Source organism: Caretta caretta, chromosome 7 (assembly GCF_965140235.1).
Source record: "Caretta caretta isolate rCarCar2 chromosome 7, rCarCar1.hap1, whole genome shotgun sequence".
Taxonomy (NCBI): domain Eukaryota; kingdom Metazoa; phylum Chordata; order Testudines; family Cheloniidae; genus Caretta; species Caretta caretta.
This window is the reverse complement of record NC_134212.1, coordinates 77,948,597-78,066,253: the sequence shown is the minus strand read 5'-3', so window position 1 is coordinate 78,066,253 and position 117,657 is coordinate 77,948,597. Positions and strand designations below refer to the sequence as shown.

The following is a 117,657-nucleotide window of genomic DNA, read 5'->3' as shown; positions in this document are numbered from 1 at the left end:
AACTTAATAGGCAGCAGGTTTAAAACAAACAAAAGGAAGCATTTCTTCACACAACGCACATTCAACCTGTAGAACTTGTTGCCAGGGGATGTTGTGAAGGTCAAAAATATAACTTGGTTCAAAAAAGAATTGATAAGTTCATGGAGGATAGGTCCATCAATGGCAATTAGCCAAGATAGTCAGGGACGCAACCCCATGCTCTGGGGTCTAGTCTACATCACAGACTTAGATGGGCATAACATCATCACTCAGGGATGTGAAAACTCCAGTCCCCCGAGTGAGTTATACCAACCGAACCCAGGTAGACAACACTATGTCAGCAGCAAAGCTTCTGTCACTGACATAACTACTGCCTTTCGGGGAGGTGGATTAACTATCCCGATGGGAGAGCTCTCCCATTGGCATAGAGCACGGGTTCTCAAACTTCATTGCACTCCGACCCCCTTCTGACAACAAAAATTAATACATGACCACAGGAAGGGGAACCAAAGCCCGAGCCCTACCGCCCCCATGTGGAGGCGGCCAAAATTGAAGTACAGTGCCTCAGCCCTAGACAGGGGACCTGCAACCTGAACCCCACTGCCCAGAGATGAAGCCCTCAGGCTTTGACTTTGGCCTCAGGCAGTGGGGCTTGGGCTTCGGCCCTAGGTGCTGGGACTTGGGTTTTCGCTTTGGCCCGGGCCCCAGCAAGTCTAAGCCAGCACTGGCGACCCCATTAAAATGGGGTTGTGACCCACTTTGGGTTCCTGACCCACAATTTGAGAACTGCTGGTACACTGTCCTCATTAAGGTGCTACAGTGGTGCAGCTACATTGGTATAGCTGCATTGATGTAACATTTTAAGTGCAGATGCGCCCCGGGTGTCCTAAGCCTTTAACTGCCAGAAACTGGGAGTGGACAACAGCAGACAGCTTAATTTAGGAGAAATTAAGCCTGCCAATGCTTAATTAAAGGTTCCAGAAAGGATGCATGGAAGCACAGAATTCATGGGGTCCACAAGGCAGAGCAGGTTTGGACTGGTGCCCCACAACACTGTAAGTGACCCAAACGAAAGCTCATTGAGTTAAAAGATAAACCTCCTCCACTCAAAGAAGAATTTAAAATGTGTAGGTTCTGTCTTGCTGGGAAAAGAAAAACAGTACTCCTCAAGCCCAGAGGCTCCCGGGACAATGGAACTGGCATGGTTCTGCAGCACAAAGTGTGTGCGCCTTTTGGAATTGGCAGAATTCCAGGAGGCCTTACAGGATAAGGGCATATAAGGAGCCATGTAGCCTGCTACAACCACTGAACTGTAATAACTTTTAAGGAGAAGCTCCATAGCTGCTCTGGGAGTCCTCCTTCCAACTCCTGTTCCTCCAATCTGCCCTTCTACCTGGGCTGAGGATTTGTCCGTACATATATTTTTAAGTCTTCCCTGGACTATACGTTACATAGCAAGAAGTGATTCAAAAGGCAAAGTTATAGTAACTCTTGCTCTGAAGCCACCTAGTATGGGTTTTAGATTTGTTCCTGCTTACATTAAATTCCACAATAAACAAGACATTGCCACATTCATGCCAGTATGACTTGCACATTCCTTACTTTATATAAATAACTTTCAGGGAGGAAGGACTTTACCTTGTAGTCTCCAACAATCTGACTGTTTACTCTTCAGCACTCCGTTCACTCCACCTTGAAAGGATGTTTGTTACAACTGACATTTTTTTTAAATCGACTGTGTACATATGTAAAACAAATACAACTATCAGCTGTCATAGCCAACAGTGCAGGTGTAAAGCTTTACGTCAATACAAAAATATTCTTAATGGAGTTATTATGCAAACTTTCAAACAACAGGCCTCTGCTCTACAGTGTGACAAGCATACTACCTTCAAAGTTGTCTGCCCGCTGGAAATATTTCACATTCTGTTCTTCCTATTGTGGATATTATGAATTCAAGTAGGACTATATAAATTTATTGGGAAAATTTAATGATTCACTGAGTATAGTTTGATTTTAACTGCCGTATGTGTTGTCTGGTTACCGAGCTTCTATAATTTGAAGCTGGCTATATACAATGAACACCTGAAGAGACACCACCAAATAATCAGAAGTTAAATAACTTTCATTTTTGACTTTGCTCATTTACAAACATCAAGTGTTTCATTTGCATGTTTCATGTTCTTTATTAGAGCTCCACTCATTCCTCAAAACCAGGGCAAATTTAGGCATTTAGTCAAAGCAAGGAGTAGGACGGAGCTGCTCTGCCCCAAAGGAAGTTTTAGACAGGGATTTTACCTCAAAGAGAGTCGCTGCCTCAGCTGCCCCATGTACAGGGGGACTGTGCCGGTTGTACTACCCTTTCTGGGACTAACTGCGGACTCCTTGCTGATGTTGATGATCACTTAACTGACATGAGAACCCTTCAGGTAGCTCTAATTTATGTCAGGGGACAGGCTAGGCACATAGCCGAATCAGGAACAGGGCAGTAACAAATGTAATGCAAAGGTGGGCCAAACCCATCTTTGCACCCTCTCTCCTGAGCGGCCCTCTGTGTTTCTGGGCTCCAGCTAAGGATCACAGTCGTAGCGGGTAGAATAACAATAGTGGCATTAGGAGCACTGGAGGTTCAGAAATAGTGGTATCTGCAAATCTCACAGGAACGAAAGAGAGGATCACATAGGCCCCTCCTGGGTGTAATTCCAAGTAACTTTAAAAAGGCAAACGGGCAGAAACAGAGACTCGAAGTTCTACATATCCTGCTGATTTTCAGATTGAGAAAGTGTGACCAATAATTTCTGAAAATAACAACACAAATGGCTAATATATTATGGGGTCTTTGTAAGCAATCCCATTACACAATTAGTACAACCTGTGCACAACCCCCACCCTCCTCCCAAGCCCTGTGCAATGAAAATAATATATTACACTTGGGGTAAAAGTCAGCAGTATGGGGGCATTTGGAAAAACCTGCCATAGCACATACAACTTGGGGCTCAACTGTACAGCTGTGCTTATCTGCATCAACATATGCTGATTTTGTGGGCATAATGGGTGTGTGGATTTTTAGCAGGTACACTGATGTCCATTTGGGGAAATTTTAATTTCACATCTGTGAAAAGTGGCTTATAAGTAACTATTCTGAAAAGGTAGCCAACAATTTTAAAGAGGACACCTAATTATTTGATGTGTTCCAAATTCAAGTGCAGTCTTGGTGCAGAGGGACAGAAGGATGATTCAATGAGAGAAGCTGATCAAGATATTAATAGATGAAAGAAACCATTCTCTCTTTGTCTCCTTCTCCCACTCCACCTTTTCTAAGCTCAATCTCTCTCTCCTTCAAATTGCTCCTTGCTTAATCTTCCATGTTTGCTTAACCTTCCATGTCTTCCCACACGAAGGCTATGTCATCACTGCAGAACAGATGTTTTTTTAAACAGCAGGATCACTAATGCATATGAACTATCCTGCTGTAAAATCCTACTGGCAATAAGCACTTGTTTATACCACACGGTAGCCAGGCGAGGTCAACACTGCACCTCTACCTGTGGTTGACCTCACCTAGCTACCTTGCAGTAAACCCCAAGTGCCTTCTTGTTGCCAGTAGGATTTTATAGCAGGGTAGCTAAGGCACATAAGTTATCCTGCAGTAAAAACACACCCTTTTTTTTTTGGCAGCGTGGACAAAGTCACCCACCTTTTCCTGTCTTTATATTGAGTCTGTCCAACTTCTATCAAAAGCTCTTCAGGGCAAGAACCTGGTTAAACAATTTAAACTATGTTCATGGGAAAGCACTGTGTCCATTATTAGTATAACAAAAGTGATAAATAATAAAGACTAAGTATACTAAAAGTTGAAAACAGTCCCATTTGTTTGCACAAGGAATTACAATGTAAGCTACTTTTAGACCAGGGACGGGCAAACTTTTTGGCGTGAGGGCCGCATCAGGTTTCTGAAGTTGTATGTAGGGCCTGTTAGGGGAGGCTGTGCCTCACCAAACAGCCAGGCATGACTTGGCCCCTGACCCCTATCTGACCGCCCCCACCCCGCTTCTTGCCCCAACAGCCTCCCCTGGACTCCTGCCCCATCCAACTCCCCCTGTTCCCTGATGGCCCCCCGGGTACCCATCCAACTCCCCTCTCCTTTCTGACTGCCCCCCCGGGACCCCTGCCACATCCAACCAACCCTTCTCCCTGTCCCCTGACTGCCCCTGGAACCCCTGCCCCTGATTGCCCCCTGCTGCCCCTTCCAACTCCTCCTCTCCTTCCTGACTGACCCCCTCCCCGGGACTCCTGCCCCCATTCAACCCCCCTGTCCCCTATCCACACACCCCCATCAAACTCCCCTGCCCTTTATCCAACCCCCCTGCTCCCTGCTTCCTTACCGTGCTGCCTGGAGCACTGGTGGCGTGGCTGCACTAGGACAGGCAGCCGCGCCATGCAGCACAGAGCACCGGGTCAGACTGGACTTGCAGCCCTGCCGCCCAGAGCATTAGGCCAGCGGCAGAGTGAGCTGAGGCTGCGAGGGAGGGGGGAAGAGCGGGGGAGGGGCTGGGGGCTAGCCTCCCAGGCCAGGAGCTCAGGGGCTGGGCAGGATGGTCCCGCGGGCCACAGTTGGCTCACCTCTGTTTTAGACGGACACTTACACAGGAATGCAGTATGACAAGGGATCTTAAAAACAGTAAGACTGATTTTTACCAATAAGAGCCAGGAAACCATAATTCATCATATTGTACCTACATATTGTATTAATATCAGTACATTCACATCCTAAGCATGACCTGTTGCATTTCATGTTAGCATTTTAAAACATAAAATTATTTTCCATTTTAAGATTAGGACTGTCAAGCGATTAAAAAAAAGTAATCACGTGATTAATTGCACTGTTAAACAATAATAGAATACCATTTATTTAAATATTTTTGGATGTTTTCTTCATTTTCACATATATTAATTTCAATTACAACATAGAATACAAAGTGTACAGTGCTCACTTTATAGTTATTTTTATTACAAATATGTTCACTGTAAAAAGAAAATAAATTGTATTTTCCAATTCCCCCATTACAAGTACTGTAGTGCAATCTCTTTATCATGAAAGTTGAACTTACAAATGTAGAATTACGTATAAAAATAACAGCATTGAAAAACAAAACAATGTAAAACTGTAGCGCCTACAAGTCCGCTCAGTCCTACTTCTTGTTCAGCCAATCGCTCAGACAAACAAGTGTGTTCACATTTCTGGGAAATAATGCTGCCCGCTTTTTGTTTACAATGTCACCTGAAAGTCTGAACAGGTGTTCGCATGGCACTGTTGTAGCCAGAGTCATAAGACATTTACATGCCAGATGCACTAAAGATTCATATGTTCCTTTATGCTTCAACCACCATTCCAGAGGACATGCGTCCATGCTGATAACGGGTTCTACTCGATAACAATCCAAAGCAGCACGGACTGACGCATGTTCATTTTCATCATCTGAGTCAGACACCACCAGCAGATGGTTGATTTTCTTTTTTGGTGGCTTGGGTTCTGTAGTTTTTGCATCAGAGTATTGCTCTTTTAAGACTTCTGAAAGCATGCTCCACACCTAATGCCTCTCAGATTTTGGAAGGCACTTCAGATTCTTAAACCTTGGGTCGAGTGCTGTATCTTTAGAAATTTCACTTTGGTAACTTATTTGCATTTTGTTAAATCTGCAGTGAAAGTATTCTTAGAACAACGGGTGCTGGGTCACCATCCGAGACTGCTATAACATGAAATATATGGCAGAATGCTGATAAAATAGCAGGAGACATACTATTCTCCCCCAAGCAATTCAGTCACAAATTTAATTAACGCATTATTTTTTCAACAAGTGTCATCAGCATTGAAGCATGTCCTCTGCAATGGTGGCCGAAGCATGAAGGAGCATACGAATGTCTAGTGTATCTGGCATATAAATACCTTGCAACACTGGCTACAAAAGTGCCATGTGAATGCCTGTTCTCACTTTCAGGTGACATTGTAATTAAGAAAAGTGGGCAGCATTATCTCCCATAAAATGTAAACAAACTGGTTTGTCTGAGCAATTGGCTGCACAAGAAGTCAGACTGAATGGACTTGTATGCTCCAAAGTTTTACATTGTTTTGGTTTTAAGTGCAGTTATGTAACAAAAAAAAATCTACATTTGTAAGTTGCACTTTCATGATAAAGAGAATGCACTACAGTACTTCTTGAGGTGAACTGAAAAATACTATTACTTTCATCATTTTTACAGTGCAGGCATTTGTAATAAAAATAATATAAAGTGAGCACTGTACACTTTGTATTCTGTGTTGTAATTAAAATCAATATATTTGAAAATTTAGAAAAACATCCAAAATATTTAATAAATTTCAATTGGTATTCTATTGTTTAACGCTGAGATTAATCGTGATTAATTTTTTTGAGTTAATCACATGAGTTAACTGCGATTAATCGACAGCCCTATTTTAAATCAGTTCTTACATTTTGAGAATCATATGGTATGTCAGATCATTCATCCTGGTGTCTCCTTACAGAACCCAGGGATGAAAACCTGGCCCTACTTAAGTCAATGGGAATTTTGCCATTGGCACTGTTAATTTACTTCAATTGGACTTTTTGTACAAGTTTGGCCTGTGGGATTTGAACTAAGTTTAGGAATTTTAGTAGATTCCTCAGCTGTTCTACATATATACTAAGTCTGCATGTTAAATCAGTGTAACAATACTTTGCACTCATATGGTACTATTATTCATCTACCAAGTGCTTTATAAATCTCCCAGAGCTGGCTACACAGCTATTAAACATTTGTGGCTATGTCAGATGACTAGAGCTCACGGGGCTAAGGGCTGAAGCCCGATCTCAGGGACCCTCCCTCCTCACTGGGTCCCAGAGCTCAGGCTCCAGCCTGAGCCTGAAGTCTATGCCACAGGTTTATAGTTCTGCAGCCTGAGTCCTGCGAGCCTGAGTCAGCTGACCTGGGCCAGCAGAAGGTATTTTTGGGGGGTAATTTTGGGGGTAACTTTCATACACAACTCCTTGTGATCTATTTGTGTGCTCAAACTAGAAACTGTTGGCTTTTATAGCTGGTTGTGAGCCCTCAGGAGTTTGCTGACCAATGCTATATGAACAGAGACCAAAAGTGACAAAATCAGAAACATTAGCATAAATCAACCATTATGAGTTGTCAGAAAGCTAACCTTTTCCGGACTAAAAATATTCTGCTCATGCAAAATTTTAAACAGTTGCTATACAAGGTCATGATGTCCACATCTGAAATATTGTCTCAAGTACACATTCACAGCCCATTCCCACCCAGATGTGCTACTGGATGTTATTTATTTTTTAAATTACTTTTGATGCATGATGTGCAGCCACTGCCCCACTCTGGTTTTAGTCTCAGTTCTGTACACACCAAGTATATGCCCATGCAAGTGAAAGAGTGGCAAACAAGACTCTTTAGGTAACTCATTTTCTTTCCTAATCAGGTTTAGACAGGTTTTTCATTAATGTGTATTTTCACCATCATAAAATGTGGATGGAATCAAAATAATTTCTTTAACATGTTATGAGAAACAAATATGTAATTTTACTGCTTAAAATGTTTTCAAATATTCCATTTACTATTTAGCCTAACCTTAGAAGCATGATTCATATTTAACCAAGTGCTTTCAAAGAGTCAGAGCTCTGTAATGTAAAAATGAATGGGTTTCACAGTTCTAGAACATATTACACAGTTAGTCTCTCATTTATTTGTTAGGTTTCATTTTGGGCTAACCAACATTTATACAATATGTGCTAAATATGGAACAATGCTAATATATATTGAAGTAACAAATACAGTCAGAATAAAGTGTTACGAATTTCCAAACAAAACTCCTATTGAAGTCAGAAGCAGCTATGTCTGAGAAAGAAGTGTAGGATCCAGTCCTATGTTTATGTAATTTCAATATGGTGGACAGAAAGTGTTAAATGATACTCGAGTTTTTAACAAGTTCAGCAAAAAATTTAATCTGAATTTAAGAAAATAATTGTAGATCAAAAATATATAATTACATGTTAATGACATTCTCTCCTTAATATAGCCGCAATGTCTTCATATGGTGTTCTCTATTGTAAGCCAACAATATGCATCTCCATCAGTGAAAATTTACGAAAATATTGTAGATGGGGGTGGGGGGGGTCGAATGCTAGAATCAGATCTAAAAGTACTTTACAATAGGAGGAACACAAAGGAGTGGAATTACTAAGAAGTTTAAAATTTTATCAGAAACTGCTATTTAGAAGTAGACTTCACTTTTATATTTTTGAACTACATATCCTTCTAATCCTTTTAGCTTACTAAGTATAGAGTAAATATAAATGATATTAGGAGACAGTAAAGTTGTGAAATTTGGATAAATATTTTCTCAAAAAACATTAGCTCAAAAGTTTCCTTTGTAAAAAAATAATTAAATTCATGCCAACTGTGTTCTTTTGTTTTCGTAGATTTCTCTAAAACTCGGCACCACTTCTTGTCTAGCTACTCAGGTCTATTTTAATTTGTCTATTCTCACAGAATAAGCCTCTTCCTGCATTTGCAGTTTTTCGTTTATCTCAGTCTGTGAAGACAATCAGAAAAAAAAGTGGTTACGATGGAGCTATTTTGTGCTGCACATTGTCTTTGTGGTTTTGACATATTATAGTGCCTTAAAGACAGACATTTTCCTGCACACACCTTCCTGTTTTGCAGACATTATGATGTTCCAGCCTGTACTTATGTGATAACACTTTATCATATTACTGTGTACAATCCCAATGTAGTAGGTCTGCCATGAACAGGAAGTGATATTGGGACAGCCATTTTTCATATAACCTTAAATTAAGAGATAGGCTAATTTGTCTGTATTCTCAGACAGATTTCACCACTAACCACCAAATCAGAAAAATTGCTCTGGGGTTTGGTTATTGCAGTGTTTTCTTTTGCTGCAGATATTAGGTCTCTAGTGGACCTAATACTCACTACTGGAACTTAGAAAGCATATTGGAAATGAACAATAAAAAAACAAGGTTCATGAGATGTTGCTCGTCTGTCTTGATCATATACATAATAATGAATATATATTATACATAGGAACTCCAATATTCTGAAGCATTTCAGTGCTTAAATGTCAATGTAATATTTGCAATGAAGGTACATAGGATGAGACACATTTTAGCAAATTCTTTGGCAGTGATAATATGAAGCTGTCTGCAATTCTGCTGCCTGTAGAAATCTGGGCACACTGGATCTAATTCCATGAATATCAGAGGCCTTGGAATTTATGTAACCTTTTCAGTATGCATAGATGTATATGTCCATGGAAACAGATGGTGTTTCATAACAAAAATAGATCAGAAATGGAAAGAACACAAGATAAGGTCCTTTCAAGTATTTTAAGTTTTCTATGGAAGTCTGGAGAGGGTAAAAATATACTTCACTGTCTCCACACAAAATGATCATAGATTTAGGGCCAAATTCTCTATTAACTTCATATTCATTTCAATAGAGCTATGTAATTTATACCAGTAGAAATATTGGTCCTTAAAATCAAGTGCTGAATTCCATCTAAGAAAGTTTGTAGTAGGTTACCTTTTCAGTTAAACTTTAGGCTTTTAACCTTAAAATCCCTATTATTGCCATACTCCAACATACCAAGCAGTGATGGCCAAATCTCAAAATATTCTGAAATTCTGAAAAGTTTGGATAAAGCACCAAAAAATCTGAATTCTTATTTGAACTTTATCCAGATCTTATTTGAACTTGACTCAGATCTTATCTTATCTACCTTGTTCACTATGTTTGGACCACTGTCAAGTATAAACGAACAAATCCATATCCCATTGATCTGTGTCTTCTAGGTGCATACTTAATCACTTTCCTGAGGAGAACTGAATCTCCAAGTTAATTCTCTCACTCACAGCCTAGCTGCCCTTCTGTTCCCATTCTTATATCCTTCTCTGATAAATGTCTTTAATGAAAATCAGCTGTCCCTGTGGCAGCTCCTGCTTCAGTCCACTACCATTACCGTCACACCTACTTTGAGCCAGCACTGTGATCCGACACTTAATGGTATTTCCTTGATTCAACCAGCACCAGAGGATGTATTACATCCATTGGAGAAACAATGCAGAGTATAAGATCACAGTTCAATGTCTAAGAATGTAGTGGAAGGATTTTGAATATGGATCAGACAGAATCGAATGATAAGAGCAACTGGGGGAGGAGGGTGTTAAAGAGCTGAGGAATCAGTTGCAGAAGAGACTGTGGAGGACAGTTACTATAATAAAGAGGATATTATTCTCTGGGTAGGTAACCAGAGCTTAATAGATGGAAAAAATGCATTTCTCACTTGATCCTGCAGTTCTTTTTCATGCAAAACTCTCAGTGACTTCACTGGGAGTTTTGCCAAGGTAAGGTCTGCAAGGTCAAGAGAAAAATATGTATTTAATTTCTTAAAAAAGATGCAGGTTCTATTTGCATGTATAGGAAATTCACAATTCAGGCTCAGACTTTTTCACCTATTTCAAATGACAAGTTGAATGGGAATACGGAATCAAACCTGGAAGGCATTGCACTGGTGTCAATTTTCCAGCTGATGTTTCCCATTCATGCATAATCCGTACAACTACAGTTTCTCAATATCAAACAATTTTCAGATAATGTGATATTGTTAGTAATAAACTTTCTCATTCAAATACGTATATCACTGTGAGCAAATTTGCACCATATAAGATTTTAATGGCATGTTCTGTTTACAACAGCTAATACAGAGTGATAGGTGCAATGAAGACAATAATAATGGATATTGAACAAGGTTTGGCTGTTTCTCTTCAGTATGTTCAGATGCTTGATGGAGCAGGATGCAATATGAGATGGTCAAATAGTCTATTCCATTGGGGCAACTCTTATGTAACTACATACAAAGAAACTAAAGTATAGACTAGGCTTACATATGTTTGTAATACAGAACCTACATAATAATTGAGTGTGTGTATACGTTTCAAAGGCTGCATGTTTCTGAAAATTCATATTGAGCATATTCAATATGGCATGTGTTCTCTCACTGCATCAGATCCTACACTACTGAAAAGGAATTTTTCCATTGATATGAAAGAGAGCAGGATTTAGCCCATACTTTCTAAATAACACAGCAATTGTGAAGATGTGTTTATATGTTACTGAATCTATTTTTGGCTCTTATTACATGTGAGGTGACTAATTTGCAAGTTATGTATACCTGTTAAACCACATTCCTACAGCAGATGAATGTGTTGTTTGTCAGCATAGTGTGGGTACAGTTTACAGTCATTAATTAGTTAATTAACTACAGTTAGAATTAGTGAACATATTTCTAAAATAGTACCTGAAGGCTGCCAATAATTTCATTTGTGATCTGACCCAATACTGACTTAACATCTTCAATAGTGAACCCAGCCATAGGATCTATATCCAAGGATTCTGTTTCTGGTTGGAGCCCTTCGGGATGACATTCTTGATCGATTTCCTAATAAATTAAAAGTAAATGCCACGAGAAATGTTTCAGTTCGAACATTCCACTATTATATACAATATCAAAGTGTTGCCAGCCCAAAGGCACAACAGTAATGTGCTGTGCTGGCATGTGAGAGATTCTAATTTGGGAGAGATCTTCAGAGTTCTTTTCATTGGCCAATACAAAGAAGGCACACTGCTGAGACATTGTGATTGTTTCCTGAGGAATGGTGGGAGAGGCTGACTGAATACATGACATACATGCTCCCTTGCTGACCAATTAATGCAACAACAGCAACTTCATTCAGTCTTAAAACTGAGTGCACATTATACCCTGGTAGCATAAGATGGACAAAGGAATCAAACTGGTGACTTCCACTGTGCTCCTATGGGAAAACGTGTGTGTGTGGGGGAGGGTGGCTCATAGTAGAAAAGAAGAAAAAAGAAACCCTTACCTCAGTTTCCACCTCTGATTCTGGGGGTAACACAATAAATGATGAATACATATCGTAAGATATACCTTCTTCGAGCGGAGCAGGGAAAAGTGTATCCATTGGTTTGACAAGTTCAACCACATTCTGTTTGGATTAAAAAAACCTCATTGTAATATTGGATTTAATTCTTGCTCACAGCTTTGTGAAGACTTTTTGAAAGGAAACAAAATGCTTGTCTCACAACAAACATAGTACGTTTTTGTTACCATCCAAGTGCTTGATATTGGAAAGCCTACTGACAACTATTACAGATCACTGTTTACTTTCTGACATGTGCTTCCAGGGGCCCTCATTTAAAACTGAACAATTTACCTGGAAAGAGCTGTTGATTTCCATAGGTTCCATAGCACTGCAGTTCCATATCCACATGGATAATGAAGTTTGGAAACTAAAGTGTTGGACATACCTTGAGGGTTATTATAAAATATAAATTTGTCACTCCTGAATAAGAATGTTTGTTGTATCTTAGAGTCAAAAGTCCCAGTTCATCACTGCATTATTTTAATAATTCTAAAGGACTTATACTAGGGTTACACAGTGCCAAGTCAGGCCCCAAGATTATATGATGTAATAATCTTCAAGTATATTACAATAATTTAATACTGTTCATAAGTGATTATCTAACTATTGCTTCTAAATCAGAGAGTAAAAGAAACCAGTATAAATAATAAAAACTAAATTAGCTTTTTAAAATAAATTCAGATTTAATCATTGAATGTGTTTTTTGAAACATAGATAAGGTTTTTGTTTTTGTTAATTTGTTTATTTGGGGTGTTTTACCTTACAGTTTCCCTTTAAATAGAGTCATAGTTAAAGGCATGGAGGGACCAAAAGCTCATGACCTCCTATATATCACAGGCCACCAACACCATCCAACACCTGCCCATTTAAACCCAACAACCAAAATGAGACCAAAGTAAATGAGACTCACAGGAGACTAAATTATTACGTGGTATAGACAAAGAATAAGAGGGACCGAATTGCACCAGTGCTTGAGGCCCCTGCAATGGGAGAGAAATGATTAAGAGAGATATACCCAGATAATCCTGGCAAATGACCTGCAACCACATGCTGCAGATAAAGGTGAACCCCCCCAAGGGTCACTGCCAGTCTGATCTGGGGGAAAATTTCTTCCTGACCCCAGGGACTCTTCCCTCCTTTTCTGTTCTGAGTCTTATAACACCCTTGAATTGTCAGATTATAACTAAATTACAACACAACTAGTTTCTTTTATAAACCATAACAGTAACAAATTCAAACAAAAGACATTAAAAAGTGCCTGACATGGCAAGGTAGACTATGAAATATCTTGTTTAGTAATAACAGGTTTATGAGCAGCACTATACTTCGAAGCCAAAATGCAGTGAAAGGGCCATTATGAATTGTCCCTTCCTATATGTTGCATTCTTAATAAGTCCAGAGGAAAATTAGAATGAATGAATTGTGGTGAAAGCACAGAGCCAATGACTGCATTTAAATGAATCCTTCTAATGTAATACTTTCCTTTAAAAACTACAATTAAGTCTTTGTATTTCCTTAGAACAAAGCCTCATGTTTAACACCAGAAATGGTTCTGTAGTAAAATCTATTTAAAAACACAGGAGACAGGGTCAGTATTATACTTCTGCTTATAAACAGTTACAATTTCCCTAAAAGAAACTTATAACTTTCTGAAGTCTGTGAATAGATTTAAGACAAATTACACTGATCTATATTAAAATATTTGTGCTGCTTATTGAAAAATTCTGAAGTTTTTTTTTATTTTCAGACTTATTTACTCATGACAAAATTGTGTTGTTCAAAATATCTTCTTAAATCACTAATTCTTGACCTGTGAGAAACAGTTTGATGGGGGAAAAGCTGACAAAATATTATGTTAAGGGATTATGCAATCTATTTGTGCTAATACGGTGTTGCACTTGCCACAGAAATGAGTCAGATCTTCACCGACTGCTATAAGTCCAGTGGTGCAAAGGAATCTTAAACCACCCTTAAAGTGGCTGATGAGGATTCCCCCATATTGGAGGAATCCTGGGCTGGCCCCACCAGTGCAGAGGGTGTCTTGATCAGCTGGGGACAAGGGAAGATGTGATAGAGACAGAGGAAGTGGAACTAGATCACAGTATGCTTTGCCAGTCTCCGGGTGGTGCAATGCTCCCGGGGAACCATGCTAACCATAAAAAGTTACAGCTGCCCAGCCGCTGTTCTAACTTGCACTGGAGGTCAGTTTGGTGAAGGTGGTTTAGAGCCAGTTTTGGATCCCCCTTCAGCTGCACCAAGTATGACCTTGGTACAGCTGAGGATTGCACTTACTTGTTTCAATGTTACTCTAAACCTATAACCGTACACAATTACTTTTCATTTAATTCTTTTCTAGTGGAGGTTTGCATAAAAATGGAAAAGTCTTAAAAAGTAGTCATGTTGTTCCCCATGTATGCCATTTGTATTTTTTGTTGAGAACTAGCAGACTGCCTTTTTAGAAATGTGGGCATAGCACAGATAATAAAATAGTATAAAGGAATATTTCTAAACAGAACAATAGCAGGATTAGTAAGAAATTGTAATAAATGAGTTCTACAGATGTGGTGGTGGTTATAAAATTAACTTTGCATAAGTTATGAATATAGAATTACATTTCCCCCAGATGTTATCTGTTACTTAAATTAATGTTGCTTAAGTTACCATTGTAATACATTTTATCCAACACTGTATTATATTATTTAAGTTTCTATTGCATAAAAACAAGCAATGACATAACTTTTAATAGTGTATTTAAAGAGTTTTTAATATTCTATAAATGACTGTTTGGTATATCTTAATAGTCATAGCACAAATGTCCACTCTCAAAATATTATGGAGATTAAAACCAGCTATTGACTTATGCAGTAATTCAAGTCATTGGAAAACTCTGCAGTATTTACATATGCAGTATGAAGTGAACCACTCTATTCATGGAATAAATGTTAGAGTTTGAAAATCAGCAAAAGCTAATATTAAGGTCAGTTTGGATTTGCTAATATGTTTGCAGAAAATCAGAATCTACATTTGTTGCTTGTTTCTTCTTGAATGAGAAAATGTAATATTTTGGCCCAAAGCTCTATTTGCTTCAAGCTTTTTGTATCCTAAAGAAACTTTAAACTATTTTTCCCATCCTACAAAACATCTACAGTACTGTACTCGCCTCCACCTGATTAAAACTTTATTTCTTTGTAGTAAATCTTAACCAAAAGGAAGAAGTGCACGTTATATAAAGGATGAAAAATATTCCCAAAATTCTGTCTTATGGACCTGATCTAAAACCCAGTGATGTACCGGTGAATCTTTCCACTGATTTCAATACACTTAGAATCAGGCCATATATGAATGATAGCAAAATTAGAAACTATTCCTTGTTTCTTCTGTATAAATCCACACACCATACTTGTGGATTTTTAAATGGTATGCCTTAGGGCCACATGATACCTGCAGAGCCACACAGGCTTATCTCTAAAAAGTGCCTTAAGTGAGATTTCTTGTGACCAAAACACTTAATGCAGGATCTGCAGGATTTTACCAGCTACTCTAAACATGCTTAACTCCAGATCTGCAAATCTTCTGAGCTTCAGACATTGGGATGAAAGTCTGTGGTTTATATGGTAGAATACTTGGAATGAATAAACTAATGACTAGAGCTCTAAACTCACACTTTTGGCCAAACCACCAGTTTAGCCCCATCTTCAAGCACATATGCATACAATTTGCCTACTGTAGCTGCTTAATAGGCATTAAGCGGAACACCAAAATTCTAAAAGAGCACCAATTTTATGGGGAGGCTGCTGCTGCTAGCACCTCAGATACATTGCTTATACTACTTAGCTGCAATGTGGTGTGCACATTTGAGGACATAAGCAAGCCAAAAGAGTGAAGGCTGTTATCGGCCAAACAATCATTCCAAATATAGGACCTATGAAGTCTGAATAGGATGGCAGAACTGAATTCTACACTAATCAGGGGCTAAATTTTTCCTCAACTTTTTTTACTTGCATGGGAGTTGTGTATGCACATTCAAGGGCAGAATTTGGACCACATGAAAACAACTACAATTACATAAAAGAAACAGAATAATAAATCACATTTCTTCTTTATTTTCCTTTTCTTTATCTTAGCATTTATGTTAATCCATTTTAGAAGTGGGTTTCTCAGCTATAGGAACTGAGCAATAAGAAAATACTTGAACTGTGAAACTCAACTTCACCAGGAATGAATCTGGCCCAAAATAGCTATTTTAAATAATTTGGTGCTATAACTAAATTCACAAAACAGGATATTTCCCCCCACAAAGCCGTAAATCAGTCAGTGACTTCTGGCCTCAAGGACATCAGTGTCATCTGAAATGTGGTAATTTATATTAATGAACATCAATATTAATTTTTAAATAAAAATAATTTGCTGCAGCCATTATGTTTACATATGGGATATTATTTATCGGTTGTGTTCCTCCTTTCCTACATTTTGCCCATAAATAATTGTAAGGAGAAACAGAGTCATAGTTATAAATATTTTCCCCCTGAGTTTAATCTTGTAAATATCCTCTTACTGTTTCAGTGCAAAAGGTACTCCCCTGTTAGCCAACAGGCAGGATTTTCTTGCTACTCCAGCAACTGCTGCCAATTTAAATGCTTGGGCAACTAGAAAAGGGGGCTCCTACAGAAAGCAACCAAACCCTTCCTTTCTAGAGGCCCCTCTGTGGAAAACACCTCTTAATGTCACATTCAGGGGCTGCCACAGTTTCAGGGACCAAAGAAAAGGAATAGTGCCTCCACTTTACTGGATTGCAAAATGCTTTCTTTGTTTTTAACCAAGTTTTCAATTAATATTGCCAATTCTTAATACATTACAGACATCATGGACGGGACAGTGAAAATATTTCCAGTGTGCTTCCACACAGAAGGCATCAACGCAGTACTGATTCACCTTGGAACAGTAGCTGTAAATTCATATTGTGTTCACAGTAATGCTAACCTTCATGGAAACATGGGATTGCATGAGAATTTCAGCTTTCATTAAAAAAAAAAAACGTTAGTGTCTAGCCCTTGTGGTTGCTGAGAAAAGATTGCAAATATAAATTATTGAGGCTCAAAAACCAGAAGGCAACCCAACATTTATTATTTTTAAGTCAATACCATGACTTCTTGGGGCTTGACTCATGATTTTCAAACGCTTGGAGTTGGCAAAACTGAGGTAATACCTCTTTAAGTCATGTACAGTGTTGTAGGAGTTTGGGGTTTTTTTTTTGTTTTTTTTGTTGTTTTTTTTTTTAACACCAGAAAGCATGGCTCCTGTGTGTTTGAACCCTGCAAACTACTTACTGCTATCCCCCCCTTCTCTCTCATGGAAGTTCTGTCAGCAAATAAAGCACAGAAGCTGGTTCCAATGTAGGTTGCAGGATTTTGTTAATATAGACGCATACTCTCCCTGAAGATGAAGACTCACAGAGCATGTGTGGTTGGCACAACTTTTACAAACTGGCAGGCCAGCCTTGACATTCTTGGTTTGAAATCAGAGTTGTTCATTATATACAGAGATAGAGAGATCTGAAATAAAATTCTAGGGACATTTGGACACCAAATGTCCATCTTAGTCGTCCAAACATTTTAAAACTTAGATGTTTTACCAGTCATAGGATACAATTTAGAAGACATTAAATTTGTACATGGCATGTGTAGCTACATCTAGGTGATGGAAAATAACCTTTCAGAAGAACTGTTGCCTATAAAGCTTCCCGGTGAGCCGCAAAGCAAGCAGTCAGAAAGGTGACAAAACCAGCCTTAGATGAACTGTATGAATTGAACAACTGCCCTCAGCTTGCCAAAAAGAAAATATATGCAGTTGCATGGACAAGAAACAAAAGCAAGGAATATGGAAGAAACACACCATTTGTAAAGATGTGGGGGCAGACTGCTTGTGATGAGAAACACAATATGTAACTATGAGAATACTATGTGAATCTAGTTAATGCAAACTCTTTATATGTTACACTAAACCAGTGTCAATTGATAATTATGGATATTGATAATCTGTCAGAGGCAGTGGTCAAAGACACACTGCTGAAGATGGCACCCGGAAAAGCAGCAGGTCCAGACAAAATCATGATGGAAATTATCAAAGCCTTGAGAGAGGTTGGTCACGCTGCATGTAACTCTTAGAGCTGTGGTTCTCAAACTTTTTTTTTTCCCACGGACCTCTTGAAAATTGCTGAGGGTCTTTCCAAATGTTGTTTGTACAGTTAGCTAAGTATTGTAAAGCGCTTTGGATAAAAGCACTATATAAAAAAACCCCTTAATTAACAACATTTTTTGTTCTACAAATAAAAGCACACAACTTATATTCTAATATCAGTAGTACCACCTTTCTAGTGTGATGGATGTGCCCTCTCTCCCCTGCTGTGGCAGCTGCCGAGCTGGGGCTGGGAAGGAGGGCTGTCTCTCCCCAGCAGCCGCAGCCCTGGAGCATAAGCAGCCCTGCATGTCCCAAATTCCCCTCACCCCCTCTTCTCACCTCACTGCCCCCTCCCACATACCTCCTATTCCCCCCAAGGCCACCAACTCACCTTATGTGTGTCTTCTCAGGGGCCAGGCACCTAATTAGTGGAGCCACGCCTGCATGGCTCCACTAATTAGGTGGGTGACCCTTCATTTGTTTGTGTGCGGCCACCCAGGCTCGCACCTTAGAGGGAACTATCCGTGGACCACCTGAATTGAGCTCGCGGACCACTAGTGGACCACAGTTTGAGAACCTCTTTCTTAGAGGGAATCTCTTAGATGTGATGGTCACATCTGCAGAATAGTGGAGCCCATTTGAAGATAGGAGCAGTTTGGTTGTAGAAAAGGAAAAAGGAAGACAAATGCTATGTTCATTGTTAGACAGCTGGTAGAAAAGAAGCTGGAAAGGAAAAGAGCATGGTTGGGCTTTCCTTGAATTGGAGAAAGCATTCAACAAACTACCAAGTTGACTGCCGGTGCCTTTGATACGATTCTATGAGGTACTGGAGGATCTTGTCCAGATAATGTTGATGTATGATGGTTCTAAGAGAAAAGTGCAGATGCCCTTGGCCTTTGGTATAGTGGAAGATTTCAAGGTGAAGGCTGGATTCCACCAGGGATCAGCATTTAGTTCATTACTATTCATAACTGATGGATTTCATAATTAAGCAAATTCAAAGAGAAGGTGGGACAAAGATGATCTACGCAAACAATATTGCACGAATGGCTAATAGTGAGGAAGATTTCATCCAGGTGATTCACACCTGGAACAGGGAACTAACACATTTTGTCTCAAAATGAGTAAAAAAAAAAAGCCTGAAGTCCGGTGTGTGATTCACACAGAACCCAGACAGATGAATATCATCAATGAGGGCCTGCTCCTACATCGGGTTTCTGAGTTTAAGTACCTTAGGGGATGGGTTAGTAGCAAATGGAGAACACGACAGAGAACTGCAAGCAAGATGCCTGATCGCACGGGAAGTCTGGTGCAAGGTAAGTGCAGGATTTAAGATACATATATTGATTATATCTTACAAGTTAGTCAGTGAGGTAAGAGGGGGGATTTATACCTCTAGCGAAGACTCCCTTCACTTCTATCTGCTTGAAAGGGAAGATGGCAAACAGATGTGGACGCGTACCTGCTGAGTTTAGCTGTACAAAGGCCTACCAACGTTCTGAATACTTCGGTGTAAAAAATGTGGTGGCACTACATTTGTCTCCTGTGAGCCCACCATAGTGGCAGATACTAGAACCGTGCCCGGAGCTGCAGGTTACTCACTCTTGGTTCACTGGGGCAGTTGCGGCTTCTCAGACTTCATCTGAATATAAGGGAGGTGTTAGTGACCCTCATCCAGAGCTAACATGCTACAAGTGTGAGGGAAGAACCCTGAGAGGCATAGGCTGAAGTTCATGTCGTGTTATTCTGGAATTGGCTTTCTGCTAATAAAACCAAACTGTAGAAGGGGGACTTTTTGATTCTGTGATTAGTGGCTAGCTATTGCCTGAAGCTAGACAGAGATTCCACCAGCTCACCTATTCTGTGAAATGTCAAGGCCTTGCCTGTCATACAAATGTATAGTACATTCTTCTCTTATCTTATGCCTCTGATTAGAGCACTCTCTGCATTCAAGAGTGGTCATACACAACTCCTCCTGCCCCAAAATGAAACAAAACAAAACCACCACCCAAACCAAACAAACTATGCATTGTGTGCAGCCGCCTCCAACTGTCAAATGGCCAGGAAACAAATTGTCTAAATTCCTCTCAGCCCATGGGTGGATCCAGTATCATTACGCTACCCTCCTCAACTAATTCTCAGCTGATGTATAAGTAAAATAGTTGTTTAATTTTTAAAAAGTTGGCATTAAAAAAACCCCTAAACATAATATTGATTTTAAGCTAGTAGGATGTACAAATTGCTCATGTGATTTAAAGAGTGCAATATGGTGTTTCTTTTTAATATGTTGCACTATAAAAATGTTCTGATATAGGGTGATATAAGGACAGAAATGTTGCATCCTGTGCTATTAGACATAAAATATAAAGAGCATTGGCTTAAGTCTTTGCCTTGGAATGTGTAAGTTTCTGTTAAAACAACAAATTGTCCTGTGGACTATAAATTCAGTTTCTGTTTTTACTGGAATCACATTTTGCTTTGGAAACAAGCATGCAGAAAAACAACCAGTAAATATTTTAAAAACATCTCAAAACAGGCCCGGTTGTGAGATCAGTTGCTATTATTCTTCCTCTGTGAACTGTAATGTGTTTTAAATCCATTTCCATATTTTTAATTAACACCTAGTTCAAACAAAATCTTACCGTAGGTCATTTTAATCACAAATGGAAAAACAAGTTTATTTTATCAGAAAATTGACTAGAGACTGTTTTAGTGACTTATTTTCATGTTTGTATCATTAAAATTAAGTTATTAACATGCATTTCTGGATTCACGGATGTATACTCTGAAACAGTTATCCTCTAAAATTTCTAAGTTACAGATTTTAAGTTGCACCTCTGCATGTGACACTAATTTGGGGTATTACCAGTTTCCATCTTCAGACTACAATATTTGATCAACACTCATCAATTTAACAAAATAAAATACATAGCTTAAAAATACGAATCTTAAAATGATTGTCAAGGTATCAGTATTTCATGACAGTTGGGCTGCTGTATAAATTCTAAGTCAAGAACTCCAGCCATATATTTTTTTGATCTGAAAGAGACCATTGGTTCAGTATACCATATAAAAAGTTGACCTACTTTACATCCCACTATAAGCAAGCCAATACTAACTGGCTCTCTACTTTTATAGTACATGTTCGTCAGTTTATTTATGTTGGGTCAGAAAGTAAGTTGAGTATTTGGGGGTTGATTAAGCTGTATTGTATGTTCCTGCAATTTATGTTAAATAGAACTGTAGTTATGGACCGGGCTATGTTTTTGTAGTATGACCACTTACCAACATAAAAACTAATTTAAATTTGGGTTAAATCTGCCGTGGTGGATGATTGGAAATAAACTTCCGCTTGGTTAGCTGCCAAAGCTATCCGCACCTTGGATGCTGTGAGTCTGGTTGGATTGGAGATAGTTATTGAGAGGGTATGAATCTCCTATCAGAAGGTTTTTCTTCTCTCCAACAAGGGTTGGAAAGTTTTGGAGAAGACATTTTCCAGTTCTGTTGGGTTGTAATGGTTTCTGATGGAAGAAACCATTTCCAACAGAATAATTTTTCCTTGAACTGAGTTTAAACATAACAGTCACTTAAGTCTGTATCCCCCACCAACTGTAATTTCTCCATTCTTAAAAAAAAAAAAAAAAAAACAGCTGAATTTGTTTGCACAAGATCTTCATAATCATGTAGAATTTTATCTCAACCTGGGATTCATGGCAAAGATTTTGAGCTTTAAAATTATACTAAATTTAATCTTTAGTAGCTGCAGAGAATGTGGCATTTAAAATGGCTGTGTTTGTAGATATTTTCTGTTTGTTGGCCACTTTGGATTTCTAAGTGACTATAAGTGAAAGATTTTGTTATTGACATCCTTGTTTGTAACTGAATGTTCAAATGATTTGATTTATCACTGTACGCCCGTTACATGTAATCTCAAGCATTAACATTTCAGTTTCAGTTCTATGTCAAAAATTATGGAGATTTAAAGTTCAACAAAGCATCACCATAGCACTGAGGCAGAAGCCTTGACTCTTGAGATTAGTGACTGGATAGATAAAGTATATGTTGTACTCTAAAGGGAAAAAAGCCCTTGATATATACAAATTGTACCTTGTTCTAGATGCATATTTTACAACTCTATGTTTAACACTTTAAAGGGACTTTGTATTTTTTACATTTATAAATTAATATTCCCAGTAACCATATAAAGGTGAGAAATATTTTCATAAGATCATGTAAGTGGATAAGGTTACAAGATTAAATCTGAATCTTGATATTCCCCTCCCACCCCCCACAATCAAATGCATGTCAGTATCCTTGGGGGTAGATGGACTGGCAGAGAAAATGATTATGAGGGGTGTGAAGACAGTTGTGTCTACAATTAGAGCAGTATCTCCATCATGGTCAGTTCTGGAGGAAAAATGTCAGAAGAATTTATTATTTACTCATTCTGAGAGCACCTATTACCATGGCAGCAATGCTCTTCAGTTCCAGATAAATGAAATATAAAACAAACACAGTTAATCCAATGTAAATCAAAAGAAATGTACTTTGCATCATTACCTGAATGATACTAGGCTATGGCTATGAGAAGACAGCCAAGGGGATTGAATGCTAAAGCTCTGCACCCCTGACATAGCCTAGCACCAGAGCTGGTGGGTTTCAACCTGACCATCAAAACGGGAACCACATCAGGAACACCAGTCATGTCAAGACTGCAGGCCAGAGAAGCTGAGGAGGGAACAGATTTGGAGGCAGGCAAATGTCGGGGGGGGGGGGGGGGGGGCTGGAGACAGCAAAGGAAAGGTGGGAAAAGCACAATACAAAATCAGCCTTCTGGAGGAGAAAAGGCTTGTGCGGTGGCTCAATGAGATGAATGAGGGAGAAATGGGAAGCAGCTAATGAGAAGAGGTGGGATGGCTACTGGAGTGGCCAGGGGGTGAATGAAAGTGAACATATTCCTCTTTACAGATCCGCCTATATACTTTATTCTTGAACTAAAACACCCCTGCTATTGGAATCCTGTATTTGTCTTAAGCATTACCTGCCCTAAGTGCCAATCTGTGTCAGGTGAGTAAGTGTCTTGAAAGAAATCATGAACATTAATTTCAGTTGTGATGCAAGTCAAAATTTAAACTAAATTCTCCAGAGGTAAAACAACAGCTCCATAACCAATGCCAATGACTCCATTCAAAAAAGTGGTTTGAGAAGCATCATATTCCTCTGGCTTACCCAGCCACCCTTTTACATAATCCTCTATCAACCTGGACAGGCTAGCGTACATTTTATTTATATAAAATTAATAATTTTATGAAGCACTTTGTCAATGCCTCTTTCCCTTATGTGGTTTTCCTGCTCTAGCCCTTTCCCCATCTAACATTGGCAGAGTATGAAATTATTGATATACTTATATTATTCTAGTGCCACAGGATATGTCCGCACTGCAACTAGACACCCACAGTTGGCCCGTGCCTGCTGACTCAGGCTCATGGGGCTTAGGCTAAGGCTTGGCCTACACTACAAACATATGTCAGTATAACTACATCATTCAGGGGTGCGGAAACTCCCGGTGTAGACAGTGCTATGCTGATGGGGGGGCTTCTCCCATCAGCATAGCTTCTGCCTCTCAGAGGTGGTGTACCCACATCAATGGGAGAAGCTCTCCAGTTGGCAGAGGTAGCATCTTTAATAAGTGCTACAGCAGCACAGCTGCACCTGTGCAGCTGCAGCGCTGTAAGTGTAGACAAGCTTAAGGGGCTGGTTAATTGTGGTGTAGACATTTGGGTTTGGGTTGCAGCCTGAGCTGTGGGACCTTCCCGCCACAGAGGATTCAAGAGCCCGGGCTCCAGCCCGAGCCTGAACATCTACACCACAATTAAACAGTCTCTTAGCCTGACCTCCATGAACCTAAGTCAGCTGGCACGGGTCAGGTGTGGGTTTTTAATTGCTGTGTGGACATACCCAAAGAGCCCCACCAAGGGCCATCATCCCACTGTGCTAACTCCCATCATTGGCATTGGGCTGGTCTTTTACATCAGCTAGAAATACTCATTCCTGCATCAACAGACATACTCTCTCTCCAACGCACAGAATGTATCCATCCCAGGGTGCACCTATGCAGCTGCTATTTATCATATTAGACTAAGGCATTTTAAAGCTTGACTAAATAACACAAGCTAAGAAACAACTATGCCAAATATAAAGGCCAAATTTTTAGGTCATGGCTTCTAATTTTACACATAGTATCATTTGCAGCATTTATACATGCAAGTCTTGCTTCCAGGAGCTCATTATATCATTTATACATGCTAATAAATTATATCTCCTGCAGAACTCCATATGGAAAAACTACAGATTGACAAGAGGCCCCATTTAGGAAATAAGGCTCCAAAACCACAAATAAATTTGTTGATGATGTGAAATATCCTAAGTGCATGTTTTTGTCCATCTACAGCAAATTAGTCTCAAGACTCCACCCTAGTAGAAGCTCTTCCAATGGAAGGAGGTTACATATACCACAATAACATCATATGCAGCTCCTCAGCTCATATTGGAATGAAGTCAGCAGCTGATTTAAAAGTTTTAACAATTTTTTTGGCAACTAAACTTGTTCTTTAAATTATTAAAATTGTTTGTCTTCTTTAAATATATATGTCAATTGGTGTTTTACTAGCTCCCATCCCCATCCCAACCCCCCCCCCCCCATTTTAATTTTCTCATTTGCAGCATCTCCTGGCAGAGCACAGAAGAGAAAGCACAAACCTTTGTCTAGAAAGTAATCTGCAATCTGATTTTTTTTTATAAATTAGAAGTTGCTGACGGGGAAGCAGACAGAAGCATGCTTTGATCATGATACACATCTTGATCTCTTTTATCATTTTTAAAAAACAATAATATTACAACCAAAAAATCATCATACAAGTTTTTCGATCAAAGTGTGTCACTGTCTGCTTTCCAGTCAACATACTGCCAGAAAGCTGGCAAGCTACCCAGAAAAAGCAGGCAGCAGCTGGTGGATTTGATGATCATCTATGAACTCTCTAATGTACAAGATTAACTGTTATGTCTCCATCTAGCGGTCTAATGCATTTGGCAGGAAATTGGAAGTCAAGGAGATTTTTGCCATTGACATCCTGTGAGCAGGATTTGGCACAAGATTTTTACCATTTTGGAAATCTGTAGGTAACAAGAAAGGCAGAGAGACAGATACTTAGGCCCCATGTACCATACATAAGTGTGGTAAGTAACCATATTATAGATTGTTTAAACAGAGATCTAGCTAAAATGTTTCTGACGACTTTTGGCCAGCAGGTGTGTACCGAGCCAGACTTTGCAGAGTTTTATGCTTATTGTCTCAATGATTTTCTGATCAAATTTACTCCATTTCCAAGTAACAAGTTCCCCCCCGACCCCTCCAACTACAAGGTAAGCTTGGGATCTGAAAAGCAACCTATGTTTTTAATGGCTTGCACATCTTCACCAGTTAACACATCTCAGTTGCATCTGGGTAACAGGTACTTAATGAACAATTGTGGTATACACCTCTGCACGCTCTGTGGATGATATACGTGTGTGTGTGTCGCAGATACAGCAGTTTCCTGCAATATCCTTGAAATTCTTATTGAATTAAGTATCTTCGGTTCCATTCTACTATATGCAAAGTTTATATAATACTGTGGGCCAGAATCGTATGCAACCTCTGTAGGGGGGAGATGTGGTGTAAGGCCTAGATGATCAAAGGACTACACTGAACAACATGCCATATAAGAATGGACTTTTTGGGACAACAACATGTGAAGAGGATTTCCTGGGAAATATCTAGGGGGACAGGAGTGCAAATTCCAAAGCTCTGGTTCTGCAAAACCCCAACCTTTTGAAGCTATGCCCCGAGGAGTGTCTCTTTCTCTGGCTGATCACCTGTTACCTGAGGCCAAGATCAAAGGCCTGAGCTGCATAAGGGGGAAAAAATGAACTATTTATGTTGGTCTGGCTTTGAATCTGAGACAGTTATGAACTTGTAACCCTGAGGAAAACCCATTTGTGTGTTTTGAAGGACTAACATCTACTAGTCCAGACATCTACTGGATTTGGGGTGACCTCTGGGAAGCTTTTTAAGCATATGTATACATTCTTTTATTGTTTTTAAATGTCTACTCTCCAATGCTTACACCTTAAGAATAAATGTGCTTGCTTAGAAAGAGTTGTGTGGTAATCTGTAACTGCTGGCACCTACAGTTGTTTATAGCCTCTGAAGAGAAAGCACTGCAGGTCAGTGATGGGGCCAGAACTAGAACCCAGGTCTGGAGTCCTAGATTAATCAGACCACACTGCCTCTCTGGTTTTTAGTCTCCTCTAACAGCAGCACAGTGACCACTAGCACAACATTTGGACATGTGTTCATGATAGCAATTCAGAGGAAAGTAGCACAATGAAAAATCACCAACACCAAAGAAAATTCAGGCTGCTGTAGAATCTGGACTTCTCCCATCCAAATACAGATCAGGTCCAAACCTCCTTGAGAAACCTGTTGAGGTCACAACCCAACAGAGTACAGTTGCACTTAATGTAAGGACTGCAGTGGAAACAGGTGATCTTTTATTTTGCTAGGTATTCTTTTTAATAAGATGTGTGCTCCAAGGCCAGTGTTTTGATTTGGCACATATAAAATGTATTAATGTAACTCATGCATACCTTTATGAGATCCATTTTCTATTGTATTCTACAATTTCGTGCACTGAAATTAAGTTTATTACTCTATAAGAAATTAATCTAACGGGACTCCAGTATAATAGCAACTGATATATACGCAATATGACCTAAACCAGCACACTAGAAAATGTCAAATGTAATCAGATATCTTCCATTGTTGTTTGCAATGCTGTTGTAGCTGTGTTGGTCCTAGGATATTAGAGAAACAAGGCAGATGAGGTAATCTATCTTTTATTGGACCAACAACAGTTGGTAAAGGAGATAAGCTTACGAGCTCTTCTTCAGCTCTTGAAGGTGCAACAGACTTTTTCTCTTTCACCAACAGAAGTTGGTCCAACAATAGATTTCCCTCATCCACCTTGTCTCTCTAAATTTAATCCAGAAGATCTACCTTATAAAGATCACCTTATCAGAAAAAGTGTTATCTTTCAAGAAACTTAGCTGTGTGAACTAAAATAAATCTGATATCTACCACAACTGTTGTGCTAATTTATTATTGTTTTTATTTGTGCAGGTCAGAGATGAGTTATTTCAACCTAAATTTAATTCTCTCTATTTCAACAAGAAATAGGAACCCAGGATATTCCATAAACTGTTTGTTGTGATAGAGGTTTTATATTTTTATTAGGTAAGCACTCACCATTTTTGATTTCTCAATGTGCAGCATTTGTGAACATAACAAAGACTAAACAAGTATGCTTTAGAATATTAGGAAACAGAAACTGCTGACTGCATGGTGAAGAAATAATGATTTATAATATATGGATAGAGGCAATAACTGGATAGCAAGCTGTACTCAAAAAAGCCTTAACTCACAGATCTGACATCAGAAAGTCATAACCCATCGATCTGAAATCAGAATGATGGATTATGACTAAGAATATGAAGGCATGTCAGTTTCATGAGCATTCCGGGAATTGTAGTTCAAATTGTTTTACTGAGCTCATTTGAACAATTTCAGCCTTTTCCAATATAGCTGATGCACTAATATTTTTAAAAGTAAAAGTTTTGTTGGACCCATATATTATTTTTAAAAACCCAGAAAACACAAATACTATAGGCCACTGTGAGTTGCATTGAATTTTTGTAAATTACAGCTGGCCATCTATTGTTCTCTCCTCATAACAACACTAAAAATCTAGTCAATTTTCAACACATACCTTTTATGTCAACAAGAATTTTTGCATTATTAAAATTTGGAGGTGAAAAATTCATGCTGCAAAGTGAAGGATTAATTGCAGTGATTTGAGCCAGGCATAATGTGGAATGGCACTGTGCAAGCAAGCTATTGCCAATGCATCTTAAGGCTTGTCTCCAAGAAACAGCAATGCACACTACAGGGGTGTTATTTCTAAAGCGCACTAATGTGTTGCACTAACTGGGGTTGTGTAGACCCTGTTAGTAGTATGCACTAAAAGCTCCTTCATGCGTTTTAGTGTATTATTGTTTGAAACCAGTTTTAATGCACACCAGCATGGTCAAAACAGAGCAATTAATGCACAACACATTAGGGCTCCTCAATCACAACTCTGTAAGTGTGCATTACCCCACCATGTAGAGCAAGCCCTTAATTTTGATCCCTAGTATTTCCACAGCTTCAGCCCTGGGCACTTCTTAAGCAGAGACTGCTTAGAAATGCAAAGAAAGCATTTGAGTGGTATTGACATATTCACAAAATAGAGCTGGGGTATAGTATAGACCAAACTCATTTTCTTTTTGTGACAGACAATAGCTAGACCTGGAAGTCTACTCTCAAGTGGTAATAGGTTAATATATTAACCCAATATGCCATCTAGTCCCCTCAAAAGAGGTCTTTTGAACTACACCTTCTTAATGAAAGCAAGGATGAATAGGGTCATTACACCAAAATTCAGAAAGTTCAAAGACGCTTATATTGGGCTTAGTGTACTTAGCTACATATTAGCATTTGACAGCAAGATCTGCTAAAAATTTCCCCATTATAAATCAATGCAATCATCTATAAGTGATCTAATGCTTCACGGGAATTCAATAGCTCCAGATAGCTATTTGTCACAAAGTTTGTTCTTCCCTCAATAATTACCAAAAGCCAAAGGAAAACCCCTCTTGAAATATAAATATATGGCCAAATATTTTCAGTTTGTGGATACATTAAAATGTAATTATTTATCTTCTAATAAACATTATCTTGCAGAAGAATTTCATCTGGTCACAAGGGCTGTAGTCAAGAGTTACAGGGCCCAGGACATAAAACGAGCCCCCCGTCCCCTATCCATTTCTGTATTTTTGCACAAATTTCCTCCCACCCCCACATTCACATTGCTTTTCTCCCCATCCATTTTCTCCTCACCTAACCCCATTTCCTTCAATGTTTTTTAAAAACTTTTAACAGCTCTCTAACCAGTATAATTGTGCTAATTTTCTTCTGCATTCATATTTATCTTACTAAATGTTCCCAAGTGAGGTCACTCAGGAAGGGGCCACACTGCAGTCAGGTAACTGAGCTAGCAGATCTTTATAATGGATCAAATCCTGGTTCTATCAGCGTCAACATGAATTCTACCATTGACATCACTAGGGCCAAGATTTCACCCAAGGAACCCTGGGTCCCATGCTCAACCTAGTTTAAGGACAGTATACAGCCTGTGGGGCAACAGCTATTTTCATTTAAATCATTTAGGGCAAAAACAAGATGTTGTTAATAAATTGTACAGAAACAAATTTTGGACAGCTAAATATAAAGTGGCTAATAATAATAACTGACATGTTACATAGTGCCTTTCATCCAGAGATCCCAAATCTTTCACAAGCTTTATGAAAAGAAATCACATCACTGGAATGCAGTCACCTCTTGAAAGGAAGCCTTTAAACACCAATCACAGTCAGCACTACACAGCAGATTCATATTTATAGATTCTAAGGTGACCATATAGTCTGACCTCCTGTATAACACAGGCCATAGAACTGCCACAAAATAATCCCTAGAGTATATCTTTTTAGAAAAATATTCAATCTTGATTTATAAAAGGTCAGTGATGAAGAATCCACTATGACCTTGGTAATTTGTTCCAATGATTAAATACCCTCACTGTTAAAAAATTATTTGATTTTCAGTCTGAGTTTGTCTAGCTTCAATTTAAGAACATAAGAATGGCCACCTGTATCAGACCAATGGCCCTTGTAACCCAGTATTGTGTCTCTCTCTGACTGCAGCCAGTGCCAGATGTGTCAGAAGGAATGAACAGAACAGGGCAATTTTGAGTGATTCATTCCCTGACATTCAGTCCAGCTTCTGGAAATTGGAGGTTTAGGGAAACCTGGAGCATGGGTTTGTATCTTGGCTAAGTTCCAGCCATTGGATCATGTCATACCTCTCTCAGATAGACTGAAGAGCCCACTATCAAATATTTGTTTCCCATGCAGGTACTTATAAACTGTAATCAAGTCTTCCCTTAACCTTTTATTTGGTACGTTAGCTCCTCGAATCTATCGCTGTAAGGCATGCTTTCTAATTCTTTAATCATTCTCATGGCTCTTCTCTGAACCCTCTCCAATATATCAACATCCTTCTTGAATCATGGACACCAGAAGTGAACACAGAATTCCAGCAGCAGTCACACCAATGCCAAATATAACAACTTTTCTACTCTGAATTCAAATTCCCATTTATGCATCCAAGGATTGCATTAACTACATTAGCCACAGCATCACACCAAGAGCTCATGTTCAGCTGATTATCCACCTTATGCTCTAATAAATTTGTTAGTCTCTAAGGTGCCACATGTACTCCTGTTCTTTTTTTGATTATCCACCAGACACCCAAACCTTTTTTCAGAGTCACTGCTTCCCAGGACACACTCCCCAATTCTGTAATTATGGCCTATATTTAAGGATAAGATTTTGTCATGGATATTTTTAGTAAGAGTCACAGATAGGTCATGGGCAATAATAAAAAAAAAATCATGGAAACCTGTTACCTGTCCCTGACTTTTACTAAAAATATTCCTAACACAATGGGGAGCCCAGTTGCAGGGTCCCCATACAGCCTGCAGAGGTTGGGCAGCTGTGGGCGCTGCTCTGAGCTCTGGGGACCCCCACCACCTGTGGGGGCTCGGAGCTCCAGGGTGCCCCTGCCACCCGCGGCAGCTCGGAATTCTGGCCCTCCCGCCACCTGTGGCGGCCAGCAGCTTTGACAGTGCCACCTGTGGCAGCTTGGAGCTACGGGGAGCCCCTGCTGCCTGAAGCTGCCTGTGGCCCGCCACCCACGGCAGCCAGGAGCTGCGGCAGCTGAGAACTCCGGGGGGCCCCCAGTACCAGTAGCCATGGGGAGCTGCAGGGTCCCCCTGGCGGCAGGGTACCCTACAGCTCCCGGCCGACAAGGCTGAATTCACGGAGGTTGCTAGAAGTTACGAATTCCATGACTTCTGTAACCTCCATGAAAAAATCATAACCTTACCTATATTCTTTGTTCCTAGATGTATATATTTACCCATATTAAAATGCATATTTGTTTGCTGTAACCTAGTTTACCAAATGGTCCAAATCACTGTATCAATTACCTGTCCCCTTCATTATTTACCACTCTTCCAAATTTCTGTGCCATCTTCAAACTATCAGTGACGATTTTTTCTTTCTTCATTGGCAAAAATGTTGAAATCGGGTAGGGCCAAGAACCAATCTCTGCAGTACCCCACTAGAAGCACACCTGCTCAGTGAGGATTTCCTGTTTAATTACATTTTGAGACCTATAAGTTAGCCAGTTTTTATCCATTTAATACGAGCCATGTTAATTTTATCAAGAGAGATGAAGAGAGAGTGAATACCTACCTCAACCAGTTGAATTTACAGAAGAATTACTGTAGGAAGGCTGTAATTACTCATTTGGAATATAGCAGGATGACATTGTGGTTAACACTTACTGTTGTGATTTGTGTCCTTGAGCTAATGATAAGTGGTCAGCCATCAGTTTTATATCTTCTCAAACAGATCCTGCCATGCAATGCCTACCACCACCAAATCATGGCATTGGTTCACTATTTATTTTGTTACCAATCATTTTCTACAACACCTGAGGGGGGGGGGGGGGCTTGGAATATTTCCAACCAAGTATTGACCCAACTTAATCTTACCTAGCTATGAAATCTGATGAGACCATATCTAAAAAGAGTATAGCCACTTAGGATTTCAAGGTGAGGGGACAGAGACAAAGATACTAGTCTTCCATTTCTCTGTTCCGCCTCCTTTCTGCTACTAGACTGGTTGTATCTTTTACCCATCTTGACTGACACCACACATTCATTTTGCATAGGTTGCCAAACAGCTTCAGACTTCAATAACTTTCAATCACTACTCATCTGGGCTTGAACCAGTGACTTGAGGTGAAAGGCTCTAGATCAATATTAATCCCCTGAGTAATCCAGTCCCCTATACTGGTCCAGTTTTATACACATCTCATGTATTATATAAACACTTATGCAAAACTACTGTAGTCTTTATTTTGTCATGGCAGCACACTGCAGTGATAAAAGCTGAATTATAAAAATTGTGTGTTAGTGAAATATAAATCAAGCAAATGTTAAACCATTTAATCTATTTCAAAAGTTTTGACATATTAGTACAAAGGATTTAAATTGTACTTCTAGCCCTAAGGCTTGCAATGTGGAAGCCTGCCTGATTAATGTAATTAAAAGGACCACTTAGCTCAAAATTCATTAAAAAATTAAATAAATTTGGCCTTATTGTTTGCTTCCAACTGGCAGTGCGGTTTGTAGCTAAAAATGTCCGCTGCTTTATACATATCATATTGTTTTAGCACATCCCTTTTCCCTGCTGTGCATATGATTAAAGGAACAGAGGTTAAACAGCCATAAAGAATTTGGTGAATTCTATTTTTGTTAACACTGGCATCCAGCTCCCCGTCTCAGTTTTACAACAGTCTGGAAATATAGTATCTTCACTCTGAAATTAGTTAAAAACCTACTTCTATTGCAAAAGTTATTTAAACATCTCAAAGTTTCCTGCTGTACTAATTTTGCACTGTCCTTGATCCAGTGCACCAACCAGCAGTCCCTCCCAGAATATAAGGAGTGGGGGGAAGGAGGGGGCGGAGGAAAAGAATGAAAACAAGTTGGCAAATGTAAATAGACAAATATTTCATTCTGGCACTGTTCTGTTTTAGAAAATATTGCAATAGCTGTATACGCCTGCTCCCTTGATCATGGATAATTAAAGCCAGTAAAAATAAGGGGGCGGGAAAAGAAAAAATCAGGGCTAAAATGTTTTCAAAGGCATGAAAGTCTTTAATTACGGCTCTGTTATTTAAATTTATTTGCCATTACTTGAAATTTACTTTAGTCTATCCAAAAAGAATTTAAACGCTACATATGTATACTAACAAATATAGTTTCTACTAAAAATGCTACTGCAACATTCTTTTAATGTTGAAAACTAAATATCACTGTTACCTTAATTTAATGTTGATGTAATGGGGTTACTGTTTACTGAGCACCGCCGCATGGCCAGAGGTCACTCAGCAGCATCCTGCCTCTGTTTCTCCCCACTTCAGGTTTCCTTAAGAACTGCAGAAAGGCTTGTCTCTCGGTTACTACCACACCTGCCAGTGGCTGGCTTAATAACAAAAACAGAATTTAATCTTCAGGGTCCCACAAGAAAATCCATAACCACCAAAAAGTCAATATTTAGTTCTGGTGTCTTCTTCCGTTCCAGTGTGCTCTCACAGCCCATCCTCCCAGTTCTTCCTAGGTGGAGCTCAGCCTTCTGGTACTGGCCTCCAGGCCCAAACCCAGTCAGGTTTCCCACAGCAGCCTCTGCCCTCTGAGCTCCAGCCCCTAAATCCCCTTGGTTTTCAGGGTTTTCCTGTAGGAGCCTCTCTCACTCCCCACAGTATCCTATGCTTCCCCCTCTCCATGCAGCTTCCTGCTGATATTTATGGGGAAATCGTCTCCTCTCTCCCAGATGTGCCTCCTTAGTAATCAGTGCTTGCTGGCCCTAGGCCTCCAAAACTTAAGGGGCAAGCCACTCTGTCACAGCTGTAAATAAACAATAAAAATTGGTAAAAAATGTCTGGAATATGAGGTCTTCTTCAGGACTGATCTATAAAGATAAACTACACCACCACTTTCTCCTATCCGGAGCAAAAAGCTGTACTAGCATTTTGAAAGACTATAAACTAGGGATCTTTGCATTCTTGTGAGATCATCCTTGTGTTTAAATTATCTGTAAGGATTCTAAAGTGGGGCCTGATTTTGCTACCTTTACTCACAATGTTAGTACAGTAATTTACTCTGCAAACATCCACTGACATTGTTGGGACTACTCATGGGGTGAGATACTAGTCAATGGGAATGAGGGGGAATACTCAACAGTTTTCCCAAATAGCTGTAATAGTGGGTGAAATTCATCCCTCCCCATACAAATCCTGTGTAATTTGGGCTTTGTGCAGCATGCTAAACCAGGCAGAGCAAGATAGAATTCACCCAAACCCTGCACAGCCACTCTTCCTTCCAGTCTATGAGGAACAGCATGCAGGGGTTTGGGCCCACGGGGTCTCCAGGAGACCCTCCAGAGTCCGGTTCCTCTCTCTCTCCCCCCCCCACAACTATGCGACCCTTAGTGGAGCTGCTACAGAGACACCCTTAACTGATGCCCAGAAGGTGCAGCAGTCCTTTCCCTATCCCCTGCATAGTCTTATGTGGGTCCTGTGCACGTGGGTAAATGTCACACCGTATGAGGTGTTTTGTTAATATTCACACTAACCCTTCTGTGCTCCCACCCACAACATGTGGGAAGAGTACAGGGGGAATTAGGGGAAAAAAATTCACTTGTCCTGTACAGACTGATCTTGGAGGCACCATCATGATCAAGCAATTCCTGTGTTTCCAAATTTCATTGTTCGTTAGCAAATTGGTCAGAGCAGGATTTTTTTTTTAAATGACCTTTGTTTATTAGAAAGTAGGTAGAAACCAACACATTTCACATAGTCTGCTGAACAATTACTCCATATTCAAAATGGTGATTAAGCAGAGAAAGACCCTATAATCTCATCATTAATTCCCTGAGCAATCCAGTTTCCCCCATTTTATTATATTTGATATGCTAGGTCTTAGGGGCTGTATTTCTTGTACCACCCTTCTGAAATCTTTTCTCCAAATAAGTTACATTATTCCAGACTTTTAAATTTTCTTCTAATGTGTATGTTTCATATGTATTAGTTTATTTAATGTACACTGTACTATGAAGGAGAAAAATAATCTACAAAAAGACGACGTCTCATTTTCTCTTGCACTAGTCAAACACCAAGACTCTTAGTCTGTCAGACTTCTAAGCTTGTCTAATGTCTGTCATCTGTGTTTGAAATTAATAAAGTCTATCCATGATGTATGATTTTTCTGTTGCTCTGATATTCAATATATACAATAATTCGTCATTTAAATTCACAGAAAGATGTGCGAAAGTAGCTATGTGTTTTCATTGTCAGTTCTAAAGGCTATGAACTTGATGACTGACCCCAAAGCCCTGTTTTGCCCCCCAACCCATTACATAGCTCTAGCAATGCTTGGGCCGACCAATTACTTCTAGTAATTTGATTGTGTACCCTTTTCCCTTTATTACTTACCATTTAATTTGGGTCTGATCAGAACAAGGAGAGACTATTAAATACTGGACAATACAAATACCATTAATAACAGCAGGAATTTGAGTTACACCAGCAGAAGCTAAGAAATGCAAAGATAAGACTAAGATTCTGTTTTTAACCTCTCTCATTGGGTTTTGCTATTTCAGGGCGCCAATGAAAAGGGGATTATTTTACATTTCAGTAGTAATTCAGATAGTTTTGTTTGTAAGTGCAGCAGAAAAGGACAAAAGGTAAAATCCTTTTGGGAACTATTCTCACGAGTAGTGTGAACAGGGATTTGCCTCAGAGCTCCCATTCTCAGAGAGACTGGAATGTAATTATGTTTTTAGAACTCCCACACGAGGGCACTACAGTGCACCTCTGGTAAGAGAGTCCAAAAAAAAAAAAAAAAAGAGAGCAACTTCTCCTCCAGCCATCAGTTGCTTTTAACCTGGGCCAGCAGGGACAATAATAATACTAAAAAATAATACATATATATATAATCTCCACTAACGAGAATGGTTCGGAGTAAAACTACATTAAATACTTCCTTTGAAGTTACACAATTACAGGTAATTTAGCATTTTTCCGAAGGTAAACCTTCAACTAATTCCTAACTCGTGGAGAACACAAAAGCTAGCAAAATGTCTTTGTTAGAACAAAGAAGGATCATTAATGGGCCTGAATATGTAACAGATAAAGATTAAAATGATAAATGGACATCATGAATACTAAAAGAATTCTATGTGAGAAAAAATGTGAGAGTATTCAGCAGATATTCAAAGAACTACAATAAGAATTAAGAAGAAAAGGAGTACTTGTGGCACCTTAGAGACTAACAAATTTGTTAGTCTCTAAGGTGTCACAAGTCCTCCTTTTCTTTTTGCGGATACAGACTAACACAGCTGCTACTCTGAAAAGAATTAAGAAGTGACCCTTTCACACCAACTCCCCCCTTTTTTTTTAAATGAAACAAGAGGCAACACCTAATTAATATAGAGTCTAAGTACATTTTCAATGGTGCACATGTCAATACCTCCAAACCTGTATGCACAACACATAAAATATATTAAATGACTTAAAGTCTATGAGACACAGTCATGAATTCCAACTGCCCAGTGTCCAAATCTGCTGGAAGTTTTGCCAATCCAAAACTCAGCGTAGAATACTTTCAAAAGTCTAAAACCACATTTGGATTGTCTTACCTCAGAGGAAGTTAAATACTCTGTAATCTACACATCTATCGCTTAAGAATTATGCTATTATGCCTTATATTGTGTAGTTCAAAAAGAAATTCCCATTCTATATTTGCAACCCGCATTCAAATAGACCACTGACCCACTACCATGGTATACAGCAGGCAGTGCTCTTTCAGCAGAATAGAAAGCCAATGAAACTCTTGACACCTACAGGATATCTGAAGTGGTGGAAATAGGATACTTGTATAAATAAAGAGTGTAAAAAATGTGGGCCCTAAAAAGTGTGTTGTAAAAGTGTCAACATTATGCCTATGGCATATTTTCTCAATATTATAGGGGGGGGGGGTGTTAGTGCAGAATCTGCCACAAAGGTCAGCAGGACCAGCATGCAACACAAAACTGAATATTACAGGATAAATGTTACTAGAATTTAAATGGACACATTCAGGACAGGGTGTAGTCCAATCTTTGGCCAACACCATCTATGGCATGGAGCCTCCAGAAGCTGTGCAGGCTATCTAGGCTCTGCAGTCACAAATAAAGCAGATCTTGAGTGCAAAAGCAGCATCAAGGAGGCCACATAATGCTTACACAGCCACTCAACACCTCCCCATCCCAGGGTCAGAGTAAAAGATTGTACCCATTGCTGCATACAAGGGCATCAAGTACCAGAGAATGGTGTAAGGGGAGACACTGAATGACATTCCAGTGGGTAAGAAGATTCTTCCCTAGTGAGTTATAAGTCAGTCGAGGAGAAACTGAATAGGGTTCCTCAGCTGAACAACCTTATATGCCCACAGCACAATGGGAAACTGAAAAAGGGTAAATCAGGAAAATAATCTCCTTGCTACTTTAAGTGTATTCTGACAACACTGGAGTTCAAGGATCCAAGAGCTGTCTTCTTTTCAGCCTGCCTTCAAAGACCCGACTCTCATCCTCCTTTTATCTATTACATGCCACTTTCATGAGCGTGGTACCTATGACCACACTAGAAGCTCTGAGATTTTGCAGGCAGTCCTGTAAATGTAAGAGAAATGCCCAAAGCCGGAAATTAGGCATGTTTGCTGACAGTTCTGAAATGGACCTCAACTAAGACCAAGCCAGGGCCAATGGGCTGATATAACCCAACCTCTATGACAATGGCGGAGAGGTATGGGCCAAGAATAGAGAGTCCAAAAGCCAAAGTTCACTATCACCACCACCTTGAAAAATCAATTTTTTCTCAATAATGAAAGAATATAAGAATATGGACCCAGTCCTTTCCCCTCCAATCAAAAGAGCTACTCTTGGGTTACTACAGCTCTAAGGATACTTCCCATGTTCTTCTTGGCCAATCACTCTGTTTGGGGACGTGCATAGGGCAGAGAGCTCATGCATATGAATTTCCCTCCTTGGGCAGCCTGACAGCTCCCTGTTGTATTAATGGTACAGGTTCCCTCTTCTTTGCACACTGGGTGCACAGTGCATTCAGACTGCCTATCTGGACTTATGTGCCTCCATCTTTCGATACATGGGGGCCTGTGACTGAGCACTATTGGTGAAAGTCCCTCTCATGCAGACAGTCCATACAAAAATTATGCACTATTTATGTCCCATTTTTAAACCATTTAGTTTAAATGGTTAAGCGAAACTCAAATGGTGTATAAACAACATTGCACAGGTATATTTTGGCAGGTTGACTAATTTAATTAAAAATACAGAAAGTGAAAATATTTGAAGTTCAAAGGTTCAGATAAAGCATTGCTTTCTTTATTTTCCATATACATAATCAGACCTTTAAAAAGTCTGCATATCTGTAAATTGGTAAAAAATGCAATCCAACACAAAAAATTGCCATTTTCAAGCTCAGCTAAAATATCAATTAAGTTCTTATCTCTAAACAAAATTACATGAAATAATTTGAAAAGTTCATAATTAGAATACCATCAAAAATGCCCTCTGAACAAACAGAATACATAAATTATAACAAAGATGGAAAAGTCAGTCCCTATTCAGAGCTCACTGCCCTATCTATAAAATTCATCTCCCCAGTGAGAGAAAGAATAAATGTATCCTTCTAAAGCAAAATTTTAAACAGGGTTAAGTGAAGTGGATTTGAAATTTGTTCAGGATTCTTGCATTGTAAAAAAAAAGTTTCCTTTGTCTTTTTATGTTTTGATTAGTGAGTTTAAAAACTTGCCAACAATCTAGATTGTTAACAGACCACAACTGTTTAACTTTGAAGGCTCTTATTTTTAAGATAAATGCATAGTTCACATTAATATTCTATATCCTCATTATACTTATTATCTTTTTATTGAAATTTAAAACTATTTTCATTGCTAAGGTTTATGTATAAATACAAGTTACTCAGTGGTGAGCTGGAGCCAGTTTGCACCGGTTCGCTAGAACCGGTTGTTGAATTTAGAAGGCCTTTTAGAACCGGTTGTTCCGCGAGGGACAACAGGTTCTAAAAGGGCTTCTAAATTTAACCGTCCCAAAGTGGCGTCTTAGGCGCCAACTCCATGGGTGGTCCAGGGCTGGAGCACCCAAGGGGAAAATTTGGTGGGGGCAGAGCACCCACCGGCAGCTCCCCGCCCCATGCACAGCCCCAGCTTACCTCTGCTCTGCCTCCTCCCATGAACGCACCGGCCCGCTCTGCTTCTCCGCCCCCGCCCCCACCCCCACCCCAGCTTCCAGCGAATCAGCTGTTCATGCGGGAAGCCGGGGCGGGCTGAGAAGCAGGTGGCGGCTACACACAGGCCCAGGGAGGCGAAAGTGAGCTGGGGCGGGGTGTGTGTGTGTGAGGAGGGCCGCCCGTGCCGCAGCAGGTAACCGGGGAGGGCGCACAGGGGAACCGCTCCCTGCCCCAGCTCAGCTCCACCACCCTCGGCCTGAGCAGGAAGCCGCCGCCTGCTTCTCAGCCCTCCCAGGCTTCCCACTGAACAGCTGATTCGCACGAAGCCGGGGGGGGGGGGGTGTGTTTGGGGTGGAGGTGAGCTGGGGCTGGGTGCAGGGCGGGGAGCTGCCGGTGGGTGCTCTGCTCCCACCAAATTTTCCCTGTGGGTGCTCCAGCCCCGGAGCACCCATGGAGTCAGCACCTAAGGCACCATTTTTTATGTGATCAGTGGGGGGAGTGGGCGCTCCCCCTGCTCCCCCCATAGCTATGCTCCCCCACCCCTAGGAGCCAGAATGGGAGCTGCCCCAGGTAAGCACCGCCGGATTCCCCACCTCGCCCCCTGGCAGGTCCCTCTGGCTCTTAGGTGTGGTGGGCACCCACTACGGTGGCCCACGAGACCCTCCTGCCCGGTTCTGGGGGCAGTCAGGGGACAGGGGAGGGGGGTGGATGGGGCAGAGGTCCTGGGGGGGGGAATGTAAAGGAATGCGGGGGGTTGGATGGGCAGGAGTCCCGGAGAGTGGGGGTGGGCAATGACCCCTCGTGGGGTGAAGAGGGAACCAGTTGTTAAGATTTTGGCAGCTCATCTCTGAAGTTACTACATATATCAACTGAACATACCATACAAAATTCAAGTATGATAACTATTTAAATAATGTTATGAGTTTTGATTAGTTTACAAACGAGATAGGCAATCAAAATAACATTATATCAATTAAATGCTTAAAGATTGTAGATCCAATGTTAGGTACAGATACTCTCCATTGTAACAAATGACCACATATACATATTAAGGTGAAATTTAAAGGACACGCTGAACTTTCTGGAGGATTTTAAGAGGGCAGCAAAAACTATCTTCATTACCGAGATCTTATTAGTACTTTAAATATGAAATTAACTGTTAACTCTTCTTAATAGCTAAGTGGGTAAAGGTTGTCAGAGATGACAATATATCCACAGCTAAAAATCACTTATAGTTAAAAAAAACAATATTGTCTAGTGAATAAGGTCAAGCTCTCTATTCGCAACTAACTCACAATGAGATTTCAAGATGGCTGTGTAAACATGTCATATGGATATTCACATGTGAAGATGCATTTGCATGAATAACCACAACACTTTACAGTTCCAGAAACATTTTTGTGAACACAATTTTTGTTGCACAAATTCACACAAAAAGCGAGTAAATGGTAGTCACAAAAGCAGTTACACAAATTCGTGACGTCCATTACAACAAATGTTCATTAATCTTTGTGTGCAATAATTGCCTAGGTCTAATTGCCAATTAGCAACAACTGTGGTGGTGATATCTGCAATGTAAACACTTGGCCTTGCAGATTGGACTGTAACCACCAAATGATATCACACTGGATGCCAAATAGCCAGCAGATGGTATCAACTGTCAATCACTAAACAACTTGGGCAAAATTTGAACTGGTGACCTAAATGTGAAAGACTGTTCAAGAGGATATGATTTGTTCATCCACACTGTCCTTGCCGAGGCATTTTAACTGAATACTGATGTCTTATTCTACATTAAGGACACTGAATTATTCAAATAAGACGTTTCTGGTCTTTTTGACAGATTCCTCACTATTTCCTTTTCTTTTTTTCTTATTTTTTTTTTTTTTAGAGCTGGTTGGAAAAATGTTGACAAAACATTTTTTGTCAGAATTTGCTGATTCATCCAAAGTGAAATGTTTCACAGGAATGGTTCGATTTTCATGACATTCTGCTAGAAACCAGGCGGATTTTGAAACCTGTCTGGTTTTCTCATAGCTCATCTGCTTGCCTCTTCAGCAGGCAGGCTAGTGGGGAGCCAATAACCTGGAAGCCTTGTCTCCCACCTCCTCCTGAATGGGTCTGTCAAGGTTCCTTCCCCACTCTGAACTGTAGGGTACAGATGTGGGGACCTGCATGAAAGACCCCCTAAGCTTATTCTTACCAGCTTAGGTTAAACACTGCCACCACCAAAGTGTTACATAAAGAACAGGGGAAGTGCCCACTTGGAAATGTCTCCCCCCAAAAAAATATCCCCCAAGCACTACACCCCCTTTCCTGGGGAAGGCTGGATAAAAATCCTCACCAATTTGCATAGGTGAACACAGATCCAAACCCTTGGATCTTAAGAACAATGAAAAGCAATCAGGTTCTTAAAAGAAGAATTTTAAATGAAGAAAAAGTAAAAGAATCACCTCTGTAAAATCAGGATGATAAATACCTTACAGGGTAATCAGATTCAAAACATAGAGAATCCCTCTAGGCAAAACCTTAAGTTACAAAAAGACACAAAAACAGGAATATACATTCCATTCAGCACAACTTATTTTATCAGCCATTTAAACAAAACAGAATCTAACTAGATTGCTTACTGACTTTTTACAGGAGTTCTGACCTGCATTCCTGCTCTGGTCCCAGCAAAAGCATCACACAGACAGAGCGAACCCTTTGTTTATCCCCGCCTTCAGCTTTGAAAGTATCTTGTCTCCTCATTGGTCATTTTGGTCAGGTGCCAGCGAGGTTATCTTAGCTTCTTAACCCTTTACAGGTGAAAGGGTTTTTCCTCTGACCAGGGAGGATTTAAAGGTGTTTACCCTTCCCTTTATATTTATGACAGGGTCACTCTGTATTTTTTAGGAGTTTTTGTTGTTTTACTTGACTAGTATATGAAAAATAATTAGCAGTGGGTGGAGCACCTCTGCAAAAGATAATTACAGTCCCCTGCGCAGCTCTATTTAATTACAGAACTAGTCAAGAAAGCCATTAAGAATGCCCAAAGGATACAGACAAAGTAACCTATTCAGAAACACTAGAGAAGCAAACAAAATTCATACCCAATCACTCTACCCCGAGCTACTTGGCTTCACCATTGGAGAGGTCTCCTGGTCAACAAAGTACTGCCAAGCTTGTGAAGGGCTTACACTAAACTCAACAGTATTTCTCTGTCAGTAACTCAATAACTTTTAAATGCCTCATTTGATCAATTCCAAAATTTCAGGGAATGTTTTAGGCATCAATGGCCAGAACCCATACTGATTTGGAGAAAAATCAGAAAACTGGAAGAGTGACAGTGGCCACATGAAGCCCCTGTTAGCTCTTTAACACAGCCATAGCCTCAAGCACCTCTGCAATTATATATAGATCAATTAACCAGTTGATGCCAGCCATTAACACCTTCCAGCATAACACTACCCTTATATCAATCACTGCTTCTCCTTCCAATAGAGGTAAACATGCTGACACATGGAATGATTTCTCTCTCAGACAGAAAAAATAATAATGGGGGGAGGGGGCAGAGAAGAGGAAATGGTGAGAAGGGGAAAAGGGGTGTGTGCACACCCCAGCATGGGGGTGAGAGAGAATGGGAAACCCTGGAATAGGGGGAAGGGGGCACAAAGAACCCTTTGTATGGGAGACAGAATGGAGACCATAGTGATGGAGGCAGATGGGAACACAGAACCCCTGGCATGGCAGGGAAGGAGGGAATGTGGGGCACACCGTACCTCTGTCTGGGGGAGAGATTGGGATATCCTGATATGGGAAGAAGGAGGGAAGGTTGGGGAAAAGAGGAATGGGATGCATACAGATCCCCTGCCATGATGGAGGGGGAACATATAACCTCCTCGTGAGGGGAGACTGGAGCAACCTGGTAACAGGGAATGGGGAGGCACACAGAGCCCCTACCCGGGAACGAAGAGGAGTAGAGGAGCACACACAGATCCTGCCATGGAAGGGAATGGAGGGCTTGGGGAAAGGTGGGATGAGTATGTATCCAGAGCTGCTGGTATGGGGAGAAGAGGAGACCCTGATACGCGAGACCCTGGATGGGGGGCACACAGAGACCCTAGCAGAGAGGAGGTTAACTAGAGTTGCAGGGAGTACTTAAAACGGGGTTGCAAACAGGGTGTCTGTGGTGGAGAATGGAGGAATGCAAGGACATGCAGAACGTACAATAAGCTCCGCTTACACAAGCTACAAAGTGTGCTACCTAGTTCTAAACAATCATAGTAGTACAGTAAAACTGCTGAATGTACTTTCTTCAATTTGCTTTGATGTTTTGGCTAAAGTGATACCTACAAAACAAAGCCAAGTAAAAACATGAACATTTAAAGAAAGACAGCAAGCTTTGAAAAGTGTGCACTTAACTAGCTAATCACTGTGCCTCTAAGTGTGAACCTAAGGGCAGGTCAACGCTGTCTGGTTGGTTCAGACTACGGAGGTGTGAATAACAGTCTGCTTCCAAGTGCTGTGCTGTAACTCCCCTGTGTGGATACTGATGGTGCAAACTTAAAGGTTCCTACTGCACACTGATGTAGTCCTGTTTGGAGGGGACTACATTAATGCAAACTAGGAACCCTTTCATTGACACCCACAGCATCCATGCAGGGGAGTTAGAGTGCAACACTTTGGTGTGCACTGCTATTCAAAGTCCAGCACTCCAAACTGTGGGGAAGTGCAGACATGTTCCATATGCTTAAGGAAATTGTCTAATATACAGGTTTAGCATGTAAATGTGTGCAACTCTTCAGTTCAAAATATCAGAATTCATTAATCAAAACCATTTTTCATCCCAACCAAGAGGCACCAGTTCTATGATGATTATGTCAATATCGAGTTTCATACTTCAGCTCCTTTAGAGTACCCTTGTCTAAAAAATTTGTAGTAGAAGTTTTTACAATATAAATAGTATATTCCCATTCTTTGTCCCCAAACTCAAACATAAAAAAGATACTGTTCAAACTTTTAAAAAAAAAAATCACATTTGAGTAGAGAGCAACCTTAGATAAATTCAGCCCCAGAAGCTTAATATTTCTGCAAGTTACGAACGCACAGAAAAAGGACATTATCATGGAAATTGTTCTGAAACTCTAACTGTACTGGGTGATATCTAGCAACTGCTATAATATTAAATGTGCACTGCCATTAAATTTAATTTTAAATATTGTTATTGCAACCTGATCCACTATGACATCTTTAAAGAAAATGATATCATATAGTATTACTTCAAGAAGTGAAACTTAGCTAGTCATCTGGACCATAAAATAGCAGATTACTCCATCATGCTGGCTAGAGCAGCTAGGAATAAAACTCGATTTACCAACCACATTATTTTTATTCGGAAATGTTTCAAAACAGACATCATCCAAAAGACATTAGACTCATTCCATCCAAATATACAGTACCGAGACCAGCAAAAACATGTACTGTGTAAAGTACAATTTGTAAATGTTGTGGAAAAATATTACAAGACATTCTGTAATATATCATCCTATCGAAGTAAAATAAATTAACTGAAGACCGAAATAGAAAATAATAAAAACTTCTATGCAATTCATGTATTAACAATTTAAATCTTTATGAGATTTGACATGTGTTAATGGGAACTGTTCCACAGAATCCCTGTACATCAAAATTTAGTCTGGTACCCCACTTGCTCTCTCTGAATTTGCAGTCTAATATAAGTACATTAAATCACAAACTAGATAGTGAAATCTCTGGACTTGGTACGGGGAAAACAATAACAATGAAAATCTTGAAGTTAAAGGTGGTAGGTTAGTTCAGAGTGTAAGTTTTGTATTTGCACACCTAGGCTCTGATACTGCAATGAACTCTGTAGGGCACAACAATCTGCACCATAAGTTCTCACTGCAGCACTGGGAAACTACTTTGCAAATAATTTATGCAGCAATTGTACACACAAATTAAACTCATATTTACATGCCGAAATCTTTTAAATATCAAGTCAAGAAAATTCATAGTGCTGTCATTTTGAGTTTGTTGACATCAATGGAGCTATGCTGATTTTCCTCAGCCTAGGATTTGACCCATTTTCTTATTAGAGCCTCTTTCTATACCCAAAAGGGGAAGGAACCTTACAACAAGAATACTGTTTATAAGGGGAACATCCATATACTTGTTAAAAACAAAAATGGAAGGGATTTACACAACTATCCCGTACGTTTATATCCCTCTGTAATTCTTGTACTGTCATGTTTATCAAAAGATATACATGTATATCCAATTTTTCAGTCCTTGTAGAGCTGGAGTGAAGGAGAAGTAATGGGGTTGACAATTGGACAGGCAAGTTTAAAGTCACCAAATGTGGTTAGATGCATGCTGTGTGTTTTATTACCTTACCAAACATACCATTCGTTTTTCAGTTTTGACCTTTTATTCCTATGCAACATAAGCATCTCAGCCAATATTATTCAAAATACTTTAGCTGAAGTGAAAATATAGAACAAAAACATATTATAATCAGTGTTTTTTAAAATAAACCACCAAATGTAGTCTGCCCTTTAAAGAGTTAAAGTGTAGTTTTTTATAAAACTACAGTATATTATAATTATATTATATTATAATATTAGTCGGACCATGTGGGACCACTGATTATGAGTTGTATTTATGTAACTGAAATTCTGTTAATTGGCATGACCAGTGATAATGTATGAATAATCTAACCACCTTGATTCATTTTCCATTTCTAGCTTGATGGGTTCTACACAAGTAGTAACATGGTCATTTAGCAATAACTGCAGTGAAAGATCAGAAAAGCAATCTGACTGAGAATACTGTACAGTTGTTTGCATTAGAGAAAAATAAACTTCAGTAGTCCAATTTCCCTAAAAGGATCTCTGTTATAAAATTCTCCCAGTTCTGATCTGTTGTAATGATGTCTCTTTTGAGGAAGCATGTGTTGGGGTTAGAACACTAGACTTTTAGTCAGGCAATATAGGTACTGTTCCCAACTCTGACATGGTGTGGGATGTGAAGCAAGTCACTTAACTGATTTATCTCAGTTTCTACATTTGTAAAATGGGGATAACGGTAACTAATTCATATGCCCCTAGCCGTGTCATGGTTATCAGCATTGTGCACACCATCGCCATTCAGAACCTCGCAGCAGCTCCAAAGACAGAACCTAGATCCTCTAGCTCCAAAAGAAGAGACTCTTCCATCAGCTGCTAGCAGCAGAGGGCTTATAAAACAAAACTGAGACCACCTGATTCTATCCAGTTGAGGGTAGCGGTGCATATGTTTTAGTGATTCCCCCATTTTGGAGAGAACACTTATGTGGATGGGAGAGATTCAGACTGCTTGCCCTCTTCCACATTTGTCACAACTCTTCAGTAAGGAAATTGTTTTAGCCCCAAATACTAAACTCAAGTTCAGACGAGCATTGCTGGAGACAGAGCTCATTACGGGGCACCTCCATCAGGAGGGCTTGTACGCCTCATACGGGGGATGACCTTTGAGTGGGGCTCTTACTGTTAGAGCCCAACAGGCTTGAGGCATGACTGTGCCTGTTGGCAATATTAATGCAGGCAGACAGCCCAGCTGGTTGTTTAAGGGACTGCAGGGACATGGGGCACTAGGTAATGCTTTGCTTGCCAGATAAAATCTGGAAATGAAATCTTGTTGAAAGCAGAGACCTTCAGTCATATAATGGGTCTGATTCCCATCACAGGGCATGTGCATGCAAAATCTTAGATATTTGCTTTTAGAGAAAATTACTTTATTGAATATCTGGAAAGCTTTAAATTATAGCTCATTAGAGTGAGTGTAAGGAAGCAAAGAAAACAATATATAACTATCAGTATTTATTAAGCACTGAAGTGTGGTCGGAGCTGTACAATACAAAGAAGATCAGATAAGTACTGTGACAGGGCCTTACCATCTAAAAGAGACAGACAGGCGGGTCCATAATACACCAGATGATTGGAGGAAGTTCCAAGTTCAAAACTGGTGCAAATTTTTGTTGTGGTGGAATTTTTGTAAATTAGATTTGTTGCTATGGAGGATCACCACTGGAATGTTTCAAATCATAAGTTTATTTTAAGGAGGGATTTGAATGTCACAGGATAAGTGTGTCCTGATGCTAGATAAATGCCAGGGCAAATTGGGTGACATTCATTCATGACAGTGTTCTTTTCCAGTGTTTTCATCCCTAGTGCACCAAATGATTAATAAGGAAGATGGTGTCATTTTGGCTGGTAGACATTGGTTTAGTTGACATTTATTTACTGTTCCATTACTGAAAAGCTGCATTCTGACTCAGATAATTGATTTTAGCCATTCAGAAATGAGCTTTACTTAAAAACAATTTTAAAAGATTTTCAATTAATTTATAATGCACTAAAAATGTAATATACCTCATAAATTACAAAATGTATGGGTGAAACGATTTCTTAACTGAAGCTTCACTTTTTAAAAATAATTTTGCCAGTATGCAAGTGTTAGCCAACCATTCATCTGATTAGCTAACACTGAAAAAATAAAACATAAAGACTGAGGGTGAAATCCTGATTCTATTGAAGTTAATGGGAGTTTTGCCGTGATTTCAGTGGAGCCAGGATTCACCTCAATCAATGAATGATAACATGCCCTGCTGCATTGTTACAGGTAAAATGTAGTATTTTCTAAAATGCTAATGACTGCTTCAAGAAACAAACCTTTCATGGTTTTATTAAGCCAGTCAGAAGAAACATAGAAGAAATTGGATAGTACCATTTGTAAACACAAACTGCCAGCTTCAAGCGTAAAGGAAAAATACTGAATATTTTTTTCCCTTTAATTTATTTCCATTAATATTTATAAGCTAAAATTCAACCCTTTTTTTTAGCAAAACAACTGATTGCCTCCTCTCATAAAGTAAAAGCATAAAACCTTTTCAATCTATTGTGAAATATATCCTCAATTAGTAGAGTCAAGCAGAAAAACAGATGAACCCGAACATTTGATTAAAGGCTAAATCTTGAGTCAATGCATTTTTGATCAACGTATCCGTGCACACGCATAAAAATTAAGATATATGTGACAAAGATTATCAACACAATTACCCATTGTTACCTGAGTGCCTTAGAAGTCTTGCATGTCTAATTAAAATGTTCCTATACAATCAATATAATTATCTGTTGACAGCTGCCATTAAAAATAATGGGCCTAGGTATTCTAGAACTGTGGTCATCGTGGAGTTACTGCACGTAACCTTTTCTGATTTGAGTACTGATTTTAAAGTGGAGTCATGCATTCTCTAATTAAAATCCTGAAGATCATTATTATAAATACTGTACATGAAAAGAAAAGGAGTACTTGTGGCACCTTAGAGACTAACCAATTTATTTGAGCATAAGCTTTCGTGAGCTACAGCTCACTTCATCGGATGCATACTGTGGAAAGTGTAGAAGATCTTTTTATACACACAAAGCATGAAAAAATACCTCCCCCCACCCCACTCTCCTGCTGGTAATAGCTTATCTAAAGTGATCACTCTCCTTACAATGTGTATGATAATCAAGGTGGGCCATTTCCAGCACAAATCCAGGTTCTCTCTCTCTCCCTCCCTCCCTCCCCCCCCCCAACCCACTCTCCTGTTGGTAATAGCTTATCTAAAGTGACCACTCTCCTTACAATGTGTATGATAATCAAGGTGGGCCATTTCCAGCACAAATCCAGGGTTTAACAAGAACGTCGGGGGGGGGGGGGGGGGGGGGTAAGGAAAAAACAAGGGGAAATAGGTTACCTTGCATAATGACTTAGCTACTCCCAGTCTCTATTCAAGCCTAAGCTAATTGTATCCAATTTGCAAATGAATTCCAATTCAGCAGTTATTTGCACTGTAGTGTCCAGGAAGGGGATCTCTTGTGTGGACTGGACCAGGCTGAGGCTGATGGTGGGATGGAAATTGTTGACATTCTTGTTAAACCCTGGATTTGTGCTGGAAATGGCCCACCTTGATTATCATACACATTGTAAGGAGAGTGGTCACTTTAGATAAGCTATTACCAGCAGGAGAGTGGGGTGGGGGGAGGTATTTTTTCATGCTTTGTGTGTATAAAAAGATCTTCTACACTTTCCACAGTATGCATCCGATGAAGTGAGCTGTAGCTCACAAAAGCTTATGCTCAAATAAATTGGTTAGTCTCTAAGGTGCCACAAGTACTCCTTTTCTTTTTGAGAATACAGACTAACACGGCTGTTACTCTGAAAACTGTACTTGAAGATATTTTTAACTCAACAGATTTAACATTGTAACCAAGAAAACCACATTTTTCTAAACCCATAACTCATTTTGGAGACATATATCTTTGCATCTAACTTTTATTCTTTAATCTGCTATTCTGTATTGTTAGCACATCAGCAATTTTGACAAAGTTGCTTTGAGCTTTATAAAACAGATGTCACAGGGCATGCATTAAATAATTCTGCTTAATCAGTTCTATTCATATAGATTACTTACCTCATCGCCTATTACAAGTTCTTCCCTGGGATTGTGGAAAAGATATTCATATAGTTTATAGTGTTGAAATAAACTGAAAAAGAAAAGAAAACGTAGCTTCAGCACAGCCACAAATCTTTAGAAAGGAAGTATTCTAAACACATTTGTTACCCTAGGACTTATTCCCTAGGTCAAGGTGACAGATACCTCAGCACTAATAAGAAGAGACACTTGTTGAGCTCTAATTCTAGCTACAATGTGTAAGCCATTGCAGGTATTACAAGATTCATATCAGTTATAATAAACTCAATATGACAATTGAGATATCAGCCCTACCATTGTGAAATTGAGTTTTGGGGCTTAATATTCTGTTCTGAAAAATAACTCAGAAGTTAATTGTTACAAGGGCATAATTTGACCTGCAGGATCTTTATTATTGGTGATGGTACGGGAGTAGAAAATGTACCTAACTCGACTTTCAGATCCCAGGCTGGTAGTATACCAAGAAAGACTGAACTGGAAAACTTGAGACACAACAAAGATAGAAGCAAATGAAGCCCTTTTTACATAGGTTTCAGAGTAGCAGCCGTGTTAGTCTGTATCCACAGAAAGAAAAGGAGTACTTGTGGCACCTTAGAGACTAACCAATTTATTTGAGCATAAGCTTTTGTGAGCTACAGCTCACTTTATCGGATGCATTCAGTGAAAAATACAGTGGGGAGATGTATATCCACAGAGAACATGAAACAATGGGTGTTACCATACACGCTGTAACGAGAGTGATCAGGTAAGGTGAGCTACTACCAGCAGGAGAGAAAAAAAAAACCCCCACCTTTTGTAGTGCTAATCAAGGTGGGCCACTTCCAGCAGTTGACAAGAATATCTGAGGAATAACAGAACATCACTATCCATCACCTTCAGCCCCCAACTAAAACCTCTCCAACGCATCATCAAAGATCTACAACCTATCCTGAAGGACGACCCATCACTCTCACAGATCTTGGGAGACAGGCCAGTCCCTGCTTACAGACAGCCCCCCAACCTGAAGCAAATACTCACCAGCAACTACACACCACACAACAGAACCACTAACCCAGGAACCTATCCTTACAACAAAGCCCGTTGCCAACTGTGTCCACATATCTATTCAGGGGACACCATCATAGGACCTAATCACATCAGCCACACTATCAGAGGCTCGTTCACCTGCACATCTACCAATGTGATATATGCCATCATGTGCCAGCAATGCCCCTTTGCCATGTACATTGGTCAAACTGGACAGTCTCTACGTAAAAGAATAAGTAGACACAAATCAGACGTCAAGAATTATAACATTCACAAACCAGTCGGAGAACACTTCAATCTCTTTGGTCACTCGATTAGAGACCTAAAAGTTGCAATTCTTCAACAAAAAAACTTCAAAAACAGACCTCAACAAGAGACTGCTGAATTGGAGTGATCCTGCAATTGCAAACAGGATACAATTAACTTTGGCTTGAATAAAGACTGGGAGTGGATGGGTCATTACACAAAGTACAACTATTTCCCCATGTTTATTCCCCCCCACCCCCACTGTTCCTCAGATGTTCTTGTCAACTGCTGAAAATGGCCCACCTTGATTATCACTACAAAAGGTTTTTTCTCCACCCCCCCAACCCACTCTCCTGCTGGTAATAGCTCACCTTACCTGATCACTCTTCTTATAGTGTGTATGGTAACACCCATGGTTTCATGTTCTCTATGTGTACAAATCTCCCCATTGTATTTTCCACTGAATGCATCCGATGAAGTGAGCTGAAGCTCACGAAAGCTTATGCTCAAATAAATTGGTTAGTCTCTAAGGTGCCACAAGTACTCCTTTCCTTTTTACAAGTCACTTTTCATCTTAGAATTGCATTTTAAACTCCAAAATAAATATTTTTTCCAGATTAAAATTTACCTTATATTTACGCTATACATACAGTAGGAAAAACTTGGTAAAAAATAAGTTAGGGGTTTTTTTCTTGTGTGGCAGAGTACAAGAAATGGTACATTTCATTGTTACCTCTTTGTTTAGGTTTGTTTTCCCCAAACAAATGGAGAACACAGTATATCAATAATTTTAATTCAGATGACATACTCCCAGAGACCAGGGATTGACACTGGAGTTTTGAATATTACAACAAAAATAACTTAAAAGGGACTTTCACATTGGACTAAAATATTTAAATATATATCTTCCTTAATGTATAAATACACTCATCTGTCACATGTTTTAAATAATTTTCCTTGCTCCTTTTCTAAAAATGATCAAAGACACAGTACTTATTTAATCAAAGGTGGACTTTATCACAACTCCATATGTTTTCATCTACGGTACTTGTTCCTGTGAAGTTGTAATGCTGTAATTTCTGACATCCCTCACAATACTGTGACACACTGATGGCAAACACAGAATTATGATTTCACAGCAAGTTCAAGCAAAAGTAGAAGTCAACTTCAGTGCAGGCCAAAAACACAACACCCTCTCTTCCAAGAGTTCATCCCATTCACACAAGTAGTACTCATGGAAGCAAAGACAGCAATCAGATAAATTATCTGTGACTCTGACTCCAGCCCTTCCTGGTTTGTAAGGAAGAGTTGATAACACTCGGGAACTTTACTTACAGATTGTCAACAGGAAATCTACCACCCATCCTTAAAAATGCAATTGTCTAACCAATACTAAGGAAGCTATCACTTTGTGTAGAGCACAAATTACTACCCAGCATCTCAACCTCCCACTCCATTCCCAAGCCAGGAATGAAGAAGTTAGCAAAGACAGTCTCTTAAGGCCACGTTTCAATTGTTAATAGCTTAGTGTTCTCTCACTCAGGCTTTAGGCCAAGGCAATGCTATTGAGAGAACATTTGTGCTGATGGATAGCCACCCTCCTGTCCATAGACAAGGGGTGTACACTCAGACTCATCCTGTTGGATCACACCTGCAGCATTAGGTATCACTGATCACCAAACACTCCTGTCCTGGCTCCAAGAAACTGCAGTTGTAAACGGAAACACCTTGAAATGGCTGGGTCTTTATTCACAGAAGGCACTTCACCTCCTAAACACTCACATGCAGAGACCCACAGGGCTCAGTCTTCTCCCCTATGTTATACAAGATATACATGTATAGTATAGTAAATGTCTGAAAAAATACATTGCCTTCAATAATACAATTCTCCGGATCAGATTGTTAAAGGACCCCCTACTTCTCCCCCCCGCCAAAAAAAAAAATCACCAGAAGCAATCCTATCTCTCAATACAGAAACAGCTGACAGGTGAAAAGCAGAAATTCCCAATGTTAACACCACAAAAATTTTACAAACAATTCTTAATAATATGGAAGAATTTATTGTAACTAGTTTAGAAGGAAAAATGTTTAATCTTGCTTAAGTATTCTTTCACAGAATTCTAGAGAGCAGAGAATTCTTGTTCCTCTCCACAGGCATGCAATAGTAAGGCATTGGAAATGCCAGAAACACAGTTAGCATTTAATCTGCAAAATTCTCCCACTGCAGGAACCGAGCAAGACAGCCAGCCATAAAAGTTGCTTCCCCAGGACCCACTCATGAGTTCAGGCATATGGGAAGGTCAGGGGTGAAGCCATAGCACTGAGGGTCACAAGAGAAGAATGAGGGGGGATTTGATAGCTGCTTTCAACTACCTGAAAGGGGGTTCCAAAGAGGATGGATCTAGACTGTTCTCAGTGGTAGCAGATGACAGAACAAGGAGTAATGGTCTCAAGTTGCAGTGGGTGAGGTTTAGGTTGGATATTAGGAAAATCTTTTTCACAAGGAAGGTGGTGAAGCACTGGAATACATTACCTAGGGAGGTGGTGGAATCTCCTTCCTTTGAGGTTTTTAAGGCCCGGCTTGACAAAGCCCTGGCTGGGATGATTTAGTTGGGGATTGGTCCTGCTTTGAGCAGGGGGTTGGACTAGATGACCTCCTGAGGTCCCTTCCAACCCTGATATTCTATGGTTCTATGATTCTAAGCAGTGCTGCAGCCCATAGAGCAGCCCAGATCAGCTGCTGTAATTAGACAAGATCCCAAGGCAGTCCAAGTTATGCTGGTGGCCTCTCCAGACCTGGGAACTGCCCAGAATCAGGAGGGCACAGAGGTGTTTTGCCTGTGCCTTTTGGATAATAATAATAATTTTCCTACAGACTTGCCCGAATGCATTTGCACAACTTTCAAATGTATGTTTATGTGTGCGCAAACAATTTTGTGCATGTAAGTAGATGAATTCTCAAGTTCTGTGGGCAACTTTATGGTGGCGACTTAAATGTATTTACTGAGCAGGCTCCACAAAATGTAACTGCAAAATGTAACTATTTCAGCCACTCAATTTAATTTGTTGACAACTGAGATTACAAAACAAAACAAGAAATTCAGCTGCGTCAAACTCCAAATTTTCTTCACCAGACACAGATTACACAGACAACTAATTTGTTCTACAGTATCTGCCATTCCATTTACAGTACATTTTGTCTGCAATACTTCAGCTCTGATTCCTGCCATGTCCTGGTAGTGAGATATAAGCCTGTGTTTACACAGGCCTCATAATTTATCTGGAACTAATTTAGGTAATTTTGACCTTCAGATGACTCTGACCCTCCCAACCTCCTTTGCCATTTTTGGTAACATTTTAGTGTGGATCATTTGTAAATGCCAAAAGACATGTTACTAATAAGTCAAATACCTTGTTTGTCTTATTAGCCATTAGTTTTAGACCATTTTATGTATTTACTGAAAAGGCCCAGAAAGGAGCCAGACTGACAGTGCTGAACAATCAAATCCTCTCTTTATACCCACAAAATATTTCATGGTATATTGTAGTGGATTGTGTCTTATGTATATCACATTTTATTTATTCATGATGATGATGATTTTGGAAGTTCTGAATTCATTCTTTAATGGAGCTATTTTTAACCTAGCACCCATAATCCTATGTTAAGGACAAAAATTCTCTTTCTTCTAAGATATATAAATTTAATGTGCTTGCTCTTTGTTTCTGTTGTTACCGATGGTGATTTTTTTGGTGACCAATGCTATTAACAATTGCACACATGATTAATTTTACTCTTGTAACTATTTAAAGAATCGGACCTTTTATGATGTCATGTAAGCAAGTGAAGGTGATTAAGACTGACATTTTCCTAGATCAACTGTTTCCTGAAAGAAACTGGCAAGAGAAAAGTTGATGTGTATTTGCGAAGGGAAACAAAACAAAAAAAGAGGATAACTGTCATCTTTCACTAAACCTGAAAGCTGCTGAACAGTTTGTGCCAATATAGTTAAGCATTCATTCCTATTTCCTTTATACATCTCAGGGGTTCATAACTCAACTGTAAAAATTTGATCTGAACTGAAACATAGCATATTCACTTTAAGAGCGACAGACCTATCATTTAAAAATTAAACAAGTAAAAGGAAGATGGGAAAATACATTAATTAAAAATGTAACAAAAATTAGTTATTTTTGTATTTGTATAATTTGAAAATGACTTCAAAGCTTAAATATACCAATTTATTTTTTATTTATTAAAAAATATGTAAGCGGCTGAAATAATGGCTTTTATATATGGTGTACTTTAGTGTATGTGTATATATATTTTGCTCAGCAATTTGGAAAGGATTTTTAATATTCATGCATACCCTTGATTAACACCCAGATTAGTTGTTAGCTGGATTAACATTCCACTGGGAAAGTTATAGGGTCTGATCCTACACCCACTGAAGTTAAGATTTCAATAGAAGTAAGACTAGGTCTGTGGTCTCATAGGTCAAAACACTACAAACTACATGGATCTGATCAGTCTAAATACATAGTTACCCAAGAGCACTGTGGTCTTTCAATGAAAGAACCTTTGTTCCATAAAAACATATGAAAGTTTTAGAAGGAAAAAAAGATAAAAAGTTAAGATGACATTCATAAATACCACGACAACTTTTACTTTAGGGCTAGAGGCAGTTCATTTTTGCACTGTGCCTCGAGCACTGTGGGAGTGAGATTTTCAGAATCCCCCACCTCATCTCCCCACTGCTCAAGACAGAGTGTGCTGCACAGGTGTATACCTAGTACGATGTATGCTCCTCAATGTGCTGGAGGTATTATTCTTCACTACCTCTCATCCCTTTTTGCCCACCTGCAAAAGCAAGGGCTCTGTGAAGCATGCCACCTGCCATGTGATGGAAACAAATGGCATGGTATACTGGGGTAAAGAGTGTCTTACATCCCCTTACTCCCTTGCACTGGTATGCAGGATGAGCCACTATCCAGCCTTACATTTGTTACATTTAAAAAATACATACTGCTGCTTGTTTGCAGCCACATCTCTTTTTGTGCTTACAACAGCAGTAGTTTGCAAGCTGGTGATGGACCTCGTTTGTATTGTGGTACAGGCTGCCTAGTAAAAGCAACACACTAATGATTTTTAGAACAGCGTTGTACATAAAACATGGATTTCCTATTCCATTCATGAGACCATCCCAAATTGGCTTTGAACGTAATCTATGTTCAAAATTCAAATAATTGTCATGTTTGCAGTATTGTTATAGTCGTGCTGGTCCTAGGATATTGAGAGACAAGATGGGTGAGGCAATATTTTGTATTGGACAAACTTCTGCTGGTGAGATAGAGAAGCTTTCAAGTTACACAAAGCTCTTCTTAAGATCAGACAGATGAAAGTCACCTGAAGAAGAGCTCTTTGTAGCTCAAAGCTTATCTTTTACCAACAGAAGTTGCTCCAATAAAAGATATTACCTCACCCACCTTGTCTCTCAAATAATGTTCACGAGTAGTATTTATTCATTATGGCCTTGAGCCAGTACAGTACTCAAGTACATAACTTTAACCATGTGAGTAATCCCACTGAAATCAATCGGACTACTCACTGGTTTGAACTTACATACATGATCTAGTGCTTTGCTGGACTAAGGCCTAAAACTATGCCATTTATAACTGAATCATTAAGATAATGCTCTACCCTTTCCCTCCTCTCTCCATTCCTCACCACAAAAAAACGGGGGGGGGGAGGGGGAGGAATAACTTGCTGTTGCCCAGTTGAAGCATAGAGAATCTTCACCATCAAGACCATGAAATAGGATAGAGTGTTAGTCTAAACTTTGAAGTCATTGGGTTGTATCATTTGAGGCCAGAGCCTTGTTATTTAAGTAAATGGTTTTGGGTTGTTGTTTTTTTCGGGGTGGGGAAGGAGGGGGTGTTAGTGTAATGTTCAGGAGTTTTTGGCAAAGTTTGATCATGTTAAACTAAATAACTCTCTCTTTTTATTGGCAGATACTTTACAGTGCTGAATTATTAGAATATAAACATAACTGATATTGGAAAAAAAGTATACCTGATCTTCAAGTAATTGATTATAGCCTTGGCTTGATCAACACTGAAGAAATCCAAGCCACCACTTTTTTCTGAATGAGACTCCCCTATTCCAGCCATTGCTCTCCCAAGCTCTTTTATGTTGTCTTCAAGCGTCATGTGTTTGGCTGCAATTCAATCCAGAACAAAAACTAAACATAGATGTGACAGATGTTTTCTTGGCACAGTACTGAGAGACTTTTTTAATGTTTGAAAAGTTCCATTTGAGGCCATGTAGAATATTTTTTTAAAAATTGGACAAATTTTATTGCTTATTATTCTTAAAAAAACCCAGTAGTCTTAACATTCCCTCACAACACCATCGATGGTCACTTTGTCCTGTAGGGACAAAAGTAGATGACACACAAACTACTTAGTTGATAGCTTATTTACTCAGATATTGACATCATAATTACATGAACAGAGAATCAGGGACAGATTCTATTTCAGATGCTGAACACAGAGGTATCAAAGAATAACCATGGTGGGAAGAGAGGAGAGTAATCTTAGATACACAAAATACGGTGTGAACAGGAAAGAAGCCACAGGAAGTGGGAAGACTGAATAATAGAATTGGGAATGCCAACAAATGGGGAGTCCCCTAGAAGTAAAGCAAAAAAGGAGTGAAGTTGTGGGGTTAGAGCAAACATGAAGAAGGGACAGAAGTCACACCTGGAAGGGAACTGGAGGCCCTGCGCACTCCTACGAGGTGCTAGGCACCATAAACTCCTACTGACTTCAGTAGCAGTTGAAGGTGCTCAGGGATCTGAAGGGATCAAATCTGGGCACCAAATGCTGTCCATGGCTGTATTTTCTACAGCCTTCAATCTTCAAGCTAGATTGCAGTCTGAGACTAGCCCTTCTTTGAATTAGCACTCTTCCAACTGAGGCACAACTAACAGATGACTAATCCAAAGTAGTATTACTTATGCTGCCTCAGGCCCTGTTTCAGCATTTATTTATGGATGTGCTTAACTTTAAGCACTTGCTTAAGTCCAACCACATGCAGCAAACCATTTTAGCATAAGATGAACATTAAAGACATGCCGAAGTGCTCACTGACTTCAATAGGAATTCAGCACACGCTTAAACTTAAACCCACATGCCAATCTCTCTCCTCCAGCTTCTCATTCTCTCTTAGAGTTCACCTCCCCACTCACCTCTTTGCCCCAGTCTCTTTGTCCTATCAGTTACAGTTCTCTCCTCCCACCTCCCCACACTGGTTCTCAGTCCCAGTCTCCTTGCACAGTGAGTCCCAGTCTTCCCACTAGCTTCCAATACTTGTCTCCTGGCTAACCAGTCTCAATCTCACCCTCCACCCCAACTTCCAGTTCTAGTTCCCTTACCCCTCCAACCAGTTTCCAGTTCTAGTCTCCCAATCCCAATCTTCTCTCCCATGTCCAGCTCATGTCCCCATTGCATATGAAAAGGCAGCTTTCTTCTCCATGCTCATTCAAGGGGGGCGGGGGGTAGGAATACTGAGATCACAGGAGACAGACTCCCTTGTTCTCAGACAAGATGACTGAACCCAGCATAGCTCGTAGCAGAACAGCGACTGCAGGGAAAGTTCTGCTCAGCCCCAGGATGGAGCATGCTCAGTAGAGACAAAATCTTCAGTGAGTTAACTGCTAAAATCTAAAAAAAAAAAATCTACTAAGCATATGTAAATAGTGATTTTTTTCCCCAAAAGCTTATAACTTCACCAAATTTGGGCAGATTTTCACAAGGACAGAGAAAGACACATCCCTGATACGCAGGTCACCCTCCTCCCAAATTTCAAGTCCCTGCTCCAAAGCATGAGATGCTTAAAAGAGAGAAAAAAAAAAGTCACCAGGATATTTTAACATGGGCAAAACAATGTATTCTTCCACACTCTCATTGAAATAGCGGAAGCGTTTTAGCTGAAATTTTCCAAAAAAAATTCAGCCTGAGGCAGACACCTGGCATGGAAAATTTCAGCCCAAATGGTTAAAGTTTGGCAAAGTCTTAAGCAACTGAAAATAGGGTTTTATAATGGAAAATGTCAGGCAAACCTAACCACAGCCAGCACTACCAGTCCTGCCTATAGTATTATGTATACACATACACGAACACAGATACACCCATTATCTCATTTCTGATATGCTTCCATTCTTCTCAATAGTTTCATTAGTACAGTTAATCCATATTAAGGTATTCGTGTAGTGAAGACTCTATAGCAAGACAACTGGAATTCCTAACAATTATTTTCCTAACCATGAAGCATATGTACATTCTGGCAAAATTCCTAACTAATTCTATTCAAGGACCTTTTGCAAGGTAATAATACGGTAAAAAGTTGTTATATGTTTAATTTTTTTAAAATTCACTTATTCTTTTCTGAAAGAATAAAAGTTTAACTGCAGCCAAGAGTTATATCCAAAATACAATGCACACACCATGCTGATACTCAGGGAGAAAATGAATAATTTAATATTTATTTCTAATTAAAATATTAACTACTTACATTAAAAACAAGTAATTGAGAGAACATGCTAAGTTTCTGTTCAAGTGAATATTTTAAGAATTATACTTACTGCTGAGGTTCTCCAACAGAAAGTTTAAGATGGCCATGAATCCTGAGAGCTGTAGATGAGTGAAGTCCATCTCTTTAGCCCACCAAAATCCAGACACATAATAATCTAGTAAAACAGCTTCCTTCAAAGATGTCTTAATTTGTCTGAAATTGAGAAACTCTTCCAGTTTTCTGTGGTGGAAAGGTGAAGTATAAAATCAAGTGAAAGGTTCCACAAGTTTGATTTAGTCTGCCTGCAATCAAGTGTGTATTCCAGGCAACTGATTCAGCTATATCATTTAATACATTAATACTGTTCACAGGACAAATCAGTAATTAGCAACATGAACCCAATTCTTCATGTTTCCTCAAGCACTGTTTAGGTATATTAAAATACAAGTTATGATGATACTACATTTAAGTGTAAGTTATGAAGAAAAAATGGTACGATGACTTCATCTGTATATCAGTGGGTGCATTTGACACATTTGACTGATCAAAGGTATCCCTTCTTGTATCTTTCGGGTGAGATGTGCAACCACAAAATCAAAAGTCTTCTATGTAACAGACATGTAACAGATATAAAGGAGATCTAAAATTCACAAATTATTGAGTGAGATGAAGCTGAAAATCCAAGAGAAAATCAGCTTTTATTTTCTTGGGAAGTTTTAGGGTGAAATGAGACTAGAAAGGAAAAATACTGTGAACCCTGTCTTCACATACACTTATAAAAGTAAGCTTCATTGCAACTCCACTTTCTACAAAAAGGTCCTAGCTGCAGCTCCATCTGGGAGCAAAGTTGAAGTTGCAGTCACAACACTATGACTCAAACAGCATGATAACGTGACACCTGCCTTTATAATAATAATGATAATGAACATAATACTCACTGGTGACGATAATTGATTTTACTATGTTGTACTAAGAAATCTGTCTGGAACACTCAAACACAAATGGGTCAGGTATGCAGTGTTAAGATGTAAATTAGGTTTAGGCTAAAGATTTGGGTTTGAGGCCAAATCAAGGCTAGGGTTTAGGCTCAGAATGGATGGTGACAAAATCCCACAAGTCATTCTTGTGCAATTTCAGCATCAAATGGCAGAATTCTCATACCAGCATTTATTGTTGCAATATTTCCTAGGGTATCTGCAGTAAGCTACAGCCATTCATGCACAGGCCCATACCCTAAAAACTGACCCCTGCCATGTCCTGACAATGCAGTTTTAACGAAGCCATGCTCCTAGGGCCTCCCTTTGACTGCAACAGCCCCTAGGACCCATCAGATGACATAGAACAGAGAAAACTTTCTAGGCTGTATTTTTTGTCAATATAATGTCATTTTCAGAATTCTTTTTCTTAGTATGTTTAATATAACCAATCATCCTATTTGCCTTTTCGCTGCAGCTGTACTGAGTAGCCATCGTTACTCCTCTTAAGTCTCTTTTCTCAGTGGTTCCTGCAAATTCATCACCATAAAATTTCTTCACCCATGCTTACATTTTTTCAAAATTTAGTGTTATCTGCAATGAAGTTGCCTAATATTCAACATGTTTAAATCCATCTGGAGTTTGTCACAATTCTCCAAATCTTTACTAATCAACTGCATAGTGCTATACGCAACCTTCACCAACTCAGCGTACACTTCCTCAGTCAGCCTATTATTGATTCCGGGGGACCTCCTTACTCTTTATCTCTCTCATTACGACTCTTTATTTCTCACAGCTACACAAGTTTTTAATTGATAATAAGACTTTGCTCTTTATCTCAGGCTATTCATGTTCTTTAATGCTCCCTTAAGAACAAACCTTACATTATATCTGAAAATTCAACTAAATAATATTGGGTAAAATTATCAAAAGTGCCTAAGTAATTTCGTAGCATAAGTTTCATTTTCAAAAGTGATTTGGGCACTTAGGGGCCTAAGTCTCCTTGAAAGTCAAGTCACTTAGATGCTTTTGAAAAAGTCTCAATCTTTATTTTTTTCTAAATAACGAAGTTTAGAAAGGAGAAATTTCTCCTTAGAAAAGCCATGCTTTTTTTTTGACCATATTCATGTATGCCTATTGTGTTCAGAATTAGTACTATCCTTTTTTATTTTTCTGCATTAATGCAATGGATTAGAGAGGGACAGGGCTGGGGACTTCAGTTTGCAATTCCGCCAATATACCTCAACTGTGTTTTAGAGAAAATAGTTTAGATTCCATGTTCTCTCGGTCCTTGGCCAGTTAAGATGGCCAATAAAGATGCCAACTGTGATAATTGTTTTTACTTCCCAAAAAATCTGAATCTTTTTTCTCTGCTTCTTATTCCCTCCTAAAAAGACAAAGTACTATCAGACCTACGAATAGGCAACTAACTGTTCACGGTGTTCACAAAGCCAGAAAGTTATACTGTTGAAGGATACAAAAAAAAAAAAGATGTGTTTTATTAATCAAACTAGTGAACAATATAAAGGCTCACTAGTGAACAATATAAAGAACATAATTTATTAAGTTTTGTTTAAAGCATTACCTCTGTTCTACATGATGAATTTGTGCAGCTGTATATATACAAGTTGGTTAAAAACACTGAGTCATGTACTGAAATGGAAGTGGAGCGTGGCCAACTGTGAACTTTCCAAAGTTTGAAACAGTCCATATCCTCTGTCTTATAAGCTTTTGCCAACATTATGCTTTCACAATCGTTATTTCAAGGGAATTAGGGTTTTCTGATATTCATTTTTTCAATATTCTGCAATGTATGTGATTGACACAATGAGATTCTTTATATATCTTCTATTATTACTATTGCTATTTTTTTCATGGAAGATGCTCAGGTACTATGGTGGTGGGCAGCAGTAAAATCTTTAGATCAATAGACAAAACAAGGATATTGCTATAACACATCAGACACATAATCCATCGAGCACAACAGTGGCCAGGAAACCTTACAGTATATAAAAACGATGCCCTATGGTGAGAGACAGATGTTTCAATACTGGTACTAAATTGTTTGTGCTACCTAAAATGCCCTTGAAGCATCCTCTTTTCAGTCAAATGCAGTACATGTCATAATTTAAGATCCATCTGTGAAAGTGTATATATCAGCTGAGATGAAGAGAAGCACAAAGGTCTCTCAGTATTTTCCTTTCTAATCTTAGATGAGAGATTTTGACAAGAAATTGTGTTACAGGGTGATAATGAAATTTGGTCTCAATTGACGTGAATGTTTCATTCTCTAATGCCACAAGTAGGAGATCTATTGTGCAGAGTAAAAGAGTAAATGGGGGAAAAATCTTTTTAATATTAGATGGGGAAAAATGTCTTTCCAATTTCTCTATGGAATCCCACTAGGTCAACAATAAGTGATCTTTTTCCTAACAACAAAGAGAAAGAGTATTTCAAGGTAATGAATCATATCTTTTTAATCTTATCTAAAACATTTGTATTTATCCACTAACGGCAGAATTTTCAAAAGTACCTAAGTAACATTAGAGCATAAGTTCCATTGACTTTAGCTTGCTAAGAACTTACTGCTAGGTGACTTTCAATGGGACGTGTGCGCCTCAGTCACATAGGCACTTTTGAAAATGTCACCCCTGAAATTTAAGACCAACACATTCAATTGTGGATGCCTAAAGTTTGACTCCTAAATCCTTAAGTACGTAGATAGCTTCATATGAAGCTTTTTGCCACTTTCCTAAGGGTCAGTTTTTATTATATCCAAACTCCTCTATTTTTTCAGCTTTAGACATTAATCTGAAACCTAAAAACGAGGTCTAAGACACAGGAGGAGGCAGTTTAAAGTGCTCAATTTTGCCCTACTCTACTCACATTGAAGTCAATAGGAGCTTTACCATTACCTACAATGGGAGCAGTCAGCCCAACTCACTGAGCGCTTTCGAAACAAATCACACCTGTATATATTTAAAAACATCGAATATCCAAAACCATATCAACTTGCAATATTCATACAAAGAAAGTGAGCAAAGGAGAAAGAAAAATAAAAAGATGGAGAGAATATAGGAGAAGAATACATTCTGAGACCAACATATTTTCTTATTTACTCCATTACTGCCATTGTCCACAAGTGTCCCAAAAATTGGATTAAATCATCATTCACTTAGCATACAAGTCTTCAAAAAATGCCATTTGCCCACATATATAAATCAATATTGCAGTGCTGGTGGAGTTAATTTAACCAGCTATATTAAAATAATTGTCTTGCACAGAGTACTAGTGTTATTCATTTCTTTTGCAAATGAGATTTTTTAATTTCAATAAAGTCATGAATTAGTATCATAGTGAAAGATCAAGGTAGTGGCAAGTTCACTACTTTTCTTCAAGTTCACCACCTTCAGAATTTGATTTAACGTAAGTCTTTTATGAAGGCAAGATCACACCAAATGATTAATATCAAAGTTATCACTCCTGATATCTTCAACAAAAACAGTCAACTGATAAATCACACAAGTTCTCTTTCACCAAGACACAAGCACCAGCATTATCTATATCTGTTATATATTACTGTTACTTACTTTTGAACTCCTTCTACATTTTGTTCTGACAAAGCACTAATTTGGGGAAGAGAAAGAAACGTCCATGCCATAATCTCTCTACCTACAGTATCTTGTTCTTGGCCTTCTTCCTACACAAAAACAGTAGATTGTATTTAAAAAATCATCTAATTTACATAACACTTTTGTTCTCAAAGAACTTTACAGAACGTTCGTACAAAGATAATTCATCCAACACCAAAATAGAAATGCAGGAGAAATTTTCTGCCAGCAACACAAGACAGCAACGGTGTTTAGGGATGGAGGTGAAGTTAGGTGGATACATGAAAAATAACTTGTTCACCCACCTTAAACTAAAGGGGAACTTTTACTTTTAAAAGACAGAAACTGCTCTACCATTCTATTTGCTCTGTACCGAGAAAAACAAATGCTTGACTTTTCCCTATTCATCTCAGTGGCGTATTAACCACTAAACCCATTTTTGACAATTTAATTCTGTGCAATTAAAAATAAATACATGATTTTCTAATAGTCTAACAACAAAAACAAGGAAATGTATACTGTGATCTAAATTATGTAACTACTTTTCCAAAGAAAATGTATACTCATAATGCTGAGAATAATTGTTCTCCTGTGGTGTGTATAAGAAATACTCATTCAGAAATATTACAAAGCAGGATATGTGGTTGATAGTAGATGATAAACTGAACATGAATTAACAATGCAATGGTCTTCTAAAGTCAAGGGAAATACTTGACTGGATTATATAGTTGACTTCAGTGGGAAAATTTAGAAAGTCAATCAGTAGGCAAATAAAAATTTGTTATTAGAATAGTTAAGTAATGAAACAAGATGTCAAGAAAAGTTATGAAATCACTGTCAGTGTCTGACACTTATCTATTGGCTAGTCTACACTACTAAAATGTCCTGTTGCTGATAATGAATGGCAGCAATTGGTGCAGATGAACTTGTGATGAACACAGTTCATACACAAGCTTAGACAAGGTCAAACTGTGTTCAGCACCATTTCACTAACAGTGATTCAACCTTGCTGTGAGGATTCAAAGCACTATAAAATGGAAGCTATATCATTACAAAGTTTTAAAATGGAATTGCTGTGCAAAATGAATATTTATCTACTAATAGTTTTTGGATATTTCTGTAGTGAAGCAAAAGAAAGTGCTAGTAGCACTAAGACATCATGAATTGTATACATTTTTATACTCATAGGATTCAATACCACTGAAGTCTATAAGGATTTTTTCATTTACTTGAAAAAAATGAGGTGGGATTAAGCTCCTGGAATAAGGTTTGTGCTCAGTTACACACACAAAGAAATGGAAGAGGGCCTCCAAAGCTGGCTCAGCTTCAGCATCACGGACATTCACACTTCAAGGCAGTATGAGTACTGGTAAGGTGGGAGTACAATTTGGACTGGTGCTCTGCTAATTCTACCCATAGCCAGAGAAAGAGACACTGAAGAGTACCCCTTCTGCTGCTGCAGAGTTGTAGCATGACTTCCACAATCTTGGAGATGGCGTAACTGGGCAGCTGATTATGGCTGCAAAAAACAGGACTGCAAGAAGCAATGAGTACCAAAGATCTACCGGACACACTAATATTTGCTGGTTAAGCATTAGTCTATTTTCATATGTACTATAGTTGATAATATTCACTCTTCTTAGCTTTTCATTTTATACTGTCTCCAGCGGTAACAATATTGACCTAAAGTACGTTTCAAGACAGTTCAACAGCATGAAAGTAATGAAGAAAATAAAAACTTCCCTCTGACACAAGTAATGGTAATAAAGCATTTATTATGAAAAAAACTACTCCTATGTTATACCAGTGGTTCCCAAACTTGTTCTGCTGCTTGTGCACGGAAAGCCCCTAACGGGCCAGGCCGGTTTGTTAACTGGCTGCGTCTGCAGGTTTGGCCGATCGCGGCTCCCAGTGGCCACGGTTCACTGCTCCAGGCCAATGGGAGCTGCTGGAAGTGGCGGCCAGTACGTCCCTCGGCCTGCACTGCTTCCAATGTACATGGTAGAGGGGCATTGCTGGCACATGATGGCATATATCACATTGGTAAATGTGCAGGTGAATGAGCCCCTGATGGCGTGGCTAATGTGATTAGGTCCTATGATGGTGTCACTTAAATAAATATGTGGACAGAGTTGGCATCAGGCTTTGTTGCAAGGATAGGTTCCTGGGTTAGTGTTTTTGTTGTGTGGTATGTGGTTGCTGGTGAGTATTTGCTTCAGGTTGGGGGGCTGTCTGTACGTGAGGACTGGTCTGTCTCCCAAGATCTGTGAGAGTGAGGGATCATTTTTCAGGATAGGTTGTAAATCTTTGATGATGCTCCACCCTCTTGTCAACTGTCTAAATGGGACATTTTGATTACCACTACAAAAGTTTTTTTTCTCCTGCTGATAATAGCTCATCTTAACTAATTAGCCTCTCACAGTTTGTAAGGTAACTTCCAACTTATCTGTATATATATATATATATATATATAATCTTACTATATGTTCCATTCTACGCATCCAATGAAGTGAGCTGTAGCTCACGAAAGCTTATGCTCTAATAAATTTGTTAGTCTCTAAGGTGCCACAAGTACTCCTGTTCTTTTTTCAAAGAAAAATGTTTGCAGGACAGTCATAAGGTTAAACATCAGATATTGAAAAGCTCCAGCTCTTAAGTGAAAAACAAATAAGATAATGGTGGCTTAAAAAAGTATACTATGAGTAATACCAGAGAGGGTCTTTCGACAGACTGGTGTATCCATGAGGCACATCTGTGAAAATTACTGCTGATATGATATCCTGGAAGAAAACTGAACTATGTCCCTCAAAAGAGACAGAGAAAAATGAATGTAAGAGTCTCTGTACCTCTCAAAGATATTTATTTATTCACATGTATATGAAACTACAATATAAAGTACTCATCCAATGCTTTGGGCACCCATGAAAATCTTTTAAAAAAATACACTAATAAATAAACAGACCCATCAAATACCTCAGATCAAATCAAGTAACTCAAGCGTGTAGAAACCTGAGCACCTCCTCCAAAACAGTGCCACAGAACGGCGGGGGCTATGACTGTGGACAAAATGGAGGCCAAACAACTGTCATATAAAAGGTTGCAGCCCACTTATTACTACCTTATAAGGCATTTCATTATTAAATTAACTATCAAATATTTTAAATCCAAAATCTGTCTATATGAAACAATTAAGATACAATTCTTAAATAACAATTTAAGAGAGCCTCCATTGTCTACTCCAACACTGGAAAATTAAAATCAACAGCCACTATTTTTAACCACTGTACTTCTCTTGCTGTCACATAAATAAGGAAGAAAACAAAAATAGCCACATTAATTTCAATTCCATTCAAAAGAGAAAAACAGATGTGTCACATGCAAATGACAAAGCCTATAAACTAAGAAATGGAAGTTTGTTCTCATATGTTTGGTGTATATTTAAAGCAATAAAAAGTAGAAATCAACAAAACAGAAAATATCAGAAGCACTTGTGTCCTTTTAATAATAAAATATTGTATTTTTCTGAGATGCCACAATTCAGATTTCAAGAAGATTTTGGATCAGCATATATTTGTTCTGAAATTAAACTTTTACTATTACTAGACAATCTGCAGCTCTGAAAATAACGAAGGATATCTCAGTAATAAAAATACCAAATGAAGAAATAAGACCCTGTTTATATTGTATGTTGCGATATTTATGATTCAAATGTTGTGTTTTCTGCAAACAGTAATATATAATTGTGTGTTTCTTAGAAGGTCAAACAATTAAGACTGTTTAATCAATCTAAAACAAAACTGTGTCTTGAGATTCTGCAGATGATAAAAAGAGTAAAAATAATAGCACAGTGTACCCTGTATTATGTAGCGCACATAACAAGTAACATTAGATTCAGCCAAAACCTGAAACTTATGTAATTTAATGCAGAATGCATGACATCACCAAGTTCGTAATCAAACAAATTCTTGAGACAATAGTATACACTATAAACTTAATTTAAAATACATTAAATGAACTAAGAAATGTGAGTAAAAGATTATAAAACCTAACAAAAATAGACTATGTGAAGAAATTTACTCTGAACTCTTTATAGGAATTGTTATAAAGTTGTAGAAAAAGAAAATACTTCTGTGATATATTTCAAATACAATATATTTTCTACAAGTTGCCTTCTTCTGTATAGTATACTTATTTTAAACCACAATTTAGTTGATTGAATCGTACCAATTTTTTGCTGTTTTCCCGACCAACCTGTTTACAGATACTAATATAAATAAAAGTAATATTTTGGAAAGTATGTAAATCTCTCCTAAAACACTACAATATTTAGTAATACATTTTACAGAAGAAGAGGATTTCCTTCAACACGGGCTTTTTAAATTCCCACTATCAAAGAGAAAAAGAATCTTAGAGTTTTGTATATCAACCCATCACCACAGTGTTTGAGTGCCTAAAGATGTCAAGGTATCATTATAAATTCAAGCCTAATTTAATGGTGTCCAGTTTGCAGATTAATTCCAGTTCTACTGTTTCTCGTTGGAGTCCGTTTTTGAAGTTTTTTTGTTGAATAATTGCAACTTTTAGGTCTGTAATTGAGCGTCCAAGGAGGTTGAAGTGTTCTCCAACTGGTTTTTGAATATTATACTTTGATGTCTGATTTGTGTCCATTAGGCTTGAATAAAGACTGGGAGTGGATGCGTCATTACATTAACTAAAAACTATTTCCCCATGAAAAGAAAAGGAATACTTGTGGCACCTTAGAGACTAACAAATTTATGCTAATTTTCCCCTACTGTTACTCACACCTTCTTGTCAACAGTTTGAAATGGGGAATCCTGATTATCACTACAAAAGTTTTTTTTTTCTCCTGCTGGTAACAGCCCACCTTAATTGATTGGTCTTGTTAAGAGTTGGTATGGCAACCCCCATTTTTTAATGTTCTCTCTCTCTCTCTCTCTCTGTCTTCCTACTTATTTTCCACTGAATGCATCTGATGCAGTGGGCTTTAGCCCACGAAAGCTTACGCTCAAATAAAGTTGTTAGTTTCTAAGGTGCCACAAGTACTCCTCCTTCTTTCTGCTGATACAGACTAACACAGCTACCACTCTGAAACCTGTCAGTGAAATAGGTCAAGCTGACACATCATAAAGTATTGTCAGCACTTACCTTTCCATAGGCTAAATCTTCTGTCTGTTCCACTTCGCAATTTTGAGGAATTTAACTTTATTCATGCATTTAAACATCTGAAACCAGCACCTCTGACTGAAATGAAGATCAGGTTTATTTTCTAATGCTCTACAGAGGGCATGGAATCTGCACATTAAGGCATTTGGGGTGAAATAAGCCCCCAGAATGGACAGAATTAGCAAAATAACACTATCTCATGATACCATCTGAAATATATGGATTTGGAGGTAGAAAGTTTGAACTTAAGCAAATGTCGACCTAAAGAGGAATAACTTGTACTCTTGAGCTTCCTCTGAAATGCAGTCCATACAGAGTTGTGTGTATACCTGTGAAATCACACATCTATAAGCCAAATCCGAGATCTAGTATAGAAAAAAAGAGCATTCAGGAGGAATCTTGTGAGGATTTGTGAAACTCCCTAGAAGGCTTTAGGTACATAAATCAATGAAGGGATTACATGGAGACAAAAATATAATATCATCTGTGATAAATCTAATCTTGTTCCCATACTGTTCATGACACAAAATAAAACTGCATGCATTTCCCTCAGACCAACAATGAAATTTTAAAAATTAAGATGCTCTCTCAGCATGAATAAACCAAGAAAAATCTGTATACTGAGAAGGGTCTATAAAGGACACAGCATATTTCAAGTACAATAAACATATATCACAAAAACTTCATTTAAAAACCAATGAAAGGTGCTGAGAAACAACAATAGACTTACCTATCACATAATTTGCAAATTCACAAGCACTTAAAAGCAACTATAGTTAAGGACATTATAAATTTTACAGTCCACACAGAAGGAATAATTAGTTCATATTAAGTATGAAGTAAGGTTACTTTATCACAGAACAACCTTAACGTTGATAACCTTAGCTAATCATTTCCTCGCTTTTAATGAGACAATCGGTAAATTAAAAGAGTTGTCAGTTAGCAACCTCAACTGGTTTTAGAAAAGCTTTTGGTATGGGAATTTCCCACTTTGTGTATGTGTGTGTGTTCTGCTTAAACTCTCTTTATTGTAAATATTACAAGTCTATACCATGCATAAAACTTTCATTTCATTGTCACCAACATTTTTAATGCATACACTCTTCTTTTTCCCTTTTGTACAGCTAACTGGAGAACTAGTAACATCTCAAAGGTTTAAATAAACAGGATGTGACTTGCCAACAGATTATTAAACAAAAGGAGTGAGCACTGCTGGCCAACCTCATAACAAGAGTCCTGCCTCCTGCAAAGCACACCTGCTCACAGGCAGGAGGCGGCTGAACTAGCAAGGCCTGGCTGCACCCCTTCCCTTCTCCCTGAAGGCGGGGCTAAGGCCTTGCACACTCAGGGTCAGACCCAAGCCTGCGACCGCCCCCAGCTCTGGCACCCAGCGCGCGGGACTCTCTGCACCTCGGCACACTTGCCGCTACAAACCCGCCCGGGGAGCCGGCGCGGGGGGCAGCCGCGCGGAGCTGGTGCCGGGGAGCGGGAGGCTGCCGTGACGCCCCGGCCCACAGGCGCTGCCTCCAAGCGGGATAACGGGGGCAGCCCTCGCCCCGCCACGCGCCACCCTCGAGCGGGGGCCCCGGGGCCGGCGGAGGGGGCTGCGGACACTCGCTAAGGGGCGGGGAGCGGAGCCGGTACCTGCCAGGTTTCCTGCCCCTTCGCCTTGGCCGCCATGCCGGGCGGGCCGCGCGTCTCTGCGTTGCCCTGGGAGGCGGCGGGAGCGACGTTAGCGCACGGGTAGCGGCCGGGAGAGCAGCGGCCGCGCAGGGCGCTTCCCGGCAGCGCGATCCGCCCTAGCACCCCTCTGTGATCCCCACAGCCCCCATCCCCTGCGTGACCCCCCCCACAGCCACAGCCCCCATCCCCTGCGTGACCCCCCCACAGCCACAGCCCCCATCCCCTGCGTGACTCCCCCACGGCCCCCATCCCCTGCGTGACCCCCCCACAGCCACAGCCCCCATCCCCTGCGTGACCCCCCCACAGCCCCCATCCCCTGCGTGACCCCCCCCCACAGCCACAGCCCCCATCCCCTGCGTGACCCCCCCACAGCCACAGCCCCCATCCCCTGCATGACCCCCCCACAGCCACAGCCCCCATCCCCTGCGTGACCCCCCCACAGCCACAGCTCCCATCCCCTGCGTGACCCCCCCACAGCCCCCATCCCCTGCGTGACCCCCCCCCACAGCCACAGCCCCCATCCCCTGCGTGACCCCCCCACAGCCACAGCCCCCATCCCCTGCGTGACCCCCCCACAGCCCCCATCCCCTGCGTGACCCCCCCCCACAGCCACAGCCCCCATCCCCTGCATGACCCCCCCACAGCCACAGCCCCCATCCCCTGCGTGACTCCCCCACAGCCCCCATCCCCTGCGTGACCCTGCCACCGCCACAGCACCCATCCCCTATGTAACCCCACCCACAGCTCCCATCCTCTGCGTGACCCCCCCACAGCTCCCATCCTCTGCGTGACCCCCTCACCGCCACAGCACCCATCCCCAGCGTGACCCCCCCACAGCCACAGCTCCCATTCTCTGCGTGATCCCCCCACAGCTCCAATCACCTGCGTGACCCCCCACTGCCACAGCACCCATCCCCTGCGTGACCCCCCCACAGCTCCCATCCCCTGCGTGACCCCCCACTGCCACAGCACCCATCCCCTGCGTGACCCCCACAGTTCCCATCCCCTGCGTGACCCCCCCACAGCACCCATTCCCTGCGTGAACCCCCCCACAGCCACAGAACCCATCACCTGCGTGACCCCAACCCCCACAGATGACATCCCCTGCGAGACACCTCCAACCCCACAGCTCCCATCCTCTGCGTGACCCCCCACCGCCACAGCTCCATCCTCTGCGTGACCCCCCCACAGCTCCAATCCCCTGCGTGACCCCCCCACCGCCACAGCTCCCATCCTCTGCGTCACCCCCCCACAGCTCCAATCCCCAGCGTGACCCCCCCCACAGCACCCATCCCCTGCGTGAACCCCCAGCTCCAATCCCCTGCATGACCCCCCCACCGTCACAGCACCCATCGCCTGCGTGACCCCCACCCCAACAGCTCCCATCCCCTGCGTGACACCACCCCCCCACAGCTCCATCCCCTGCGTGAACCCCCCCCGGTCCAATCCCCTGTGTGACCCCCCCACCAACACAGCACCTATCCCCTGCGTGACCCCCCCACAGCTCCCATCCCCTGCATGACACCCCCACACCTCCCATCCCCTACGTGACCCCCCCCACCGCCACAGCACCCATCCCCTGCGTGAACCCCCCTACAGCCACAGCACCCATCGCCTGCGTGACCCCCCCACAGCTCCCATCCCCTGCGTGACACCTCCACTGCCACAGCACCCATCCCCTGCGTGACCCCCCCACAGCTCCCATCCCCTGCGTGACACCTCCACCGCCACAGCACCCATCCCCTGCGTGACCCCCCACCGCCACAGCCCCCATCCCCTGCGTGACCCCCCCCACCGCCACAGCCCCCATCCCCTGCATGACACCTCCACTGCCACAGCACCCATCCCCTGCATGACCCCCACCTCCACAGCACCATCCCCTGCGTGACCCCCCAACCCCTACAGAATCCATCCCCTGAGTGACCCCCCACAGCTCCCATCTTCTCCGTGACACCCCTACCCCCCAGCACCCATCCCCTGTGTGATCCCACATAACACCCATTCTGTGTGTGACCCCCCACAGACCCTATCCCCTGAGTGACCCCACGTAACACCCATCCACTGCGTGACCCCCCCCACAGCAGCCATCTGCTGTGTGACACCCCCACAGCACCCATCCCCTGCTCGTCCCCCCCACCTCCACAGCACCCATCCCCTGCATGAACCCGCAACCGCCACAACACCTATCCCCAGCGTGACCCCCCACAGCTCCCATTCCCTGTGTGACCGCCCCATCGTTACAGCACCCATCCCCTGCGTGACCCCACCACCACCAGAGCTCCCATCGCCTGCATGACCCCCACCTCCACAGCTCCCATTCCCCGTGTGACCCCCCCAACCCCACAGCACCCATATCCTTCGTGACCCCCCCATAGCTCCCATCCTCTGCGTGACCCCCACCTCCACAGCACCATCCCCTGCGTGACCCCCCAACCCCCACAGCACCCATCCCCTGCATGACCCCCCATAGCTCCCATCCTCTGCGTGATCCCCACCTCCACAGCACCCATCCCCTGTGTGACCCCCCCCAACCTCCACAGCACCCATCCCCTGCGTGACCCCCCACAGCTACCATCTTCTGCGTGACCTCCCCACCGCCACAGCACCCATCCACTGCATGACCCCACCACCACCAGAGCTCCCATCGCCTGCATGACCCCCACCTCCACAGCTCCCATCCCGTGTGACCCGCCAACCCCACAGCACCCGTCCCCTGCATGACCCCCCCACAGCTCCCATCCCCTGCGTGACCCCCCAACCCCCACAGCACCCATCCCCTGCGTGACCCCCCACAGCTCCCATCCTCTGTATGACCCCCATCCCCAGCACCCATCCCGTGTGATCCCACATAACACCCATCCTCTGTGTGAACCCCCCCACAGTTTCCATCCTCTGTGTGACATCCCCATTCCCACAGCATCCATCCTCTGTTTAACCCCACACAACACCCATCCTCTGCGTGACCCCCCCAGAGCAGCCATCCTCTGCGTGACAACCCCACAGCACCCATCCCTTTGTGACCCCCACCCCCATAACACCCACCCTCTCTGCGACACCCCCACCCCCACAGCAAATATCCCCAGTGTGTCACCCCCACCCCGATAACACCCATCCCGTGTGACCCGCCCACCGCCACAGCTCCCATCCCCTGCATGAACCCGCAACCGCCACAGCACCTATCCCCAGCGTGACCCCCCACAGCTCCCATCCCCTGTGTGACCCCCCCATCGTCACAGCACCCATCCCCTGCGTGACCCCACCACCACCAGAGCTCCCATCACCTGCATGACCCCCACCTCCACAGCTCCCATCCCCCGTGTGACCCCCAACCCCACAGCACCAATGTCCAGCGTGACCCCCCCATAGCTCCCATCCTCTGCGTGACCCCCTCGCCACAGCACCCATCCTCTGCGTGACCCCCGCACACCCAAAGCACCCATGCTCTGCGTGACCCCCCCACAGCACCCATCTGCTGTGTGACCCCCCATAACACTCATCCTCTGTGTGACCCCACAGCACCCATCCCCTGCGTGACCCCCCACAGCTCCCATCTTCTGCGTGACCCCCCCACCGCCACAGCACCCATCCCCTGCGTGACCCCCCCACAGCTCCCATCCACTGCATGACCCCCCCACAGCTCCCATCCTCTGCGTGACCCCCACCCCACAGCACCCATCCCCTGTGTGAGCCCCCATAACACCCATCCCCTGTGTGACATGCACACTCCCACAGTACCCAACCTCTGTGTGATACCCCACAGCACCCATCCCCTGTGACATCCCCACCCCCACAGCACCGTCCCATGTGACCCCATCACCCCCACAGCACCCATCCCCTGCGTGACCCCCCCACAGCACCCATCACCTGTGTGACACCCGCACACCCACGACCACAGCACCTATCTGCAGTGTGACACCTCCACCCACACAGCACCCATGCCCTGTGTGACCCCCCATAACAACCACCCCGTGTGAGCCCCCCACTCCCAGAGCACCCGTCCTCTGTGTGACCCCCTCACTCCCACAGCACCCATCCTCTGTATGACACCCCCACCCACACGGCATCCCCTGTGTGACACCCCACAGCACCCATCCCCTGTGTGAGCCCCCATAACACCCATCCCATGTGACACCCCCACAGCACCCATCCTTTGTGTGACCCCCTCAGCCCCACAGCACCCATCTTCTGCGTGACCCCCTTACTCCCACAGCACCCTTCCCCTCTGTGACCCCCCATAGCACCCATCCCCTGTGTGACTCCCATAACACCCATCCCCTGTGACACCCCCACCCCCGCAGCACCCATGCCCTGTGTAACCCCCCACAGCACCCATCCCGTGTGTGACACCCGCACGAGCACAGCACCTATCCCCAGTGTGACACCCCATGTCTATCTCCCTGTGTGAGCCCCCTGCCCGCACAGCATCCATCCTCTGTGTGACCCCCTCACCCACGCAGCACACATCCCCTGGTGTGACACCCCACAGCACTCATCCCCTGAGTGACATCCCCCACCCCCACAGCACCCATCTCCTGTGTGACACTTCCCACCCCCACAGCATCCATCCTCTGTGTGACCCCCATAACACCCATCCCGTGTGAGCCCCCACCCCCTCAGCACCCATCCCCTGTGTGACCCCCTCACCTCCATAACACCCATTCCCTGTGTGACACCCCCACTCCTACAGCACCCATCCTCTGTGTGACCTCCTCACCCTCACAGCACACATCCTCTGCATGACCCCCCCACAGCACCCATCCCTTGTGTGACCTCCACCGATGCAGCACCCATCCCCTGTGTGACACCCTCATCCCCACAGCACCCATCCCGTGTGTGACACCCCACCCTCACAGCACCCATCCCCTGTGTGACACCCCCCTGCTCCCATAACATCCATCCCCTGTGTGAGCTCCCTGCTCCCACACCCATCCCCTGTGACACCCCCACTCCCACAACATCCATCCCTTGTGACACCCCCCACCCCATGACACCTATCCCATATGAGCCCCACACAGCATCCATCCATCCCCTGTGTGACACCCCCCCGCAGCACTCATCCCCTGTGTGACCGCCATAGCAGCCATCCCAGGAGTGTGATCCTCCCCATTGCACCCATCCCCTGGGTGACTCCCCCAGCCCCAAAGCACCCATCCCCGGGTGACCCCCCTGCCCCCACAGCAACCATCCCATGTGACCCTCCCCCCACTCCCATAGCACCCATCCTCTGTGTGACACCCCCCTACACTCCCACAGCACCGATCCTGGGAGTATGACCTCCATCGACCCCCATAGCACCCCTCTTCTGTGTGATCCCCACCCACTCCCATAGCACCCATCCTCTCTGTGACCCCCTCCCCCACTCCTACAGCACCCATCCTGGGAGCGTGACAGCACCCATCCCCTGTGTGACCCCCACCCACCTCCATAGCACCCGTCCCAGGAGTATGACCTCCACTCATCCCCTGTGTGAACCACACCCACAGCACCATAAGGTTACCAACTTTCTAATTGCACAAAACTGAACACCCTTGCCCTGCCCCGTCCCTTCCCTGAGGCCCCGCCTCTGCTCAGAGGCCCCTCCCTGAGCTCAATCCATCCCCCCTCCTTCTGTTGCTCACTCACCCCCACCCTCATTCACTCGCTCATTTTCACCAGACACCTGGCAACCCTAACAGCACCCATCCCCTGTGTGACCCCCACCGACCCCCATAGCACCCATCCAGGAATGTGTGACCCCACACACCCATAGCACCCCATCCACAAGGGTGTGACACCCCCACCCACCCCATAGCTCCCATCCAGGAATGTGTGACTCCCCCCTCACACACCCATAGCACCCCATCCTGGAGTGTGTGACAACCCCCACACCTCATCCACTAGTATGTGACACACTCCTCCCCACACCAGAACACTTTCCCTGTTGCTGGAGTCTTTCTCTGTAGCAGGGAAGGGCTCTGGCAGCTCCCTGCAATGGGGAAGGTCTCCAGCAGCTGGGAGACAGTGAGACTCTGCACTGCTAAAAACAACAGTATAGACATGGGAGGCACTGCTTGGGCATGCAGCCAGCCACGGTGGGGACATATCCACAGGGTTCAGTGAGCCTTTACTAGCCTAAACGGTGTCTCACGGTCTATCTACACTGCTTCTTATACCTGTGCTAGTGGGGGGGGAAAGGTTCTACACACCACTGAAAGAAGGTTGCAGCGTAGACAGCTTCGATGACTCAGTTTCCCCTCTATAAAATAAGGGTAATACTACTTCCCCAAATAGGAAAGATTGTGAGGATAAATTCATTAATATTTTGTGTGATGCTAAAATACAATGGGTATGGTCTCAATCCAGCAAACCACTTTAAGCACTCATTGACTCATTGACCCAGCATTTACTATTCCATAGTACAATAAAAAATCAAGTAAATATCAAATAGCTTTGGAAGCAATCGGCACAGTCTCAGAAGCAAACTACTTACAAATTTATACAAGCAAAGTAAATTTTAAAACAGACTCCAACGAAAGACTGCTGAATTGGAATTAATTTGCAAACTGGATACAATTAACTTAGGCTTGAATAAAGACTGGGAGTTTATGGGTCATTACACAAAGTAAAACTAAAAGAAAAGGAGTACTTGTGGCACCTTAGAGACTAACCAATTTATTTGAGCATGAGCTTTCGTGAGCTACAGCTCACTTCATCAGATGTTTACCGTGGAAACTGCAGCAGACTTTATATACATACAGAGAATATGAAACAATACCTCCTCCCACCCCACTGTCCTGCTGGTAATAGCTTATCTAAAGTGATCAACAGGTGGGCCACCCCCAGCACAAATCCAGGTCCCCTCACCCCCCACCCCCCACACAAATCCACTCCCCCGCTGGTGCCAGCCCATCCAAAGTGACAACTCTCCGCATAATCAAGTCGGGCTATTTCCTGCATAGATCAAGGTTTTCTCACATCCCCCCACCCCCATACACACACAAACTCACTCTCCTGCTGGTAATAGCTCATCTAAACTGACCACTCTCCAGGTTTAAATCCAAGTTAAACCAGAACATCTGGGGGGTGGGGGGGTAGGAAAAAACAAGAGGAAACAGGCTACCTTGCATAATGACTTAGCCACTCCCAGTCTCTATTTAAGCCTAAATTAATAGTATCCAATTTGCAAATGAATTCCAATTCAGCAGTTTCTCGCTGGAGTCTGGATTTGAAGTTTTTTTGTTTTAAGATAGCGACCTTCATGTCTGTGATTGCGTGACCAGAGAGATTGAAGTGTTCTCCGACTGGTTTATGAATGTTATAATTCTTGACATCTGATTTGTGTCCATTTATTCTTTTACGTAGAGACTGTCCAGTTTGACCAATGTAAATGGCAGAGGGGCATTGCTGGCACATGATGGCATATATCACATTGGTGGATGTGCAGGTGAACGAGCCTCTGATAGTGTGGCTGATGTTATTAGGCCCTGTGATGGTGTCCCCTGAATAGATATGTGGGCACAATTGGCAACGGGCTTTGTTGCAAGGATAAGTTCCTGGGTTAGTGGTTCTGTTGTGTGGTATGTGGTTGTTGGTGAGTATTTGCTTCAGGTTGCGGGGCTGTCTGTAGGCAAGGACTGGCCTGTCTCCCAAGACTTGTGAGAGTGTTGGGTCATCCTTTAGGATAGGTTGTAGATCCTTAATAATGCGTTGGAGGGGTTTCCACACGATCCATCGTCTACAGCCAAGCTCTGCGATACAACCGCATTTGCTCCAACCCCTCAGACAGAGACAAACACCTACAAGATCTCTGTCAAGCTTTCTTACAACTACAATACCCACCTGCAGAAGTAAAGAAACAGATTGATAGAGCCAGAAGAGTTCCCAGAAGTTACCTACTACAGGACAGGCCTAACAAAGAAAATAACAGAACGCCACTAGCGGTCACCTTCAGCCCCCAACTAAAACCCCTCCAACGCATTATTAAGGATCTACAACCTATCCTAAAGGATGACCCAACACTCTCACAAGTCTTGGGAGACAGGCCAGTCCTTGCCTACAGACAGCCCCGCAACCTGAAGCAAATACTCACCAACAACCACATACCACACAACAGAACCACTAACCCAGGAACTTATCCTTGCAACAAAGCCCGTTGCCAATTGTGCCCACATATCTATTCAGGGGACACCATCACAGGGCCTAATAACATCAGCCACACTATCAGAGGCTCGTTCACCTGCACATCCACCAATGTGATATATGCCATCATGTGCCAGCAATGCCCCTCTGCCATGTACATTGGTCAAACTGGACAGTCTCTACGTAAAAGAATAAATGGACACAAATCAGATGTCAAGAATTATAACATTCATAAACCAGTCGGAGAACACTTCAATCTCTCTGGTCACGCAATCACAGACATGAAGGTCGCTATCTTAAAACAAAAAAACTTCAAATCCAGACTCCAGCGAGAAACTGCTGAATTGGAATTCATTTGCAAATTGGATACTATTAATTTAGGCTTAAATAGAGACTGGGAGTGGCTAAGTCATTATGCAAGGTAGCCTGTTTCCTCTTGTTTTTTCCTACCCCCCCACCCCCCAGATGTTCTGGTTTAACTTGGATTTAAACCTGGAGAGTGGTCAGTTTAGATGAGCTATTACCAGCAGGAGAGTGAGTTTGTGTGTGTATGGGGGTGGGGGGATGTGAGAAAACCTTGATCTATGCAGGAAATAGCCCGACTTGATTATGCGGAGAGTTGTCACTTTGGATGGGCTGGCACCAGCGGGGGAGTGGATTTGTGTGGGGGGTGGGGGGTGAGGGGACCTGGATTTGTGCTGGGGGTGGCCCACCTGTTGATCACTTTAGATAAGCTATTACCAGCAGGACAGTGGGGTGGGAGGAGGTATTGTTTCATATTCTCTGTATGTATATAAAGTCTGCTGCAGTTTCCACGGTAAACATCTGATGAAGTGAGCTGTAGCTCACGAAAGCTCATGCTCAAATAAATTGGTTAGTCTCTAAGGTGCCACAAGTACTCCTTTTCTTTTTGCGAATACAGACTAACACGGCTGTTCCTCTGAAACAAAGTAAAACTGTTTCCCCATGTTTATCCCCCCCCCCCCCCACACACACACAGACACTGTTCCTCAGATGTTCTTGTCAACTGCTGGAAATGGCCCACCTTGATTATCACTACAAAAGGTGGGGGGTTTTTTGTTTTTTTTTTTCTCTCCTGCTGGTAATAGCTCACCTTACCTGATCACTCTCATTACAGTGTGTATGGTAACACCCATTGTTTCATGTTCTCTGTGGATAAACATCTCCCCACTGTATTTTCCACTGAATGCATCCGATAAAGTGAGCTGTAGCTCACAAAAGCTTATGTTCAAATGAATTTGTTAGTCTCTAAGGTGCCACAAGTCCTCCTTTTCTTTTAACGTGTGCAACTTCAGGCACTCAAGCAATACATTGACTCCAGGGGGCCTCCTCACTTACTTAAAGTTACATATACGTGTAAGGTATTTTGCTTGATTGGGGCCCAAATGTTCAGTAGAACCTCAGAGTTACGAACACCAGAGTTACGAACTGACCAGTCAACCACACACCTCATTTGGAACCGGAAGTACGCAATCAGGCAGCAGCAGAGACCAAAAAAAAAAAAAAAAAAGCAAGTACAGTATAATACTGTGTTAAACGTAAATTACTGAAAAAATAAAGAGAAAGTTTAAAAAAGATTTGACAAGATAAGGAAACTGGTTCTGGACTTCTTTCATTTAAATTAAGATGGTTAAAAGCAGCATTTTTCTTCTGCATAGTTTCAAAGCTGTATTAAGTCAGTGAAAGAACAAACAACATTTTGTTCAGAGGAATGAACATTTCAGAGTTACAAACAACCTCCATTCCCGAGGTGTTCGTAACTCTGAGGTTCTACTGTACTTTTTTAAAGAAATGAGTTGGAAAACCCCAATACCCAAACTAACTTCCATCTCAGGTAATTAGTCTCCCTACTGAAGATCCCCCTGTAATTTCAACTGGACATATTCTTTTATTACCTTCCTGTCCTAAATTGTTCTATGTTGTTTTAAAAGCTGGTTAAGATCATATGGAGAAGGTGGCAAAAATCCATGGAGTTTCACAACAAAGACCTGAAAGAGAGAAAATATAATGCGTCTTATAGAAGTGGTGTACCTATTCAAGGGTAAAAGGGCAGGGACAATGGAATCAGTGAATTTATACCTTTTCCCACAGACTTTACATGTTCCTAAGATATAATAATAGTTTCTTATCTTTGCTTTGTATAGCACTGCATTGCTATCTCCTTTGGACTGCAGGGAAAATGAAACAATAATGTTAACTGAAAAGCCTAGTTTTGAATATTTAAATATACTTTTAAGATACTTTTTTTCAAAACAGAAATGTCTGACCTTCAGCATGAAGCATAATTATTATAGCATGTTCAAGGGTGTCACAAATAATGACAGTCCTTTCCCTAAAGAGTTTAAAATCTAAAAGATAGACAGATAGAAGATGGGATATTCAGACCAAGGGGAAAAGTTTTTTTTATGTAATATTTTAAATACATATTTTTAAAACTATATAACACTTTTAACATTGTTTATCTCCAGCTTTGTAATTATAATACTACTTGTACAGTTTGGGACACTAGTTCATTCTTCTGTATTGTATCGAATATAAGCTGCTTGTCTTCACTTTCAAGGCCCTTCACAGTCAATCTGCACTCTACCTACCTACCTACCACACTCATCTCTCATTCACTCTCTGGTTGTTGATGCTCACCTCTGATAAGCCTTCTCTACCCACATGTTAAATCTTCACTCAAATACCTTTGTGCTTTCTTAGCTGCTGCCCTTCCAACTTGGGAGGCTCTCCCTGTAAATATCACAAAGCTACTTCATTGTTTTCCTTCAGTCCCTCCTTGCTTGAGAATGGTTAGACTGCTGGTATGCTGTTATCAGTGCCTGTCACCTGTCTCATTGTTTCCTTGTACTGTCCTGTCTGTCTGTATCTATCTGTTGTCCCTTGTCTCATGCTTAGACTGTAAGCTCCTTGGGGTAGGAGCTGTCTTTTTGTTCTGTATTTGTAGAGCTCCCAGCACAATGAGTCTATGACTAGGGCTCCTAGGTACTACGGTAATACAAATAATAACAACAGCAGCAGCACTCACCTGGGATGTAGGAGATCTAACTTCAAATCCTTGCAATGACTATTCAAATATTTATACAAAGTAGAACAGTTTCAACAGGAGAGATTGAGAGACCTACCCCTGAATATCCCATAGCTCAGTGATTAGAGCACTTTTCTGATCCTCATCCAGCAGAGAGGGAATTGAACCTGAGTCTTCTATATCCACACACTCCTAGCATTGATAGGCACATACCTGGTCTTAACTCCTTTTGAGAAATGGTGCTTAGGCCACTGTCACATTCTGGGATAAACCTACACCACTGAGGGGTTGTGTCACCACCTGCCCTGTAACCTGGGTACCTTAAATGCTCTGCTGCTGCGGCTCAAAGCCTGGACACCAACAGCCAACAGACAAGCATGCATGGAGTGTCTGTGAGTTAAGCAGCTCTGGCTCAGTACTCTGATTCCAGCAGCCTGCTTGTCACACCCCTGCCACACTCAGCTATCTACCAGCCTTGGTTATTACCAGCCAAGTGACTCCAACACTGTCCCAGTCCTGAATTTTCCCCAAACCGTGTGGTCTGCAATGTCCAGCCCCTTCCTGGACCATTCACAGGAATAATGATGTTTGTTTGCTCCTTTAAAGAGTCAATACCTAGCAGCTTGCCACATTAACTGGAGTTAACAATCACTTCAATACAGCACTGGTTTGGTTTAGACTAAAATAAAACAAGTTTACTAACATAGATTAAGAAATGCCAAGTAAAAAAAAATAAAGGTTGGAGATAGTTACAAGCTAATAACAGTGAAAAAACACTCACCTAAAAGTCTAAAACTTAATCTAGTCTTTGGTACAGCCTTTGTTTAAGAAGGTTTCTCTCACCAACACTTTTAGGTCAGCATAGCTGACTGTCTGTCAGTCAAACCTTCCCTAAAAGTATAGGGAGCTGGTTCCCCTTTGTCTTCCTAGGTGAAAGATAACTCAGGGTTCTTTGCCCCCCTCTTTTATAGCCCAGTGAAGAAGGTTACCCTGCACCCCAAAATGAAGTTCATTCAAGCTGTGAGGAAGGAGTCATGGAGTCTGGTGGTAAAACAAGTTCCATGCTGGTTTCTTCCCCTGCTGGTGTTTGCTAAAATGCAAATTGATTTGTTCTTCCCTCTCCAATGCAAATGAATGGCCTCTTGACACATGGTTGCTAATTTATTCTGATGATACCTGGCTGGAGGCATTGGCTTGTCCGTTGCCTGGGAGAAACCTGTTTACCCAATCCCCAGATTTGTCTGGTAAACACATTTGTGTTCCACATTTCCTACATATTTGTATGGTCCCTTGGGTGTTTACCATGCACACACCTCACAAGAATATTAATGATGAGTGCATTATTAATTTTCCAATGATACCTTACAAGACAAATGTGAGATACAGTTTATGACATTAATGAATTGGGGTAACTGAACTGGTCAAGCTAGATGAAACTCACTACCAGGTACCAATAAGCCCCTGGCCCTCTTGCACTGGGATGTAGGGTCACAGCCACATACACTTTTCTTGGCATTACCTACCGGCTAGCCTAAAAGGCTCCCTGCTAAGTTTGCTGGCTTTTGTGGATCTCATTCTTAGATGCTTAACTCCCCTAGCACCGTATAGGAAGCCTGGATGCCTAATTTGGGACAATGGATTCCATTAGGTGGCAGGGTGCCTAACAGTAGGCATTGCAATGATGAGCCTAAGTCCCCTTGTGTATTTAATACCTAGGGTGAAATCCTGACCCCACAGGAGTTTTCCAATTGACTCACTGGGGCCAAGATTTCACCTCTTGTTGCGAATATTCCCAAAGATGTATAGTCAACCCTTGTTAAATTATTATTCAGTGCCACCAATGTACTTAGTGCTGCACAGGACACAGAAAAAGGAACTCCTGTCCAGAGGAGTTTACGGCCTTATTTAACACTTAACATTGTTCTTGTTTTCCCCGTATCAAATTTGTGAATCTTGACAGTGCATTCCTTTATAAAGGTTTTCTGGGAGATTCACTTAGAACTATTTTTATACAACTCTTGACTATCTATCATGTAGATCTTCTGAGACACCTGTCAGCTAAGTTATCCACATTTCTTTATTTTGTGCATCAGGTCTCCAGGTTTAGACTCTTAAAATCAATTTATACTTAGTGATGACAGAACCCTAAGAACTCTTAGTTCATGTTGATGGCACACTGCAGTACTACATGCACATTTACATTACTCCTAAAATTTATTACATCGTCAGGGATTAATATGAACTATTGATACTAAATAAATTCAGTGTTGGCAGGAAAAAGCACAGGTCCCAGGAGATGGATTACATGTTCTTAATGGTCTTTTCCATCTAATTTCTAAAACTTCTATTAACCTAAATTCAATCCTTGGAACTAACTATTTAAATCTTTTGGCGGAGATCAAGAATAGTATACATTTATTATTTGCTTCTATCTTCTTGAGGGACTACTCCTTACAAGGACAAGATGATGGAATCACTGATACAACTCATGTTTTCCTTCTTTCACTTCTATGAACTATGTTATTTTAATACTTGGCAGTTTGTGATTCACTGAAATTAACACACTACATAGATAGAGCACTGGACTCGGGCTGAGTTCTCTCCCCAGCTCTGCCACTGGCCTGCGGGGTGATGTTGGACGACTCATGTCACCTATCTGTGCCTCAGTTTTCCCATCTGTAAAATGGGCATAATGATACAGACATCCTATGTAAAGAACTTTGAGGTCTACTGATGAAAAGCACTATAACAGCTAGGTAATAATAAATTATATTTATTATTAATTATTATTATTAATTAGGATTCCTGATATTCCTACTCCCCAAAAATCCCTATTGATATTAATGGAAGCTTTGCATGAGTAAGTTCTGAGTGAAAATTAAGGGGAAGATTCTGGGTTGCACTTCTTGAAGACATGGCACAGAAGATAAAGCCAAGGGTTGGGTGTATAGGATTGGAGTGGAGGAGAAAAATCTCTCCCTAAGTAATTTGGGATTTTGTCCACTTTGTATAGTATGTTGGGATGGTCATATCCTTGAAATTGTGTGTGATTTGAATTGGCTCTTTCTAGAACAGGGGTCGGCAACCTGCTGATTTTTACTGGCACACTGCTGCCAGCCGGGGTCCTGGCCGCCGGCCCTGCTCAGCCCGCTGCTTGCCTGGGTGAACGGAACCCCCGGCTGGCAGCGAGCTGAGCGGGGCCTGCGGCTGGGATCCCAGCTGGCAGGAGCTAGCAGAACCCCAGACCAGCAGCGGGTGAGTCGCTGATGGTCTGGGGTTCTGTCCGCCACCCACCTCAGCCCACTGCCAGTCTGGGGTTCCGGCTGCTGGCCCCTTGCCAGCCAGGGTCCCAGCTATCGGCCCTGCTCACCTCGCTGCTGGTCTGGGGTTCCAGCCGCCCGAGGTCCGGGCCTCCGGCCCTGGTCATCCCTCCTGCCGGCTTGGGGTACTGGCAGCCAGCCCAGGGCTCTGCTCCTGGCCTGGGCCCAGCACTCTGCAGCCCTTATCAAAAATCACACTACAATTAGCTTAAAAACTTGAAAACTTAAAAACTTTGTATATTACAGTAATTGTTAAAAATGTATAATGTTAATAAATACATAGGTTTGATTAAACAAAGTAGTTGTACTTATGTGCCTGTGCTTAATTTGTGTTTTTGATGATTTACCTTCTAAAAAAATCTTGCATGTCTTGCACCCCCAGAAAGGGCATCTCGCACCCCCAGGGGGTGCATGTACCCCAGGTTGAGAACCACTGCGCTAAACTGATAAGATCTGCATTTTAATTTCATTTTAAATGAAGCTACTTAAACACTTTAAAAACCTTGTTTACTTTACATACAACAATAGTTTAGTTATATAATATAGACTTTTAGAGAGAGACCTTCTAAAAACATTAAAATGTATTACCGGCATGCGAAACCTTAAATTAGAGTGAATAAATGAAGACTCGGCACACCACTTCTGAAAGGTTGCTGACCCCTGCTCTAGAAGGTCAGACATAGCTTTGTTCATGTTGTAAAAAACAATGACAACCTGGAGTTTGTGTTTCTTTTTCTTAAAAATAACCATGCATTGACTCTCTGAAGCTTATAGAAAAGAAGGGAAATATAAAACTGGACCACTTTACTGAGGGGAAATAATTGTCACTGGATAGAACAGCGTACTACAATGTACATTAAAAAGGAGGAGTCGGGGAGGATGATTAATTGCTATGTTAATACTCTTAAGAATGATAATACAAGATCTGCTATTAAAAGCCACCTAGCACTGATGTAGTGCTGCTGTCACAGAGGGAAGACTAGTTATTGAGGGAATGAAACCTGCTGTGTTGGGCAAGTTCCTAATCGTGATACAGATTTTCCTGAAACCTAACCCACAGGGCACAGATTTAACCAATTTGTTGTCATGAGTGGACAGCGAAAGGGATCTGTGCATCGATGTGGTTGTAACAAGCAGAATTTCATTAAGAATTTCCACCTGCTTTTCGTCCTGAGTTTACATACCTATGATTATTAACATGATTTATGATGCTTAACCAAAGGTGAATGGACAAGCTTTTGGAAGTAAAAATCTGCTTAAGGACTCTATCAATAGTAGGTTGTGTGTGGATATACTTGAAGTGACAAATACATTTAAATTTTATAATAAAACTTGTGAAAATCAGTCCCTCAGTTTTTTAGTGCCACGCTAAGAAATTGTGGAGTGTTTAAGTTGGATCTGTCAAATTTGTTTCCACCTCTGTGGAACCTGCACATCCTGCATTTACAAAAGTCAGTCTGGTAATTATATAGTAAATGGCTCCATATATATATATATATATATATATATATATATATACATATATATATATATACCACACACTTAAATTCTCATTTGTGTGCACAAATCTGGATTCTGTTAACATAAGGGGTCCATGCAACAATTATGAAAGAACATCTTAGTTGCCTGCTTTTGAGAATCTATCCATTTATATCTACACATATATTTTAATACTGACTTACTATCTTGAATTAAAAATAAAAGGGCCTATGGTGCTCACCATTAAAACTGCAGATTGAACTCCAGTCTTCCGCTCAATAGGAGTTTTGCTTGAAGAAGAATCCAGTGTTGGGCCCTTAATATTAAATAAGAAAAATGGAATTACTTAACCTTAAAGAGCTTGAACCTCCATTTCTTGCACATTGAAAATGTTCACTGAAGCCAATGTGTATTTTTGTTGCAAAAGGAATGGAGGATCAGGCCCCAAATCTACTCATTACCTACCAAAATTATCATAAGGAATATGGAGAATGTTATATTGCATCCAAAAGTCACATTTAATGCCACATATTTTCTTTACACCTTATTTCATGCAGCGTTTGTAATTCTGAACAATGTCTTTATGTGGTTGGATTAATACACACAGTAAAAGAGGAAGCAATTGCAGCTATACTACTGTCAGATACAGAGCATTGTACAAATTGTAAGAATTCACAGTGTGCGCGCTACACAGAGCCAAACCAATTCTGTAAAATACTATGACTAATTCTACAAAACACCACGGGATCCACCTCCCTGAACCTCATTCAAACAGATTTCTGACATTTTTTTTTTGGACAGTTATTGGTATACATATGTCAGGGAAGGTCAGAATTTCTGAGCAGCAAGAAGCAGTTATACACATGTTGATTCTCAAACTATAAATCACAAGCTTAGTGGGTAATGGGCAGTTTCCAGTTTGTTGTGACCCAACTACAGCCCATGTTTTGTACTGAGCATTTTTGCACATTATAGAACATATAATGACAACCTTCAAAAAGTGGCAAACTGCTCAGACATAATGGCAAGCATTGAAACAGCTGCAAGAACCCCAGGAAGTCTAGCCAGCATGTGGGGCATGGCAAAGAAATAATTTTATCATACAAGGTCTCTGAATACATCAGTGACCTTTGCAAAATAAGTAGTTTTCCTCCTTCCTCCCACTACTGTATAGTGAGTTGTTCTCCCACAAAAAACTTGTAATGGTAGTAGATCCTACAGGCAATGTGATACAGACCTGACAGAATATGCAACACCAGACCTGACACAGAAAAAGTACTCTAGTCCATCTTATAGTTTATTAAACTATAGGTAAGCTATAGTAAACTAAGGTAAAAAGAATAGGACAAGGGAGTAGAGAAAAGGGGAACATAAACATTCTCTATACTACTGTACATCCTAATGCAAAAATAGCTTAGGCTATACATTTTCTCCCACTTGTTACAATTTGTAAATTTTCACCAAATGCCAGGTCAGACAAATAGCTGTGACCAGACCCTCAGCTGGAGTAAATTGAAAACACTGATTTGTGTCGTCAGACTCCACCGGTGTGGTGCTCTGCTCTGTTCACTGATGACAACAGTTGTCTGTGTGCGTTTGTTCCCTCTGTGTGCTGCCCCGGCTCTGCGCAGATAGTTGGTACAGCAGACCCCGAGAGAACCCCCAATGACCACAGACTCTGATAAGGTATGAAGGCACCCAGCCAGGTTTATTGTCAAACAAAGCACAGTAATAGTTCCCCGCATGGACACACTACAAATATATGCCCCCTGACAATGGACCAGCTCAGTCAGTGGTGGGACTTTCCACTGCCCCCTAGGCCAGACAAAGACATCCACTCAGGGATGCATTCTTATACACAGGTACAAACAGGTTCCACATCGCTCCTGATGTATTGAGGTACCACCCCTCTACGCATTAGGATGCTGCCACTCCAACAGGTTGGTTCGAACGAACAGGTTGGTTAGAACAAACAAGTCTATCTATCATATTGTTCTTCTGACCCTGTCTTTAAGATGGGTCTGCCTGTTCCTTGTTATCTCTGTGGAATGTGTTCATACCGGGATGTTCTGGTGCCATCTTGGCACACATTCATCTTATTAGTGCTTATATGTGTACACGTGCTTTTAGCAGCCTTCTTCTTGCCAACTTCTGTGAGCAGGGCCTTCCTCTGGCTCACAGCTTAACTTTGTTTTATGTTAGCAGAGTCTTGTCCATTACTTTAGTTCAGGCCTCAGGCCACATACAAGGCCTCTGATACCAAGGGTTTATGTTTCAGAGACTCATCTTACTACAATTTGCACTAGATGAGGCTGACCCATAGCTCCTTGTGTTGACATTCTCAGTATTTCAGTTACTTATTTCTAATATGCTCTCTTAAAAATCTGCAAATGTTGAGAAATCTGAATGCTTGTTACAGTAATTGCAGGAATAATGGCTTCATGCTACAACCCATATTCACAGGAGTAACTCTTACTCACACAAGTAGTCCCACTGAAGTTACTGGGACTAGTCCTGGTACAATGAGTACAATGATTTGTTTTAATATCTAAACATAAAAGGTCATTCTGTGATCACTGGGCAATGTGATTAGAATTATGACAAGGCTGTGTAGTCTTACCCTTCCCCTTTTCTTCCCTGATTCATTTGAGGTTAAGGACAGATCTTGGCAGAGTACATTAAAGTAAAAGGGTTTCTAACTCAGTAATCAGTTTTGGGAGCACTTTCCTTCTTGGATTCTGAGTTTGAAATATATGCCGTGCAAGCAGATGTTTATAAAGAGCTGCAAGGAGGAGTTAATGTCCATATTCACTCCAAAAAGATTATGTGCTTGCATGCAAAACATGAATTTGCAGAGCTCTGGAGAGCTTAAGTATATCACTGCTAGTAAAAAATAAAACTAGTTGAGCAGAGGACCTGAGGCCAGCACATATATTTATATAGAGAATATAAGAACTCCTTTTTTTATCTGTACAAACTCTGCTGTGATGTTATAAGGAACATTCATAGATTTATTCTAAAAGTAGGATCAAATCTTTTCTTTAGATCTGCATGATCTATAACCAAGGTAGGGGTTGACATTAACCTCTTTGAGGAAACTACAGTCCACCCAAATTCTAGTATTCTTCAAAAAATACATGCCTCTATATATACATCCATGTTCAAAATGGGGGAGGATAGGGGAAGGATGGCACCCCTTCCATCCACTGTTTTCCCTTTTGTATAATAGCACCACCCAGAGTCAGTTTGGGCACCAATTCACACATCGTCTATATCTAAGTAACCAAGGGATTTTCTGATCGGTAATAGATATTCTGATCAGAATTGCCAAAATGCTGGAGTTATTTTATGATAATATAGTTCATAAGAGGATTTACATACACCATGCAAGTTACAGCAACTTTTGATGGAACAAACTTTTGTTTTTTGAGAATCCTGAGATCTTTAACCAGGAGCACTGTGTGAATACAATGGGATCTGATTCTCCTCTCACTTAAACCAGTGTAAATCTGAAGTAAATCCTTTTAAGTCAATAGAGCTACATTAGTGTAAATCAGCATGGTTTTAGTATCTGATGTAACTTCCCTTCTTCCCCACGTCCAAAACATGTATATATTTTGTCATGTCTTTGCATATAATGCCCATTAGCAATGCTTCATGTAACAAGTATTATTTATCACTTATTCTTATTGTTAATAAGGCACCTATTACTCTGGTACGTAGGTACACTTTACATAGTTTAAATCACGAGCAAACACTAATTTCCCCCCTAAAATAGTGAATATATATATATACTCTGTGATATTCAGTTTATGGTATACTGTAACAGCCAAGGTATAATTTATTCACATCTGACTGGATTACACTACTCCAATAATTTTGTAGTTTCATCTGAGAAAGACCACATATTGATTCTCTAGTCTTCCCTTCCCATATTTTTTTTTAAAAACAATCTATGGAAAAAACACTTCTAATCAGAAATTGCGTATGGAGAGGGTATGTAAGGAAGCATGGTCAGAGGTAACAAGGCAGACTGAGAAGTTTATCCTCATTTTGGTAATATTATTTCCATGAAAAACCATGAATCTTTGAATTAAAGTGTTTTTTCCAACTGTGTAACTTGTGCAGGCTATGCCTGAATTTACTCTTTGATGACCTTACAATAGAACATGTCCTTCTGATCAGGAGACTTTGTTACCGTAATTCCTCTTTAGTAGTAGTACTTCCAGCAGTTCTTCTCTGCCACTTTCAGTTTGTGCAAGCTCCTGCATTACGTCTTGTCATTGGATTGAGTAACCATTACCATATTAGTTTTCTGCGAAGCTAGGTTAAATAGGGCAGCAGCATATCAGTTTACATAGAAGCATATAGAAGCTTTGTTTCTATAAGGACTGAAGTATTGAGCCCTTAATTGTTTTTTTAAAATGAAACTTTAGAGTTTGCAGAATGCACCAAAAAACGCCCTAAAGTTGCAGAATCTTACAGTTTTCTTACACCCCCTGTATCTACAGCTCTTTTCAGGCCCAATGCTGCTCCTGTTGAAGTCAATTACAAAATTCCCCTTAATGCCAAAGGGAATAGGATCTGGTTCTTAAAGAAGATTTTGCTTCATGAGATACTTATAGTCTCTCATACACAAAACTGAAACTGAGTGCATCATCTCCTGGGCCTCTAAGGCAAAAAGAACATGTAGTTCTTCCACCTCCCATGTGATATCACAAAGTGGGGGAAGGGCTCACTGAAAATGATCATAAATTATTTTTCAGTAATTATCCTCCCCTCCCCCATGCCTAACAAAGGCACTACTTCTGATTAAGGACAATTTAACCTTCCATCTTCAACAAATTTTTGTGGAGCCATGCTTTAAAAGTATTGCTAGAATTATTTTTTATAATATGAGAGTTTTTGCCAGCACCATAGACCAAAATGGCATTAAAATGTCTCTAAATTCTCAACAAAACAAACAAAACACAAAAGGGCACTTCTGGGCTGTCATCAAACATGGAAAGTTTCAGCCCCAAGACAGAACATTATAAAAAATTATCAGTGTCTGCAATCTCGCGGTTATAGTGGAAATAATTTAAAAAGTCATTGCAATAGCTTTTGCAACTATCAAAAGCTATGCATTCATTTCCATTTGTATAATAAAGGTAAGTAGTCATATTTCTTTCTGTACTAATCCAAACAAGTTCTAACTACCGTATCATTGTTAATAAAATGTAAAATATTATATTAAGTTGAAAATATTTGCCTCTTTCGGAACAATGTAACCAATCTCCATCCCCTCTACTTTATAATTAAAAAAATCTGAACAATATGTTGGGCCAAACTTTCATCACAGTATGTACTGTTAATAGGTATTGTATACCTCATTTCACACATACACTATACTGAAATGTAATAGTGTAATTCTTTGTGAGTTTGATTTGCTCATTACTTTTTGCCTTTAAAATAAGTAAATTGTAATTAAGAGCCACTTTCTTGGATTTTATCTACTGGTTGTACAGTTTCTACTTTAGATTTAAAATAGTGATTTAGACAATAATGCATAACAGCAGAGTAGTTATTTATAATAGCTGTGCACCTGTGGTTGATTGTCAGTAGTAAAGCAAAGCTTAATGCTTTTAATTCTCTTGTGTATTATAATAGGAGTGGTAGTGACCACTGTACGTGCAATAGTTTAGGATGTAATGATACTTTCACTAGAGCCTTACTTTTCTGATTGCTTGGGACTTTTCAAATATATTTCTTTTGGATAGAAATTCTCCATAATTAGTACCAGCCCAGAGGTGTGTAGATTTTCTGTTTGTTTTTGTAAGCTCAGGCAAAATCCATTTACCCATTTGTTAGTTGGATATGTGTAAATGAAATAAAATAAATGAAAAAAAAAATCACAATTGTCCCCTAAATGCCAAATCAGATATTTTGCATATGCATAACTCAAAAAATGTCTGTCTGGATTTTGTTTAAATGCGACTGCTTTCAATGCTCTCACTTAGATTTGTAGTTTTAAAGTAATACATTGAATGTTTTTCTCACATAAATATACAGTAGGATCTTCCATTAGAGTTTTTTTGCTGTATCCGTGACTTTGAATGCTGAGGGTATACACATGCAGTGTACTTTGCTATTTAGTTTTCTGTTGATTCTAACAAAACTTTGAACTATCTGAAAGGTGACCAGACAGGACAATTCTGTGAGTGGTGAAGCATGGATTCACAGTAAGAGAACTATTGCTATCATTTAGTTACAGCAGAAGAGGAATGTGTCCACACTGCCACTACATGGATATAACTCCCATCAGTGTGAAGTTACTTTGGATGTGAACTGGAATTACTTCCATTGATAGATGTTTGAAGAACAAATTTGTGTATGAATGCATGGAAGGTCATTTCCACCAATATAAGGATACTTCTTACCTGGCTGGAGTTTTCATGTGTGGACAGAACCTTAGTTTCCCTTGTCTGTGAACTAGGTCTAAAAATATTTACCTATCTTACACTGGTCTTATGAGGTATAGTTAGTTAAGGTTTGTAATGTGCTTTGAGATCTTTGAATGAAAGATGCTATCTGATGAAAGTGCAATGGGTTATTACTATTGTATTGTTGTTAATAAAGCTATGTTAGTTTCTAGCACCATTAAAATATAAAGGGAAATGGAATTGTTTGCCAAACTGAAAAGGAAAAGTAATTTTCAAAAGATCTGAGGATCTAAACAATGAAAAAAGAAAATATTTCAGAAAGGAAAGTACTGACCTTTGAAGAAAATAACTGTAAATGAGACAAGAAGCAATCAGCCTACTCTGGACTGGGATGATGTCATTATCAATTAGTGAAAGTACTTTCTTTTATCACAGCCATCTATCTGGTCTATGTCCTGATTTAGTGTACTGCCACAGGGCCAAAGTCGACTGTGGAGTAACTCCACTGGGATCAATGGAGTTACACCAGGAATTAGCTTGACTAGTGATACAATGTTTGTATGTGACAGAAATACTTAGAGAAACTTTGTCAGAAAAGAGCAATACGGAAAGATTCATTCCTGCCATAAATCTCTTCAACTTCATGTTAATGTTATTTATTCACTTGAGATAGAGAGGACACCATATAATATATGTATATTGTGTAATATGGTATAGTGGTTTTGTAATGTAAACTGTCCATTAGTAATGCAAAGCAACTTATTTTCATCATCTAGATCATTACTGCCAGTTTTTCTTCTAGGTTTCCACATGCAATAAATCCTGGTGAAGTCACCATCTTGTTCTCCTTCCCTTATATGTCAGCTCAAATCATTCTGCCCTAAAATGTGTTTAAACTGGCCCTGGCATCTTACAGAGCTGTTTAGTTTTAAGAAAGCCTGTCCTTCCCCCAAGTTCTGCACCTGAAATGCTGGTCCCATGGAGGACAATGGGAATTTTGCCATTGACTTCAACGGGAACATGATTTCACCCTTTTAATGCTGTCTGGAGTGGCTCACGACCATGAGTGCCTACTTCAGGGCAAACGGTCAAAAAGCCAGACAGATATCCCAAACTGGTGGTATGGTCTATAATTAGATTTCACCAACCTAGTAACAAATGTGAACTCCCAAAGTACTACAAGTACAATAGTCTTGTGATGGAGTCACAGACACTTAGACACTCCAGTCTATCTAGGCACCCAGGAAAGCTGGACTTATTGATAAATGATCACTTAAACCAAAAATCACAAATATTCCAGGTTACACCCAGTCCCAAGAGACCAGTCACTCACCCAGGCTGATTTGCATCCTAGATCTCATCCCAAAGACAACACTGGTAGCCAATTGTATATAGTAAACTAACTAAAGGTTTACTAGCTAAGAAAAATAAATGAGAGTTATTGAGAGGTTAAAGCAGGTAAAATATATGTACAGGTGAGTCACAGTCTATCATTCCAAATGGTAGCAGAGATGTAGTAATCTGCCAGTTTCCCGAAAGTCTCTCAGGGCTACCTACAACAACTCTGGAGATCTCCATCTTCTTGTTCAGTTATTCTGCCCTGTTAGAATCCAAACAGTCCAGAGATGAAGAATTTTTCCTTGTGCCCATAGCTTCTATTCACAGCAAAACAATCTGACACCGTCACTACCGACCTGGACCCTTTCTCTGAGGGTGGAGAGGAATGCATTTAGAGACTTTGATCTCCGATCACCACACACAATGACCACTTGCTTTCAAATGCGCAAGAATTAGTACTTGGTACAATGTAAGGTATAGAGCCCATGTAATGGCTCCAATGCAATACCCTTTCCCTGTGACCAGAGTACTGGGCACGGTTGGTGTTCCCCAGCATGCTAGCAGTTCCTAACTGCTGTATGAGTTTCTCTGGGCCATTGCCAATCCTATAAGGTAGTGTAGCCTTCAATTGCTTGGTGTGTGGCTGGTCCAGGATCTAGGGAGCACTGTGATGACTTTAAAACACCTTTACATTCCCTTCTTGAGCTGTGCCGTTATGAATGTAGCACTAGGTTATATGTATTGCTGTTTTCAGCTCTCTGCCAGCTGACAACACCACTCCAAATCTAGAAGCTGTTACCACATAATTAAAATCTTCTAAAACAGTTGACACTTGTTAGTGTTTCACTGTGACAGGGTCGGGCCAGATGGAGAGTGATAAAAGGCAGATATATTAGCCCCAAGTTAAATAGGTCCTTTTTCCCTGGGTAAGGTAACAGGGAAGGTTCCAGAACAATCAGGAACTTTCTAGAATCAATTAAGGTGAATCTTGCCCACATGCTCAGCGTTCAGCTGATCGCCATATTTGGGGTCAGGAAGGGATTTTCCTCCAGGGCAGATTGGAAGAGGCCTTGGGGGTTTTTCGCCTTCCTCTGTAGCATGGGGCACAGGTCACTTGCTGGAGGATTCTCTGCACCTTGAAGTCTTTAAACCATGATTTGAGGACTTCAATAACTCAGACATAGGTGAGAGGTTTATCGCAGGAGTGGGTGGGTGAGATTCTGTGGCCTGCATTGTGCAGGAGGTCAGACTAGATGATCATAATGGTCCCTTCTGACCTTTATATCTATAAGTCTATGAGTCTATAAGGCAGGCTAATCAGGACACCTGGGTTTAAAAAGGAGCTCACTTCAGTTTGTGGTGCACATGTGAGGAGCTGGGAGCAAGAGGCACTAGGAGCTGAGAGTGAGAAGGCGGACTGTTGGAGGACTGAGGAGTACAAGCATTATCAGACACCAGGAGGAAGGTCCTATGGTGAGGATAAAGAAGGGGTTGGGAGGAGGCCATGGGGAAGCAGCCCAGGGAGTTGTAGCTCTCACACAGCTGTTCCAGGAGGCACTCTAGATAGCTGCATTCCACAGGGCCCTGGGCTGGAACCTGGAGTAGAGGGCGGGCCTGGGTTCCCCCCAAACTTCCCAACTCCTGATCAGACACAGGAGGAGTTGACCTGGACTGTGGGTTCACGAAAACGGCCAAACTGAGGGCTGCCGTGAATCTCCAAGGCGAGCAAATCCGACAATAAGAGCAAGACACACCAAGGTAGAGGAGGAACTTTGTCACATTCACATATAAGCTTTTCTACAGATCAGTACATAACATTTATTTCACATGGTCTCTTTGTCTTTCGAGTAGAAGGGTAGTCTACCATGGAGGGCAGTAGCACCTAGTGGTCTGCCCACCCTGCCATGATGCTTTAAGACAGAGGTCCCCAAACTTTGGGGTGCACCCCACTAGGGGGGCACAGAGGACCCTTTGGGGGAGTGTGGCGGGGCCTGGGCCAGCCCCCACAGGGGGCAGGGAGGGAGCACCATCCAGCCCCTCCCCATCCTCGGTTCTGTTCCAGTCCTTTCCGCAGCCACATCCCCGACTCCTGGCCCTATGCCTGGCCTCATCCCCAGGCTCAGTGCGACTCTGCTCCCAGCCTTACCCCCAGCCTTGGCCCCTGGCTGCGGCTTGATCCCCGGCCCATCTGCTGGCCCCAGACCTATCCCCAGCTGCGGCCCCAGCTGCGGCCCCCTTACCTCTGTCTGGGTCTTCCCCCACCCCCTGAGCCAGGCCCCATTCTCAGCCCTGGCTCTGGGATGGGGGAGTGCTGACAAGGGTTGGGGGGCGGTGACCCTCAAAAGTTTGGGGTCCACTGTTTTAGGGCATCTTTTCTAGTCCTCTTCCCATTCTAGTCCTGATCAACAGCGCAATTCTGAAAAGTCAAAATGGCCAGTTTAGCCAAAGATGACTAAACCATGGACAGAGAATTATAAACATTCTATCTAGTTACTTATACGATCCCCCTGACTGTAGTATCTGAATACCTCCTAAGTACTGAATAACCAAAGTCCAAGAGCACTTAAATCAGTATCACCTCATCTAATACCATCACAAGTATTTCCTCAGACTGAGTGTTTTCATTCTCAGTGTCCAGTCTGCATTGTCAGATTTTCTGGAAACACTTGAGATGAACACACAGCTCAATTTGGAGCTCACAATTTTGATTGGTCAGACTGATTTGAACATCCCCAAGAGTGTAACATATACACCTCTGTTTTGCACCTCAGAACTGAACTCAGCTAACAGTGTGTTCCCAGTAAACAGGACAAAATTGCTCATGGCAAATATAGGTCAGCCATGGCAACACAATCTTAGAGCAAGGGCCTGGGAACGAAGGTTCCTGTTCCCACTTCTGTCACTTATTTAATTTGTGTCTTTGGTCAAGTCATTTAGGGCCAAATGACTTTGTACAGATATTTAGGCACATAAACATGCAGAAATGCACCTAGAGAAATTTTCCAAACCACCTAGGTGCTATTTGTACATTTTGGTTTCTAAATACCTTTGAAAAATTTGCCTTTTAGCTTCTATAGGTCTCTGTTTCTCCAGCTGTAAAATGGGTATAAGTAGTATGTACTTAGCTCCAGAAGGATCTGAGAACTGCTTAATTCATATTTATAAAGCACTATGAAGCTGTAAATCCCTATATAACTATGAAGTATCACAATTTTATTGTTAAATATATTTATTGGTTGGAGGGTCAAAGTTTAATAATATATACTCAGTGGGAAACCAGAAAAGTAAATACAATAAAGATTTAAGTACTGTACTAAATTATTTGGGAAGAGATACCTTGGGAAATCTGAAATATTGGTTTATGAAGAATTATTTAGGAAATAATCAAACCTATTAAGATTTTTCCTGGTGTAAAGAACAATCTCATCTGTGCTGAGGGCCCAGTTTTCACCTCATGGGAGAGTCAACCTTGGAATTACGATTCTTTCTCCATTACAAGTTTTCCTGCATATCTTTGAGCCACTTTTCTATCTATCAGGGAATATGTCTAATTGACCAGTAAGGACAGAACCTTCAATTTTAAACTGTACTATGCTTTTTTAAAGTGGCTTGACCAATGATATGCTAATAAAAATATTAATGCATTATACACTTTTCCTTTTTTGCCTTTCATCCCAAAGGATCCCCAAGCACTTCACAAACTACATACATGCACTATTGCCAGAATGCAGCCACCTCTGGAGCAGTAGGAGGCATCCAAGAGTATGTCTAAACTAGACTGTTTTGCTTCTGTTTTAACTCAGGTATTCTGCTTGCCACTTTATATGATTGTAAATGCTTGTCTATACATGCCCCAAAGTTTGTGGCTTTCCTTCGGGTCCTGCCTAAAGCCCAATTCTGTTCCCACTTTACACTTCCAGAGAAGAGAGGTATAATGGGGCCTCAGGGTAAACAAATCAAACACAAACTCCCCAAAACCACCTCCTGCACCACCATGTACCTCCACCACATGGCCACACATAGGTCTTTGTGTTGTAATGGTTATCTGTACCACTGTTCCTTGGCAGTATTCAGAGACATACCACAGCAAGACAGCTAGTTAAACATGAACAATTCAAAGTTATCGGACAGGTCTTCTATTACCATGAGTTGCAGTTATGGATGATGTAACTAACTAGCATGTAATTTCTACCTTGCTGCTAGATAAGGTGGTGGCCCAACACCTTGCAATTTCTCCATGACTTTAGTTGGGTGGAAATAGTCTCCTTCTCTGCCAGATCTGTTGCTGGTGGTTTCATTCATGAGGCTGGACCATCTCTTGAACATGTCAAAGTATTATGTAGTTGCTGCAGCACAATCTTGTTTCCTGATAGGCTTTTTGGTGGTATTCCTCCCACCAAAGAGTCCATCTCCCACATACAATCGTGTGTCAGAAGTCACTGGCACTTGCCCGGTTTGACAGTGTGCAAGCTGACTCGTTGTTACATGGTGTTGTCACAGCCTTGTTAATTTTAACAGGCTGAACAATGTGAGCACGGGGGTTACATCTCAGGATGGGAGATGAATATTTTGTGCATTGTGATCTATTATATTCCATATTTTGTAACAGGCATAGAAAGCCATAAAATACTTCACAGATGTAGAGCTGAAATCTTAGATCTGACTGATTCTTTTAATTATATTTATATATATTTTGGATCCCACGGGGACTCTAGAAAATGTATATATAAATTTTCTAGAGTCCCCGTGGGATCCAAAAGATGTCTGAATTGAGAAGGCTGTTGGAAGTAGTACATGCATACCAACATTTATGGCTGTACCACCTAGTTCATTGTTTTTAGTTTACTGACTGGATTTGTTCCTCATTTCTACAGCTGTATGATCCCCTTGTAGAGATGGATGAGTGGGCAGAATGGGGTTGATTATAATTGGTTGAGTAGCCCAAAAGTATTTTTTTCCATTGTTTGTTCAGCATTTTACTAAACATGTGGCATAATTACAGTTACATTGGCTTGTCAAAACAATGATCTTTTGTCTTATTTTCCATCTGATATTGCTTTTTTTGTTGAGCTGCACTGATTTAAGCAAAATATTAATTGAAATAGAAAACAGATTTTCCTAACATCCATGAAAACACCAGTAATTCATATTTGGTGTTCGGTGCATTTAATTTCTCTTGGAAATCACTGTTCGCAGCTCCATTTGGTACCTCACAAACCCTCTCTTTTTTGTGCCAGTAGTAGCATATGCGCCACATGCTGCAGTAATGGGTCAGACACACTCTAGCATTTGCACCAAAGGAATTCCTTTGGCTTCTGCATTCAGTCCGAAAAATCTGCTGTGGTAGCTGCTCAGCTGCAGTGTGATTGCAACAACTGTAGGCAACTGTCTCATTAAAAACAATTCAACTTTATATAGCCATAAATAAGCTACTGTGCAGTTGTAATTTGTTCCCAGGCTATTCAGTAGTATAATACAGATACCTTTTGAAAGGGTAGGTAATAAAAAATCTACCAACGATATGTGTAGGTACCCTGTTTTATTTTCAGAGTCATGTTTATATTTAATATCTGTAGTGAATTATTTGACCCAAATGTAAACTGAAAATGTGCATTTAGAGAAAATATACCAAGATATCCAGGACGAATGTCTCTATCTCATTGTCTCTTCATGATTTTAATTCTATGCACTGAATTTCAGTCTTTCATAAACTAAATATATTGTACAATCAGCTTTATGACCAGATATACAGTATGCTGAATTAAATGATTTTGCACAGAAACACATGAAATCTGTCCACTATCTTTAGGAAACAGTGGGAAACTTGCAACCTTCACTACCCACTAATATGATTCAGACATCAACTGTGAAATAATCCAAATGTTTTCTGGGTAACAGCTTCTGCAGTTATCACAGCAAGGTTTTAAAAACAACAATTGTATGTTAGAAACATTGTACAATGGAGTCTATTCTCTAAAGGATGCTTGGAGGTCTCCCGCCACTTAAATCTCAGAGGAAGGTTTGCAATGAAATGCAAAACTCCAAATTTCGGGTTTCCCTACAACCTTGAAATGAGGTTCAAAAGTCTTGGTAAGGTTCTTTTACGTGATCCTGAGCCAATTTATAACTTTGCATCAAAAGCATGTAGTTTCTTATGGCTTGACACAAAAGCTGGTCACAGAACCCAAAGGAAAAACAGGATGTGAAGGAAGCAGGAGTGATCCACAATATCAAATGAAGCAGAAAGGGCAAGGAGGATAAGAATGGAGTACTGGCCTTGAGACACAGTGAGGAAGAAGTTGTTTAAGATTTTGGTGAGAGCTGTTTCAGAGGAATGGAGAAAGCAGAAATCGGACTAAGTGTGTCTAAGAGCAATCTTAAGGTGACGAAGATAACACAATGATTGTGGACCACCCAATCAGTGAGCATAGAGGAGGGAGATAGCGTGATAGTTGGAGAGACTAGTAGAGTCAAGAATAGACGCCTGATTCTCATTGACTTCGCTTTGGTAGCAAAGTGGCCTTAAAGTGGGTCCATGTAACTTTCACTTTGGTATAAATGAAAACAAGGCTATAGGTTTTTAACGATGGGAGAAGCCAGAGGAAGTGGACAGGTTCACAGTGAGGGAAAGAAAGGAGGGCTGTGGTTCGGACAAGAGAGGTTAATAGCTGAGAGGAAGAAGGGTGAAGGACAGGTGGAAGGATCACAAATGGGAAGTCAGTGAGAGATCTCACAGTCATTAACAGGTGAGAAGTATGGGAGGTGAGGTGAGGAAGAAAGAAGTTGAGGGAAAGGGAAAGTTCTGACAGATCTTATCAGTCTTCTCCTTAAAGCTATCTAGTATGGGAAATAGTTGTGGCAATTGTATGGTATTGTCAAATGTTCACTTTTTAATGACAACCACTACACATTTTCTGATGCCCTAATTAAAAAATACTTTTGGAGAGAAAGGGGATAGAAGTAAATAAAAGTACATACTGTACTTCTCAATGCTTGACTATCTTCAATGGTAATTTTAGTAGAAATCTGGAGGGAAGTGAATCCAGAATTGTAGGATAGTTGAAAGAACCCTGGAGGCTAATTATGGGTTCCTCATCTGTTTTGTAACCACTGAGCCTTATGGTTTGGGGTTTGAAGCTGCATAAAAAAACCGAACAGACCTTGACATCTAAATGTGCTCCATGTTTTATTATACATCATGAGCTATATTTAAACTATTTTTCTGTTTATTTCTAAATGTATAGTAATTACAATGCAACTATAGTCACGAATGCACTGTGCTGCTCCTTCTGAAATCATAAATGCCATTTTAAACAAATAGATAATTTCCTAGAGTTTAAAGTGAATTTTTATGTCCTTATAAACTTCTTAGTGGCAATACTCCTGCTGTGAAACCAGCAGCTGAAGAAGGGTAGATTAAATTATTTTGGCCAGATACTGTTCCTTGTTGTTTTTATTAGAAAAACTCCTACTGATTTTAATAGGAGAAGGATCAGATTCTGACTTTAATGATATGTAAGTTTCAGATATATATATCATCACCTGTATATGTACATATATAGCATGTATATGTACATATATAGCATCACCTGTATATGTATACACACTAATTTTAATGTCAGCATTCCTTCATCAAGATTTACATACACAGAAAATGCTCATCATTTGACATATGCTCACTATTTTAAAATGAGTACGTTGTGATATTTTCAAAATATCATTTGGGATGGGGAAAAAGGCCAATGTACAGATTCTAATGATATTTAGACTCTTAGGTGTTAATATTTGGATGATATTGAGACTCCTGTGTATCGAACTCTGAACCGGATTGTATTCAACTCCTCCTCCAGTAGACCTTAAAATGCATATTAAGAGGGTTTATTTGGGAAGATGTGTTGGTGGTTATTCAGTAGCCAGCAAACACTTCTTTCATACAGTCCCCATCATTTCAGAATTTTCAGAGGGTCCTGAGCAACCTAGTAAACTAACTATCTTCTTCACCTAATCTTGGAAAGGTATTCTGGAGGACAGGAGTGAAGAGGGCAAAATCATCCACTCCCCTACACTGCAGCAGTGAAATTAGGACATATTAGCACACTAGGGTCACTGGCTTCACTAATGGCTGTAAATATTTGTGGGAATTATAAAATTAATGTGTTTTTTTCTCCTGAATATCTCCAAGTCATTCAATGCTTCAGTGTTTGGACCTCTTCATGTGGACACTGTCTGATGTTCAGCTTCCTGACTGGATACAAATTGCTGGCTTTCATATTCAGAGACAAATTTTTAAAGGGACCTCACTGGGGCAAATATATTTGCTTCTGAAAATTGAAACCAATAGGAGTTACAGATACATAGTAGTGTTCAGAATTAGGCTCCGATTTTGCAAACTCCAAAAGCCTATATAGTATAGCATGTGAACTTCGGGGTATTTATCCAAAACAAATCTTCCAGCTCCTTGAGGCTTCATCCATGACTATTAATAATCCATCTTTGTTTCACCTTTTGGAAGAGAAATATTGCACTAAAATGACAACTTAATTTCCTGTGCAGAGGTTGATTCTCTGTGTGACTCATCTATGTATTGTATTCCAGAGCACAAGTATGAATCACAGACCACTGATAAAGGAATACAAATGAAACTATTAAGGTATATTTCCTTCCTCACTTTAGTTTTTTTACTTTAAAAAAAGAACACTTTTTTTCCCCCTAGCTATGAAACTTTCCAGAATTAAATGCCTCTGGGATGAAAGCAAAGTGAGGTAGCTGGCAGCGTTATGGAATACTGTAAGAGATCTTAGTATTATAGAACGATGCAAGACCCAGTTTTTCTTGTGATTGAACCTAGCCAGAGACAGAGTTCTAAGGCAAATTATTCAGCGGCATTTCTTATGTGCTAACTTTCATATAAAAGGGAAAAAACTAATGTCTTGGGCTGTGATCATCACAATATTCAATATCTCTCCTATTAGGTATCACAGTAATGAGCACTCTATAAGAACTTAGACAAATTAAACATTGTTCCCAAGATTAATAGCTGATGTGTAATAAATAAATACATCTCATGAGAGTCATTGCTGATAAATTTTTAAAGAGAATATCTGGCATTCATTAAAGTTGGTATGAGCATGGCTATTGACTTTAATGGGTGCAGGATCAGGCTTGTGATTGTAATGAAAGGTGCCAGAGTAACAATACTGAATATAGAAACTAAGGCCTCCTGATTTTCTTTATTGGAATAGTACCATAGCTTACCTTGCTGCCCACTGTACATTAACCAATTGAAACTATGTGGATATTTCACTTTCTTATTTAGTCTTAATCCATTTTTAGTCTTGAGTCTACTCTATTATGTGTGTATGTGTCACCAGTGTGCTGTGTTTAAAGGGGGATTGCCCCATTTAGCATCACGATGTCGTACCAGACACTCCCCCTGAATATGCTCTTTTTGCAGAGTTGTCAAGTCTCATCCCAAAAAGTCCTCAGCCGCACCCTTGCTAGCTGGGTAGTACTATCCCTGGCTCCAGCCCTAGAGGTGGGACACAGCAAACAAATAGTCTGCAGCTCCTAGCAAGCCGTGACAATAACAGCCTGGGACTCTGGCCCGCTGGGCAGGGCGAGGCAAACAAACAGCCCATAGCCTTCTGGCTAAGGTGAACAATAGCAGGTGGGCCCTGATCTTTTGGGTGGGGCGGAGCAAAACAACACTCTATAGCAATGACCCCCAGTGGTAATGTCTAGTGGCAAGCATAGGATCAAGGTAGGGGAACCTAGCTTCTGACCCAGGACCGGGTCAGAAGTGGGTAATCTCCTTAGTAAGGATTCTGGTGTCAGCTCCGAACACTTTCCCTGGGTTATGTCTTACCCTTGAGTCTCCTGTGGGCTTGTTCTCCCTGGGCAGTGGCTTGGCGTCTCTATCAATCTCTGCAGTCACGGGATCCTCCGTAGTGTAGGCTGGGGTACCCGCCTGTGCAGTCTGGAGAGCTGATGTTTCTTCCACAGGAGCTGTCCATTCATCCTCTAGCCCCAACTGAACTTACTAGTTGCCTTTTATCTGTTCCCTCCCCCAGAAGCATGTGCAGCAGGGGTGACGGGTGTGGCCTCCTCTGCCAAAAGTGATTGGTTAACCCCACCTGACCAGTGTGGGGTTTATATACAGTTTCAACATTTTTTTACAGCAAGCCCTGATGATAGTCATTCCTTTTGATTAAATTAAACTGACAGAGCCATCTTAATATTCACTTATAGATAGATATTAGGGTAGTTTGTATTTCAAAGTATTGAGTTGAAGTGAATGTCTTCCCACCACACCATTTTTCTTCTGAGACGAATATTTCATGCTATGTTTGATTCTTCACTTGTGGAAAGAGTTTTAAAAAGTAATTGCAAACTATAAGAGAACTTTAAAAATGAAAGACTAGTGCTAATATTTACTTTGTGCTGTTTCTTTGCTGCATAATTATGTATTCAAGACATGAAAAATAATACATAAGCCTTCAAAAGCCTCAATCTATAATTAACAACATCTGACAAGATTATTTGTCCAGCTGACAAAAGAATGTTACTTTTAAAGGAGTATTACACAGATTGATAAAAACAGGCAAAGGGGGCAAAAATTGTTTTGTTTGACTTCACTGGTACAATATGCGCAGGGGTTTTTTGTTTTTTTTTTCCTTTTTATAAATACTTAGAGTGACTACATTGACTTGGCATGCAGATCAAAAGACTGACAGACTTTATTCATGTTTCTGTGCTCTGCAACGTGACATATACAAGCCAATCTGTGCACCTTTCAGCCCATAATTGAAGGTAGTGCAAACAGACTTTAAAAATGAGTAGTGTGCAACTCAATTGTTAGTAATAGCTAACAGACGCTATTGCTATTTCATTGAGTTTCTTACACCTCTACCTCTCATTTTTAACAAGCATCTTTGACATCCTGCCAGTGGACAGGAACAGTCATTAACTGTACAAATATATAAATTCAAAGACTGTACAAGAATATGAAGTACTCTGATTTCTTGTAGTTTGCTTATGTAGAAATGGAAAGTTAATATCACTAGATTGAGATCTTTTGCATTCTATAACATATATTGGTCGTTAAGTGAAGTTGCATCTGCAAATGAATAAAAATGGCTTTGTTCATTTACAGGCAACATTTCTTCTGTATCTGGCTGAGTTGGAAATTAGCTATAGTATTTCTCTTTAGTACTTTGTGTTGTTAGTGTATTATTCCGAATGTCATAGTACAAGCAATTCTATTTTTAAATACAATACTCTTTTGACTAGTACTGAAAAAAATGAATAAGAAATCACTAACATGGCAAATTATGCTAGGTCAACATATAATGCCTTCATTTTCCAGATGTCTGAATTCAAGGCATTTCCTCTAAAGATGCTCATAAGTATTCCAAGTTAATGCATTTTCCTGTTTTGTCTATCAAACTGCCACTATATCCATGTTGAAGTCAGAGGCGATATATGGATTTAAAAACAGTATATCCAGAAACCTTCCTTTCCTTAGCATTTCTTTTCAAGATCTGTAGCAGATCAGTTAGATTAGTCCTTTATTCAAAAAAATTTGTCTTCCATTTATGGCTACAGATAGTCTCAAAAGTAAGTTTAGTTATGTCCTGATCCCCTTTATGATGCTATTCCAAATTTGTCCTAATTTTAAATTGTTTGGATCAATTCTGCCCACATAAGAACAGTGTGTTTGCCTATTTACATGAAATTGAACACCTCACTAAATGGGAATAAAAAAATTACATCTTCCTAGAATTTAAATCTACATCCCAGACTTAGAGTGAAAGCCATTGAAGAAACACAGATGGTAATGGTGGTCAAATTTTTGTCTAATCTGTTTTTGATGGCAAATTGGGGGGGTTGATTAAGCCAAAGGAGGGAAAGTGTCTGCTTTCCATATAAAATTTAAACTTCATTGAAAAACCTGGAAACCCAAAGAGTTTTCACTTTTCACTGAAATATTTTGATTTGGATACACTACCACATTGCCTCATATCACCATTCTTCGCCAGCTGGATTTCATCTTGCCTGGTGCACTTTGGCCATGCATTTCCCATGATGCGCTGTTACAGTTCAGAGAGGGAAAACCAGGTGCATCATGGGGGACACACATGGCCTGAATAGGGAGTCCAACCTATAGAGGAGTATGAGAGCATGAGCAGGGCTGGCCTTACCATGAGGTGAACTGAGGCGGTTACCTCAGGTACCAGACTGTGGGGGGGCAAGGGGGGCACCACTAGGACCCAGAGTGTAGAAAATTGTGTCTGCTGCTAGTGCATATGTATTCTCTCTGCTCTAGATGCTCAGAGATGGTGGAGTGCTGTGCAGGAGGAAGGAGGGCAAAAGAGACATAACAGGCAGGCAGGAGAAAAGGTGAGAGGGAATAACAGAAAGCAGCAGGAGCTGCTGGGAGAGAGAGGAGGAGGAGCCTCTTATGTACCTCTCTAGCACCCCCAGGAGCCTGGACTGATTAACACCCACTTCTCAGGGAGCTTCCTGTTTCCTGCTGCTTCTCTGAACCCATCTGAGGAGAACAGGCAGTCAACTGAAGTAGTAGGAGCCAGTTAGGCCCTTAAGATGCTGATATCTTCCCTCACTCAGGCCTGCTTATTTTTCCCCTTCAACTGAGTGTTGAAAGCCACTCTAGCTGGCACAGCACAGCAGTCATGAGTGAAAGAAGAAAACGCCCCTCTGGGGCAGCATTCAGAAAAAGAAGAAAAGTTTCCTTTGCTTTATCTAAGCAGGAAGGAGCTCTCCTGAGATACATAGACACACATGTTCACAGTGAGCCTTCCAGCCCCAGTGAGGATGTGAGTGATGAGGAGATGCCTGATCTTCCAGTTAGTCAGAGTGCAGGTGACCTGACAGCTACTGCAGCATCCATATCTCCATCTCAAATGGATGTAACCATGCACATTCCTGAAGAAAAGTGTAGATCAGAGAAGAGTGTGGTGGAGGTGCAAGAAACAGCTGCTTCTGAGTTTAGTTCCTTAAGTCTAGATGATCCAGGACTGTGGACCCACTTGAGCAGTAGACTGAGGGACTTCCTTGTACTGCATGGGCCACAGCAAGTGAAAAACTTCATGTTCCCCAAAGACAATGAAAATAGAAGTTTCCATCCAACACGTTACTGGCGTGAAATCCCCAATGGTGACAAAGTGGAGAGGCCATAGCTTACATACTCAAAAACCCAGAATGCTGCATACTGTTTTTGTTGCAAACTCTTCCAGTCTAATGTTCCAGCCACATTGGGTTCTACAGGAACAGAAGGACTGGAAAAATCTTGCTAGAAATCTGGCATGCCATAAGAAGGCAGCAAATCACCAGAGAGCATTCCATAGATGGAAAGAGCTTGAGATGAGACTAAGGTTAAAGGCCATCATAGATGATCAACATCAAGAGAAGATTCTATCAGAGTCTCTTTACTGGCAAAATGTTCTGAAAAGGCTCGCTGCCATTGTGAGAATACTTGCTACCCAAAACCTAGCACTGTGTGGTACTTCAGCTATATGTGCCAAACAATGGAAACTTCCTTAAAATTGTGGAGCTGATGGCCGAGTGTGATGCTTTACTCCAGGAGCATCTAAGAAGAGTCACCACCCACAAAATGTACACACACCACTACCTTGGAAAAACAACTCAAAATGAGATCACACAGTTATTGGCAATAAAAGTCTAACAGAAGATTGTGGCAGATCTGAAGTCAGCAAGATATTACTCTGTTATTCTGGACTGCACACCTGACATCAGCCACATGGAACAAATTACTTTAATGGTGCGTTTTGTAACAACAGAACCTAGTGAAAATGTCCCTGCAATGGTGACTGTCAGAGAGCATTTTCTACAATGTATTGGCATTGATGATACTACCAGAGTTGATATGACAAATGTGCTTCATAAAAAGCTGGAAGATACGGGAATTGCGATAACTGACATGAGAGGTCAGGCCTACGATAATGGTGCCAACGTGAGAGGAAAGGACAGAGAAGTGCAGACATGGATCCGAGAGTTAAACCCTCAAACTTTTTTTGTCCCATACAGTTCTCATTCATTGAACTTGGTGGTCAGTGATGCAGCATCAGCTTCTAGTGAGGCTGCTAAATTTAATGTCATTCAAAGCATCTATGTATTTTTCTCTGCATCAACTCATCGATGGCAAATTCTGAAGCAACATCTGGGAACATCCTCTCTGACTCTGAAACCACTGAGTGAGACACGATGGGAAAGTAGAGTGGAGGCGATAAAGCCTATCAAACACTAAATTGGGAAGATAGATGATGCCATAGTTGTCGTTATGCAGGATAATGCTATGACAGGAACGGTTCGTGGGAGAACAGTGGCAGAGGGAAATGGAATCACCAGAAACACTTCAAATTTCTGTGTGGCTTAGTGTTGTGGCATGACATACTGTTCGAAATAAATGTTGTAAGCAAGAGACTCCAAGGTGTTGACCTTGATATATCTGGAGCAATTGAACAACTGGACAAAGCAAAGTCCTACCTACAGTCTTGCCGGTTAGGTGAGGGATTTCAAAATGTTCTGAAGAGTGCACAGAAGTTGGCAGAGGAACTTCACACTGAAGCTATTTTTCCACCCATTCAAGAATACAAGAGTCACCGACGAAGATGACATTTTGATTATGAGGCACAGGATAATCCCATGAGACCCCAAACAACAATTCAAAGTTGAATTATTTACCCAGGTGCTAAATTGTGCAATACAGTCAGTTGAACGTTTCATTCAGCTCAGGGAACACAGCAGTATATTTGGGATGTTGTATGATATTCCAAAACTCCTCACTATACCCAAAGAAGACCTACATCAGCAATGCAGGGCACTAGAGACAGTTTTGACACATGAAGACATGCGCGATATTGATGCGATTGATTTAGGTGATGAACTGAAAGCCCTTTCAAGATACGTTTCAGCAGGATCAACTCCAAAGACTGTTCTGGAATATATGTGCACAAATAAGATGACTACCCTCTTTCCATTGCTTTTGTTGCTCTGCACCTACTTCTAACACTTCCTGTAACAGTTGCCAATGGAGAACGCAGCTTCTCCAAGCTGAAGTTAATAAAAACACATCTATGCTCCACAATGACACAGGAGAGGCTGGTTGGCCTTGCAACCATCTCAATAGAGCATGAGCTGGCCCAGACTGTGGACCTTCAGCAGGAAGCAGTTCAAATCTTTGCAACCAAGAAGGCATGGAAAGCACCACTGGTTATTCAAACAGATAAAAATAACAGTGTTTACTATGCAGACAAGAAAAGTTAACTTTCAAATGCCTGAACAGCAAATGTAACTGTTTATTTAAAATTTTTGAACAAGGCATTTTAAGTTGTTAGTTCTCCTTTATTGGGGTAGGTAACAGAGCAGTACCATGAGAGGAATAGAACAGGAAGTAGGCAGAATTGAGACCTTTCAAAGTTTTGGCCCAAGTGAGGGGGTATGGGGTCATCATTTGAACTCCACGCCTCAGGTGCCAAAATGTTGTAGGCCGGCCCTGAACATGAGGCACCACAGGAGCATTTCTGAATTGAAACATTGTTATTTGGGCAAAATATTTCATTTTTCAGTCAAAATAATTTTGGTTTAGATTTTTTATTTTTACTGAAAAAGCACAATTTTCTATGGCAATTTTTTTCAAACAGTTGCCATGGAAATAAGATGAAATAAGTCTCCTGGTTTGGAAACTGCAGAAATTTTAACGGATGTAGAACTGAGTCATATAGTCCATCCAGGAAGGCACTGCATTATAGTTTGGAAACAAAGGATAAATCACCATGTTGGCATTTGACCAAGACAGTAGGGGACAAAGTCTAGAAATATTATTGAAACGGCAGAATATTCTAACCACATGCTGTTAAAAAAAACCCACAAAACTGGTCAGAGTATTATTTAATTTTCTAATTTCTTAGATTATAAATTCTTTGGGGCTCTGAGCAATGTTGGGGCTACATAATATAAAAAAATAAATAATGTAACAAGTTTGCACTTGAAACATCTGGATTGTCTCTATCTTCAATTTCTGAGCTGTTTTGCTGTTCATTTCTGTGTCTATGTATTTGATTGTCCCTTTGTGTTTATGATTCCAAATCTTCTTAGTGTTACCTCTTAATTCTCTTTTGACTGGTTTGGTGTCATTGTGCAAAATTCAGAAATTTAATGTTAAATTTATTTGAAACATCAGATGTTGATAATTCAGCTCTTCATAATTGGAATTTCTGGACCAAATTTACTCCTGCTGTACGTATCTCAGCCAGGCTCCTCACGATATTGAGAATCCTATCATCTGCAGATTTAAATCCAGATAAGTCTAAAAGTAATGCCCTACTATTGGTTACATGTTGTGCATCACTACTCATCTTGGAAAAAATGTGAACATGCTCTGCTCATGTGAACATAATACATATGCTGCACATCAGATAGCAGAAGGCAGGATTGGAAGTGACTAAACAGTTAGAGAATGATCCTGCAACACAATATTAACTCTGAGGTGACTCAGAAATGAATCAAAGCCAGAAAAGCTTAAGACGCTGATGAGAAAAGGGTGAGAAAGGGGCCTTATTAATGAGACATTTTATTTCTACATTCGTCTTTTTAAAGGAATTAACGCAAGCATGCAAGTACATACATTGGGCAAAGAAAACATGCAATTAAATATCTGATGTGAAAAAGGAGCAAAGGACTAATAGATTACACCCCTTTTTATGTTAGCCAAAGGATGGCAGTGATAGACTAGTTTAATCTTGCATTTGGTAAGAGGTAAAATTCAGTGGAATTGTCTTGACTATTCCTGCCCCATCCCTTTGGGAATAGTTGGGCACTGAAGTCTCCTCCTTTTCCTTTTCTTCTCTGCATATAACTCTAAGATGGCAAGAGAGCAAAGGATAGAGTAACTTCCTCTGTCTGCTTCAATAAATAATGTTGAACTGCCAGAGTCTGGGTGGAAGGAAGTGTTTCTGACACAGTTGAGTGATGGACAAACAAGGATTTTAAAAAAAGGAAGCTTGATCTTCTAGGTTTCACCTTTTCATACTACACAAGGGAACCATGACTTCAAGATATTTTAATTGCTAACAGCATCTTACAAATGTAAAAATGAAAAACTGTTTTCACTTTGAAACTGAATTTGTCTTTCACCATTTCTGTAGCATCTCTATCAATTTCCCCTTCCATCCCATTGTCTTTATTAACCTGCCAAATAACACACACTTACTTCTAGATCTGTATCTTCTAGCTAGTACTCAACAATGATATGCTGGCTAACTGACCATTTCTGGGGTATGGGGATGGCAACCACCCTCCTTATTTTTATGGTCATTAGGAAGGGGATTGCTTTCTTCTGTTGCAAAATTGGATCACAGTATGAAGGAGAAGAACCACAGTTCTAGGAGTAATGCAAGTCACTCTGTTTATTTTCACTGAAAAAATAAAGGTAGAGTTAAAAAAATGTAACCAGCATCTTCTACTTTGATGCAATTATTTCAGTACATTATGAAGTTACAAGTATGGATTTGAGACTGAGGGCAAAACTACCGTTTGGGTTTTTTTCTCTTCTCTTTGGGCTTAGACCTCAGCTGCTCACACTTAGCATGATAAAAGAGGGGGGGGGGGAGACTAACCACCTCCCCTGGTCATAATGCTGCCGGCTGCTGAGTCTATGAGGAGAGTTAAATCAACCTTGCATCAGCAGGAACCTGTCACCAGCTGGGGATTCCTCCAGGAGCCATACCACCAGCTGGGGATGGCGGGAGCCAGCCAGATTTGGCCACACTCCTCCAGCCATGCTCCAAAATGTCCCCTTCGTGGAGGGGGCAAAGAGAGGATGAGCTGCGCTGGCTTTAGACAAACCCTCTGGTATCCCCAGCTGTCCAAATCAGACAGCTTTTAGTCCCTTTTGTCACCTCTGGAATAGTGCAAAGGGACATAATCTGGTTAGGAATTTGACCCCTAATGTTTAAATTTGAGGATATAAATTTAGACGCTAAATAAAATAAAAAACAGATTATAAATTCAACTACACCTGACCATACTGTCCTACTGATTATAGATAACATAAAATTAGTCAAATTTCATCACTATGATCTGAATTTAGTACCTGATTCTGATCTTACTGACACTAGTTTTATACAGGTAAAACTGCATTGACTTCAGTGGAGTTAATCCAGATATACAACAAGAAGAGATCAGAATTAGACCCTTATATATATATTTTTGCAACATGTTATAGAGGGAATCTTGCCCATCTCCAACAGCTGCTTGTTTCCTATGTCTGCCTGACTTTTTTTTTAAATGTCAATTTTTCCAAGTTTCTGATGCTAACTGTGTAACAGCACATCATTCAGTTTTCCCTTTTGCAATCAGGTTTTAACAATCAAAGCCAGATGTTGTTTTCATTTACAACCTTGATCCCCATTCGATAAGATTTCAGTGTTTTACTATCAAAAGCAGTCTTCACTTTCCTTTCAACGTGGCAGGCTCTTAATGCTTCCATAATCTATTTCACCTTGGCATTCTGTATTGTCACAAATACAGCATGCCTGATCAACCCTGAATGTTTGCCTTTGTGTTCTTTTCACTCTCTTTTCCTATTTCTTCTATACAGCATCCTTTTTTAAAACCAGGTCAGCGCAATATACATCAGGGCATTTCTCTGTATTGAGATATTTAGAGGTAATTAAGCACAGGGTGGGACTGTGGAAGGAGAGGTGGAAGCAGATGAAAAATTATCGATTTCAAGATTTGAACTTCAAAGAATTGCTTGATCCTTTTCTTTCAGAGATTCTGCTCATATTGAGGAAAGATACAATTGATGTATTCTGTACGGTCTGTGGGGACTTCTTTGTTTCATTTTGTGTGATAAAATATGGACAATTCTGCATTTAAGGAAATGTTTCTGCAGAGGATGTAAAATGAAATCTTGTAAACAACAAAGTCTCCACATCCTATGCTGCTCACGGACACACAGTACTGCTACATCATTGTGTTAGTAAGATTAAAAATAATCTTATTCATGGGGGAAGTAGGAACAGCGGGCCAGATTCTATTCCAGGTATCATTTTCTACATATGTCTCAGGGCATAATTTGGATCAAAGTGAGCCCCAGACCAGTCATTGTCAAAGACCAAGCATAATAAAATGTATTCAGATGAGTCTTCAGAATATAGGATACGTGTCTCTGTTTTGAATACATTCCACGTTTGATTTCACCTGTTCTGAAACAACGAATGCTGAGGCCAACTAATAGCAATTGAACAACTATTCTTTTCCCCTGGGGGGGTGGGGTCTCCTGAGTCATTGGAATATGGTTTAATAAAATAAGTATCAGATATAACACAATGGGGATTTCAACGCCAATGCAGAATTCAGTGTAGTTACTGGACTCCTTCCAGAATGGTGCTATTATATGGACAAATACACATTACTGATAGATCCTCTTTGCTTTCTAGCGTCTTTATTATTTAGGTCCCAATCTTGCAATCTGATCCATGTGCGCAGTACCTTATGCCCAATGAGATCCTTCCACAATCCCACTGAGTCAATGATGCTTCACGTGGGCACAAGGGTCCATATGTCAGTACCAGACTGCAGGATTGGGGCCCCAACAGTCCAACTTATTCGGTAGAAGCCTTATATTCATGAAAAATGTAATTTAAAAAGAAGGATGTACAGTCAAACTGACAGACAGTCAGTGATCAGCATTGACCTGAGCCTGTAGTGGTGTTAAGATCTAGCATGTGAATTGACAGGACATTTGACAATGATGAGACCTCATTTCGCATCAGGTATCATGCCAACTGCTGAAAGGAATACAGTACCTTACATCAGTTGTTAGACAAAACACTGGCTGTTGTGTGGATTATATTCTTTATGCCAGAGATTCCTTAGTTTATTTTTTTAAAGGTATTTGCAAGTAAAAGATCATGAATGCAAGTTAGTGAACATGACTCTGCATATTTGAGTAATTTACCCAAATCTTGGTCTCAAAATTCCATTCCATTTTAACATCTACAATTTCTTTGCTAAGAAGGCTGACATTTAAAAGATTCTTTCGATTGTTGCTGTAATGTGATATCCCTAATGAAAGTCAGCCCACCAACCACTTTATCTTTACAGGTAGCCTGCTATCTTTAATTTGATTTTCTTTTTAGTTGGCAAAGCTTTTAAGTTGGAGATATAGATAGAGGCAGGTTGGGAAGTTGCTTAAATTAATCTGTCTTTAAGATGCCAAATGCTGTGTGTGTAGAAAAAAAATCTGTAAAAAAAATGTGAATTAAATTGTTGTTAATAAAATTGCTTAAATTGTATTAGCCATTTCTCATGGCTTTTGGGTGTCTGACTGGTACCACTGCAGAGTTGGGTACAGAGACTAACACTGTTATTTTGTGTTACTACTCGTCACACTTCTTGTTTAGAGAGGCTATCATCGAAAGGGTGAAGGATCTGATGTCAAATTGTTCCAGTCCATTGGCAGCAAGTGGCGCAAACTACAGTTAGTGAGCCATATCCAGAACTGAGCTGCTTAGAATCAAAGTCTAGCAGCCAAACACTTCCCTACTGAAGACAAAAGTAGTGAAACTGAAAATTTCAGTGGGCTGCAGAACACATTATTTTTGCAAATGTGTCCTTGGGTGCAGTTCCCATGTCTGCATTTTTTCCGAGAGCAATCAGGGTTTAGCACTTACCAATCAATGTCCATTTGAGTATTTTGTGTAATTGCCATGCAGCCAGAATGCATAATACTTGCTTAGTGGCTTTGAGGACTAAATCTTACCTATAGTGTCAGAAGTTCAGGATTCAAATGCCAGGAAAGACCTGATGGTGGATGTGAGAACTATAACACCTTACATTTGAGGGGGAGAAAGACTCCCCTAGTTTAAAAAGCTCTGGCTGTGACTCAGGAGAGCTGGTTTCAATTTCGTGTTTAGCCACAGGCTTCCTGTATAGCTTTGGACAAATCACCTGTACCCTCACTTCCCCATCTGTCCAGAAGGTTTAATAATTCCCTACCTCACAGTAGTACTGTGAGGATAAAATCTATTAGTAATGTTTTTGAGGTGCTCGGGTACTAGACTGATGAACACAAGCTAGGTACATAGCTTTGTAGTTTAAATCAAATAATTTCTCATATAGAGTCCAGACAACTACTTCAGCTAAAATAAAGACATAGTATTAGATAATTTCCCCAAGTCTAGTATCATAATTGTGAGTTACATTTAAAAAGTTAGGCAATACTACACCACAGCTGACAAGCAGTACACCATTTTCTGCATAAACAGTTTCCATTCTCTTGTATTCATTCTCTCTCCTTTGCAGTAAATAGGAAACTTGTCTGAGAAAGAATTGCAGGACTTGGCTCCTCATAACTTGAAATGATTAAGCAGAACACAGAGTAGCTTTTAATTTACAAGATGAACCTTCCCTACTCCCTGCTGGTCTAATTTAAATTAGAGGAGAATAAGGCTCTATATTAAAAATTGATATTAATTTCTAATGTAGTGAGACAATCCTGCTCTGGAAGAGCGGTGGTGGATGAAATAAATTGCAGTAGGAGGTCTTTTCCAACTCTAACTTCTATAATCCTGTGTTACTAGGTTTGAGTGGTAAATTAAGAACAGTGTAGTCCAGTCATTAATTTACAGACCTAAAGATCTCCAGAAACTGTCACAAATCTATATGATGTCCATGCTCCTGAGTGATAGATTTTGTATTTATGTCTCCAATGACATTAAAGATGCAGCCAGAAAGGTCCTATTGGCTACACATCTGAGGAGGGTCAAGAGTGTAAGTTATTCTAGCTAAACTTGGAAGTAATTTATGCTTAATAAATTGGCTCAAGCGCTGCTAAATCTAACAGTTGTTGGCTAAACCACTTTGCACAGTGTCAGAGGCCAAATAAAAAAAAAGGTACATCTTTTGAATTTTTAAACAGAAGCTAGTTCTACTAACAAAGTTGACATGGTGGCTACATTTCCCAGCCTGCCAGAGAGAACTAAAGAGATTGATACTGAAACTGGAACCACCAAGATCTAGGTGGATAATTCACCACAGAAAAGAGAGGAGAGTTTGAGCCCAATCGACTCATAGAACTCTTGGTTTTCACTCTAAAGCTGCTCATCAGCATGGGCTTCTTTCTCAGACCTAGACCATGTCCCCTCCACTCTGTGACAATGTTCACTGTCCATAGGTGCTGTAGCTTCCTTTTATATGGTCCTTCTGGACCTTGACTGGTCGCTCCAGCAGCCCCTCTGATTAGCTGCTCCCCTGCAGCCACTCTAGGCTGCCTCAAAGACTTCTCTGCTCTTTTCTGGGGCAGGGTGAGGCAGGGCCGTGAGGCCTCCAGCAGGGGCCTCCAGACCTAGCCCACCCCACCACACATACCCTAACCAATGTAATTTTTCTAAATATGCTGACTCAATTTTCTTTTTAGATATCAGAGGTAAGGCATTAATTCTAAAGGATATTCTCTAAATGAGCAGTCAGATTTATGCCAACATATTCAAAGTGATTTTTGTTTGTCTTTGACTGTCCAAAGGAGCAGTGATACAGAATGAAAACACAAACACAGAGAAATTAATTTAGGATTGTGATACCTCACCAACCATAAGTCCCTTTGCACTAAAGTGGCTAAAGAGATATCATTACTTGAAAAATCACATATCCATCTGAAAAGAGTTTTCTTCCCTTCAATTGATGCAAGTATCAGCAAGAGTATTATAGAAGAGATTTTGTTGCTCTTTAATTTTTCCAGTTT

At 40.8% G+C, this 117,657-nt stretch overlaps 1 protein-coding gene across 3 annotated transcripts; it reads right to left on the bottom strand.

Annotated features, from left to right (window-relative positions):
• Positions 1-1,647: 1,647 nt before the first annotated feature.
• CABCOCO1 (ciliary associated calcium binding coiled-coil 1) lies at positions 1,648-80,391 on the bottom strand. 3 transcript variants are annotated; one of them, XM_048858730.2, is made up of 8 exons: positions 71,104-71,260; positions 64,255-64,364; positions 59,761-59,930; positions 57,189-57,333; positions 49,826-49,898; positions 11,955-12,077; positions 11,372-11,512; positions 1,648-1,671 (listed from the first exon to the last, which is right to left on the bottom strand). In XM_048858730.2, the coding sequence occupies exons 1-8, from the start codon at positions 71,137-71,139 to the stop codon at positions 1,663-1,665; spliced, it is 807 nt and encodes a 268-aa protein (XP_048714687.1). In that variant the 5' UTR covers positions 71,140-71,260; the 3' UTR covers positions 1,648-1,662. The 3 variants fall into 3 exon arrangements, with proteins under 3 accessions (XP_048714687.1, XP_074986922.1, XP_048714685.1); XM_075130821.1 differs by lacking the exons at positions 1,648-1,671; positions 71,104-71,260 and adding exons at positions 7,714-8,587; positions 80,380-80,391; XM_048858728.2 differs by lacking the exon at positions 1,648-1,671 and adding an exon at positions 7,714-8,587 and having other exon boundaries at positions 71,104-71,258.
• Positions 80,392-117,657: the final 37,266 nt, after the last annotated feature.

Bases quoted from the DNA above. Each gene is read 5' to 3' on its own strand.
- CABCOCO1 (XM_048858728.2), bottom strand. From the start codon at position 71,139: ATGGCGGCCAAGGCGAAGGGGCAGGAAACCTGGCAG. The intron at 11,513-11,954 runs GTAAGGGTTTCT...TTAATTTATTAG, and splicing joins AATCAGAGGTGGAAACTGAG to GAAATCGATCAAGAATGTCA. The intron at 8,588-11,371 runs GTACTATTTTAG...TTGTCTTCACAG, and splicing joins AAATTATTGGCAGCCTTCAG to ACTGAGATAAACGAAAAACT.